Source organism: Pezoporus occidentalis, unplaced genomic scaffold, assembly GCF_034315485.1.
Source record: "Pezoporus occidentalis ecotype Australia unplaced genomic scaffold, CSIRO_AGI_Poc_V1 ctg328, whole genome shotgun sequence".
Classification (NCBI taxonomy): domain Eukaryota; kingdom Metazoa; phylum Chordata; class Aves; order Psittaciformes; family Psittacidae; genus Pezoporus; species Pezoporus occidentalis.
In genome coordinates this window covers 6,073-114,522 of record NW_026915246.1, presented here as the reverse complement: position 1 = coordinate 114,522, position 108,450 = coordinate 6,073, and the positions used below count along the sequence as shown (strand labels likewise).

At 56.1% G+C, this 108,450-nt stretch overlaps 7 protein-coding genes across 12 annotated transcripts in view; 5 read left to right on the top strand and 2 right to left on the bottom strand.

The window, feature by feature from the left end:
* Positions 1 to 5,273: 5,273 nt before the first annotated feature.
* Positions 5,274 to 14,786, top strand: CCR7 (C-C motif chemokine receptor 7). Of its 2 annotated transcripts, XM_062629076.1 has the most exons (3): positions 5,274 to 5,394; positions 10,524 to 10,573; positions 12,286 to 14,786. In XM_062629076.1, the coding sequence occupies exons 1-3, from the start codon at positions 5,385 to 5,387 to the stop codon at positions 13,348 to 13,350; spliced, it is 1,125 nt and encodes a 374-aa protein (XP_062485060.1). In that variant the 5' UTR covers positions 5,274 to 5,384; the 3' UTR covers positions 13,351 to 14,786. The 2 variants fall into 2 exon arrangements, with proteins under 2 accessions (XP_062485060.1, XP_062485061.1); XM_062629077.1 differs by lacking the exon at positions 10,524 to 10,573 and having other exon boundaries at positions 5,320 to 5,394.
* A 20,008-nt stretch (positions 14,787 to 34,794) lies between these two features.
* On the top strand, positions 34,795 to 50,707 carry TNS4 (tensin 4). Its single transcript, XM_062629075.1, has 13 exons — positions 34,795 to 34,955; positions 40,236 to 40,833; positions 44,113 to 44,530; positions 44,716 to 45,146; positions 45,959 to 46,045; positions 46,505 to 46,624; positions 46,876 to 46,968; positions 47,208 to 47,285; positions 47,617 to 47,688; positions 48,805 to 48,973; positions 49,409 to 49,477; positions 49,696 to 49,722; positions 50,231 to 50,707. Exons 2-13 carry the CDS (start codon positions 40,359 to 40,361, stop codon positions 50,358 to 50,360), a joined length of 2,169 nt encoding a protein of 722 aa, XP_062485059.1. The 5' UTR covers positions 34,795 to 34,955; positions 40,236 to 40,358; the 3' UTR covers positions 50,361 to 50,707.
* Positions 50,708 to 54,739: 4,032 nt separating this feature from the next.
* Positions 54,740 to 62,153, bottom strand: IGFBP4 (insulin like growth factor binding protein 4). The gene is made up of 4 exons (XM_062629085.1): positions 61,736 to 62,153; positions 56,439 to 56,593; positions 56,179 to 56,313; positions 54,740 to 55,957 (listed from the first exon to the last, which is right to left on the bottom strand). The coding sequence occupies exons 1-4, from the start codon at positions 62,115 to 62,117 to the stop codon at positions 55,829 to 55,831; spliced, it is 801 nt and encodes a 266-aa protein (XP_062485069.1). The 5' UTR covers positions 62,118 to 62,153; the 3' UTR covers positions 54,740 to 55,828.
* A 2,569-nt stretch (positions 62,154 to 64,722) lies between these two features.
* On the top strand, positions 64,723 to 71,360 carry LOC134168920 (collagen alpha-1(XVIII) chain-like). 4 transcript variants are annotated; one of them, XM_062629072.1, is made up of 23 exons: positions 64,723 to 65,086; positions 65,256 to 65,392; positions 65,729 to 65,797; positions 65,970 to 66,032; positions 66,113 to 66,178; positions 66,473 to 66,679; positions 66,883 to 67,239; positions 67,396 to 67,515; positions 67,597 to 67,650; positions 67,855 to 67,881; positions 68,210 to 68,311; positions 68,475 to 68,519; positions 68,695 to 68,775; positions 68,882 to 68,923; positions 69,032 to 69,059; positions 69,257 to 69,306; positions 69,412 to 69,546; positions 69,692 to 69,754; positions 69,852 to 69,920; positions 70,062 to 70,130; positions 70,267 to 70,461; positions 70,603 to 70,715; positions 70,872 to 71,360. In XM_062629072.1, the coding sequence occupies exons 1-23, from the start codon at positions 64,738 to 64,740 to the stop codon at positions 71,080 to 71,082; spliced, it is 2,652 nt and encodes an 883-aa protein (XP_062485056.1). In that variant the 5' UTR covers positions 64,723 to 64,737; the 3' UTR covers positions 71,083 to 71,360. The 4 variants fall into 4 exon arrangements, with proteins under 4 accessions (XP_062485056.1, XP_062485055.1, XP_062485057.1 ...); XM_062629071.1 differs by lacking the exon at positions 67,855 to 67,881 and having other exon boundaries at positions 67,597 to 67,677; XM_062629073.1 differs by lacking the exons at positions 65,970 to 66,032; positions 67,855 to 67,881 and having other exon boundaries at positions 67,597 to 67,677.
* Positions 71,361 to 72,039: 679 nt separating this feature from the next.
* Positions 72,040 to 90,141, top strand: TOP2A (DNA topoisomerase II alpha). Its single transcript, XM_062629070.1, has 35 exons — positions 72,040 to 72,164; positions 72,418 to 72,564; positions 72,737 to 72,827; positions 73,266 to 73,329; positions 73,813 to 73,958; positions 74,305 to 74,402; positions 74,724 to 74,936; positions 75,142 to 75,315; positions 75,500 to 75,601; positions 76,085 to 76,222; positions 76,386 to 76,524; positions 76,797 to 76,954; positions 77,345 to 77,470; positions 77,893 to 78,003; positions 78,093 to 78,198; positions 78,862 to 78,971; positions 79,328 to 79,420; positions 79,866 to 79,980; positions 80,296 to 80,417; positions 81,003 to 81,151; positions 81,527 to 81,758; positions 81,887 to 82,021; positions 82,141 to 82,341; positions 82,908 to 83,103; positions 84,367 to 84,458; positions 84,665 to 84,808; positions 84,906 to 84,989; positions 85,499 to 85,690; positions 86,595 to 86,700; positions 86,987 to 87,127; positions 87,551 to 87,701; positions 87,837 to 87,898; positions 88,139 to 88,264; positions 89,309 to 89,541; positions 89,804 to 90,141. The coding sequence occupies exons 1-35, from the start codon at positions 72,132 to 72,134 to the stop codon at positions 89,951 to 89,953; spliced, it is 4,680 nt and encodes a 1,559-aa protein (XP_062485054.1). The 5' UTR covers positions 72,040 to 72,131; the 3' UTR covers positions 89,954 to 90,141.
* A 2,345-nt stretch (positions 90,142 to 92,486) lies between these two features.
* On the top strand, positions 92,487 to 94,212 carry GJD3 (gap junction protein delta 3). The gene is made up of 2 exons (XM_062629112.1): positions 92,487 to 92,677; positions 93,477 to 94,212. The coding sequence occupies exon 2, from the start codon at positions 93,484 to 93,486 to the stop codon at positions 94,210 to 94,212; it is 729 nt and encodes a 242-aa protein (XP_062485096.1). The 5' UTR covers positions 92,487 to 92,677; positions 93,477 to 93,483.
* A 1,176-nt stretch (positions 94,213 to 95,388) lies between these two features.
* The window catches only part of LOC134168918 (retinoic acid receptor alpha), a 13,437-nt gene continuing 375 nt past the window's right edge, over positions 95,389 to 108,450 (bottom strand). Inside the window, exons 1-8 of one of the 2 annotated variants that reach the window (XM_062629068.1) lie at positions 103,551 to 103,825; positions 99,103 to 99,251; positions 98,843 to 98,984; positions 97,962 to 98,122; positions 97,699 to 97,875; positions 97,419 to 97,623; positions 96,537 to 96,695; positions 95,389 to 95,662 (exon numbers count right to left, since the gene is read on the bottom strand). In XM_062629068.1, the coding sequence (XP_062485052.1) occupies positions 95,451 to 95,662; positions 96,537 to 96,695; positions 97,419 to 97,623; positions 97,699 to 97,875; positions 97,962 to 98,122; positions 98,843 to 98,984; positions 99,103 to 99,251; positions 103,551 to 103,707 (1,362 nt within the window). In that variant the 5' untranslated portion in view covers positions 103,708 to 103,825 and the 3' untranslated portion in view covers positions 95,389 to 95,450. Of the gene's footprint in view, positions 95,663 to 96,536; positions 96,696 to 97,418; positions 97,624 to 97,698; positions 97,876 to 97,961; positions 98,123 to 98,842; positions 98,985 to 99,102; positions 99,252 to 103,550; positions 103,826 to 108,450 lie in introns of those variants that run through there. The other variant, XM_062629067.1, reaches the window with a different exon arrangement.

The window sequence follows — 108,450 nt, the reverse complement described above, 5'->3', positions numbered from 1 at the left end:
TCCTTTTCTTTTTCCAGCTTTCTAACAAAGAGCTATTGTGGAAAATGCTCCAGGTGTGACAAAGGGATCCCAGGGAAGAATCCTGTGTGCAGGGGCATTGAGGAAAACCACTTCTGCACCAGCAAAGGTTGGTCTGGGCATGTGTCTCCTGCCAAGAAGGGTCAGTCCAGCTTGTTTTCCCAGGCAAATGGATGCCATTTTCACTTTGCTCTTGGGTAACTTGACATGCCCCTGCTCAGCAATCCTGCTACACACGATTCAGTTAGTCCATAAGGGGAGTTTATAGCTGCACTCATTTAATTTTCAATGTGAATTAAGATATAAACTGAATCAAGATCATGTTAACTCCCAGTAAGAGTGATCTTTGTGTGGGCTTAATATGGTTTAACTAATCCACTTTAGTCTGTGCAAGTGAATTTATCAGTATATCCTTGGACACTTCAGGGAAAAGAAATAATGGCTTTGAACTGGGAGAGGGAGATTGAGATGGGATCTTAGGAAGAAGTCCTGGCACTGTTGGGAAAAGGGACCGACAAGTGTGCGGTGTTCAGGAACCGGCCGCTGTCAGAACAGTTCTTATCACAGTTCAGATGGAGCAGGGAATTCCGGATTTGAGCCTTGCCTTTGTTGTCAGCTCCCAATGACTGCTACTGCATGCCTGGGCAGAGAAACGCAGGTCTGGGTGCTGTGATAGATGCTGTGGGTGCTGTAATAGATGCTGGTACAACTTTAGCAGAGGCTAGGAATCAGCTTGAAGCTCTCTTGGCATCTTGGATAACCAAGTGGAGAACAGCTACTACGCTGATGGCTTGAGAGCAGGGATCCTGCTCTGGTTTAAGTCCCTCTCTTGTTGTTCTCAGTTCCCTTCTTTCACTTTGATGCTTTTTTTTCCACAGCCTTCGAGGGGTTTTTTGAAGTGGTTTTGCAGTTATCGGGTTGGTGTCTTATTTTGGTGTAAATCATCACGTACAGCCTCACTTGTGACTTTGAGAAGTCTGTAGTTTCTGTAAACAGCTACTTTCAATTTGCCCCTTTTTTCACTCAATTCTATTAAGAAGGCAAGGAAAAGCTCCTTTAATCCTGGCACCAATTCCAGAAAGAGTGATAGTAACAACAGAGTGAAAAATCAAATGGGATTTGTTTATGATCATTTCCTAAGGCCAGGGATGAAGAATCCCAGGTGTGTGACAGAGGCGGCCGGATGAGCTGCTCTTGGAGAAACCACTGACGTGGTTATTCCCTGTTTCTAAATCCAGCTTGCTTTCAAAGACAGCAGCAGACTGGTGCTCAATCTTGCACCTTCTGAACACGGTAACATCAGCTTGCAGGAAGGATGCTCCCTGTACAGCCAGCAGATGCTTTAACCCTCAGTTTTCTTTAGGAGACCCAATGCTCTCTCTTTATCTCCCTAAACAAGTCATTGCTCACTAGGGAATGAAGAACAGGGAAGGCTTCAAAACACTCTCTAGACATAACCAATGGCCGTGGACCACTTCCTTCCTACTTCTTATCTCCTCTCCTTTCCCCACCCGTTATCCTGGGGCCTGCACTGTCCCTCACATTAGCCCAGGCCAGAAAGGATCTGTTTGTTCATCACAGGCCCCTCCGTGTACAAACGGCCCTGGTGGCGTGGGCACAAACTGAAGCAGATCTCCCAGGAAGCCACCAAGCCTGGGCTGAGGGCACAGAGGAGCCACCAGAACAGGGGGGTAGGGGCCAGGGGTAGCAAGCAGAGGGGCTGTGCCTCTGCCAGCCTCCATCTCCATCTCTGAGTACGTTTCCCTCCTCATGGCTCAGCTCCTGCACTGCTGGGAAGCTGCCTCAGTGCGGAGCAGATGCCGGTCGCCTAAAACTGCCCCTTTTCTGCTTTTCTGCTCCAAAAATAAACTGGGGAGAAAGGCCATCACCCGTGGCGTGACGCAGGCAGGGGGAAGCTGACTTCCCAGCAGCACCCAGCGTGAGCCCTGCCCTCCTGCGGCTGCATAACCGGCACCATGGGCAACTGCACATCGCTGAGAGGAGCCTGCCCGCTGCACTGATTGCTTCCTCTGCTGGGAGGATAAGGATCTTTTATTAACCTCGCGGGGAGATCACAATCATGAGATGTTTTTCAGGGCATCCCCCTACAACCACTCTAAGAGCTCCTCTTGGTGAGGATTCCCAGCTCGGGCTGCTCTTAATGTCAGGAATTTACTCATAGTTTTAACTTCTGCTATTTTCTTTGCCTGAAGGACAACTGGGTTGGAGCTCCTTCCCCAGGCAAACCTCCTGACATCAGCACGCAAACTCTCCCTGTGTGCCTCCCAAATGCCAGCTCAGTAGCTGGGGAGCTGAGGGGGATGTTTGGGCAGGAGGCAAAGCTGGACATGGGAGATCCCAAGGTCTTGTTTTGTCACTGCTGGGCAAAACTAAGAGCAGAGAAGACATCAGTGCCCCTCCTTGACGTAAGAGGAGGGATGTTACTGGGAAGTGGGCAGTTGAATAAGGTTCACCCTTGACTTACCAATGCTTCTGTCCGGGTGACTCTGGCTTCCTCTAGCGAAGGGGAGAAACCCTTCCTGGTGCTTTAGGTCAGTGATGGAGCAGAACAGCAGAGCAGGGAGCAGGGGGATGGAGCTGGTGCTTCCCTGGGAGCTCCATAGCATCTTGTCCTGTGGCAGGGTGCAAGGCAAGAGAAGGACAGGTCAGCAGATTGCAAGGGACCTGCGATACATGGGTTTGAAGTGGGATGCTTTTACTTGTATGCAAAACCAGTGTGCTGACCCGGGTGAGAGCAGCTGCGCCCACCTGGACCCGCCACCGCTGGGCAAGCGCCTTTTGGGGCTGGTTTCATCTCGATTCACTTATAGAAAACCAGTGGAAAATACAGGCAGGGTTTGAGTTCAGGATGCAAAACCACCCCGTGCCATGCTCTCCTCAGAATGAACCGTACACCAGAGCCTCAGCAGTTCTGCTTTCTAAGATCACACAGCCCAGGCTGGCCAGGCACCGTCTCCTCAGCACTGGGATCCTTTCCATCTTGGCTTGTCCGAGTGACTTAGCTGGGGGACAGACTGCAGGCAGTCCAGTCTTACACACAGATGTACATCACACAGGTTCCCATGAGATATTTCATTGCTGAACGAGCTACAATTTCACGTCAGCTCAATTCCACGTTACTTGTTTCGATTCAGTTCAGCAAATTCAGTGTTTCAGATGAAGTGGAACCAACCTGAACTGAATTCCTTCTTTCTGAGCTAACTTCCTGGGGAATTCATTAGGAACTGCATTTGCTTTTGAGAAATCACATTGACGAACAGCTGCCATCCAGGTCCAAGTGCTGTGAGCTGGGCAGCAGGTTCTCACTGCTGGTTCCCACCCTTCCTGCAGTGGAGGTGAGCAGAGTTTCTAATATAAGACTGAAAATATCTGGTCACTTGGCTTCCATATTTACATATATATAGATATGTACTTCTAACTGTATATACATAGTTAATTGTTAATTTAACTTTAGGGTAACGAATGTGTTCTGGTGAGCAACCAGCCCAGTGTGGCTTTCCTAGGCACAGCTCAGGCCTGGCACTGCCAGTTACTCACGGGATGCACATGGTAAAGGGAATATGCCAAAGAGACAGGATCACCAAGGCACGAAGTAGACTGCAAATACACACGATCACATTAAGCAAAGCTTTAATAACCGCTTTGAGAACTCCCTAGGTGTGAGACATGACTGCACAAGAAGATTCAGTGTCATAAAGACAGAGTAAATTGTTTATTTTAAAATATTCCCATTCTTTTTTTAGGGAAAACAATTTGCTTGGGTTGGCTCCGACAGCACAGAACCTGGCACGTCCTGAAACGCTGAAGTTAAAGCTTGGGAGTCTGAGCAGAAAACAAAGTACAACCAGCTGCTTGGCTGCTTTCTCTCCCTGTCTGGCTCGGGTGGATTCTGTCTCGCTGTGGATGGATTCAGCCAGACGCCGCCTCTCCCCCTGTAGCAGTGAGTGCTGGGTGCCGGTGCCTACACACCCACCGCTCCACAGCCAGCACCAAGGCTTCGGTTCAAAGCTTTACACCCACCATTTCCAAGTATTCTGCCTGTACCTGAGAGAAGTCTTTCATCTCCAGTCCCGCTTGGCGGAAGCGGTTACAAGATAAAGCTCTCTCAGGCAGTACCTGCCTGGATAATCGACAAACAAAGAGCAAACAGAGCAATAAATAGACTCTCAGAGATGCGAACTGCGTGTGCCTGTGGAGATAAGCAAGAAGCGAGCGTGCTTCTCACACCGTAAGAGAAGGCAGTGATGTGCGCTGGGAGCGCGAAGGGCAGCGCAGGGCACCTCCTGTGGCACCAGATAAAAACCCTGATAAACCTCCAAGTGCCAGCATCCTGCCCATGAAGCACCCCAGAATGGGATCAGAACCACAGCAGTGATGGCCCCACTGAGAGGGGAGCACTGAGGAGGTTTTTAAGTGCCAGCTGGGCTGTGGATGGGTTTACACAGGCTCCTCCACTTCAGGTGTATTTAATTTGGGCTTGAGAGAGCTAGGGAGGGAAAGACTTGGCTTCATGCTGAAGCAGTTGGTGTTCAGGGCAAGGCGATCAGTAGGTTTAGGATCAGACTCTTCCATACTTGAATCTCCTGTTTTGGCTGTGGTTGGCCATTATGGTATCTTAAAGTAATTCAAATAGAAACATTCCACTGTAATCTTGTTATTTCTAACAACAACAAATCTTCAGATCTTCCAGCACTAAACTATGCTAGAGGAGAACAAATTGGCTTTTCCCAACAGGGAAGTGTTTCCTTTCCTCAAGAGCCACGGACTACCGAATTTACTGGCCATAGCATTTAGTGTGTGGGAAAGAGACCACTCACAAGGTGATGTCTGGCTGAAGCCACTTGCCTTGCAGAGGATGCTGCAAGCAGGTGGGAGAGCAGTGAAGGATGTGGCCACTGGCACTCCTGCACCCAGAGGTGTTTCGTGTGGTGGTTGAACACCTTCTCTCATGCCCTTCTCAGGGTCTGCCATGTGGACGGAGAGGAGAGATGACAAGGGAGCAGACTTCCCTCTTGTCCCTGCAATGACTCCATCTGATGGGTGTCAGCACACCGCGTGTGCCGCGGTGCAGGCACTGAGGAAGTACCTGAACCCCCAAGCGTGTGACGGCAGCGTGGCACCGAGCACGGCTCTCCCGTGCTGCTGAAAGCATGAGGAGGAGGAGGAGGAGGAGGGTCCAGTGAGTGTCAGTGACACCGGGGCGTGCCGGGAGCTTGCAGGGGTGCAGGAAGTATAAAAGAGAGTATCCCAAAGAGGGTCTCTGGCAGGAGCTGCGGCGTGGGGAGGCTGCGCTGGAGCATGCGATGCTCTTACTAACCTTGTGCCTGCATCTCTGAAACCAGACCATGGAGGGGGGTGAGTACCTGCTCTGCAGCCTCTGGCTTGTCTTTGGCTTTATTAACCATGCCCGAATTCGTGTCCTGTGTCACAAAGATGGAGCGCTTTTAACAGAGCATTTGATACAAATGACTTTCATCTTCCTCATATGCAGCGCTATAAAAAAAGGCACAGTTCCCTTTGAGAAGCTCAAAAAACCTCAAATCAATTACTTCAGAAGCACACACACGAAATAGGCTCGGAGGCAGTTTTCAGGGGCTGTTTTGTCCCGAAGCAAATGAGCTCGTCTCACACAATTTGTACCTTTCCTTCTACGTTCTTAACAACAACTGAAGACCAGGAATGCTCTCTCCTTGGCAGCAGTCAATGAATGAATCATGGAATTAGGAGCAAGCCTGTGTGAGTTATTGCTGGCTGAGTCTGTCCAGTCTCTTGTAAAGGGTTTCCATTAATGAACACCTCCAGCACAGCAGCAGAGCTTTGCTATAGGGAGCTGGGGTTTGTGCTTGCTCCGGAGTCAACGCACCCTCAGGGGTCTCTCCCTCTGCATCACCCTGCCACAAAGCACCAGGGGAGAGCAAGTGCACTCCTCTCCTCTTTGGAGCATAACCTCCCTCAGGGCATGGGTGTGTGCAGTGGCTCCTGCTCAAAGCTTCACCCTTCCTTTTGCCATCTGTTGCTGGTTCTCAGGCAGAGCTCTGCAGGCATCAGCCTCCAGGAGCTCGGGTAGGTAGGTGGCCATAGGAAGGGGTGGCACTGTGGGGCCAAGATGGGGCAGATAAGATGCAGGCTCTTCTTGCCTCTCAGACTCTGATTTATTCCTTCCCCTATGGGCTTGTGGGTTTTTATTGCTCAGATGTTTGCAAACACTACTCCCAGTTGCCAGGGAGTGCAGGGAGGAGGCACAAATGCAATAGCTCAAGTGGGTAAGTTGGTTTATAACCAGACTAACCAAAGAGGATTTAGAATACAATCACTACCTCTCCATGCCAGCCAGCCCAGTCAGAGCTGCAATAAGGATGGTGAGAGGCATGGGAGTTCAGCCCAGTAAAGCTCTGTTCCAGAGGTGCAATGGGAGGTGCCACTGCCTTTCCTCTGGGACATTTTTAAATCAGAGCTTGAAATCAGCTGGGATGCAGGAGGGTTCCCTGAGCATCCCAACCCCAGGGGTTAATTGTGGCAGGAAAAGGAAAGGATCAGTGAGAACCTGACAAGAAAAGCAGCACAAGTTTCCTGCTATTTCTGCCCTACTACCATACTTCAGGGGAATATTCCAGAACAGCTGCTCTTGAAGCTGCATAGCAGGATTGCTTCTTGTTAACAGTTATGTAGGAAACACAATTGGCTTTTTAACTTGCTTATCTCTGCTTATCTTGTCTTTGGAGTCACAATGTCCTAAAAAGGGAGGTGGCAGGTAACCCGTTTTCTGCTGTAACACATGTATGAGCACATGATAAAAGCAGGACCTTGTTCCATTGCTTCTGTGCACTCCTGAAATGATGGTCTCTTTCCTGTGCCAGCTCTAAGGAGCAGAGGGGCAAAGGGGGGGAGAAGGGGCACTGAGCAGAGTCATTACAGCACCCGGGTATGATTAATTGTTCTCAGAAATACACGGTTCTTCACCCAAAACCCCACTGCTCTGGTGGTGAGCAGGCACCTGAAACCATGCTTCAAGAGATAAACAGCGCCTTACCCGCCACCTACACATGTGCCAAGGTGCTTGAGACTGAAACCTTTGCTCCGCAGTTCTGGTCGACAGCAGATGGGTTTAACCAGAGCAGGCTTGCTCGGCTGGACCAACGCTCCCTAAAGCATTCCCGACTCCTGCTGCTCATCCCGTGCATTCCCTAGCACCAGCAGAGAGGGGCAGCTCTGCTCCCGCACTGCCTGACCTGCTTGGGTCGGAGCTGAGCCACGGCTCTGTCCTGCAGGATTCCACTCCCGTTTAACCACCCTACACTGCTGTTTCTGCTCCTCTTCTCTCCTCTGCATAGACTTTCTGCTACCAAATACTTCTGACTTCTCTGGGCACGCCTGGAGAGGATTCATGGCCTCCTACAGCTGCTTTTATCTTCAGATTTGCTGCTGATGCTGGGGGAGATTCAGGTGAACTGGATGGGATGCTCCTGTCTAAACTCGCTGACCCTTCTGCCGCAGCAGGGAATGAACCTGCACCCTGATGCCCACCCCCTGGCAGCTGAACCATGACTTTAAAACACCAAAAGCACCCGGTTCTTTCCCTTTGCTGTCGAGGGAGCCTCAACCAGATGTCAAGGGCTTGAGTTCAGAGGGATGAATCCCACGCCTTGTGCTTACTCCATGGAGGAAGAGTCTCAAAACTGATGGGTTGCTGCCTCCTCTCCCCCTGCCCTGCATCAACAGCACAGAGCAGACCCCTTCCCTCTTTCATTTGCATGGAGCAATCCTCCTGTCCCCCTTTTCCCAGGTCCTGCAGAACAGGAGCATCCTTTTGAGAACTGCAGCACCTGATGTAGGGCTTTCTAATGCATCTGACTCATTTGCTGCAATGGGTTTTTGGTCTTTCTATAAATGAGGTTTCAGTGCAACTGTTTGTGGGGACTTTTGAGGGGGTTTTCCTTCTTGGTATTTTGAGGAACAAAACTTTAGGAAAATACCCACAGCAGAAAACTGCCAGAGGGGAGCAGGGAGGAGAAACAAAAAGTAAAGAAAGATACCCAGAATTAAACACCAGAGCATGCCTCATCTCTTTCCTGCCGCTCCTTTGCCTCTGTTCCCTGCCCCAGCCCCCTAAGAGTTGTGTCCTGTCTGCCCAAATCTGGTGACACAGGCACTTGCTCAAAGAATTCCTGTGGGAAAACCAGGAGGCTGCGTTGTCATCCTGGTTCTGCCTTGGCAAATGTGTAAGCTGAGGTGGGGGTGCAGAAAGAGGGGACGAAACAGGATGAGCTTCTTGCTGTTGAAAAGTCCTTTGACATTTAAGGCACTTGAAACAGCAACTGAGAGAGAAAAGAGTGTGATGCTCTTCAAAGGAATGAGTCAGCTGAACTGCTCCGGGACCAGTACTTGAGTCACTGCAGCATCCTATTCAGTTTGACACTTCGCAGCGTGTTAGGAAAGAGAAGACCAGAAAAGCCAAGCAGATCCCCAGGGCTGTGCACTCATGGCTTGTCAGATTAAGGAAGGGCTGGGGCTGTGCTGGGGGCAGAGATAACAGAAGGATGCAACTCAAGGAATGCCAAGAGCAAGGCACTGATGGAGCGGGGCCGAGGTTGGGGCCTCTCCTCCCTGGGCTGTCAGCGGCTCTTCTCCTCTGCCTCCTTATTATACAGCAGCCAGGAGGTGACTTACCTCTGGGGCCTCAGCCCCTGGGCCAGCAGGCGCAGTTATTGTCCATCCCCAGGCAGACACAAGCACCAGCTCCAGGAGGCCCCTGGAAATCAGGTGTTTGAGAGGGTGGACTCAAAGGACTGGCTCTTGAGGCAGAGGTCAGGGACCCCATGCCTGTGTCCCAGGCAGGAAGGGCAGTTACAGCCTAGGCTTGCTTAAATTCACCCAGCAGGTTCAAGTCATTTGGGCTTTCAGTGTATTTCCTGTGTGTAATATGCAGAAGTTAGATCAGCTTGAAGGGAGAGATGCTCACCAAACCTCTTCCTGCAGCCTGCAACTGCTCAGGGTGAAAGCCACTGGCCGCATACAGAGACTAGAGACAAGAACATTTATCCAAGCTTCCCCCCACCTCCTCGCCATACTCCATTCCTGACTGTAAAATGCACTACCAATGCACTGATACACTCGGGTTCCCTCAGGAGGGCTCAGAGAAGGTGAGGGATGGAGGAACACAACTGAGCAGCCAGCTGCACGAGTGTAAAAGATCAAAACAAGGGGGGAAGGTGGCACAGAATTCTGAGGGACACAAGGGGAAGCTCACAACCAGGCTCTGGGCATGGGAAGTACGAGTGTTTCACACGTGGCTGAGGATCTCTCACCCACACATCACCACTCAAAACGAGTGTCTCCATTCACAGCTACCAAAGTAACTGTTAGTAACGATGCTGCTGCATGCGATTTAAAGTGGGGATGCAGCTGCAGTCACCTGAAGTAGTGGGAGTTCATCCTTCTGGTCCAGTACCATACCTGAACATGAGCCTGGCAGAGCAGGGGAGGGTGTAAGGGAACTCTGCAGAAACAGAACTGCATGGAAAAGCCACACTCCCTAGGAGAAAAGGGCAGCTGGAAACCAAAGGCAGCTCCTGCAGAGGTGTGCTCAGGGATCCTGCACCAGGTAATCACAGAATCATGAACGAGCAGGGAAGTGAGTGACTGTGATGCAGGGAACTCACCGGTGCCTACAGACACAGCCTACAATGAGCAGCTCAGTGCTCAGAGCAGCCAATGGCAACTCTCCCTCAAGGAAGAGCACATCTCCTGCTCGTGCAAGAGCAGAGGCCGAGGCTTTCTCATGGCTGTCAGATCATTTCAGTCACAACTGCCTGAGGCAGATGCTGGCACACGCTTTAAATAGAGTGAAGAGAAAGTTTTCACTGGCCCCTATGCCTCTGCTAACCACAGCAGGAAGAACTGTTGGTCTGAGATTGCTCTCACCATTATCACATCTGGCTCTGACCTCAGCTCTTCCTCCCAGCTGTCAGCATCCTCCATCTCCGCAGCCAAAGGCAGCAGAAGCCAACTCTGACATTTAGACACAAGCAATAAATTTCAAGGCAGGTTCAGTGATGGGAGCAGAGCTTTCCTGTTGTGCAGCGCTGCCAGGGAGCAGCTGGGAGAAATGTAGTGCACTCCCAGCTTTGTGCTTTCACATGGGTCGAGCAGGCTACACCCTGAGCTCAGAACAGGCACAGGAGCCAGGCTGCTGGCTGTCTGCAGGGAAAGAACATCCACGCAGTAAAGATGCAGGGGTTTGCTCTCCCAAGCTACCAGCCTTTACAGGCGAAACTGGAAGGACCACACTCCTGAGGCTTCATGCGTGCTCTGACAGTACCTGCTATGTGGCCCTGGGTTCTCGCGTGAGCATCTTCACCGTTAGTTAACCAGCCGTGGGGAGTTTTGCAGGGTCAGGTACACCACGGCTGCGTTTTCAAAGTGAGCATCATGTGGGAAGCCCCAGTGAGCTGCTCACTCTGACACAGTGTCTCCTTCTCCTACAGGCAAGCCGTTAAAGGTCGCTCTTGTTCTCAGCCTGCCCCTGTTTTTTCAGGTAAGATGTTAAAACCAGCTTAAAAACTGTTGAAATCCAGTTGTGTTTTTGTTGTGGGGAGGGAGAGATCTTGAAAGCTCTGACAGGCACAAAGCAACCGCCCACAGCCCTGAAAGATGTGTGGGGACACGGCTGCTCACAGCACGGCTCCAGCCCAGCAGGAGGTGGGCGGTGAGGCAGCAGAGCAGAAGCTGGACAGAAAACAAGAGGAATGAAGACAAAGAGAGAGCAGCAGCAATGACATATACTGCCATTGAGGTGGCCGGGACTGTTAGAACTAAGTCCCCTTTAGCACCAAAAAGAGCATTTTCAGGAAAGACAAGAGCATCCTATGCGGAGTGCTTGTGAAGAGCCAGCTCGATGCTCTTTGCAGCACCTGGTCAAAGCATTGAGGACCTCAGTCTTCAGCGACTGCATTCACTGTTGAAGAGCTGATGTGCTCAAGGAGGAGGAGTTCAGTATCTTCTTCTGCCTGTTCCCGCTCAGAGTGAATGTGAAGGGGGAAGGAGAACCCAGAGCACGGAGCTGTGCCATGACCTGCTCCTGAACCACAGCCTGGCCCCAGCGCTCGCGCTCTCACAGCCACAGGAGCAGCCTCAGCCACACCACGGCCCCCAGCTCAGGCTCTCCAAGAGGCTCAGCAGAGCAGGGAGGGCTTTGCAGCCTCTTTCTTTTCCCTTTCACTTCTGGTGGCATGCCTCCAGCTAGCAGGCAGGATGTGGTGAAAGCCAAACCTGCCTGAGATGGAGAGCACGCAGAGATACTTGGTGATAACAGGCAGAGGTATCCAGGGGAAACCTTTCATCTCTGTGCGATGGAGAGAAGGTGCTGGAGACTAATAAGGCTCAAAAAAACAGGGCACAGAGACCACAGGCTCGCTCTGCCCTGTGTGTTAAGACAGTGTAGGAAGATAAAACAAGACTAATCAGAACTTAAATCAGGGGCAGGAGCCTGAATGAGACACCGGCAACGTGTCTGTGCCAGCACCGTAACAGTTTCCTGCTTCACTCCAAGTTTCCTCCCAGTCTCATCAACACCTCTATTAATTTAACAGAGAAAAGAGCCCGGGGAGGCTCCAACTTCATTCTCCCATGGAGCTCCAGGCACCCCCGGGCTCACCCCTCACTGTGGGGATGGGACCTCCCCATGCAAGGTTGCTGCTGTTGGGAGCCACCACCACCACTGCAGCCTTCTTCTAGCGCTGCCACAAGTGAGGAGTGAGCAACAGGACTATTGCAGGTGGGAGAAGGGAGGGAATGCTCAGGTTAGCAAATGCCACGAGTAGTCAGTCAAGAGGAAATGTCCCTGCTGAGAGAAGGAGAACGCTGAAGGATGTGTTATCTTTCACACTTGGAAAAGCTCTTCACAAAGAGCTGTACGTGGGTCCTGAACCACTCTGGAAAGCAGCCACACGTTTGAGATTTGCAGGTGGCACTGTGGCTGAGCACTAAAGAGTGCGGGTGGAATTCCCACTTTGAGCCTAAAAAAAAGCCCCTAAACCCCATGTACTTACGGGAAGTGGTTTTGGCCATGAGACCTTGCCAGCTCTTCATGGTGTTGGCATGAGCCAACGCTTGGGAACTCCCTGGGACTTCTCTGCTGGCCGTGGCTGGGTAATCCTGCCTGCTCACAGGGCAGCACCAGGCCCCCCTCCCAACACCACGAGGGGCATGGTACCTGTCCCAATACTCTCCTTTTCTCCCCCGTTGTAGGTCTGTGCTGGAAACAACGTCACCGATTACTATGACTCCAACACCACCATCGACTACAACGAGTTCGAGGTCCTGTGTGAGAAGGATGATGTCCGTAACTTCCGCGCTGCCTTCCTCCCAGCCATGTACGCCCTCATCTGCTTCACAGGGCTGCTGGGGAACGGGCTGGTGGTGCTCACCTACATCTACTTCAAGAGGCTCAAAACCATGACAGACATCTATTTGCTGAACCTGGCCCTGGCAGACATCCTCTTCCTGCTGACCCTCCCCTTTTGGGCCACAACTGTAGCCAAGCACTGGCTTTTTGGGAAGTTTGCCTGCAAAGCTGTGTATTGCATCTGCAGAATGAGTTTCTTCAGCGGGATGCTGCTCCTCCTGTCCATCAGCATCGACAGGTACTTTGCCATTGTCCAGGCTGCCTCAGCCCACCGCTTTCGTCCCCGGATGATATTCATTAGCAAGGTTACATGCACCCTCATTTGGCTCCTGGCCTTCATCCTCTCAATCCCTGAGCTGGTTCACAGTGGTGTAAAAAACGTGGACAACAATCCCCATTGTTCCATCATCGCTCACGACTTGCAGACCTTCAACGCCGGCATCAAAGTGTCCCAGATGGTTTTTGGCTTCTTATTTCCCTTGCTGGTCATGTCTGCCTGCTACCTCATCATCATCAAAACATTACTGCAGGCCCGCAACTTTGAGAAGAACAAAGCCATCAAAGTCATCATCGCCGTGGTAATTGTCTTTGTTATCTTCCAGCTGCCCTACAACGGTGTCATGCTGGCCAAGACCATCTCAGCCTTCAACCACACCAGCTCGTGTGAGGAGAGCAAGCAGCTCGACGTGGCAGATGACGTGACCTACACCCTGGCCTGCTTCCGCTGCTGCCTCAACCCTTTCCTCTATGCCTTCATTGGCGTCAAATTCCGCAACGACCTCTTCAAGCTCCTGAAGGAATTGGGCTGCCTGAGCCAGCAGCGCCTCTTGCAGCTCTCAACCTGCCGCGAGAGCAAGAGGTTCTCCTACGCCATGGAGACAGAGACGACCACCACGTTCTCCCCATGAGCCGAGCTCCAGGCAGGCTTTGGCCGAGCTGCAGTAGTCCTGTACACATCCTCTGTTCTGAGCTATTGGTAGAGCAAGACCTGCCACTACTGTAGGAAAGAGGAGAACCCAGGAGGCTCTGCCTGCTTCAGGCAACAAGCACTGCTAGCCAATACTCCCATGGATGGAGAGACTCCAGTAAAGCTGGGACTAACAGCAGGGCAAGGCAGAGGGAGCCTGGTGAGTCTAGAACTTATCCCATCATTTCACCTTTATTTTAGTCTTTCCTAGTCAAAATGAGAAATGTTCAGAACATTCTCCCTAAAAGCAACGAATACCAAGAGAAGCAGACAAGAACTAAGCAAGAACTTCCGAGAGCATCATCCTTGCTTTGAATGTTGCTTTTAACAGGACTGCCTATTGCTCTTCCATACCTACAGAAATGATGCCCGTGGAACTGATCCACTCTTCAAGCCAGAACAGCACGAGCAGCCTCAGGCTCCAAGCTTGTAAGCTGTGAAGTATCCAAGCACACCAATCTTCACCCTGCCTTCCCCCATGAAAAGTGAGAAATGTCCATAACTAATCCTAAAGCCATACATATGATAGATATCATTTCAATAACTTCATATATTATTGTGGAAACTCTTATGTTTCTCAAGGAAAGTACAAATTCCACTCCAGTTCCACCTGCATCGGGTGTTTCACCTATAAAGAAGGTGCCTCCTAAGGAGCACAAGTGATTCCATCCCAATATTGACTTGAATTCTTTAGAAATGCTGCTTCACCCCGGAAAGAAAGTCTCCTTTCGCTTCTGAAAGGGCCCAAGGCCGATGGGCTCCAAATAACCAGGTGCCAGGATCCTCAGGATTTTAAAGATTCAAGCCCAGGGCAAACCCAGGCATTTCTTAAGGCAAAACATTCAAATTCTGGATGTAGTTGTGCCCATGGTCCAACCGCTCCAGTCTATCAGTATCTGAAGCTTGCTCGTACCTGGCCTTACGGGCCATGGTGGGCACGTACACATGGGGCCTTCTGTGCTGTTGCTTGCTGACCTCCAGAGATAAGCAGGAACGTGGGGTTTTCTTCTCCCTTCCCAATCGACGTGTCCTTCTAGAAGGCCTTTAGCAGCTGGCTTTGAAGTCAGGTATGTATTTCACTTATAAGCTATTGAAAACGTGTTTGGCAGTCGCACAGCCCCTGCTCAGAAAGATGCCATTCACTGGTGTGATTTCAACGCAAAGGACGGTGACGTGTTCAAGATTGCTGCCAGGGTCAGCACTTGAAAGGAAAGTGGCAGCTGAACAACAGGTTATTGTCACGTAAAGTAAGGCCTGGAAAAGAAGCCCAGAATGCAATGCCAGCTGGTGCTTTTACTGCAGGGGCCAAGATTCCTAAGGACAGACGAACACCCTGGGAACTGCTGGCGTGGGTGCAGAGCCTCACCCTCCAGAACAGCAGCTTTGTTGGGAACGAGGCATGTTCCCACGGACATACCGAGCCCCACGAGGAAGACGTTTGTACCTTTTTCAATAGCACAGGTAGATCCATGAGGAGCGCTGCAGGGAACGCTCTGGATCATAGCTTGACAAACATTCCTTTAGAGACACGAGAATTACAATCAACCTCCCAAGGAAAGAATTCCGTTAGCTGGGTTTCAGACAAGGCTGCCAGTTACACAGCTGCCTGCCATCACAATTAAATCCATTCTTCTTCATAAACCCTTTGGCTCTGGGGTACGGGATGTTGCCAAGAGCTGGGAATGGGGAAGAAAGCACATTCTGCTCCTCATCACCTGCCTGCCCCCCATCCAACTGTTCAATGCATTTGCTGGTAGGATGTCCATGTAACACGTGCACAAGTGCTGCTTCTCTGACCTCTGACATGGGGCTTACAGCTGACACTGACGAGTCAGTTGTCCGGGGTTTGTTCCTATAATCCTCACCCAGGCAAGACCCTGGGCTAAGGACAACCCTGCCAGAGCAAGGAATACCCATAATACAGGCTCAGGTTAGTTTTCTTCATCATTAACAATGTATTCTCAATGTATATGCGTATATGTAAAGCTGCTTTGTACGGAGGAAGATAAATGTGTACCTGAATGTACCCTGAAAATACACTGCTATAACCATAACTTCTCCCACAAAATACTTCCACCTAACTTATTCTAGCAAGGAGACCTGCAGAACATGCAAGTGCACTTGTCCCCTGACTGATAAAAGCCGTTCCCCTCCTACAGACTGAGAACCCTTCAGGTTTTTATCAGCCAGCCGATTGAACAGACAAAACAACTTTGCCACTTCCCGAGATGAATCCCATCAACAGCAGCCCAAGATCCTGACTCGAAGTTCCCTGCTGAGGTCTGAAAACTGACTGTATTTTGCTATATTTGGACAATAAATTATACCATTTTTTAAACAGTACCTTTGGTTTGCCATGGTATTTCCTCCATAGGATGCATCTCATATGTATGAGAATAGTTGATATCAAGAGCTGCCTGCTGACCAACCCAGCTTCATAGCAGCCCTGCAGGAAAAAAAGCCTGTAAAATAAACTAAGTAGAAAAAGAGCTGCTTTCCTTCCTCTGCTGATGCACTATAGAGTAACCAAGTCACCAACAGGTTAAGTAGTAGCCTCTATTTTAACACTTAGCCCAACTGCTTTAACTCCACTGGATACACCTGAAGGTGACTTGACCAACGTTCATGTGCGAAATGATGGTGTAATGTTTTACTGCTCACTTTCACACTGAAAGGGCAATCAGTAATGAAACACCACATCCCTGTGCAGACTGCTGCGGGGAGAGGCAGTGATGGCAGCTCTGGTGGCCACACCACCGACCCCTGAGGTACAAGCAGTAACTGCCACGGTAGTCGTGGTGTGCTGCATGGCTAATCCAGCTCTGCCACTCAACCAGGCCTATGTGGCAGGATGAATGTGCACAGACCTTTTCCTCCTGGCCTCCCCAGCTAAGCCATGCCTCAAGGCACACAGGGATGATCAATATCCTTCACAAAACATTGTCTCTTGATGGCAACCATGGGATGAGAAAGGAAGGAGCCCCATAGCAAACCAGAAGACACGCAGCTTGACGTTTGAGTGCTAAACTGAAGCACCATTTCTGCTTTCACTAAACACGTCTGTCATGGTTTCTCCCTAGAGAGAAAGTATTAGGCGAGTTTCAGCATCCGGCCCAGAGGTACAAGCAGTGGTCAGGAGCACCTCAAGACCTCAACACCACAATACAACTGCAGACAGTAACAGCCTCAAGCCATGGCTCCTGCAATAAACATGAGGGCTTGCTCACTACAGCTAGGTCAGAAGCCCCAACTGCCCCGAGTGCAGGGAGCTCATCTGTGCAAGAGCTGCAGCCTGCGGGAGCAGGAGCTCTGCACCAGGGCATACACAAGGGGAAACAGAACCAGGGATGTGCAGAAAGCCACCAATCTCTCAGCAATTCCCTGGGCCCCTTCAGAGGTGACCTGGAACCAAGCCTTCAAACAGTGAAGCTCCTGAACGTTAAGAAAACTGGGATTTACAACCCAGTGCAACTCAGCCCACCAAGAACCGTGCAAGGCTGCACCTCAGGCCACAAATATCCTAGCTAAATATACACAGAACAAGTTACAGGCCAAAGAAAAAGTGCATTTCTAGGATAGATTTAACCCATTTTAATGCCTTTCACCAGCAAGACAGAGAACGAAGTTTCCTTTCTCACTTCTCTGGGGACTGGGACCAATCTCAGGTTTAAATCTTCTTTGAAAAGTCAATTAAAAACGCCTGGCCCTCGTTACAGGAGGGGGTCATTCATCTGCAGTGAACCCAAAAGCAGGAGAGGCATCTCCCACCTAGTCACAGCCAGGTGGACACCAGGGCATTCCCGTAATCCCTTCTCCAAGTCACTGTGCAAAGCCTCTTCATCACTCCCAAGCTCCAATAAAGCATGGGCTGTTAAGCATTCTTCCTTGCCTGCGAGTGCTTCAGCTAGGCACATACATTTAAAAGCCCTCAGTGCCAAAGGGATCTGGGCTGGGAGGGAGATGAACTGGAATGAGAGGGAAGTAAATCATTACGAGGCCTCACTAAGTGCAGCTTCTCCCACCCATCTCAAAGCAGATACCGGTTGGTCCTCTCCCTTCTCGTGCTCCAGGTGCTGCCTCCCATCCCTCGCTGGTGAATGAACTGGTTAACGTGAGCAGGAAGGGGAAGCATCCCCAGGCAGGGCTGTGGTTTCTGATGTGCCCCCTGGGTAGCTGCGGGAGGAAAGTCCTTGTCACCCTAAGAAAGAATGAGCTGGAGTTGAGAGGCAAGCCTAAAAATAAAGCGTGTGTGAGCCGAGGAAGGGTGGTGGCATCCTGCAGCAATCAGAGTGGCTGAGAGTGGGCTCTGCTTTCCTCTCCCCCCATCTTCTATATGGAACAAGAACCCAAAGGCCTGTTCTGAGGGCAGAGGTGTCACACCACAGGGGCACAGCCGACCATCTTCCTTCCCAGCAGGCCAGCACAAGGGGGACACCTCCTCCAAGGGGATTTCTCTCCACACCAGGGGATTTCTCCCTTCTTACCTGACTATGATGGGTCTGGGGAAACTGAAGTCAGCTCAGACCTCAGCTGCCCCTGGTTTGCATTATCACGGGCAGCTTTGTGACCTCAAAGCAGGTAGAGCAAAGGGCCTGACCAGACTGAAAAGCAGAGGTTTGTCATGGATGAGAAGGTGGCAGGACCGGCTCAGAGCCTGCTCTCAGCACAAAGGATGGGACAAGAACATGCAGTTGGAATATAAGGAAGAAACAAACAGCATGGGGGGCATGGTTTAATGTGAGGTGTCCCTACCCATGGCAGGGGCTTGGAACTGGATGACCTTGAGGTCCTTTCCAACCCAAACCATTCTATGGTTCTGGGCTGTGTCTAATGACAGCAGCACAACCCATTGCCAGACCACCTTACCCGAGTCAACCCTGCTCTTCTTCCCCAAGCACTAAAGCAGGTAACTGCCCCTAACACCCCCTAACTGCCCCTGCAAAAGCAGTACTGGAGGCAGCTCCTCTGCTCCCAGCACCACACATCGGAGCCTTCCCACCCTGAAACAAGGCAGGCCTCATGGCTCCAGGTTTTACAGCAGTGTCAGGTACACGCACGCACAGCTCTGGGCTACCCCACCTCCAGCCTGCCCTGGAAGTTACTTTTCACTCCCATCTTTCAGCAAGCCCCCAGTTCTTCACAGAGCCAAGAGTATTGCCCAAGCAGGGAGGCAGCCGTTGGCAGGGTTAGGCAAACGCTTGTCACTGCCACAGACATCAAACTCAGGTCCTAACAAGCAGGGAGACTTTGAGCTCACCTTTGCCACGTGCGTGGCAGATGCAGAGCCCGTCTAAGCATGAGCTCATGTATTTGTCATCGCTGAACCCACGCAAATCTTCAGCTTGCAGGAAGCGAAACTCCGACTTCCCTTCCTGCTGCTTCGGGGGTTCTAATTCAATTGTCTAAAAGAAGGCAGCAAGCAGACATTTCCTCTCTCTGGTGATGAGCATTGTTGTCTAAAACCCCGATTTTTGAGCGATAATGTGCTTTTGGGGGGGATCCTCTGTGACTGAAGGACAGCTCCAGTGTCTGAAATCATCCTGCAGGGGAGGGAAAGACCAAATAACTTCCAGGGCAATAAATAATCCAAACAGCTTTCCTGGACACAGCATCCTGTACCAAAATGAGAACTTCTCCCATCGGTTCAAGTTCCTTCTTCCACGACGAGGAGCACAGTCTGAACCCCACTAAAGCCACGGGACACGTGAGAGCTGGTATGACTCTTTCATGCTATGAACACAAGGGAGGAGAGAAGGCAAAACCCCAGTGGCTACACACACACAACCCAGGCTCCTCCCGAAACAACCCAGGAAGGAGAAACCGCTTTGCAGCGCTCTCCCTTGGGTGCTGAGCTCTATTGGATGTGCTACACGAGCAGCTGGATTTCATGTAGGTCTGTTAAGGCTTGGAGAACCCCAGAACTGCTCGGGAGGGTGAGAAATGAAGCCACTTCCCGGGCCCTACCTGTCCTCAAGGCTACGCCGCAGTGTAAAGCTCAAAAGCTGCGCTCCTCTGCGGGGATGTCTTGGTTCATACTCAGCCAACAACCAACCTGCAAGTGGCCGAATGCTCCAGGGGAGGGGAAAGGTGCTGTTAACCACGCTTCACTAAGCAGGCAGTGAAAGACAAACCCCTGCAAGAGCAGTGACTCACGAGTCAAAATGCCTTCTCCAAAGGCTCCTTCAAGCCTTCACCTCCAAGAGACACGAAGGTTTTTATGTCTCACCCAACAAAGGCCGCTCATTTCCCACCCAGCTGTCTGAAAATGAAGGTGCTGAGTTGGACACCCCAATAAACCTTTGTCCAACCAAGATAACCCTGGTGACTTCCTCTGACCCCAGGGGCCTTCTTGTGCTCTGGCAAGTTAAGCATCCTGGTTGAGCAATTTTGATTACAAGAGGAATCACTCTTCCCCTCTGCAGCAGCAGCAGCAGCAGCAGCAGCAGCACACTGCCCCACCTCTGACAGCGACTGGTGGGCACAAACCCCTCCACTCCACCCAGGTCCTTGGTGTAACTACCACAGGTAGCAAGCCCAACCTTGCAGGTTTCTATCCTGTACCCTCCACTTTGCATCTTCTTAGCAGGGACTCGCCCGTCCCCACGTTCACATGGCAGGAGGTGCGAACACGCACACGCACCTTCACGTCTGCGTGCATTCGTGATGCATACACAGCAAAACTCACCCCCCCCCAGTGCCAAAGCTCACCACTGGAGCGGCACAAACAGCAGCTCGTGATTTCAGGGGAAAGTTGTCAGATTCCCATGGAGATAACGTGTTTCTTCTGCTCACTTTTGGCCACACCAAGCAGTGAGAAAGAACCTCTAGGGCCCGTGCCAGGGTGGGGGGAAGGAAAAACAAGTCTCTTTCTGGATGACTAACACAGCCAGCAGCTATTGCCACTGTGCAGCTCAGCCCTGCTCTTCGACAGGGAGTTGTGCAAGGCTCCTTGGAAGAGGTTAACACCTTCCTTCGCAGCCGCTCGCCCTCACCTGCCTTGCCAGAGGCTCACAGGGAGCTACAAGGCTGCTGCTCCTCACTCTTCGTGACCCAAGCACGTGCAGAGGGTGATGGTCACCGAGTGTCACTGCCCAGGCCCCAGCAGCCAGGCTCCGAGGGGATTGCAGCAGGCCTGCCCAGCGACCGGATCCTTCCAACCCTCACCAGAACGTCTTCGTTACCGGGAGCTCCTGGCCAGCCTCCACACCGGGCTGCAGGATGAGCACCCCCTCGTGTGCCAGGCTGCCTGCACAGCCCAACAGACAGCCCAGAGGCACTGGAGGCTGTTGTGAAGCGCTCTGCAGATAACACCCAACACAAACGGTCTCGGCACCATCACAAGCAAGACCTGAAACGCTGCCAGAACCTGCCTCCTCAGCTGGGCATCCTGTTGAGGGCACGACATGGGCTCCAGCCTTTGGATGCGTACTCAACATGCCAGCTCACCCGCTCATGGTGAAGCATCGTCCTGCGAGCACTACAGCACAGCTCTCCTGGCTCCTGTGACAGCCAGCCCAGCATCAGGGCCACTGATGCTCCTGCACAAGGAGGTGATGCACTAGTGAGACATCACCTCTGCAGAAGAGATGCTCCCCTCTGGGGACATAGGGCTTCTGGTACATGCTCACCCCAGAGACCCGCTCCTAAGCTACAATAGGGAGCACACAGGGCATCACACCCTGCTCTGCAGCAGCTCACCCGAGCAGAGCGCTCTGTTCCACATCCCTGGGGAGGTTTAGTCTTTCTCCCTCGGGATCATGGTCCAGCCAGCCCGTTAGGAGCCATTAAAACGCAGCTGAGCCTCAGACGTGTTGCACCTAAGTGACACCACAACTTTGCATGGTGCCCTCCAGCATGCAAAACACACGGGGTGGGAGAGGGGCAGGAGAAGCAAGAGCAGAGGGGAGCCTGCGTGTTCTTGAGTCACCTCCTGGCTCTAACAACTGGCCATGCCTCCCAGCTCCTGGACGGCACTGGGAAGGAGGGAGGTATCTCCATGCCAAGCAGTAATGGTGATCTTCAGCTTGGAAATGAGTTCCCTTTACAACCAGCAATACGAAAAGAGCCTTTCCTCACGAGGCCCTGTGTCCTGCAGACATGCATCCAGTCTGTCAGTCATGGCACATGGCCTGAAACACGCAATGAAACGAAACTTCAGTGACTTGTAACCAGGCTGAAAACACTCCCTTCTCCTTCCTGCAAGGGGAAGCCATCTGAAGTAAAAAAACACAGACTAAATGCAAAGCCAGGCAGCAGGAGACACTCTCACAATGCACTGACACTGTCCCCAAGCCCTAGGTGATGTCTGGAAAGACCCAACAGCCCAGGCAGGCTCCAACAGCACATCCAGACCGAGTCCATGGTCACAGCCCCGCTTTGGCTGTGCTCATCACACAGCACCAGTAACTAGCAGGGAGGAGAGGGGCAAGGCTGTGAGTTCTCAAGAGAGCAGGGACACAGCCTTCCCCTTGTCCATCCAAGCTCCTCTCCTCTTGCCTTCAGCCACCCCGGACATGGAAAATCACGCTCTTAGGAAAAGGCTTCCAAGCGAAACCTCGCTCTCTGGTTACAGCCCGGGTAAACCTGCAGGCGAGCAGGACCGACCGCAGCCCTCTCGTTGAGAGATGCTGACACCAAGTGGGAAGAGCTCAGAAATGCTCCAATGAAGACATTCCAGCTGGGCCCTGGCGAAAACTCAGCCCTGGAATAAAGGAGTGAGCTCCAACAGCGTTACCTGAATCGTATTCCAGTTCCCTGCGGACAATCAGGCTAAAAAGCAGAGTCAGTTTAGTTTGGTTGAATTTAAACACACCCAAGTGATTTTAACCAAGCAAAACCCTGTTATCGGAGCCCAGGCCTCGGTGATGACTCGGGTTTAGTCACCCTTGTGCAGGTGAGAACAAACTTTAGCAGAGGTGTGAACGTTAAAGCCACAGCTGGCAGGGGTTGAGCAGAAAGGATGGAACCGGTGGTAACTGCTGCGTGCGTCTCGGTCCCTAAACCCCGCTGTGTTAACAAACTGCTGGTGCTATGCTCTGGAGTAATTCCTCCGTTTCACCTTCAAACGTGCTTTTTGCAAACTGCACCCTCCTGGCTCGCTCCAGTGATGCCTCTTTCCCCTGTTTGCGCAGAAAAATCCTTTCTTTGTGGCTTTCTGCAGAAGAGAAATGAACAAAAACAACAAAGAGAGCTCCACCTCTGCAGATGGCTTTTACCTGAAAGGGATGCAGCCCACACCCCACCCACCCAAGCCTTGAAGCAATAAACACTGTGACATAAAGTCTGTTCTCAAGGAAGGTTTCCCCACATCCCCTTACAAAAACACTCTGCTGTTTTGCTCTCCGAGATGCTGCCAGCTCGCTGCTCCCCCACGCACCAGAATGGGTACAGCAGATAAGAAACCAGACACCCCTCTCTGGCCTTAAAGATGTTTTGCTAGACATATACCAAACACCACTAAAACGAGGATATGGGCAAGGAGCTCCTGCTGCTTTCTGAAGGCTGCCCAAGCACACCCCCAAAAATAAGTGATAGGATGATAAAGGATGGCACTAGGCCAGCACCATCCTTTGAGGGTCATGCTAGATCTGCCTGTGGAGCAGCCAAGGTCCCACTTGGGTCCTGATGCTGCTCAGGAAACATGGATTTTATTCCCAACATCCATCGAGCACCCAGGTGCTCCAGTGGGTTGGCAGCAGGGAGTGCAGTGACCCTGTTTGGCTCTGCTCTTCTTCCACCTGCAGACAGACTCTAACCTGCTCCGACAGCTCTCATTTTAGCAAAGGGAATTCCTCATGCTGTCAGCAGCAACTGCTGTGATGCTGAAGGACATGAGCAGAAGGAAGCCCTATCTCCTACTTCCACACTCCTGTTTTCTGGAATCTCCTCTCCCAAGTGAAGCACTCTGCGCTGCTGTGGACAATGCACATCCAGCAGCTTTCCCTGCAAAGTGAACACCTAAAAGCATTGATCCCTGGTTTGATGGGCTCTGGAGAGCAGCACAGAGCCAAGCTGGCACCAGCTTTCCAGGCATTTTCCTGCTCTGGGCTCTGCCACCTTTGGCCTTGCTTTCCTGAGCAGGATGCTTGGCACAGCATAGCTGTGGGAAACAATCCCTCCCTGTTTCAATGAGTCCCAATCACTTCATCACAGGCTCTGAAGAAGCAGCAGCTTCGATGCCTCATCACAAAGAGAAGCTTGGGATCTGGTCCCCTTCCCAGCTTGCCTACACAGTCCCTGTGTGATCCTAGAGGAACAGCAGGTCTCAATTGCCAAGCTATAAAATGGGGCCATTAACACTTAATTCCTCTCACCCCTTGTCTGCCTGGAGTGTGAACTCAGTAGGAAGGCCTGTGTGTGTTTGTAGACACTGCATGAAGGAGCCCCCAGACATAAATGAAATATGAAATAGCAATTCTAAATCCCCAGCAGGCAGAGGTAGGAGTAGCAGGGCAGGACAGAAACACATGCTTGCACTTAATGACAATGACAAACCCTCTCAGGAGGCTCCTCACTGCTCTCCTGGGAAGGGCTCACAAACCCCCAGCCAGATCCCACCGTCCCCTCAGCATCTGCTGCCAGTTGCATCCTCCCTGCAGCACCGCAGGCAATGAGTGCATGAAGCTCACCAGGCTCTGCGCAGCCCACGCAGCACCATGGTGCTGCCATGAGGACAGCACGCTTCACAGAACCACCATGGTTTGTGCTGCAAGGGAACTTAAAGCCCACCCAGTCCCAGCCCCTGCCACGGGCAGGGACCCCTTCCACTGGAGCAGCTTGCTCCAAGCCCCTGTGTCCAACCTGGCCTTGAGCACTGCCAGGGATGGGGCAGCCACAGCTTCTCTGGGCACCCTGTGCCAGCGCCTCAGCACCCTCCCAGGGAAGAGCTTCTGCCTAAGAGCTCAGCTCAGTCTCCCCTCGGGCAGGTTCAAGCCATTCCCCTTGGCCTGTCCCTGCAGGCCCTTGTCCAGAGCAGCCGCTGGTGGATTTCGCCCTGTTCAAGCCCCCATCCGCACGTACCTCACCGCTGCCATCCCCGCTCCCGGCGGCAGCAGCAGGCGGCGGCTCTGCCGCAGCACGGTGACACGGGCCGGGCCGTGCTCAGCCGGGGCTGACCGGGACCCGCACAGCGCAGCGGGCACGGTACCGGCAGCGACCATTTCCCACCTCGCGGGAGAGGGGAGCACCGTGCGCGGCCGGAGCGGGATGAGGATCGGAAGGGGAAGGGGGGGAGCTGGGCCGGGGGGGATTTAAAGGGCGAGTCCGGCGGTGCTGGGGATAAAGATGGGAGCGAGCTCTATGGGCTGGGGATGCTCGTTGTGCGCGGGGAGCTGGGGATGTGTGGGGAGCTGGGGATGCTCGTTGTGCGCGGGGAGCTGGGGATGCTCGTTGTGCGCGGGGAGCTGGGGATGCTCGTTGTGCGTGGGGAGCTGGGGATGCTCGTTGTGCGTGGGGAGCTGGGGATGCTCGTTGTGCGTGGGGAGCTGGGGATGTGTGGGGAGCTGGGGATGCTCGTTGCGCGTGGGGAGCTGGGGAGGGAGGCAGTGAAGATGCTGTGAGTGCTGGAGCAGCTCTGCTCTGGAGCCAGGCTGAGAGAGCTGGGCTGGGTCAGCCTGGAGAAGAGAAGGCTCCTGAAGGGGAGACCTTAGAGCAGCTCCAGTGCCTAAAGGGGTTACAGGAAACCTGGGGAAGGTCTTTGGACAAGGGCCTGTAGGGACAGGACAAGGGGAATGGCTTAAGGTTCCTTCATCCCAAAGCATTCCATGATAACAAGCGATGGAGAACATTGCCATCTAAGAATCGCCATGTAGTGACCCAACCTACAAAGACTCTGAAAGAGAAATAGGAAAAAAAGGAAAAGATTTAAAAACCAGGCCATTCCCACTCCAAAGTTGGAAGTGGGGAAGGACACCAGAGGGGTCTATGTGGCGATGCAGGTGTGATGGTGTGGAGCTGGTTCGTGGAGCAGACACATTCAGCCTTCCCTGTGCTGGGGAATGCCAGGATCAGTACTCGGTTGGGGTGGAACAGCCGCATGTTCATTAGACACATATTAAACACTAGGGGGGGAGTTATCATCATCTCCAAGCCGCCCAGGTGAGAAGCGGCATTCCCAGGGCTGCGGCTGCTCTGAGCAGCTGCCACTGGAGGGCAACAGGAAACCACGGGATTTCTCCCACCCCTGGTCCTGTGGAATGAGCACAAAGAGCAGACGAAATCAACCCGCGGCTGCAGAATCGGTCCGCTGGGAAGCCGAGCCCAGCACAACGATGCGGGAGCTGCAGCGTACCGATGAGATCAAGCCCTCGTTAGCCTTTATGTGTTTCCTTCCCTGTATTCCCCCCCCCCAAAAAAAAAGGTTTCTAAATCCTTCTCCAAGCTGTGTCACGTTCTTCTGGTTTAAGTGGAACAGCGTGGTGCCCTTCATTACTTTTTTAAGTGTCTAAATGCTCAATTTGATGCTTGAATGTCTTCAGGCCTCCCAAGCAGACGCTGTTACAACCTCCCCTCAGTGCTGCTGCGGGGAGTCAGATAATGCCCAAGGTATCCAGAAAAAAACACATTCTTGGCATCCTCCTTTGAACACAGGCTTGCACCATATAAATCCTGGCGCCTTGTGTCCTGTCGGTGGCCACTGAGGCATGATTTCCACTTCTGCAAACGGGGAACAATGCATTGGGAAAGCCCAGCTGGGAGACACAGTGGGAGAGCCACAGTTTGCATTGCTCTGGTGCCTTTTGAGGATCTCAAGGGCCTTTGGAAACAAGAGCCAAGCTCTAAGTGTGTGTTCTGGAGGGAGAGAAGTAAGTCCGAGGTGATGCTTGGAAGCATGAGCAGAGCTGGGCATGGGTTTCCAGCGTCTCTTGCCTGTCTTGCTGGCACAGGACTGCAGCGCAGAACTGCAGCACTCGAATGAACAGGGAAGGAAGGATTAACACAGCACTTCTGGTATTAAAATGAATCAATAAATAGAGCATGACCTGTCTGCAGTGCACTACAAGGGCACTGCTGCTTGGAGCTGTTCATTTCTTGGCCGAGGTCTAGGAGCTGATCCTTTCCTCGTGCTGCGGCTGGAGAGCTGTAGCCTCGCGGGTTATCCACGGGGCAGGGGCAGGAGGGAGAGCACGGGCAAGCGAGGAAGTGCTAATTCACAAACATGCAGGGAAACAAACAAAACCAGAGCAAAGCATCTTGTTCTTGTACAAGCTGAGCATCCCTTTTTGGCTTGTTCTGTTCTGCCGTGACTCATTTTTGTCAGCGGCATGAGAAAAGCACTGGAAATTGCTGTTAGCAAAATAGAAGTTAAAGGGGGCAGCACATCACACCTGATGCATGGGCCAGGCCCGCTCCCACTGCCAGGCTCCACCTCGGGCAGGGCGCTCACCAAGCAGCTCCTCTGCAGAGGAAGATGCTGGTGTTACCTGGCACAGTCGGGATGCAGGCGAGGCAGAGCCTGAGATACCCAAAGTCCTCCAAAGTGGTGGCACTGGCACCCGGCTGCACCCCCTGCCTGCCTCGGTGGTCACGCCTGGAGCTGCACTTCTTCCTCCTTTACAATCTATGGAAGCTGTGACCCCAAGGGATGCCTGGGAATGACAGCCAGAACAACCGTGGAAGTGCCAGTGATCTGCTCACTGCTCTTCAGGACTGCTTGTCTCCCTCCCAGGAGAATCAGCACGGCTCCATTAGAGTCCATTAGCACCTCAGTCTCCTTTCACCTCGAAGTGAAGTTAGCACTGGGGGAAGGTGTTGGCACAGCAGTCCGGAGGCTGAAGCCAGTTCTCTGCCCAGCTCTGCTGCACAGGGGAGCCCACGGATGCTGCCCGGTCCTCAGGCAGCCACTGCTCGGTGCAGGAAGGAACCGCAGGGGCCTCTTCTCCTTCCCTTTCCTGCAGACTTGGACAACAGCAGAGGCAAGGACTCGAAAGAGACGTAGCGATGGGGTTTCCAGCATCCAAACCAAGTGCCTGTGTCTGACAGGCACTTGCTAGTCCTGCAAAGCAGGTTTCGGGGGCACTAGTGCTTTGCTGTGAGCTGTCTCTGCTACCCAGTTATCACTACCGCAGCCCAGTATCCCCGTTGGAGAGCCCTTCGCATCCCCGCACCAAAAGCACGTGGGACAGGGACGGACAGGACTCTACTGAGGGCTTTGGCCAGGACTGAGCAATGGCCCAGCCTGGAGCCCACAGTGGGGCTGATGGGCAGAGCAGGGCCAGAGCATTTCCAGCCTGGGAGCCCAGGCGCAGGCAAGGGCAGTGCTGGCCAGGGCTGAGGCATGGGGAAGGCACGCGGAGCATTCAGCCCCCCTGTACCCTGCGCTGCGGCTGTGAACAGCCTTCCATAAATATCAAAATGCTCTTGCAGCATGACAAGTGTCAGCAGCTGTGAGTCAGCCCTCTGCAATGCTCCCAAGCAGACAAACCGTGCTTTCATTGTCTCCGGGTCCCTGGAATGTGAGCCACACAGGAGCCCACCCTGCCAGCCCGGCTGCTCCCCTGGGCTGCAGACAGAAGTGCAGCCAGCACATTGGGAAGCCCTGGTGCAGTGATGCATGCCCAGGCTATGAGGGATGGAGGAGAAGATGCCACTCTGCAGGTAGCACATGAGTGGTTTGGGTACAGCCAGTGTGTGGCTCCATGTGGGAAACAGATCCTGAGAGGACATTCCTGCTCTCCTGAAGCCTGGGAACAGCTGCAGAGAGGGTTTGAGCCTCAGCTCCTCAAGGGCTGCTACAGATCTCAGTGCATTTTACCCATTGTAAGACAGAAACGGTGCAGAGCTGCAGAGGCAGCTGCACACCCTCAGCACTGCCCTGTCCCACTCACAGCCCCTGGCAGTCCTCCAGCTCCGAATGATTCTCACCTCTCGCCATCCTTACCCACTTCTTCCCATAAGCCTGCATTAACCAACCTATTCTTCTCCAGCCCTTTGGTGCTGCACCCATCCGGAGGCCCTCCGTACACTTTGGCTTTACCTTTCCCCTTCCTGTCCATCCCTTCTTTCATTCCTACTCATTCCTGGTAGCAATCAGAACTGTAATCAACGCTGCTGGCTGTGCCCAGAACCCACTCCCTGCTTCCAGGAGGGTTTACAGGTTTTTCTGTTGAACAAATATGGTGCAATTTACCTGAACTGCCAAGCCCTATCAGCTTAGGGCATTGCAGCATGAGCAAACAAGGCTGACTGTGGAGAGGAAAAGCAAGTGTGGAAAGCAATTGTTCTCCTTGGCTTCACCTTGATAACAAAGACGCCAGCTCCAAGACAAAGGCTGTTTCACAGCTCCCTGCCCGGAGGTTGCAGGAGCCTCATTCCCGGAGAAGGGAAAATTGATGGTGTTAGTTTCAAATGCGGCTTGGGGGCAGCTCAGACAGCCCAGGCCGAGTGGGAAGAGCTGGGTCTCATCTCCTGTTCTTCTGCCACCCACCGTGGACCTCAGGCAAATCTCTTCCCCTGGGGACCAGAACCTTTCCGTGATTATGGAGTGGAAAGCTGTCAGTGGACAGTGGAAAGCTGTCAGTGGACAGTGGAAAGCTGTCAGTGGACAGTGGAAAGCTGTCAACAGCTACAGCTCAGAGGTCACCATCTCCCTCCTGCAGCCCTGCCTCTGCTGAGGGGTCACTGGAGCGCAGCCCAGCGCGCACGCAGGCAGGTGGAGATGCCTTCATCTCAGGTGCATGTGCCATCAGGCTCTGTGCACAGCGCACCCATGCCACAGGTGCTGCTGCCTGGGCGTGAGCAGCACAGTCCCCTCTGGAGACCCCTGGGGTTTAGCACTGATACTTACTGGAATGGCTCCAAGTGTGTTTCTTTCCCAAGCAGCATCTCCACAGGACATCCAGGACAGTGAAAGTGCCTACGGAACCATTGCTAACGTGCTCCTTGGACGTGTCCATCCATGTTGTGGCTCTGACTGGCTGGGAGCAAAGCTTAAGGCAGCACATGGGGACTGGTGGATAGAGAAACAGAGTCCCAGGGACTCTGCTGTGGCAACAAGAGAGGAAGGGAAGGTCTCCCGTAGCCCATGGCCATGGGCAGTCACACCATGCTGGCCCTATTGAGTCGATGTGAGGTGTCTGACACAGGCACTGGGAAGATCCTCTGGTAGTGGAGAGCCCCAGCGTGCAGAACCCCCTCCAACCCCCCACATGAGCATCCCTCAGGACTCTGCTGGCCTCCAGGGCCAACACCAGTCTGTGATGACAAGCTGCAGGGCGATGGTGTCACTTGGCACAGGCTAAAATACGCCTGTGGTGGGGAGGCAGGTGGCTCCGTGATTCATTCAGTGCCTTACATCAGTGTGGGGTTGCTCACGGTTGTTTCCGGGGTGGATCCTAAAAGCATCTTTCCAAGGAAAGTTTTGGACCGTGACGTCTCAGCTGACGGATGGCTGCTACCACATGGCACAACCAGCGCTGCCAGCTCCCTGCATCACCCCTCACCACAGCAGTGTGGAGGCATTTACTCCCCATGGGAGGTTTCCTCACTGGAAATGATCCGTTAAAAGCTGCCTCAGGAAAAGGGACACGAAGAAAAGAAGAATCCAGTCTCTAGGTGCTGTTTTGAGAGCAAAACGCAAGCCTCAGATGCACGCTGCAGGATGCTGTCCTGGGCTCTTTCACCGGCTTTAATGTCCCCAGCCTCTGAGAAAACACCCCAGAGAAATCCAAGGTGAGCCTTTGACAGGGGCTCAGGAGGCTGTTATGTGCTGAGCACCCCTTTGGGGCAGGGGGCCTCCAGAACCAGCCTTCCTTGGGGCTTGCCCATAGCTCCTCAGCACATCGGAGACCGCCGGTGCTGCCACACAGCGCTGACCAACAAAGGTGCTTTCTCAGCGCTCCACCTCCACACGAGGGAACTCCTTGAGGTGCTGCCGCCCCAGCTTTGCCATGCAGGGCAGCAGCAGCACCTCATCCCATCTCACTGACGTCAGTGGTTTTCCCCTCGCCGGCTGCTGAAGCCCTCGCACCACCCGGCTTGTGCAGACAGGTCCATGGAGCAGCCTCTGGCACGCTGCAGGCCACAGCGGTTGCTCCTTGGTTCCGTCCTGCACAGACACCCTGTTGGGTTGGGGCACCCCATAGGGCACCCCTTCCCTCGCTGGCTCGTGGCTGCCACTGACTCACTGATGCTCCGGTGTGGCTTCCACGTTGGCTTGCACTTGAGTCGATGAAAATCCTAACTGTAAGGTGTAGGAAACAAAAGGTCCTTTCTCTCGGTTAGAGGAGGCTGATTAACATCCCCCTGGGGGAATCCAAGGGCCTCGTCACCCTCCCGGTGCTGCTTGTTCCAAGCCCAAGGGTGATTCACCTGGCGGAGGCTTCGGAAGCACTGAGGTCTCTGCAGCGCACACGTAGCAGTTAAAATGAGCCCTGCAGTGCCAGGGTCAGTGGAGTGTGAAGAGCTGCCTCCTCAGCATCCGTCTGTCCTCATGCCCCCTGTGCTGCGCGGCTCACAGCATCACGAGTGCTGTTGCATGCTCCGGGCTCAGTGCTGTTGAGCACTGCTACCCGCTGTGCCCACAGGCCCCAAAAAGAAGGGCTCAGGATGCCTCTGGGGATGTTTGAAGGTGGCAGCAGGACCTAATCCCAGACCTCAGTGAATGCCTATGGTCCTCTCCCCTGCCCTGCGCTGCTTGGTGGGCAGGTTGAGGTCCATCCAAGCGCAAAGCCGGTCAGGCATCCCTCAGAGGTTTCCCTGGGAGCTGCCTGGACTTGCTCTGTTGGTGGCAGTTGTGCCATCGATTCTAGGCAGGTCAGAGCCCTCTGCGGCTCTTCAAGCAGGTATTCCAGTGTATATCACGTTTGCTTCATCTCTGAAGGCCCCAGAGGAGGGAGGAAGGCTGGAGGGTGGGGAGGAGGAGGGAGGAAGAAGAGAGCAGCAGTCTGCTTCCTGCCCAGATGCACTGCTCAGTCACTTCTGCAGCTTGAGGCACGGAGCCATTCACTTCTCAAGTGCCAGGCTTGGAGCCGGTGATGGGAGGGAGGTGGCCTCAGTGCTTAACACAGGACACGAGGCACAGCATTGCTGAAGGGCAATGGGGCAGAGCAGGTGCTGGGGCCAGCTCACGGGTTTTATTTGGGGTGCTTCAGCTGTCAAATCAATACTTGGTCTTTTATAAGCACATCCCAGGTAGAGCCATGCTTGGAGAGATCTGCGCTGCACAGGCGGGTCCGTTTTAGTTGAGAAGAGGAGACAGAGCTACCAGCAGAGGTGGGGGCAGAGGATTCCTCTGCGGATGTGCCATGGGGTGCTCACAGGGACCTGGAGGAGCAGCCTGCTCCTGTTGGGAATGCCAATCTGCAAACAGCCCCTGCCACCTTTCCACCATCCCATTCCACCTCGGAGGAGCTGCCTTACCGTGAGTTTCTCCGCCTGCACAGCTATGTAAGACTCTTAGGATAGGTTGTTTGTTAATCATGTTTGGGGCCTTCGGGGTGGGGAAACCCAGGAGGAGGCAGAGGCTTGTCCACAGTGGGATTTTTCCAGCTCTGTCAGCACACCCTCACAGTGTGCAGACGCTGCTGCTCAAATACACAACATCCTCCGTAAATCCACTCAACCCAGGCTGTGACTGGGATAACAAGCCCTAGTGCAAGCCCATTTTCACACCTGGGCAGGACAGGCTGTGGTTAGTGATCCATCAGGGCAGGGCAAAACACGCTGCTGTGCTGGCAGGGCCCCCAGTGCACCTCGTGGGTTTATTGCTGTTAATCTTCCATGCGGACGGAGATGCAAGGTCTTGGTAAAGGAGCCACGGAGCATCTTGGCTTCCCTGCAAAAGCAGCAAAGTCAAAGCCAGAGGAAAATGATAGGTTTTTTTTTCAGAGGGGTCTTGCAATATCGTGTTTGCTTCAGCACTTGGCGAGGAGGTGGACAGCACTGCAACAAACAAGCCCTTTTCTATAGCAACTGGTCCCTCCAGGACACCTCCGAGGGGCTTACACAACGCAGATGGAAAAGCACTGAGACGTGAAAGCCTGTGCTGCAGACTGAAAGCAATGCTCAAAACCCAACCCAGGATTTCAGTTTGGCTCTGTCAGTGCCAACAGCAGTAACAATCCAATACCCTCTGAAGAGGAATTGCATCAGGCCGGGGCTGAGAGGCCCCTGCAGGCCCGGGGCGAACGGGACGGGATGTTAGAACGCAGCAAGCAGCTTTGCATCACCAAATCTGGCTGCTCAGCACCTTCTGGCTAACGAGGCATGAAGCAGCCACGGGCTGGAGCTGGGGCGGTGGGACAGGGTGGTCCAGCGCAGGCTCGCTCTGGGATGGGCTCAACCCTGAACCACACGCTCCATCCTGCTGACACAGGGTTTATCTTACCAGGGCTGCAGAGCTCAGGGAACAGTGTAGAGGCTCAGCCTTGAGCAAGTCCAGAGGAGGTCATAAAGATGATCCAGGGGCTGGAGCTCTGGAGCCAGGCTGAGAGAGCTGGGCTGGGGCAGCCTGGAGAAGAGAAGGCTCCTGAAGGGGAGACCTGAGAGCAGCTCCAGTGCCTGAAGGGGCTGCAGGAAAGCTGGAGAGGGGCTTGGGACAAGGGATGTAGGGACAGGCCAAGGGGAATGGCTTGAACCTGCCAGAGGGGAGACTGAGATGAGCTCTTAGGCAGAAGCTCTTCCCTGTGAGGGTGCTGAGGCGCTGGCACAGGGTGCCCAGAGAAGCTGTGGCTGCCCCATCCCTGGCAGTGTTCAAGGACACAGGGGCTTGGAGCAAGCTGCTCCAGTGGAAGGGGTCCCTGCCCGTGGCAGGGGTTGGAGCTGAAGGCGCTTTATGATCCTTTCCAAGCCATTCTATGAGTCTGTGATTCTACAACCTAACACAGATCCTGGTCTCCCAACACTGCCTGCTCCCAGCTGGAGCCTCATGCTGCGTGTGTGCAGCAACAGCGGTACTGAGCGTCCTCCAGGTTGCAAACACTGCCTGTCAGGTCCCCCATCAACGGGGAATTTTACCAGCCAGGAAAAAGGAAAGCTGCTGGGAGATCACTCACTCCCCTCTTCAGTCTTGCAGCAGGAAAGGGGCTGTGCTGGCAGCGTGGAGCACTGTAAATTCCAGGGATGTAAGGAAAGGAAGAAACAACCGCCAACAATAAATGAAACGTTGGAAAGATTGTAAAGTGAGATCAAGGAATTGAAAGGAAGGGAGTTTATATGGTGTCTTTCCTGATAAAATCGGCCGTTTCAAAGCGTCCCTCCGCCGTGTGGCAGCGCTGCCGCCAGCACAGAGCATTTCTGGGAGCAGAACAGGCATTTCCCCCGAAAACGGGCATTTCACATGTGGGATTTCAAAGGCTGCCGCGTGGCTCTGTGCCCATTGAAACTGGAAGAAAGCCTTGAGCCAAAACGCACAGCCATCCAAAATGTGGATGGCTGGGGATTATTTCTTCCCCTCCGTTCCCAACGTGGGAATGCTGAACGCAGCACTCAGGCCGGGCTGCTCAGCGACGGACACTGCACAAGCAGGGACTTAGAGGCACAGTTGCCTTTAAATACACTCTTGAATCAGCTCCCCGCTAATGCGCCAGCAGATAATGTGCTGAGGGTGTGGGCAGACCCAGGTCTTGGTTTAGCTCAGGCCAGAACAGCCTTAGAAGGCTATAGCCGCCCTTTAGCCAGATGTGATGGGAGATCATTTCTTCCCCTTTGCACCCAGTTGGACCCATCTCACCCCGTGAGGCAGCGCCTTTGCCACCAAGGCAGTGACACAGGGCCAGGCTGTAACCTCGCAGGCTGCTCCTCCCGATGACAGCTCTGTGGGTGCCCTCTGCACCGAGGAGGAGCAGGGAGACACCACAATTGCGATGCTCCAAATGGAGCTTGTTCTCTCTCCACACCCATGAAAATAAATGGATGCAACTAAGATAAAGGAATAACCAAAGGTCACAGGACCCCTTCCCAATGCTGGCATGAGCTGGATGAGGTACCTGGGACTTCCCTGGCATTTGGGTAAATCAGAGGGCTCGAACACACAAAGGAGCATCATGAGTCAAGATGGTTGCACTTCACTGCTGCACTTCAGCAGAGGCTGAATCAAGACAAGGGTTTCAGGCCAGGGAGGGAGGTTGAAGCCCGGTCCCTGTCTGCTCTCCCTCCACAAGCTGTGAGGGGCCCATGCCATGGCTGGGTGCTGGTTTTTGGGCTACTGCTGACCCGGGTGGGACCTCATGGACAGGGCTGTCAATGGCAGCATCAAACCCTCAGCTGCTGCCAGCAGTTACCTTGCCCTGCACCAGCTGAAAGTCCTGAGCAGCTCGTCCGGGTCGCTCTGCCTCGGGCTGTGCTGTGCCCATGCGCTGGATGCTCCAGCTGTATCCCATCCCCTGGATCTTCCCTCTTGCATCCCACCTGGCCGGAGCAGGGCTGCACCCAGTGCACAGAGGGGCGGCGAGCGAAGCTCAGCCCAGGTGGGAGGGACTGGGCTCCCATTAAATCCAAGGCTCCCAGAGGACCGAGTCCTTCACGGACCCACCCTTGTGCTGAGTTTAAGAGCTCAAGGTGCTGTTGGAGGTGTTGCTGCAGGAGAGGGGACAAGCGGCTGCAGTGCAGGTATTGCTGAGTGCTTGCTTCAGGGGCTGTATCTGCTTTTCCAGCTCTCTCCTTCCATCCTCCATGCTAATGTTGTTTGCAGCTTGTATGCGTTCCTCTCTTCCATCGCTCCTCTTTCTTCTGCTGCTGCTTTGCGTTTAACTGGTGTTTATTCCTGTGCCTTGGGAGAAATCTGCTGCAGAGATCTTGAATAAGCCAAGACATGGTTGTTCCTGCCTGAACAACGCTGCTGGCTGGCAGAGAGACCAAGGGCTGTTTATCCTGGGTGGGGAATGTTGCTGGATGTTCTGTGGGAAATGCCACGGGCTTATGCTTTTTGCTTGGGTAGAGGGTTGGGGCTTTCCTCAGTCTTCAATGGGTTTTATTCGGTAGCAATTGCCTTTCTGATTCACGCAGAGCTTGAAGCTTTCCCATGATGTTTGCTGTACCAGTGGTGCGAGGTGCTCCACTCACTCTGAAGTGAATTCAGCCCATAGCAAGGAGGCAATGAGAGCACGTTCTGTGTGTACACAGGGCTTTGTGGTGTGGTGAAGTGTTGAGAGTCCAAGGCAATCAAAATGCCACGTGGTAGCAAGAAGTCAGAGGCAGTGCGTTGTCAAGGTTATTTGGTATCACTGTACTTTCTTAAGCCACTGACAGTAAAGTCACAGCACGGTGCCTCGGGTCAGTGTCAAGAGATGCTGTGAAACCACAGCTAAGGTCCTGGGATCCATCCTTGCCTAAGAGAGAAGCAGAACATCAGGGTTGTCCTGTGGAAGCTCCAGCCAGGAGCACTGCAGACACAGGGCTGCGCAGGCAGATGTATGGGCAGGAAGATGGAGTTCTGAGGAGGGGAGGAAGAGCACCGAGTCCCACCTTGTGCTGTTTGTCCCTTGCACCAAAGAGAAGAGCATGGAGCATGGTCTGTGGCTTCATAAGGTTTCAAGCCCTGGGGTGCAGTGCTGTACACTTGAGGGGATGTGCGTGGGGGAGAGCTGCTGTATGGTGTCCTTCTGGAACACTGAGAACCTGCAGAGCCTCCGTACAGCAGCTCCCATCCTCTCCCTTCCCTTGGCACCTCTGAGATGCAGGGAAAGGGCTTCCCTAACGTTGCAGCTTCCCTTGTCATTATACAGCCTAATGTGGGAAGGGAGGTGAGATGTGTCTGTGGTATCCGAAGGCAGCAACCCAGGCTGGTGCTCCGAGGAGCTTGTTGGTGTGACTGAGAGCTCTCATATTCCTGTAACTCATCTCAGATGCTCCTAGGATTAGCTAACTTAGTCTAATTTTGGACACGCACCCTCTTCCAAAGCTCCTCTTGCTGCCCGATGCCGTTGCTTCCCGTGCCCACTGCCCAGCCTGCAAAGAGCTGGAGGCAAACCCCTCCTGGCTGTGCTGGGACCTCTCCCAGGGATGGTGCTTGTCTCCTACCCAGACAAGCTCTTGCCAACGGGGAAAGAGCCATCCCGGGAGAGGAAAAGGGAACACGGCAGCGGGAGAGGAGCAGTTTCGACATTGCAAATAACCCTCCTCATCCAAAGCCCTGGAGACCCTGTCAAGCCTGAAATGTTGCTAAACAAGGATGCGCTGGGGCTGCTGGCAGGGGATCGCTGCAGGAGGTTGGCTGCTGCTGCCGGGCTGTGTTGCAGTGCTTCTCCCTGCCCCAGCAACAAGTCCCCCTTTGGCAATGGCCACACGGATGCTGCCCCATCGTGGGGCTCCGGGGGCTGATCGAATACCAAGAAGCTGTCAGGGATTTCATAAAGGCTTCTTTTGGCTGCTGGACCTCCTAACTAGTTCTTGTTTGAGCAAGGAGGGAGCTGGCTTTGTCTGACCATCACCCCTCTCAGCTGCCTCGTGCTCCAGAGGTGCTGGAACCCGCTGTAGCTGGAGGTATATTGGTGTTTGCTGTGCGATACTGCTCTGTGGGCAAAACACAGCATAACCATGGGAACCCTTATCCTCGCCCTCATCAGCACGACCTGCTAATCCAGGCAAGTCACCCTGCAGCCCTCCCCGTGGTTAAACTGGGTGTAATGAGCCCTGTAAATCTTGGGTGTCCCAGCAGCTCCTTCCACTCTTCCTGGTGCAGCTGGGTTTGCTGTGCTGGGGTCTCTGAGCAGACGGGGCACAAGGCTGTGTCCTGGCTCATACTGGGTAGAGCTGGAGCTGGGGGTCTCGCTGTGCTCCCACCAACGGCGCTTTGCTCTATGGGGGATCCATGGGGCCCACCACACGTGGCCGTTGGCTGGGCTGGGCTGTGCCTAGAGGGCTTGGCAAAGGCTGTGGGCTGTTAGGGAGCACCAGGGTGTGCCTGGCACAGCCCTGGCCCAAGGGCACCCGGATTCACCCGCCCAGGAGGCACCTCCAGACCCAGCTCCCACCTCCTGCAGCCCCACGCGGATGCTCCCACTCCAGCCCCAGTGCTGGCAGCCCCTTTGCACATCGGGGGGGCTTTGGGTTATCATAGCAGGGGCTGCCCCCCGAGCTGGGCTGGAGGAGGCGATGAGGACCGGGGTTACTGGGCTGAATCCTGCTTCGCCAAGCTGGGTGTCTTGGTGGGGTAAGCAGCTGCCCCACCAAGCGCCTTTATAAGCGTGTCCGTCTAAGCCTTCATCTGAAGGGGGATTCCTTTCCGCAGCCTGCTTCCAGAAGCAGGAGCTCTGTAATTTCCAGTCTAGATGTGTTTGTGGCAAGCTTATTTCCATTTCTGCCTGTGCTGGCCTTGTCTTCGCCCAAACAAATGCTCTCCTTCCCCCCGTGTTTCTGTGCAGCCAGGGAACGCTCTCAGGCTCGGATGAGCTCCCAGCCAAGCGCTGCAAGGCACGTCTGCAGCACTGGGTGAGCTCTGCCAGGGCTGCGATGCTTCTGCTGCAGTGCCGGTGCATCGTGCCCCGCAGCACGGCACAGACGTGCCATGGGCTGGTTGTGAGCAGCCACCTTGTCGTTAACCTCCTTCATCCCAGCCCTTTGCTTTGGCTCCTCCGAGCCCAAGAGCCTGCATGTGACGCTCGGGGCTCTTGCAAGGAGCCTGGGAGGGTTTAACCCAGAGAAGGGAAGGGAAATGAGGTTTGGAGGCTCCTTCTGGCATGAGATGGATCAAAAACTCAGGGCAGGAGTACAAGAGAGGAGGGAAGCTGTTGCGTGCATGCTCCTGGAACCCCCTGACAGTCCCGGTTCATGCATACTGCACGTTATTTCTGTACCTACTTAAATTAAAACCAGCCTTGTCTTGCGGACGCTGACTGGAGCCAGGCAGTTCTTGTCCCCGGGGGAGAATCCAATTTTCACTCCATCTCACTTGTGTTTTTGACCTGGAATGACTCTTCTTTTTATACTCGACAAACGCTCTCCGCAAGCCTTGCACTGTGCTGCACCCCTCGCAGCATCGCCTGTGGCACGCTGGCACATACGTGCTCCAGGGCAGGGAACCAGAAGCAGGCAGAGTGTGGACCTGTGCTGATGGCAGCTCCCCTGAGGTCCAGCTCTTCCCACCCGTTTTCTGGTAGATCCCAGCTGGCACTCCATAGGGATAACCTGCCCCAGGCTCTGGTCATCTCCCATCAGGATGGGACAGAGCTGGCTTGCAGACCCCAAATGCCTGGAGGGGCTGCCCCAGCTGTAGTATTGGTTAGCTCCAACTCGGAGATGCCATGTGCCTGGCTGATTCCCAGCTAAAGGCACAGCACTTGCCTCCCAGAGGTGCTTTCCTTCCTGCAGCACAGGTCTTGGTGCAGGACATGTCCTTGTCCTGAGCCTTTCTTCTGCGCCAGCCTGCTGGTCCTCTAAATAACATCTCTCAAGAGGCCCAGGAGACACAGTGGGGTCTGGGCAGGATTCTAAATGGGGCTGAAGTATTTATTCGCTTCCTGCAGTCCTTAAAAACCTCTCCTCGCTCTTTAGAGCGTGTTAACGGGGGTGACTCAGCCGCTCACCCAGCAGACAGCAGCAATGCTTTTGCTTCTAACGCACTAACCTCGGCGAGCGTGTGCTATTCTGGGTGTCTCTGCAGCGAGAGGAGAAGCCTCTCCAGGGTTATAGCATTCACCGAGGGCAAAGCCAGCCTGCCCTGAGCCACCTCGCCCAGCGCAGCACTTAGTCACCGCTCGGCAGACATGACGTACGGCGCCAGCCCTGCCCACGGCGCGATGGACCCACGGCTCTGCCTCTGCCCTGTGACTCCACAGTTAATCACCCCGAGATAGGAGAGCAAATAACTGCTTCGAGGCTGATGCAGGAAAGGACAAATACCGTGATAAGTGCAGCCCACTGCTTGTATGCATCACACACCAGCTCCACGCAGGGCACGCAGGAGCGAGCCCTGAGCTCTAGCATTATCTCCTGTCAGCGAGCCTTTGGCTCTGACTTTGTGGTCCCCACTGGTGCTGCCCTCCCTGAGGACCGGAGAGGATGGGCACGTTCCCATGCATCTGGCATACTGGGAAATGTACTTGGCTTTGATGTCCAAGCACCAAGACGCCGGGGTTTGGCTGCCCCGGTGGGTAGGAAGGGAGACAGGTTTATTTTCCTCCTCCTAAGGCAGAGTGAGGCTCCCTCAGCACGTTGGTGGCACTGAGGTTTGCTGACTGTGCCGACGAGCAGGAGGGAGAGCAGCAGCCGGGGGGGACCCCACTTGTTTGCAGATGCAGTTGCACGACTTCCCCCACCTCCAAACAGTGTCTGAGAACCCCCCAGAGGAACCCAGCTCCTGGCATGGGTCTTTTGGACTGGAGACTTAGAGAATGCTTTCTATCTAAAGCAAAGCCAGGGAGTATTCCGAATTTAATAGCAATCGGATTCCTAGAGAAAGCAGACACATACACAGGCTTCCAGGGCTCAGCTCGCATTGTGCCAGCCAAATAAACCCTCCAATTAAGTGTACACCCACTGCTCTGGCAGCAGCTCCATCCCTATGGCCCACGGCAGGTCTGACCTGCGTGGTTCCGGGCTCGTTGTCTGCTCCGGGTGGCTTCCAAGGGTCCCCCACTGCTGTTGTTGGAGTCACCCTTCATTCCTGCCCAGGAAAACAAGCAGCGTGCAGATGGAGCGGAATGCAGCGTTCAGGCCTTTGATTCCTGACAAGCTGTTGCGAATTAATCCCCCTTGCACTTGCCCGGATGCACGGTGGCGGCGGGCGCAGGGGCTGGAAGGGGGTGGAAAAGCAATAGGGGATGACTTGTTTGCTTATGAGCTGGATTCCAGCTTTGCGCTCCAAATCCCCGTTTTTATAGAGTTTTCCGCTGCAGTCTGCTCCTGCCCGGGGCATGCCTGTGTAACCGCTCCTCTCTCTGCATTCCTCAGATTCTTCTGCTGCTTGAGACTGGAGTGAAGGGGTCCGAAGTCCTTGGCGGAGAGAAGGAAGAGGGGAGGACGAGGAGGAGATTTCCCTTGGACTCTAAAGCCATCAAAGCAGGAAGCCAAAGCATGTCCCAGGTCATACAAAGCCACGTGCTGCGCGTTGGACAGACTGTGTGCGTTTCCTCACGGGAGGAGAGCAAGAGCTTGCACCCAGCCGGGTACCAGGGCTGCTCGGCGCTGCCCGTGCAGTGCCCCTACTACTCCACGGAGGGCTGGGCTGACCCGCCGGCCATGGTGCACACCAACACACGCGTGCTGCCCCATGGGGGGCTCTACAGAGCCCACCCTGTGTTTGAGCACATGGCTCCAAAGGAGACCCCTTTGGAGAGAGCGCATCAGCCAAAGGAGGAGGAGAGCCCCGGTGTGGATCTGGAGGCTCGCCTGGGGTCTCCTACCTTGGACATAGAGAGCCTCAACAGGATGATCCTAGAAATCGATCCAACCTTTCAGCCGCTCCCGTGCAAGCCAGCGAAGGATGCAGTCCAAGCTGCTCCTCAGGGTGACACTGCTGCTACCAAGAAACAGGATCCAGAGGCAATAGGTGAGGCAAAAGGTGCTGGGCGTGTGGTGGAGCTGGTGCAGCTCAGAGGTAGTGAAAACCATCTGCAGGAAGAAGCCTTTAATTCAGCCTGATCTTTGTTCCTCTGTGCTTGGGGAATCAGTTCTCATTAGAAATGGGGCTTGTAGCTGGTGGGGAAAACTCCTAGTCCATGTTATTGCCATCAGTGATTAGGGACAGGCATTGACCCTGGATGTGATGTGCGGATGTGCTCCCCCTTGCAGCAGAAGTCTGGTTCTACCCAAGGGCAGCAGAGCCTTCCTCCGGGTCATACTTGACCCGCGGAAGCACAAGGACTTGGAGCCAGACTTGCAGAGCCCTGGGCTAAGGTACCGGCCATTGCCCAACCAGCCCATTTACAGGTTCCAAAGTCATTTTGCCAGGGAGATTCTTTTTCCAGAGCCCCTGTGCTCCTCCAGCAGCACACCTGGTGTACACGAGGCACAGCATCAGCAGCACACACCAGCCCCCTCTTCCTGCTCTCATGCCTGGGTGCCTTACGTGAACCCTTGTGCAGCACCCCTCTGTCATCCCAGCAGTCCGGAGCCCTGCTCTGTGTGCTGCTCCTGACCCCAGCACTCCTGCCTGCGGCTCCTGTGGTGTGTGTGAGCTGCTCAACAGCCTTGCACAGGGTGACACGTGTGCTGCACGCTGCTGCAAGCGCTGTGCTGCGCCTCGGGGCAGCTCTGCGATGTGTTTGGGTGCCTAAAGATACGGTCTCCATGCTTCTGGAAAGCTTTTTTATCTGTCTGTGTCTTTAGAAATAGCCTGACAGTCTATCCCCAGGGCTGTTTCCAGAGGAAAGGCAAGGGAGAGGATGTTAAAGGCATTGCCATGGGGCTCGGCTGATTGTGGAGCAGAGGCATTCCCGCTTCCCACTGGGATGGAAGGGGTGGCCTTGTAGATAAAGTACTGTGGCAAAGGGCAAGTTCAGCTCTTGGCTCCTCACCCTGGCTGCAGAGGCCTTGGGATGCCCCCCCCAGGCATCACTCGAGGGCTGGAGTCCCCAGCAGCCCGCAGGTATCGGTGTCGTGCCCGTGGGTTAGAGCATCTGGCTCCCGGTGTGGAACTGAACATCTGGGAATCTGGCTCCGGATTCATGGGAAAAGCCTCGCTTCAGCTTTCTTTTTCTTCTAACAGCTCTCCTCCTGTCTAACACAAACTCCCAACTGCTGCACATCTCGCATCACCACCTCCTCCTGCCCAGCCTTGTTCTCATCTCCTCATCTTGGGCTCCTGCCTCCCTTTCCTCCCCTTGGCCACGCAGGGGAGGCCCCACAACACCCCCGAATCACTTCCACACCCTCCTTTTCTGCCTGATGCTCTTCCTAAGGTTCTTTCTTCCCTGCAGGCACAGTCGCTTGATGTGGCAGGAGACTGACAGTGCCCTGAGCCCATGAGAGGGGCTTGTTCTGCTCTAGTGGAAACCATGAGGAGGGGTTTAACAGCACAGCTGCTGGAGACACATTGATGAGAGTCACCAACTCCCTCTGGTACTTGCTTGCTCCTGCAGAAGGGGACAGCATCCCAGCTCGCGTGACAGCTCTGCTCCGTGCTGGTGACACTCCTGCCACTCCTTGATGCTGAGAACCTTGCCAAGGTCTTGAGCAAATATTTGAGCTCTATGATAAGCAGGAGCGAGGGCAGCAAAGCAGCACTCTGCAGTGCATAGATGCTTTTCGGTTATTTTTTTAAAGAGCAATTAAAATCCCCATTTCTCTTCCCCTTTTGAGGGCGACATTGACAAGAAGCACCCAAAAGAGCTGCTTGTAAGGGTTTGATGCTGACACCAGAACCGCAGGGCTCCGGAGGAGCTGCTGCTGCCTGCCCATGGCAGGAGGCTGCAGTTCCGGCTCCTTCCTGTGCATGGTCCAGCCGCATTCCCCCTGGGAGCAGCCTGACCCAGCGCCTCCTCGGCAGCTCTCCTCCGGCTCTGCCCATCGGATCCCACGCTGGGATCAGCGCGGAGAAGGGGCTCAGGGAGTAACTTGTGTACAGACTTGTGCTTTTCCTGCTCCCCCAGCTTTATGCCCTAGAGGTCTGCTTGTTCCTTGCAGGAAACTGGGGCTGCAGCGCTTGGCGTTCCAGGGGCAGCCGCTCTGCCCTGGCCAGCAGGTCCCAGCACAGCATAAACCATCAACTGCCAGGGAGCTCAGGGCTGGCAAGAGCAGCTTCTCATTGCTGCAGCAGAAGGGTTTTTCTCCCTCCAAGAAACACCTTCAAGAAGGGGAGCTTTCCTGAACTCCATGGCAGGGCAAGAACCAGGAGCTGAAAACAGAGCCGGGCACGTTCAGACTAGAAAGGAGCATGCTTGAAGCAGTGGAGGTGATTAAGCACTGGAACAGCCTCCCTGGGGAGGTGATGAGTTCACCATCACTGCGAGCACACGAATCAAGCCTGAGTGTCTCTTGCTAAAAGACATCTTCTAGCTCAGACAGCTTGTTCAAGGCACACAGGGACTGACATGCACCATGGGCAGCCAGCACCCCCTTGTCCCGTCCCTGAGATCGCACTGAAGGTCTGGGAGCAAGCGATGCTCTGCTAGATACAGATATTGGTGAGCAAAGAGGGGGTAGGAGATGAGGCAGTGCCTTGCCTGCCCCAAGCATGAATGGAAGAGCACGAGGGAACCCACAGCAGGGCACAGGCGCAGAAACTGCCTTGGGAATGAGTACTGTTGTGCAGGATGGGAGAAGGGAAGGGTGAGCAGGTGCCATAACTGGCACCTACAGCCTCGTGGCTTCCCTCTGCCTGGCTGCTGGTGCCCCTGGGGGCCAAGGAGCCCCCCTCCCTGTGCTCAAATGGGTGTGCAGGGCCCCGTACCTGCTGCCGTGGGCACCCTCCAGCCCGGTGCCATCGCTGGGGGAGCAGCTGCATGTTTTTCTCTTTAGTCAGGTACAAGCAGAGCCGCTGCCAGAGGAAACACCCTGCTCTGGCTGCAGGTCTCTGCAGGCCCCGGTGCTGCAGTACAGGATGGGGGGGGTCTGTGCAGTCAGACCTGACTGTGTGTATCCCCCCTCCCTGCCAGCACTGGGGGGTGTCTCTGTGGCTTGGGGTCTGTGAAGGAATCAAATCAGCCCTCACAGGATCTTAATGAAGACAGCATTGGGCCATGGGGGTCCTCCCGGGGCGCAGCACCCTGCAGGGCATGAGCATCAGAGCCAAAATGAATAGCAAGAAGGGACATGTGTGTGCCACAGAGCTTAGCTAACAAACCTGATTCACACTGAGCTGGTAACGACCTCCTCTTTCCTCCTGCAGACATCAAGTACATAGAGATGACGCCAGGCAGAGCCACATGTCCCGAGCGGCTGCAGGGCTCCCCCAGCCCTTCGGGCACCCCGTTCTCGAGGTCCCCCCAGGGCAACGGTTTCCTGTCCCAAAAAGGGGGGCTCAGAGGCAACTACAGCACCAGTGGCAGCGTGGTTTTCTCCAGCCCATCCAGCCCCAGGCCAACCTCTGCAGCTTCCCCACCCCACAGCAGCGCAGCCGAGTGCGTGGCCGTGCCCCATCAGTGCCGGACCGAGAGCATCTCCTATGGCCCCGGCACCCCCGGCACCTCCCCGGGCCTCGACAACCTGCTGAAGCCGGTGCACGTGGTGAGGGCTCAGCAGAGGAGCAGCCGGGTGTCCCTGCTCTCCACCAGCCCTGGCTCGGACACCAGTTACATCCTTGGAAGGTAACTGGTCTTGGGCTGATGGTGGGGATGGAAGGGGCACGGGGTGGTTATCCCAAGTCCCACGGTCCAAAACCTCCTTCCTCAGGCTGGGGCTCGATGCCCCACAGGGCTGGTGTGGTCCCTGGGGTGCACTGTGCATTGCATCCCAGCTAAGCACCCCCCTGCTCTCTGTGTCCCCCTTGCAGCAGCACCTACTCGCTCCACAATGACGACTCGGATGCTCACCCCACTGCTTGCCTCTCCGCTGACTGCCCGTCTCCTGCCAGCTCCCTGGGCAGCCCCTGCCCACCTTCCCCAAGCATCACCTCTCACTCGGGAGAAGCTTTTGGCCTGAGTCCCCACCAGCCCAGGGCAGACTCCTCCACCAAAGCCAGCACCTCCCCATCCCAGAAGGGACAGGCCAGCAGCTGCCCCCCCTCCATCCTCAGCTCCTCAGCCGACATCCCGGTGCTGCTGGTGAACGGGTGCCTGGAACAAGGGGATGCATCTTCCAGGCCGGCCAAAGCCCCCCCAGCCTCTGTCAAGCAGGTCCCTGCTCCCACCTGCAGCCCATCCTCAGGGCTCGGTGGCCTGAACACCGCGCTGTCGGCACCAGCACTCTCCTGCAGCCCAGACAGTAAGTCACCTCCCTGCCATAGGGCAGGCCTGAGGGGGGAAGGAGCTTCAGAGCCCAGGAGCTGCCAGGAAAGGGGAAGCAAACACTGTTCTCTACTCTGGTTTATCCATGGGTCATAGACATAAAGGACAGGAGGTCCTTGCTGGGGCTGGAGAGCCTCGCTGCATCTCCACCAGGCTGCAGAGCTCTGCGGGGGTCCGCAGCTCTTTGCTGATGAGCCTGCATTAGCCACGGTGTTTTGCTCGGCAGGCAGAAACGCTCGGGTCCCCTCCAGGAGATGCGGGTACACTTATTTATAGTACCTGAGACTGCCAACCACAATTGTGTTGGTTCATGCTTGTCTGTGAGCCCAGAGCAGTTTGCTCTGGAGGGCATCTAAAGATACCAGAGCTCATAGGGTCCCTCATTCAAGGGTAAACACTGGGGCTATTGTTCTCTGGAGACCAGCAGAGGCAGCCCTCAGGGCAGAGGGTTTTAATTGGGACCCTTATGGGAATAGCAGGAGGGCTTTGTGGGTCAGATCCTCAGCCGGTGTAAATCCCCATGGGCTGGTAGACTTGTGCAGATGGGCACTGCTGGGGGATTCCATGTGCTGCCTCCCTGAGCTCCATCACAGCCTGCCAAGAGAGATAATTACGTGGGGAATGAATTATTCTGCGGCACAGGGAGGAAGCTCTGCTCAAAAGGATTGAAAACAACAGCCTTCAACCTCGGCCAGCCTGAAAGAGGAATTGCTTTGCCAGAGCTTTGTCCTCTTGGTGATGGCTGCTGTGAAGTCTGTCAGGTCCTTGACGCTGCATGGTCTCTTGCAGGTCCCCCCAGGGCTGGGCAGCCCACCATGAAGTTTGTGATGGACACATCGAAATACTGGTTCAAGCCGAGCATAACTAGGGAGCAAGGTAAGGGTCTCTGCAGGATTGCTCTTGGGAGGATGCTGCCTGTTCCCCAGGCTGAAGCTTTAACCCCGCAGCATCCCAGTGCCCACACTGAGGTCCTGTGGAGACTCAGTGATGGCAATTCAAAGTGTACTGATGCCCACTCCCAGGTCCAGGGGCCCACTCAAACATGGGCTGTGACACAGCCTGTTTGTGATTCCCTTAACTCCAACAGAGTTTCTCCTCCTAATGTGCTGCCACTCAGCATGGCCTGGGCAGGGGCTGACTCTGTCCTGGGACCACAGGACCCATGGGACCGAGCCAGGTCCCTCACTCTGCAGGGGCACCACATGTGGTACCCACATAAGGGATGCCTGTGTCCTCTGCACATGCTGCCAAGGAACAGCTCCCCATGAGAGCATCAGCAACCCGGGGAGGTTCTACCTGTTTGGCTTGGCTGAGCCTCTTCCTGTACTTTGACAGCGATCCAGCTGCTGAAGGACAAGGAGCCAGGCACGTTCGTGGTGCGGGACAGCACGTCGTACCGCGGCTCATTCGGGCTGGCCATGAAGGTTCTCGTGTCTCCATCCGGCAGCCAGACAGGTACAGGGCTCACTGGGAAAGCCAAGGGTTTAACTGAAACTACTCAAACTCCAGCAAGCTGAGAAGCTGCTCTTGTCTATGAGAGATGCAAGTGGCGGGGTCTGTGCGCGCTCGTTGCACCCCTGTGCTGGGGCTGGCACCGCACTTGTTGCACGGTGGATGCACTGGAGCTGGCAGGGGCAGGCGGGGAAGGGCAGGGGTGAAAACGGCTCCGATGCTGGTGCTGACACTGTCTCCACTCCCGCCTGCAGGCGATGAGAGCAGTGACCTCATCCGGCACTTCCTCATCGAGTCCTCTGCCAAAGGGGTGCACCTGAAAGGAGCCAGCGAGGAGCTGTATTTCGGTGAGGATGCTGCCATCAACCACAGCAGCCCCCCAAAAGCCCCTAAAAGCCCTCAAAAGCAGTCTCCAAACCAGGAACATGGGATGCAGGTTGGAAAACCGACGTGAGACCCCAAATAGTCAAACTCAGTACCCCCCCCCTTCCTTCTGAGCTCCATGGGACACTGTACAGGGCCTGAGGCACATGGGTGGGAGGTTTTGGGCACCAGCAACCCCTCAACTCCCAGCTCTGTGTTGCAGGGAGCCTCTCTGCCTTCGTGTACCAGCATGCCATCACGCCGCTGGCACTGCCCTGCAAGCTCAGCATCCCCACCCGAGGTAGGTGCTTGGGGACAGGAGAGGTGCTCTGAGCAGTCCCCAGCCTGGGGAGGTGGGTGAGGTCCTGCAGTGGGGAGGGGGCTGAACCCCAGTGCCCCTGCAGTAGGGCTGGAGGTGGAGCAGGGACCTGCAAGAGCTGACTTGAGCCCGAGTCAATGGTGACCTGCTTCTGCTGCGGATGGAGGGTGCTCAGCAAAGCTGTGGGGAGCAGGGGACTATTGAGGGTGGGCAAGGAAAAGAGGAGTGGGGAGATCGGAGGAGAGGGAAATGGAGGGTAAGTGGTGATCCAGGTATCCCTGTGCATCAGTGCTCCTGCTTGTTGTTTGGGCAGATCTTGCTGATGGAGAAGACAGCCCTGACTGTGCTCCGGAATCCACCCTGGCCTTGCTGAAGAAGACTGCTGGTGAGGAAAGGAGCTGGGGAGGACACCAGGGTAAAGCTGAGCTGGTGATAGCCACAGCTCTGGGCATGCGCCCGTGCTTGGGGCATTAATCCTTACCTATTAAACAAGAAGCTCTATTTTCTATGGCATTCCTTCGGGCACCATTCACAGCAGAAGCTGTCTTTGCACCAGCACCCATGGGTGACCTGCTGCCTTGCACAGCTCCAATGTCCCCTCCTGCCTTTATCACCAGGCTGCAGATACCTGCAGGTTTTTCTGCACAACCTCAAATCATGGGCTTGCAGGGGAGCCTGGTATTTTTAAAGAAAGGAGACTTTTGGTCCTCAGGATGGTGAAAACACAGTTCTTGAGGTCACAAGGCTGATGAAAGACCCATAATTCCCACAGTTTTAAATAGCCTGGGATTTTTAAGCCTCTCCTAATTGTATTGAACTGATGGGTATTGAACATCTGGGGTTTCTAGGACAGGGATGGGGCAGCTGGGGCTGGTTAAATTGCTGATGGAAGGCACATGGAAACAGCACAGCAGGATGGGGAAGGGTCTTTGCTTCTCTTCCACCACCGGTACCCCAGGCCTGGGGGCAGTGGCGGGTGTTCTCCAGGTGAGAGCAGAGGGTGATGGGCAGGAGGCCATGGGGAGGATCCCGGCATAGTCAGGAACCACTTTGTTTGGCTGGAAAATAAGTTGGCAAGTTGGAAAGTTCAGTTTGACCCAGAACAGCCCTTTACAGAGCTCAATCAGCCCAAAAAGTCATGTTCTAGGGTTGGCTTCAGCCCTCCGTTGGCTCGGGGTATTTCTGCTTTTCATTAAAGGAAATATGCACTAAACAGGAAAAAAAAAAGAAATCCCAAACAAATGTGACATTTAGGAACTGGAAATGAAATATTTTGACTTTGAAAACTCTGAGCGCAAAGAATTAAAGTAAACCAAAATAAATTCCTGATGGATTTCTGAGTCACCAGATCTCCAGCTTCCACCAAAACAAACCTGACCCCCGTCCATGTGCCCGGTGCCGCAGGATGATGCCTGTGACCCCCCCCGAACCTGGACCAGCACCGCACATGGCAGTGAGATGCTGGTGCTGCGCTGAGCAGGGCTCTGTGCTGTCCTTGCAGTGTGCAACGTCTTGTACCTCAACTCGGTGAGCACGGAGACGCTGACGGGAGCCCCGGCCATCCAGAAAGCCATCTCCTGCACCTTCGAGCTGGAGACGCTGCCCACACCCACCCTGGTGCACTTCCGAGTGACGGAGCAGGGGGTGACGCTGACGGACATCCAGAGGAAGTAAGAGCTGCTTGGGGAGGGTGAGGATGGAGCCGAGGGCTCACGGGTGGGCAGGTGCAGGGAGAGCTCAATGGGCGAGGGAAACAGAGCTCACCCGGCTCTGCTCTTGCCTCTCAGGCTGCCAACGGGCTCATGTGCAGCACGTCAAGAGCTGGCCCGCGAGCACAAACCCGTGTCGCAATGCAGGGGCGGACTTGACCCCCCCCTGTTGCAGCGCAGGGCACGATGCTGCTGTGCACGGAGGCAGGAGCAGGCTCATCCCGAGAGCTTTGCCACCATCAGCCTGGTGGCAGCCCCAGGGAGCAGGACACCACCCCTCCAAACCCCCATCCCCAGCAGGCAAAGCAGTGCAAACAGGGCTTAGTTTTGGAGATACCCATTTCTTCTGTCAGCTCTGCCCTCCTCTAACACCACGCTCTCCTCCTCCTCCCGCAGGGTGTTCTTCAGGCGACACTACCCCTTGGCTGCCATCAGGTTCTGTGGGATGGACCCTGAGAACAGAAAGTGAGTTATGGGCTGAGGGCTCCCATCCCAGTGGGAGCAGGTCCAAGGGGTGCTCCACGGCTCCTGTATCTGCATCACTTGTAATCCCCCCCCACCGGCTGTGCAGCCCCTGCCCCGGGCTTAACGTGCTGTGGTTTAGCTAAATATAAACCTTGGCTTTGCAGCTGATGGGCTGGGTTAAAAACCAGTCTGTGAACCCAATTCTGTTCTCCCCTCAGGTGGCAGAAGTACTGCAAGTCCTCCAGGTAAGAGCAGCCCCAGGGTGCTGGTGGAAACCGGGGCGGGGGGAAGATGCTCTCTCTTCAGTGGGTGCATTGCAAAGCTGCGCAGAGCAGCAAAGGATCCAAGCTTAGAAATGAAGAGGGGCTGTGATAAAAGTTAACGTGGTGGCAGGGTGAGACACGGGGCGCATTTTGCTCTGTAGGCTTTGATGAGAGGCTTGGCTAAGCCCAGTTCTCCTCATCCAGCCGTGCAGAAAGCTCCTGCCCAAGCCCATCAGCCTTCCCAGGGTCTTGCTTGCTCTGGGCTCAGGAAGTGAGTTTATATCTGGCTCTACCTTGTGCTCAAGAAACCCTGCACAGCCTTGCCAGAAACACTTCTCCTGGGTCTTTTGCTTCCAAGTAAACGTGATTGGGGAGCGGGCCAAGGTGGAATTGCTGGAGCTGGGCTTTTGCTCTGTGGCTGGGGCTGGTTTGAGCGGATTCCTTTGGATTCCTGGATGCAAACTGAGCAAATCTCTTTCCCTTTTCAAAGAATCTTCGGGTTCGTGGCCAAAAGCCAGACGGATTCGGAGAACCTCTGCCACCTGTTTGCAGAGTACGACGCTGTGCAGCCCGCGTCCCTTGTCATCGACCTGCTCTGCAAGCTCCTGCCGGGCCCATAGAGCACAGGAACCCTGGGACAGCTCAGGCCCCATCGCTCTGAGCTTTCCCTGCTCCCCTTTTCCTGCTTCTAGGTTGCATTTTGGCAACGGCTCGTATTTATATCTGTATTTTTGTTACATACCAGAACGTCAAGAGCCTCGGTTAAAGATTTTCATGCTCTGGTGAGACAAAATGTTGCTCCAGGGACCCTCCTTTTGGGGCATCGCAGGATGGGAGCTGGGCTCCCGTATGGAGCTGCTTTGCCTCCCTCACTGGGCACGCACCATTCCATTGCTCTGGAGCAGTGGAATACTCCGGCTGAGGTCTCTACTGGCACTCGGGGTGTCCAAGCTGAGGCAGGAGCTGAGCTCCTCAGCCCTAACCCCTGGTGAAGCTGAGGGGGGGTCTCACCCCCCTGCCCACAGACCAGCACCAGGAGGCAGTTTTGCAAATCAAAGCGTATAAACCCCTCAGGCCCTGCTGAAAAACCCGGCTTCCCTAAGGAGCAAGAAGCTGCCGCGTCGGAGCAGCGTCTTCTTGCCTGGTGCCGGTCCCTTCTCCTGCCCCTCTTCTCAAAGCAGCATCAGCCCTGGGGCTGAGGAGCGGATGCTGACGTCTTCAGGACACTGAAACGCTGGGGTTTTGGAAACGGATTCGTGTGACTTCGGGCCAGGTCCTGGGATGACGCGAATTGGCGCGGGGAGGTGCAGCCGGCGCTGCTGTGATTTACACCAGCTGAAGGCTCTGCTCGCGCTGTAACCTCAGCGCAGCGGCTTTGTTAGCACACGCTTACCTGGTGCCTCTGTGGGGTTTTCACTCCGGGCCCTGTGTAACACACCCTGCTCGGGGGGGGATCTTCAATAAAGCAGCAGGGCACTTGGCTCGGTGTTGGCCACTGAAACACGTTACTCCACTCTCTTCCACGCACGAGCATCTCTGTGCTGCTCATGAGCATGATTCTCCCCCAGCCAGGCAGAGAAGCAGCATCTATCAGGTAGAACAGACACTGGAGTCACTGTGAGGGGAGGAAGATTCTCCTCCTTCCCCATCAGCTTCGTGTCCCCTGGGCTCTGCCCAGCCCAGGAGAGCTGTGACCCCATGGGGCCCCATTGCATTGCACTGCGCAGACCCAGAGGACCGCAGCTCCCCAAGGTCAAGGAGGGCAGCTCAGCCCCTTGTGCAGGATGGGACCCGCTGCAGTGCACGCTGCAGCCGGCAAGGGGCCCCAGCACCACACTATCAGCCCTGCCTGCCTCCTGCTTGTGCCCTGCCTGTGCTCTGCCCGGCTGCTGGGAGCCACAGATGAGGGCAGAGCTGGGTGCTCAGAGCTGTTTTCAGTAACCAACACTTCATCGGCACTGCAGTGGCCGCAGGACTCCGGCCCCTGCACCCCAAGGGCCATGCAGCACAGCTCCATTGCGTGCATTGCGATGCTGTTGTGACAGCAGTGACAAGCCCAAGGGAAAATGAAGGTCACGTTGACTCCAAGAAGGGGTCACGCTGCTGTCCCCCATCCCTGCCCTGCTCCTTGTCCCGGCAAATCCCTCTCCCTGTTGCAGAAGTCCAGGAGGGTTCATCTTCTGGGGAATGGGGGGGCAATGCTACCTTTCCCCACTGCAGGACCATGTGGGATGGGGAGCAGGCCCCTCGCCAGGCGCTGTCTTTCACACATGGAACTTTCAGTTCATTGGAAAGCCTTTTCCAGCGCAGCGGAGCTGGAGCCTGCGCCCAGACGCGGCGGCAGGGACAGTTCAGCCAAAACCACCTGGATTCAGGAAAAAACAAACAATTCTCTGAGCTCCTCGTGGCTTCCAAAGTTTGTCCCAGCCTTCCTGGAAGCGCGGCTCTTGGTTTTGGTTCCTGGGTCCGGTTCCAGCCATTTTGTAACCAGCCCAGCCCCTCTGTGGCCAGGCTCATGGGTCTGTTCCCGGCAGCCTCTGCCCCACGTCCCCAACTGCAGCAGGACCCCAAGAGCCAACAAGTGCAGCACGTGGCAAGGATGGCACCGGTGCACGGGGTGCACGGACACGGGTGGGGGACACAAATCCCCCTCAGTGGCTGCGGCAGGTGGAGCTTTACTCCCTGGTGAGGTGCAGAACCCACCTCTGGACACTGCTGGGGTGAGCATCACCGCATCCCAGCACAGCAGGGTCCCACTCGGCACGGGGGTCCCAGCCAGCAGCACTCCCAGACACGTGGAGGGTGCAGAGGGTTTGGTTTCCTCCTGTCACCAGCTTCCTGATGACCTCCAGAAGAGGAAAAAGGCCACGGCACAACCTCAGCTGATGGGTACAAGCGGAGGCAGCCGTGGGGATGCAGGTGCCCTGGTCTGCAAACACCATGGGAAAGCCAAGCCATGGCCGGGAGCACTGGGCCATCAGCATTCCCATGGCTGGGCATCTCTCCAATGCATCCCCTGACACCCTTGCAGGGCAGAGCAGAGCCAGTGGTGCTCGGTGTGTATCAGCACCAGCACGTACACACACACATGCTGCGGCCAGTGGTGCTGCCTGGCCACGAGTACATTGCCCTGGCACAAACCAGTATCTGTCCCTATCCTCCTTTGCCAGCCTCATCCCAGCCCAGCACCATCCCCGTGCCCCACCTCTGCTCTGTGCCAGGCTGGTGGTGATGGTCTCTGCTGCCTTCACTGTGGCACCAAGCAGAGACTGAGCTGAGACTCAGGACAAGGCATTAAATCATTTGCCTCTCACCCCATCCCGGCTCGTGCAGCTCTTCCTGATGTTTGGGGGCTGATCCCCGATCCCGGTGCAGGGTCCCCCAGGCTGGGCTGGTCCCTGCACTCATGGGATGCTCAGTGCCGGTCCCTGAGCTCTTCATGCACTGGTCCCATCCCGGGATCCGCAATGCACGCACAGCTCCAGCAGTGGTTGCACTGCTGCAGCCCAGCCCCTCGTCCTACCCAGCTCCCCCTGCCTTGGCCTCCCTCATCCTCCCTCATCCTGCTCCGCAGCCCAGCCACGACCCCTGGCCAAGGTGCTTTGGAGGTGGCCAAAGGGGGTGCCATCGGTGTGAGGAGCAGCGGCGCTCCCTCTGGATGGGGTTCCATGGGTCAGGGTTGCTCCTCTGCCCTCTGCCAGGGCTCCAAGGTGGCAGCAGGATGGTGCCAAGGCCATGGGCAGCCTCTGATTTGTTTGGGAGCGTTTCCATATGGCTCACACCGGCACTGCAGGAACACAGGGGGGGATCCCCACAGATCCCTCGCTCCTCCTCTGCTTTGCTCCCCCCCTCTCCTCAATGCAACGATAAAACACATTAAGTAACAGGGACAGTTAAGACAGGAATTACTTGTTTTCCTTGTTGACGATACAAAGGTTCAAGTTTACTGTAAAAGGGGGTTGGTGCTACATGGGGGGCTGAAGGGATGGGCTTGGCCCGGGAGGAACTGACGTAAATCACATCGGCATGGAAAAACGCAGCTGGGGTTGGGGAGCCTTACGCTGGTATATGATCGTGTGTAAATACAGCCTTAACCTACAGGAGAGACACTACAAAACACTGGAGCCCTCTGAGCTGGATACAGAAGTTCCCGGTCCCTGCACAACCACCCCCTGGCCACCCCAAACCGGGCGAGGTCCCATGGGATCTGCTGTGGTGCTGCCGGTGCAGCGCTGGGACCGGCAATGGGACCGGCCGTGGGGCCCAGCAGCATCCCGGGACCCCCCCCCCCCGGTGATGCCAGGCAGGGGATCCAGCAGGAGCCCAGCAAGGCACGGGGCCGTGCTGGGACACGTGAACCTGGGGACACGGGATGCGACACGAGGGCAGCAGCACGTGGACGAGGAGCCAGATGCAGCCGTGCTGATGAGCTGCAGCACTGAGCCCGGTGCCAGCCCTGTCCCTGCTCCGTCCTTACCATCCGGCCACTGCTGGCCAGCGGGATGGCAGCACCGCTGCCGAGACACGTGGGGACATCCTCGCTGGTGCTGGGAGCTGCTGTGCCATGCTGTGCCATGCTGTGCCATGCCATGCTGTGCCATGCCGTGCCGGGCAGCTGCTGGGAGGCACAGGGTGTTTCACTAAAACTGAAACATTTCCTTCCCATCGGGGCCTTGGTACCCACCAGGGAGGATCCACACAGAAAACCAAAACCTCCCACTGAGGGTCTGGGAGGGGGGTAATCAGCAAAATCCCCTCCATCTTTGGTACCCGCCATGGCAGCCAGCAAGGACACTCCTCACCTAAAGCCATTCAGGTGAAAACTTCCAGCCCAGCTTAAAAAATAATACAAAAAAAAAGGGAATTAAGGAAAAAAATCATTACAAAAGTGGTGACAATTTCCCAGCTGAGAACTTGGTGCTGGCGAAACCTGAAGATCCCATCACTGGGATGCGCCAGAAATTCATCCTGGTTTTGTCATGTTGGCCAAGTTGGGGGAAGGCATAACCCCCCTCACCCATGGGGACCAGGCATGGGGAGATGGGATGGATGGATGGATGGATGGATGGATGGATGGATGGATGGATGGATGGATGGATGGGTGGGTGGGTGGGTGGGTGGGTGGGTGGGTGGATGGATGGGTGGATGGATGGATGGATGGATGGATGGATGGATGGATGGATGGATGGATGGATGGATGGATGGATGGGTGGGTGGGTGGGTGGGTGGGTGGATGGTTGGGTGGTTGGTTGGGTGGGTGGATGGATGGATGGATGGATGGATGGATGGATGGATGGATGGATGGATGGATGGGTGGGTGGGTGGGTGGGTGGGTGGGTGGTTGGGTGTGTGGGTGGATGGATGGATGGATGGGTGGGTGGGTGGGTGGATGGATGGATGGATGGAAGGAAAATGTTGTGGCCACTGGCTTTGTCCCTGTGCAGGGATGGGGCTGGGCCATGGGGCAGGCAGGACCTGGGCTGTGGAGCTGGGGGGGCTGCAGTGGGGAGGGGGAAGGTTTCTTATTGCTCTGTGTGGCTGCGGTGCCCATGGTGCACGCACACTGAGTGAGGTGCAGGCAGGGAGGGCTCCAGGCAGGCAGTGGCAGTGGGGAGGGGGGTCGGGTCTCTTTGGGCACCTCCAGCCCATGCCTGCTGCCAGGGAGGGCAGGATGAGGCACTTCTGCTGCTGCCCCATGCAGAGGTCCAGTGTGGACACAATGCACCGTGGGCAGGGGGTGATGCTGCCGATGCAGCCACTGGAGTGTCCACGGCCACACCACTGCACAGGGGGGCCAGGACGAAAACCAGAGGGTTACCACGGGGTGGGAGCAGCATCAAGGGGCAGGAGGATGTTGCGGTGACACCAGCCCCAGTGCAGCATCAGTCCCAGCGAGTGTCCGTGCAGGATGGAGGTGTGCCGGGGAGCCCTCGGCACTGGCAGCTCGTGGTCATGGCGCAGGTCGTGGTGCCGTGCTGGGGCGCAGAGCGCCGCAGAGAGCCGGGCTGCGTGGCAGGGTCCCCCGGCACACAGGAGCTGCTCGGCAGTCGTGTCCCCTCTCTTCCTCTCCTGCGTGTCCCGGTCGCGCTCACATGCTGTCTGCCAGCTGGTGACAGTCCAAGTCCCCCTTCAGCTCCAGGAAGCCCGGCAGCTTCACCCCGGTCTTGCGGTCCACGCACCAGCACTTGCCCCGCTGCCCGTCCAGCGCCGGGTGACACTGAGGGGACAGGTTCATGGAGGGATGCCCAGCCTGGCCCCCCACAGCCCCATCCCCATGGCTGGGGTAACCGGGAGCTCTCATGGGGGGCTTTGCCACCCCTATCCCACCCTGAAGGGTGATTCCCACCGGTGGCTCCTGCCCCCATCGGCTGTGTCCTGCTCCCAGCCTGCCCAAGCCACACAAGTGGCACCGCCATGAGGGATGTGACCCTGCCCTACCTGCTTGGGGTGGAAGTTGCCGTTGCGGTCGCAGTTGGGGATGGGGATGACGTAGAGGTCCTCGTGCGTGCGGGTCTGCGAGGCGGCCAGCCGCTCCAGCGCCCGGTGCAGCTCGCTCTGGCACGAGCCCTGTGCCTGCAGGAACGGGGTGGGGGGGGGATATGATGGATGCCTCCAGCCCCGAACCCCAACACCCTGACTCTGGAGCGCAGCCCAGGGCTGCTCAGCACCCATCCTGCCCTCCCCAGCCCGGTGCTCACTATGGGCCGTGTCTCCTCGCGGTGGTACGGGCTCCCGCTGTTGCGCATCTTGTTGCCGTTGTTGACCCGCTTCGCCTGCTGCTTCTGCAGGCACTTGCGGTCGTGGATGCTGCAGGGGCTGAAGCTGTTGTTGGGGTGGTCGATCTCCTCCTTCTCTGCAAGGACACAGACAAGAGGGGGCTCAGCCCTGCGTTGAAACCCTGATCCCCGTGGGCATCACCCCCAGCCCTGGGTTCCCTCCTGCCGCTGGGCCGAGCACTGCAGGGCTGGGAAAGGCTCCTGGGAGTTTTGACAACTCATTAGCCATGATTCGCAGGCTTATTGCCATGTGTCTGTTATTGTAGGGTTGCAAATGCATGCAGCAAAAGCATGGGCAGTTGTTCCAGTGACAGCGGAGCACGAGGGTCTGGCTGTGCCCTGGCCAGACACGTGCACTGCATCCACAGGGCTGAAAGGTGAACCATAGGGTGCATGGCCAGGGAGCCCCAAGAGCATCCTGATGCCCCCAAAAAAGCTGCCTCTGAGGAGCTGCAGCAGGAACGGGGGCACTGGGGCTGCACCGGGACGGTGCTGAGCACCCGCCAGGCGTGGGGCAGCACCGGGCGCCGCGGCTGGGACCGGAGCCGTGCTCTGCCGCAGGGCACAGCCCCCGCAAAGACATGAAAGCAGGAATTCCTGGAATAGGAAAGTCAATCTCCCACAGGGCTGATCCCGAAAGGCGGCGCTTGGCATCCTCGCCTGTGCCAGGAGCGCAGCCAAACTGCGATCCCAGATGTTGGCAGCTGGAGGAGGTGTCATGAGACCCAGCTCCCGGGGCCACTTCGTTTCTTAAGAAGCTGCTGGTCACTCCAGCTTGGGGCCCATTAATGCTCTGCAGGACTTGGACACGCTGGGCAGCTGGGTCCTGCCTGCGCTCAGAGCCACGTCAGGCAGCGTTCTGACTCCCAACCCGGCTGGGCTGCAAGAGGAAAGCAGCCAGGGCCCTTTCCTGCCTGAGCTTATCCCAGGATTTGGCTTGTATTAATCAATACCGCAGCCAGCAACGGGAAAAACCTTCCCAAACCAGGCGGGAGGCGGTCATGGTGCGGCACGGGGGGAAGCACCCAGGGCCCCACAGCACCAGGGATGGAGGCTGCTGGCGTGGTGCCCAGCACCAGCCCTTCCCACAGGCAGGCAGCAGGGTCAGAGCCACAGCCTCCTGCCTGCCACATCCCCATGGGATCCAAGCCCTGGTCTCCCATCAGCTCCCCTGCAGTGCAAGGCTCCTGGACCAGCTCCCAGCAGCCTGGTTAAAGTTCACAGCGAAGCCTGGATCGAAGCTTTCTCCTTCAATTCGTGTTGTTTGCTTTTCGTTTAATTTGTCCTTTTTCTTTTTTTTTTGGTTGTTTTTTTTTTCTTTTCCAGGAAATGCCTCATGCCCTTGAAATTTGGAACACAAACCCAAAGCCTCCAGCACCCGGCGCAGAGCGATGCCAGCCCCGGTGGCAGCAACCACGGGACCGCAGCGCAAAGCAGGCGCTGGCAGCAGAGCTCCTTCCCTCCCCGGCCTCCCCCTGCACCTCCTCGGGGATACACAGAGGGAAGAGCCAGCTGGGAGCTTTGGCACCACCAAGCCGAAGTCCTGGCACCACCACCGCGCCATGGAAAGGCACTGGGAAGCACTGCCTGGGGGAAGCCCTCAGCCAGCCCTGGCATGGACCGACCCCTCTCCTCTCCCCGAAAGCCAACTGCTTTCAGAGCATCACATCCCTCAGCTTAAATAAAACCAGATGCCAATAACATTCTCCTAAGGTCACATGAAGCGTCAGCGCCTCTGGGCAGGAAGGAGCCTCCTGGTCCTGCACTCGGCTCTGGGGACAGAGCTCTTTGCCCATGGTCCCCGACCTGCACACAGATCCAGGATCCCTCCAGGATCCCTCCAGGATCCCTGCAATCCTCGGGGTGATTTTCTCACCCACTCTCAGACAGGCAGCAGCTTGAGGTGCCCTTGGCAATCCTCCTGCACCGGCTGGATGAGGGAACTGCTCACAAAAGGACATGGAAAAAGCACAACGGGATGGGAACCGGTGCTGCCCGTGCTGGCCGCCCTGCCCTGGCAGGAGGGGGGTTTCTGCCCGGCCTTCTGCTCGAGCTGTGGATGGGAGATACAAATGGGTCTTTCAGCATCAACTTCAATTAACGGGAGCTGCAGATGAGGTCGGTCACATGTGGAGCTTGTGATTCCAAGGGAGCTGGGAAGGGCTCCGGCTCCACCACATGGTTCCCATGGGAGAAGAGCCCGGGGCAGTGTGTCTGTGGCAGAGGAACAGTGTGAGGGCCCCACAGCTCCAGCCCTGCTCCCCCAGTCCACCAGCCCAGGGGCAAAGGACCAGAGGGAGCCAGAAGGGACACGTCCATGTGTCCATGGCCAACACAAGCAGCAGGGTCCCGGCACCCTCCTCTTCCCCACCTAGCAGGGCTGATGCGGCCGGTGGGTGGCCCTGGCAGGGACCAGCGGCGTTGGCTCTCCTGCCTGCCGGGGCTCCGGGGCTGGCAGGCACCGGCACAGGGAATTCTGTGCTTGTCCTGGTGAGAGCTGGCCCCGGTGGAGCGCAGGGAGCCAGGCACAGGGGTGCCCCTTGGCCAGGGATGCTCCTGGGAAGCCAAGCCCGTCCTCATCCCACAGGAACATGATGCTGAGCCCCTGCTGTGCTCAAACATGGCCAAACACATCTGCACCTCCCGGCTCGGTGCCCAGAGTCCAACAGAGGTAAGGTCGGGATACCGGGATGTGGATGATTCCTGGTAGGGACCAGAGCCTTGCTGGGAGCAGCTCCCAGCCTGGAAAAACCCAAGCATGGGCAAAGGCCAGACATCATCCCAGCTGACAGATGGGACAGGGCCCCCTGCCAGGGCAGAAAGGGACAGATGAATGCACCGTGGCCACCATGATGAACCCAGCCCGTCCTCACCATCCCTGTGCCATCCAGCTGGGCACAGCTACCACTGTCCCTCCTAGTCACTGCGCATGGGAAGGGAATAGGGTCCGGTCCAGACACTGCTTCCAGCAACCACGTGGGACGCATGCAGCTCCCATGGGGTCAGTTCTTCCCAGACATAATTATTTAACCAGCATTAAATCACTTGTCATGTGTGCTGGGGAAAACGTCCTCACCTCTTCCCGGCTGCCACACGCGGCTTCAGCCATCACCTCCCCCAGGCACCCACAGGCTGTGCCAAAAACCCACGGCTGGAACCTCCTGGGGTTGGCCTGACCAGCGGGATGCTCCGGGAGCCAGCCTGGAGCTGGCAGGGCTGAGAGTGGGAAGCAGAGACCACGGTCCTGCGCCACAGCCACAGGTGAGGGTCTCGTGTCAGGAGAGCAGCCACCCGCATCCTCAGCTCCTAGGAAGCCCCATCCCACGGGGCTGCAGGTCCTGGGTGAGCAGAGAGGCTCTTTCCTGGCGATGGTGCTCCACGGCTCCAAGCCCAGCCCCCTCCATCCCAGCCTCTTCCCTGGAATGCAGAGCCCCCCTGGGCTGAGCCCCCAGACAAAGTGTTGACTGTACGAGCTGCACGTTAACCGCTTCCCAGCCACCCTCCTGCTGCAGCCTCTGCTCCCTGGCACCCGCTCAGCCCCGGGGGCACCCACTCCCTATGCCCCTGCCCCTGAACAGGCAATTAACCCCTTTCTCCTTACCCAGAGGAGACCCATCGGATGCTGGGATGCCCTCACTGTGCCAGGCAGGGTTATGGTGGGTTATAGCTCACAGTCCCCAGCCCCACATTCCCACTTGCTCCAGGCTGCAGGAGCGGGACAGGGAGCCACGGCTCAGACATCCCATTGGGATCTTCCCACCGGGGCTGCACCGAGCAACGTGTTGTGGGGTGTCCCAGGGGAAGGTGCTCCCCGATCCTGCCACCTGCGATGCTGCAGGCAGGCACGGAGCCCAGCGGGCCAGCCCGGCTCCCACGGCCACCCACCCGTGCCCAGCAAGGCCAAAACACGGCGGGAAGGAAGGGAAAAATCTGCAAGTCTGTTTCCTAAAGGCTCTGGGAAAAAATGCTGCGTTACCGGGGGCACAGCCAAAACCAACAGGCCTTGGCAGCCCCACGCAGCCCCGGGCCAGGCAGCCCAGACAGCTCCTGCAGGATGTGGGATGAGGACAGACAGGCAGGGCAGGGGGTCTCCTCAGCGGACCCCATGCCGAGCACTCGTGGGGATGTCTCTGGAGAGGGGCAGCTGGAGGGGCCCATCCACAAAGGGCATTCCTCACTGTGGGACACCAGCAGAGCTGCCATGGACCAGCTACACGAGGAGGGAATGGAGCTGGGATCTGGCCATCAAGGTGGACAGGGACAGACACCACTCCAGCCCCCTCTGCCCCTTGGGGAGCTCTGGGTGACCCCACATGGGCACACAGGGCCAGAATAGCCCATGGACTATCCCGTGGCAGGATGCTGCTCCCTAGCTCCAGAGGACGTGGTCCTGAGCACAGCTCACAGCATGGGCAAATGGGGATGTGGCAGTATCCAGACCCACTAACGGACCAGCTCCATGGGCCTGGTCTCCGCACTCAGCCTGCAGGAGCAGCTCCATTCCCACTGTCAAAGCCACAGCGTGACCTGCTCCCAGCCACAGGATCACCAGCCCACGATCACCAGCAGGAGGGTCCTGGGGCAGACACGCAGAGGCAGCTTCTTTGCCCTGGCCCTGCCTGCATCCCACTGCCCTGTCCGGCTGTGGGAAGGACACAGCCCTCAGCAAAGCCCCGGCAGAGCGCAGGCTGACCTGCCTGGGAGGGAAGCAGGTGCCCTGAAGCCTCTTTCCTGTTTCCTCCCGGCAGAGCTGTGGACAACATCCCTGGGAAAGGGTCACCGTGCAGCAGGAGCCTCCCAGACAGCTGGGACCTGTCCCAGGGACCACGGGTGCTGCCCTGATGTCCAGGGGCACGCTGCAGCCAGGGCACAGCGGGTGACAGGTCCCTGGGAAGCACCTTGCTCCCTCAGAGGCCATGGCACGGCTGTGCCCATGCTGGGTAAGGATGGCACAGACATGACCCACTGGTACCCAGCTGTGGGACCTCATGGAGCTCAGCACCACTGGGAGACGCTCCCTGTATGCCCATGCCAAGGCTGCCCCATCCCATCCTGCCACAGGGTCCCTGCTGAGCCCCCCGGCACCATGGCCCCAACTCTTGCCAAGTGACTGGAGCGCGGCCTGGGGCACACAGGGGTTGCCTGGGGGCTGCCACCAGGCATGCGAGGGGCAGGGACCCCCCCCCGGCACCCACCCCTCGCCCCGGGGCCGGCCTTACCTGGGGGCTGCAGGCTCTCCTGGATGGCCTCGACGTCGGCCAGGTCGGTGCAGATGCCCTGGCCGTGCATGAGGGTGTGCAGGGGCCGCGGCACGCCGCGGGGGGGATAGCAGCGCAGCCCGGCGCCGCAGCGGGCGGTGTAGACCCCGCAGGCGGTGCCGCGGCCGAGGGCGCAGGTCGCGCAGCACCCGCAGCCCGGCTCCCGCACCAGCTCCGCGCAGCCCTGCGGTGCCTTGCAGCGCGCCAGCCGCTCCTCGGAGCACGGCGGGCACTGGATCGCCTCCTCGCCGCCGCCCAGCCCCGCCGCCGCCGCCGCCAGCAGCAGCAGCACCGGTAGCACCGGTGGCACCGGCGGTAGCGGGCACCCGGCGGCCCCGCGCATGGCGGCCCCGCGCCCGCGCTCCGGCCCGCGGCTGGCGGCGCTCGGCTGGCGGCGGAGGCTTTATGCGGCCCCTGGCCACACCTCCCGCCGCCGGCACCGGGGCCACCGGCGGGGCCGCCCTCGCTGACACCGGGAAGCCACCGGGGAGAACCGATCCCAGCCGACGGCGGCGGCGGCAGCACCGGGGAGGGCGGCGGCAGCACCGGCACCGCCGGCGGGACAGCTCCGGCTCCGCGCAGCGCGGAGACCCCCGGCCCTGCGCCCCCCTTCCCCGCCGCCCCCTCCAGCAGCCCCGACACCCTCCCTGGCCCGAGAGCAGCGGGGGTGAACTGGGAGGGGGGGACGCGGACACCACACGAGGCTGCTTCTCGGGGGCTGCGGCCAAGACCTCCCGCATGGGGCAGCCCGGGGTGGGCTCCGGGCCGCGGGCACGGGGGTCCCGGCGGCAGCGGCATCACTCTGGGGACAGCTCAGCTCCGTCTGCCCGGAACGCCCCGGGGAGGCCCCGCCGGGTCCCCCCGCACCCGGCCCCGCACCCGGCGGCTCCCCGCGCCCCGCACGGCCCCGGGATAAGTTGAAAGCTGCCGGCACCTAGCGGCTATTCGGGAAAACCGGGAGGGGGCCGGAGGGAGGGAGCCCCGGAATCCCTCCCCGCGGGCCGGCCCCGCCGGTACCCGCAGCGCCCTGCCGGGGGGGACCCGCCTGGGTGCGGTAGCGGGGTTCTGCGGGTGGGATGAGCTCCGGTACAAGCGCAGCCTCGCTGCCCTCTGTGAATGGCTGTGGCACCCACGCAGGCTTTGCACAAGCTGTCCCCAGCACGCCCGGCTCGCTGCGGGGGTGCAAGGACACAGAGAGCCCTCCTCCCCACCCTAGGGACAGGATGAGCTGCGAGCAAGGGTAAAGCAGAGACTTGTTGAACTCATGCCATGGGATGAGGAGCTTGAGCACTGCAGGGAGCTTTGTCCTGCAGACTCAGGGACACACTGGCTCAGCAGCACTTGGGTGCTGGCCGTGTCACCACACTGGCCCTGGACAATGCCAGCAAAAACGCCACCCTGTGCCACACAAAGTAATGAAATGACCACAACCACCCCAGCCATCCCCACCAGCAGCAACAGTGGGGAGATGGTGCATCCTGTCAGGAAGATGGCCTTCACCGTCTGGGACAAGGGAACCAGCCCAGCCCAGCTGTAGGGCAAGCACAATGAGCAGGGAACAACCACATCCCACCAAAGACCTGGCTGAATAGTAGGTTTGCTGGGGCTTGTGACTGTGCCCTGCACCACGTACATGGTGATTAACAGTCATTAAATACCCAGACACTGGGTCTTGCTGCAGGCCCCTGGTGTGGGACTCGGTGTAGTGAGTGGGATGAGAGGACTAGGGCTCAGGCTGAGAACCCTGAACTCATCTCATTCAGTGCTCAAACTGGTATCTTGAGGCTGGAGTGCCAGCACTGGTGGCACTGTCTGCAAGAGCTCCCAGGACCATCTCTCTCCTGTGCAGGTGAGTCGGGAAGCACCAACTGTGCCAGCAGGACACAGGCAGGCAGGGTCTGTGTCCCCTAAGCATCCCAGCCCCAGTTTTCCTCTCCCATCTGCCACAGGGGCCCTGCAAGGCATCAGCACCGGGTGCCGCTCCGGAGCCCCTGTCCTGCCTGGCACTGCTGCAGTGGCCATGACTCTGAGCAGAGACACCAGCCTTGACACAGCGTCCAAGCAGGGACCAAACCCAAACATGTGCCCAGCCCCGCGGCACTTTATCAGGCCTTGGCAGCGCCGAGCTCCCGCTGCGGAGACTGTTGTGTCTGCAGCGTGTGCAGGCGACAGGGATGCTCTCGCTGTGCTCCTCCAGGTCCCCAGCACCATCCTGCCAAAGAGAGGGGGGCTGAGCTGGGGCACCCACAGCCATGCTGCCCCCCTCCCTGTTCACAGCCCTGCAGCCAAGGAGGGTGCCCGGTGGATGGTGGTTGATGCCCAGTGCACAGAGCTCAGTGCATGGTGCTTGGTGCAGCCCAGCTCCCCCTGCCCCTGGTCTTGGAGCTCCCAGCACAGCTTCCCTACCTCAGTGGCTCTTTGGGGTCCCCAAGGCTGCTGGGGCCCAGCCTGGCTGCTGCCTCCCTGTCACTTGCCCCAGCATGGTCTGGAGCCTGGGGAGAGGCTGCAGGTTAGCACAAGGCAGTGGCAGAAGGGGGTCTGGGAGTCAGAGAGCGCTGAAGACCCCCAGATGAGATGGCCCTGATGGAGCCACCGACACGCAGGGCTCTTTGCACCCACTGTGGACACGATGACTGCACACACCACAGGGCACAGGTATCACGTATGCTGCAGGACATCCACAACCCCCCTGTCCCCAGGGCTCAGCCCCACTGACCCCCAAATCCCCTGAGTCCCGAGTCCCCTCCTGGCACCAGCAGTCCCTGTAGAGCACCCGACTGCTCGCCACGGTCAATGCCCCTTGCTCTCAGACAGCCCCCTCCTCGCTGGTTTTACTCCCCATTTCCAGGCAGCATCTCCTCCCCAGCCCGCCCTCGCCTTGGTTCCATCAGTTCCTCCCGGCCCTGGCTCCCTTCCCCGTGGTTCCCGGCTGCCCCCTCTCACTCTTGGACAGTGACCCGGCCATGTTGGTGCTGAGCCCCCGCCGGATGCGGCCCGTAGGTGCGGGTGCCGGGGCGGGCAAGGGGCGTGTCGGGCCGCGGGGGGGCCGCCGTGATAACTGCGGGTGTCGGGAGCAGACAGCACAGGCGAGCGGGATGAGCCCAGGACCCCCAGCCTGGGCAGCCCGGCCCCGAGGCAGCGGCATGGGGTCCGGCAGCCCCCAGCACCTCCTCCCTGTGCTCTGCATCCTCTGGGTGCTGGCCGGACGCCTGCCCTCTGCCACGGCCCAGTGGTTTTATCCCCTGGGCTTGGACAACACCACCCCGGACCCAGGCACCAGCCCTACAGCGCCCATCCTGGATGGGGAGGAAGGTACGTATGGAGGGACAGGGCATGGCTTCCCTGCATCCCTGGCTCCGGCACCCCAGCAAAGAAGGGAACCTCTGGCATGAGGCTGGAGGGTGAGGTGTGGGGTGCTGGGGTCCGGGGCTGCTGTGGCTGCCCCACCACTTCCCACCCCATCACCCCTTTGCTCCTGCAGACAGAGATGCCGTGGAGCCCACTCGGAAGATGCTGCTGAGCAAACCCCCGCTGGCAACAGCCCCCAGGCGTCGGGACCCCCTCGCCAGGGGCGCGGGGAAGGGTCTGGGCCATGCCCCACCACGCGCACGAGGCCAGGTGCCTTTCCCCGGACAGGGTGTCCGTCCTCCCCCCAGCTTCTCCAGCTCTCCCGATCCCCCCCCAGCCGCTGCAGGGCTCCTTGCCCTGTCCTTCCCCTTATCTGTGCCCTGCTGCACACACAGCCCAGGCAGGGCAACGCGCCCTGCTCCGCCCGTGGCTCAGCCTCCTCTATCCCATGGGAAGGAGCTGTGGCAGCTCCCGGTGTCCCCACACATGGCCGAGCCCCACAGCAGAGATGTGCTGAGCCAGCTCCCCAGGCAGCCACGGCTGTGGAGGGGTCCTTCATGCCCCCAAGCCCCACACTGAGCACTCCCTGTCCATCCATCCCCGCAGCAGCGACCCACAGTCGCCCCGGAGATCTTCGAGGGGAGCGCCGAGGAAGAGGAGTTCCTGCAGATCAAGGTGGTGGAGGGCCCTGATCCCCAGGGGGGCTGCGAGGGACAGCCCGGGATGTGCCCCCGGGTGGGGGGCTCTGGGGGATGTGGGCTGGCAGGGCAGGATGGGGACGGTGCTGCAGGGGATGGGGCCGGTGCCCAGGGGTCTCAGGACTCAGCCCCTTGTCTCCTCCACACAGACAACAGCAAAGGGGCTGCCCCGGCGGGTGCCCCCAGCCCCAGAGGTGGATCCAGCTGTGCAGGTGAGCGGGGCGCAGGGCACCCACCCCGCAGCCTGCAGCCGGGCTCCCAGCCCGCACCTCACCGCGCTCTCCCTCTCCAGATGCGCAACGGCTCCGGCTGCGTCTGCCCCGTGCGCCCCGGCCCTCCCGGCCCCCCCGGCCCCAAGGTGCGGTGATCCTCCCCGGGGACACACGGGGGCACAGGGACCCATAGGGACACACGGGGGCACAGAGATCCATAGGGACACACGGGAGCACAGGCATCCATAGGGACACACCGGGAGGAATCCTGAGGCTCTTTTGGCCGTGCACAGTTTTCCGCTCGTATTTGGACTCTTGCCTCGGGGTCTGGGTGCGGGACAGAGCTGGTGGTCCCTGGCAGGGGGCAGCAGGTCCCCGCGGTGGGCACTGATGGAGGAGAACACCAGGAGCCGGAGCCAGGCTCTATCTTTTCCAAACAGGGAGAGAAAGGCGACCGAGGATCCCCGGGGGAGAGAGGCCAGCCAGGGCTCTCTGGGGAGAGAGGGAAGTCGGGCAGCCCAGGGCAGCCGGGTCACCAGGGACCCCGGGGTCCCCCAGGTCCTCCGGGACCCCCGGGACCCCCAGGCACTTGGGGATCCAGGAGCCAGCCTGCACCCGCCCTCCTTCCCAAGGGATCCGAGAACGAGGTGAGCGCTCGGGCAGGTTGATTCCAGGGCGGGGGGGGGCTGACAGTGGTGTCAATGCCCAGCAGGGATGGGGAGGGATGGGGAGCATGGCTGTGGGCAGCCCAGGGGATGGGAGCAGCAGATGGGAATAGGGGATGGGAATAGGGGATGGGATGCTGCCATTCACTAACTCCACTCTCTCTTTCTCCCTCCAACCCAACAAGCATCTGGGAGCATCCAGCCCGGTGGGAAACCCAGGACCCCCAGGTCCCCCAGGGCTGCCCGGACCCCCAGGCTACCCAGGCCACGAAGGCCCCCCAGGGGTCCCTGGGCGGGATGGGCAGCCAGGACCCCCCGGCCCACCTGGGGCTGTGGGACCCCCTGGTTTCCCTGGGGCTGAAGGACCTCCGGGATCTCCAGGCTTGGCTGGGACAGATGGATCCCCGGGGGCACCGGGGCTCCCAGGGCCCCAAGGTCCCCCCGGGGTGCCTGGGCACGAAGGCCCCCCCGGTCCCACAGGACCTACATCCCTCCCTGGCAAACCAGGGCTCCGAGGGGAGCCGGGATCCCCTGGACTAAAGGTAAAGGGGTCCCAGCCGCAGCCTGTCCATGGTCCTGCAGGAGCTCAGAGCCAGCGAAATGGGGATGGACCATGAGCCCGTTGCTCTGCCCCAGCCCTGCTGCTATGGATCTGGGGTGCTAAGCCCCCACACTCACTACCCCATGTATGCTGGCAGGGCGAGAAGGGTGAATATGGACTGCCGGGCATGCCAGGGAACCCTGGCCGCACCGGAGAGACCGGTGCCCCGGGCATGCCAGGGCCCATGGGACCACCAGGGCCACCGGGGGACTACAGGGTGAGTAGGGGGTAGGTCCCGGGGCTGCAGGTGCTCGGGGACCTGCCCCATGCTCACCCCCGGCACATCCTCTCCTTCCAGTGCGACCTGCGCCACGCAGGGCACCATGGATCAGCCGGGCCACCGGGCCCCAAGGTGAGCCAGGGCACCGCGGGTGGAGGTGTTGGCACCAGGGGCATGGGGACAGCATCGGCCGCGCTGCTCCCCGGTGCTGGTGTCAAAACCAAACAGTTCCATGGCGGGTGTTGCCCGGTGGAGTGAGGCACAGCGCTGAGCAGGGGGGCTGGGACTGTACCCCCGGAGCTGGGCACCAACGGGACCTCTCTGCTTTCCTTCCAGGGAGAAAAGGGTGACCCCGGAGAGCGGGTTAGTAGCCACGAGCACTGGTGCAGGGGGTGGGTCCCATCCCCGCAACCTGAATGTGAACCCCTGAGCCACGAGAGCTGCCTCCGTTCCCCACTGCCCTCTCCATGGGCAGCACCAACCTTCACTCACCCAGTGGCATCACTGGGGTCCCCAGACGGGCTGGGGCAAAGGAAGGGGGGACTGGAGAGTCACACTATCCCCGTGGTACCTGCAATGCACATGTGTGCACAGCCATGCAATCATGCAGTGCCCCCATGCACACACACAGCATCCCCGTCACCCAGCACAGGATATAATTGTGCCTTTTCTGTTTCTGTGTCTCACCCAGGGGTGCTGCTATGGGGAACATGGGTGCAAACCAGGCCACCCCCCCTTCCCCAGCACCGGCAGCCAGGCCGGCTCCTGGGTGCCCATCAATGGGTACCAGACGGTGAGTCCTCAGGGATCATGGGGATCATGGCAAGGGGTGCCCAGGAGGCTCTGTGTGCCCCACTGGCAGGTCCCCAGGGCTCACAGCCCCAGCTGGTTTGGAGGGATGGAGGATGGAGAGAGGGAGGGTGGAGATCATCTCAATCTTCTCTCTTTTTCTGCAGGGCAGCAAAGAGGAGACCGAGATTTACGGAGCGATCATTCCCCATGTGAGAGACACTGTCTGGCTCCTACCTGTGTGCTGCCCCAGCCCAGGGGGGGTTCAGCCCTGGGAGGGGAAGGGAGTGGGAAGGATGAGGGACAGCAATGGGGTGTCTTATAGCTGCCCCCCCAAAAGGCAGCACCAAAATAGCCCAGCCCAACCTCCACACTGATCTGCTGCAGGGTCTTCGAGGTCCCCCTGGAAACCCTGGCCCCCCCGGGCCCCCTGGTCCCCCCGGAGCACCAGGACTCCTCTACCTCAATGTAAGGTGCAGCAGTGGCTGTGCACGTGCCTGTGCCAGAGCACACACATGTGTGAGCACGCACAGCACGAGGGGCTCCCCGCAAACCCCCTTCTCTTTGCTTCCAGAGGGTTTACCCCATCCGTGCCCAGCAGCCCTGCAAGCAGCCGGTAAGCCACAGACTTACTGTCCCCAGGAGAGACCCCGTCCCCTCCCCATGCACCGGGAAGGGTGTCCTGGTGCCCAGCAGCAGTAACGGGCCCCGCTTGCCTCCGCAGGCAGCCTCGGATGCGGGCTGGACAGAAGGTGAGGCCATTTCTCAGGTGTTTCCAGTGCTCCATCCTCCTTGGAACCACCTTACCACCTTTTATCAAGTCTTGACTCCTTTCCCGGGGTCCCCAGTGCTGCAGCTGGCTCTCCCACCCCGCTCCCAGTACCAGCATCCCTGCAGAGAGCATGAGACCCCTGCACCGGGATGCCTTATAACCCCCAACCCTCTTCAGGTGCCGACGTCCCTCGGACGGAGCCTCTGGACTCCCGTGTCGATCTCCAGGTTGGTCCTCACCATGGCCATAGTCGAGCATCCCCAGGCTGTCCGGCTGCCCCATGCACAGCAGCTGGGCCGTGCCCCTGAGCCATGAACCTCTCCATCCCCCAGCGCCAGATGTGGGTCTTCAGGACCAAGGAGCTGATGCTGAAGTCAGGCAGCGCCGTGCCCGAGGGAAGCTTGGTCTACGTGCGGGAAGGGAGCAGCGCCTTCCTCCGGACCCCCACCGGCTGGAGCCGCCTCCTGGTACCGAGCACACCCCTTGGGGTCCCTCATAGGGTTGGGGGAGCAGGATCCAGCCCTGGCAGCTGGATTTGTCACTGGGGCAGCAGAGCCCTGGGAAGGAGCTGGTTCCTCCCTAACCCATCGCTCTGCTCTTTGCTTTGAGCAGCTGGAGGATTCGAAGTCCCTCTTTGCTGGTGATGACCCCTCTGCTTCCACCCCTCGGTACCAGGTGAGGGCTGTGGGTACCCATCGAGGGGACAGAGCCCTCCTTTGTTGGCCAGGGGGGAGACAGGCTCCTGTGGGACTGTCCTCTCCTTTCCATTCAGGAGGCAAAGCGGGTGCAGACAAAAGGTCCTGACACGGCACTGCCTGCTCTGACCCCAATGGACTCACTGGTGAGCCCTGCAGCGGGTCTTTGTGCCATGGGGTTGGGGTATCTGCAGGGCAGCGTACACGCAGAGCCTGGGGTCATGTTGGGCTGCACCCATGGCAGAGGGATGGATGTCCCTGGGTTGACCTGAGCTGTGTTATTGCAGGTCCAGAAGGAAGGGGGACAAGAGATGCCCCAGACCCTGCCCACCACCATCGCCCCACGGATCCCATCAGTAAGCAGTGCCCAGCTCTGGGCAGAGGTGCTGAGGGGACCTTTCCATGCCCGGGCAGCCCCTCACACCCTCTTGGGAAGGGAGAGCAGAGACCTCAAATCCCAGCCATGCCCAAGCCTCCCTGCTTTCCCCCCAGCTCCGCCTGGCCGCGCTGAACGTGCCCCTTACCGGTGACATGAGCGGGCTCCGCGGTGCCGACCTGCAGTGCTACCGGCAGTCCCAGGAGGCTCAGCTCTACGGCACTTTCCGGGCGTTCCTGTCAGCCCCTACCCAGGACTTAGTCTCCATCGTCAAGAGGACGGATAGGAACCTCCCTATCGTCAACCTGAAGGCAGGTACCCCTGTCCCCCGCGGGGCTGCTGCACCCTGGCCGTGCTCAGCACTTGTGTTATGGGGAGCTCGGAGGGTTGCCCACACGTGGCATCGCCTTAGCCCCTGGCCCCCAGCTCAGTGCCACCACTTGTGCCCACAGGGGCAGCTCCTGGCCAAGTCCTGGACCTCCCTCTTTGAGGGGCAGACCAGCACCGCGCTGCGGGGCCCCATCTACTCCTTCAATGGGGGCAATGTCCTGACGGATCCTCTCTGGTGAGTCTGGTGGGCACCAGCAGAGTAACCCTGAATGAACGCACCCGCACTGGAGGGGGGGGGGTCTGCACTGGTCCCCCTGCTCCCAATGCTTGCACAGATGCAAAGAGCTGGAGAGGGTCCCCCAGCCCTTCTCACCCCCATCTCCATCCGCAGGCCCCGGCCGCTGGCCTGGCACGGATCCACGCCGCGGGGCAGCCAAGCCCGCAAGCGGGATTGCCAGGGCTGGCGCAGCTCCGGCACCGGGCAGGGCCTGGCCGCCGCGCTGGGCGAGGGCAGGCTCCTGGCTGGGCAGCGGCACAACTGCTCCGAGGCGCTGGTGGTGCTCTGCGTGGAGGTGGCCTTTCCCTACCGGCACATGTGGTGATGCCGGCGCCGTGGCACCGGTGATCTCCGGCTGCACGCTCCAGGCGGCTTCCCCTGTCCTGCGGGTGAGGATATGGGGTGGTGCAGGGGGGGAGAAGTGCAGCGCTGGAGCCAGGTGAGAGCATCGAGAGGATGCCAAGCGTGCAGCCGGGCTCATCGCAGGTTGTGCCAACCCCATGCATCCCTGGTCTGTGCCCAGCCGCATCCCTGCAGCTCCAGTAAAGGGAACGCTGCCACTGCCATGGAAATAAAGATGCAAACCGCTGAGGTTTGGATGATGCCCAGCATGCTGTTACTGGAGTGGGGGAGCTTACCCAGGACATCGCCTGCTGCAGCGAGGGGCAATGGGGGTCACACTGCAGCCAGCCTGGGGAAGGGGGAGAGGGTCTGGAGCCACCCGTGGGCTTTGGGACCAGCACAAATGGGGGGACAGGGACACCATAGGGACGCTGAAGCCATGGAACGGGGCTCCAGTGACACCAGCACTGCTGGGAACACACATGGGGCACAGCACCGGTGCCTGTCCCAGAGGCAGCGCGGTGCTCCCGGGGCGTGCCCAGTGGGTCCCAGTATGGTCCCAGTATGGTCCCAGTGGGTCCCAGTGTGGTCCCAGTATGGTCCCAGTGGGTCCCAGTGTGGTCCCAGTGTGGTCCCAGTGTGGTCCCAGTATGGTCCCAGTATGGTCCCAGTATGGTCCCAGTGGGTCCCAGTGGGGTCCCAGTGCGGCACCAGCGCCTGCCCAGCGCGCCAACAGCGACCGGGCAGGCAGAGCCTCCAGCATCCGCGCCCTCCTATTGGCAGGTTCCCCTGCCCATCCCTCAACTCTCCCTTCTGAGTGGCTGGTTTGAACGCGCTGCTCGTTTCTGACTGGCCAGAGGGGGAAAGCTGGGGCACCGCCCATGTCACCGCCTTCCCGCCGCGATTGGCTGCGCGCAGGGGAGCCGCGGGCGCTGATTGGCGGAGGCTTTCGGCGGGCTTAAACGGAGCTTTGAAAGCCCGCGGGCCGTTGGGGCCGCCATCGCCGCCGCTCAGCCGCGCGCTGCCGCCATCATGGAGCTCCAGGAGCACCCGGCCCCCCTCAGGGTGCGTGCGGCGCCCCGAGGCCCCCTCCCGCCCCGGGGAGCCCCTTCCCCTCACTCCCGCTTCCTCCGCGCTTCCCTCCGCTCCCCCGGGCCCCCTCTTGGTCTCTCCCCGCCCCCGGTCCTCTCAGGTCCCCCGGCTCCTTCCCCTCCGTGCGCGGTCCCCTCCCCGCCTGGGCCCACTCCGTTCCCCGCCTCCGACCTGATCCCCCCCGGACCCCGCTGCCCCTCACCGCCGCTCTGTGTCCCCCGAGCAGCCCGCGGACGGGAACCTCCGCGTGCACAAGGGCGATGGCGTCAAGAAGACGCTTTCGGTGGAGCACATCTACCAGAAGAAGACGCAGCTGGAGCACATCCTGCTCCGGCCCGACACCTACATCGGCTCCGTGGAGATGGTCACCCAGGTGCGGGGTTGGGGCTAAGCCGCCCGAGCTCCTCGGTGCCAGGCATCGCTATCTGCTTATACAGCACGAAGCATTGGTTTATACAGCACAAAACGCCTGCTTTGCAGGCCCAGGGCACACAGGTGGAGGTGTTCCCAAGGACTCATGTGGGGTTTGCCTTTTTTTTTTTCAGCAAATGTGGGTTTTTGATGAGGACGTGGGCCTCAACTGCAGAGACGTGACCTTTGTGCCTGGCTTGTACAAGATCTTTGACGAGATTCTAGGTAAGGAGACCTGTCTGTTGAGTCAGTGGTTGATGGTTGATTAATGGGTGCTGAATGTCTAATAAACAGCTAAAAAATGCAAGTCTACTTTTATCTGGTTGCCTTGTTGAGCACCTAATGTCTGCAGCACAGTTTGATGGATGGTGGTTGCAGGGTGCGTGGTTTGTGCTTGGAGATACTGAAGTCCTTCCATTAGTTATTAGTAAGCTGTTTCGTGGGATGATGGCACACTGACAAAACTGATGTAATTCAGCCCAGACTTCTCATTTTTATGTTAACTTGTACTCATCTTTAGCTTGCAACATACTTGCATGCCAAGGTGGTTGTTAATAACATTGTATTGAGTTTTTGCATTCATTCTGCTGAAGACACTTTATCAGTTAGTAGCTTTGTCTTGCTTGACAATGCAATATAATAACAACAATCTTTCCATTCTAGTCAATGCTGCAGACAACAAGCAGAGGGATAAAAACATGACATGCATTAAAGTTACAATTGACGTGTAAGTTTTGCTTTGTTTCTGTTCATTGCTTTCCCAACATGAGTACATTGTATTTTCTCACATGGATACTGTTTAAGCTGGTGTGGCGGTGGTGGTGGTCTCTGCTGTGAGGTCAATCCAAATTAGACTAGTAATTTAACTCTGGTGAAAGGCTATTTTCTTTGCCTTGGTCTCTTAGAGTGCTGGCTTGTGAAATGACTGCTTTGTGGCTGTTTTCTACTGTGGCCATTCTCTGCCTCTCAACCTTTGTATTCTGTCACCAGGCACAAATGGAGGATTTCCGTGTGTGGTGGTCCATTTCATAAACTCTTTGGAGCTGAGTTTTTTGGTTGACTTGTTCTCCCTCTGCTGGCAGTTTCTGCACTTGCTCAGCAGAGATTTGCTTTTGATGAAATGGTGGCCTTTCCCCAGAGCTTTTGTGTGACACTTGTTTCATAGCTCAGTCATTTGCAGCCTCAAAAACACCCTTTTTCCTTTACCTAGAGAGAATAACACGATCAGCGTATGGAACAATGGGAAAGGTATTCCAGTTGTTGAACACAAAGTGGAGAAGGTCTATGTGCCTGCTCTTATCTTTGGACAGCTGCTAACATCCAGCAACTATGATGACAATGAAAAGAAAGTCACAGGTAGGGAAGACTCAAATAGATGAGCGGCCTGATGGATGAAAGTGTGTAAACCAAAATAACATTGGGAAGGGTGCCCTTGATGCAACTGAAAATGAAGTTTGGAGTCCACCAGAGAGATACCTTCATGATCTATAATAATAACAGTGCAAACGTGGAAAATTCTCTTTGAATGCTAATTGTAATTAAATATGGGTTTATAGTTGCATATAGTTGAGTTTGTAGGATATTGTTGCTTATTGCCTGTTGTTCTTTGCGCTGAAGTGGCTGAACTCCTGTTAGACTGGAATTCTTTCAGGTGGTTTTGACCAAAGGTAATAACATGAATCTGTTTTCCCTCTAATTCCAGGTGGGCGAAATGGTTATGGAGCCAAACTGTGCAACATATTTAGCACAAAATTTACTGTGGAAACAGCCTGTCGTGAATACAAAAAGCTATTCAGACAGGTATGAACCCTTCTTATTTCAGTAAGATTATACCCAAGAGTTTCCATTAAGACCCTAATTTTTTGTTTCAAAAATCCAGGTGTAACTTGCATTCAGAGCATTGTGACTAGAATAAGTTTAGCCCACAGTTACTGTACCACACAGTAAAATTCAAATGAATAATGAAATGAGCAGACATAACCAGAATCTAATTTTTAACCAGTAGGGACTTTTTTAGTTGAAAGTATCTAAAACTTGCAAATTGGCTTTCTGCTTTTAAAAACCAAGCTCTAGTGGCTCGTGTGTGTTAGACTTGCTACTTACAAAACCTCCTTTTCTCAGACTTGGACCGACAACATGGGGAAGGCTGGTGAAATGAAACTGAAGTATTTTGATGGAGAAGATTACACGTGTGTCACCTTCCAACCTGATCTGTCAAAATTCAAGATGACAATCCTTGATAAAGACATTGTAGCACTGATGTCTCGAAGAGCGTATGATATTGCTGGATCCACAAAGGATGTCAAAGTTTTCCTAAATGGACAGAGGCTGCCTGTAAGTGAGCATTTAGCAGAAACGGTAACATCTGCATTTCTCATGCCATTTAAACAGCGAGGTTTTGTTGAAGCAATTTATGTCATTACACGCAGTAAGTGGAAAATGTGCCTGAGTGGTTTCTCTACCCACTTTTCAGGAGGATATGAATTAAGTATTTATAGGAGCTGTTATAAAGGAGTTGTCTGCTTATATCTGTGTGCAGGTAAAAGGATTCCGCAGTTATGTGGACCTCTATCTGAAGGACAAAGTAGATGAAACCGGTAACACACTTAAGGTTGTCCATGAGGAAGTAAATTCTCGGTGGGAAGTGTGTTTGACTTTAAGTGAAAAAGGCTTCCAGCAAGTTAGCTTTGTCAACAGCATTGCCACTACAAAGGTAACTCTTTGGTTTTTTCAGTCAAGCTAATGCCATGTTCTTTGTCATTAGCCGTTTCAAATGTATGTATGTTAGTGAACAAGACGTTGCTGCTTCATGTTACAAAGGCTATGCATAAAGTTTGAAATCGATTTCTTTTTTTAAATGGAATTACCATCAGGTCTCTGGTCCCGTTTTCCCTTAGGGTGGCAGGCACGTTGATTACATAGCTGACCAGCTTGTGACTAAAGTCATTGAAGTTGTGAAAAAGAAGAACAAGAATGGAGTTGGAGTGAAGCCTTTTCAGGTACAGTGTCGCCAGTGGGAAGCACAACTCTAGCATTATTGCACATTGTAACTACAGCTTAATGCATTACCACATTAATTAATACATATTTCCACTGTACAGACAATATATAGAAAAATGTGCTAATTATAGAAGTGTTGTCCAGTTTAAGCCAACTAACAATCTTCCCTTTGTTTGACTGATGTGTTTTGTAATCAGAACACCATAAGTCAGTGTATCTGCACTAAAACTCAGTATCTCTTAGGTGATCCCTATTAGGCTGATCGCTGTTGGTTCCCTGACATCCCAAATCATAAAGTATTGTTCAGGAAAGTTCATTAGCTGTCCTAAATTCTTTCAGGACATCTAGGAAAATTCCAAACCGTACAGTGATAACAGCTTTTCCTCACTGTGTGGTTCTGACAGGCAGCTGTCAGAATGCACTGGCTACTGTTACTGAGAGGTGCCCGTGTAACCTGTGGTGCTTGTTGTGTTTAACCCCAGGTGAAGAACCACATGTGGATTTTCGTGAATGCCTTAATTGAAAACCCAACTTTTGACTCTCAGACTAAGGAGAACATGACTCTGCAGGCAAAGAACTTTGGCTCAACCTGTAAACTGAGTGAAAAATTTATTAAGGGTGTAAGTATTGGTATACACAATCAAGATATCTGTAAACTCCATTTTACGTTTAACGTGGCAAATACATGCTTTTGAAGTAGTGTCATGAACTAAAGTATATACCTTAAAATTCCATCACTGTTAAGGCTTTTCCAGTTGTTCAGGGTTATTTTTTGTCTTGCAGGCAATCGCCTGTGGCATTGTTGAAAGTATCCTAAACTGGGTAAAATTTAAAGCTCAGAACCTGCTGAATAAGAAATGTTCAGCTGTGAAACACACGAAGATTAAGGGTGTTCCTAAGCTGGATGATGCCAACGATGCTGGTAAGTGTTTTGCATCCTTTATAACCAGTTCCTTCAAAAACAGTTAAAACTTGTTCATTAGACAAATGAAAGAATGAAAAAAAGAAAGAAGACAGAACCTGTAATTATAGTTTATCCCCACTTGGCAGTCCCATTTACTATGTTTATCCCCATTTACTACACGCAGTGCAACAAAACCTGTATGTTGGAAGATATTCACATTCAATTTGAGCATGCAAGCTTTGATTTCACTTACTTAGGAAATTGTCTTGGTTTGTTTTTTTTCTTTTTAGGCAGCAAGAATTCTTTAGACTGTACACTTATCCTGACCGAGGGAGACTCAGCCAAAACCCTGGCTGTCTCTGGTCTAGGAGTGGTTGGTAGAGACAAATACGGAGTATTTCCACTTCGTGGGAAAATACTCAATGTCAGAGAAGCTTCTCACAAGCAGGTGAGTTGGAACATTGCTACAGTCTACATGTTAGAAGGCACATTAGTGGAATGAGTCAATATAATCTGGAACACTGGAACTCAGAGGAGCAGCATCTTAAACACCTGAATTTAGTCTCATCTTCAGCCTGCCTTGCTGGTTAAGTGGGAATATTAAGTCCTGTTCAGCACTTTGCCTGGAGAAATAGTGTTTGTATTGTGGACTATAAAATATTTGGAATTATATATAATAATTTAAGCACTGGGCTTCAGTTTAGGAATAAGTTTCTAAACAGCAAAAAACCACTGACAAGACAAAGCTCAGTCAACAGTTTGTGAATCATTTTAGACTTTCTGAGAGCTATGTTTTAAGTCTGAAAGACTGGTTTTTATTCTGTGTGGTCTTTTCCAGATTATGGAAAACGCTGAAATCAACAACATCATCAAGATTGTGGGTTTGCAATACAAAAAGAACTATGAAGATCGAGAATCTTTAAACACTCTTCGCTATGGCAAGATTATGATTATGACAGATCAGGTTAGGTTCACTCAAACTGAATATGGGGAGAAGGAAGAAAATGGCATTTTTCTTCCACTGCCATCATTGTACCAAATTCTCTGTATATATTTCATCATCCTCTATTTTAGTGGGTCATAATATCTTTTCAGCCACAAACCAGATGAAGCAGAAGGGGGAGTAGCATCACCAAATAGCCAATTACTATCTTTCAGTCTGCTGATTCAGGGTCCTTGACCCAGTCCCTTTTACTTCTTTTCACCAAGAATGTGCCTTTCCTATTTCTCTTAATTTTCAACGATTAAACAACACATGGTCACCTTGTTAGAAGTGAATGTGAATAGGGCCAGTTAGCTGGAGTTATCAAATCATTTGCTATCAGTCTAGCAATTGCCAATTCTAGCATGTCCCTGATAAAATGTCTTTTTTTCTTCTTAAATCAGGATCAGGATGGATCACATATCAAAGGTTTGCTGATTAACTTCATCCATCACAACTGGCCATCTCTTCTAAAACACAACTTTTTGGAGGAATTTATTACTCCCATCATAAAGGTAAGGGTTGGGTGGATGGGAAGGCGAATGAGGGAGGATCCATTGGTCCAAATCTGCCTCTCTTTCACAAATTACTTTATTAATTGTAGGCCTCTAAAAACAAAGAAGAAATTGCATTCTACAGCATTCCAGAATTTGAAGAATGGAAAAACAGAACACAGAACTACAATTCATGGAAAATCAAGTACTATAAAGGTTTGTAAAAAATTTAATGTGGTGAAATTAAATGACCCAATCAAGAGAATTCATCATTAAATTCAATTAGCCCTGCCTTTGCGGAAGGAGTTTTGGACTGGGTGTCCTCCATGTCTCTACCCTCCCAAGATACCCTGATTAGGAATATCTGCAACATAAATTATAAAAGTAAAGAAATAGTAACCTCCAAGTGGATAAAATATCAAAATGGAATTACAATATTTGTAGGTAACCATTCTTTCACCCCTCTTGGGCAATTATCCTCAGCTTTATGTGCTGTTTTCCATAGCACAGTTCTTGTGTACTGTTAGCACTGTAAGGTAAGTAATCACCCATTGCTTAATACCAATAAGAAAGTTGCCAGCTGGTGGATATGAGGAATTGTTTCCAATCTGCAGTTAATACCTGCAGATATCTACAGGAGTTACAGACAAAACCCAAAGGTACAGCATGCAACTGCTCACCAGTCTGCAATTCTTGTGATATTTTGTGGTACATTACACCTCATTTTAAAGTAACTTAAGTTTTCAATAAGTCCTTTTCATGCTGTGCATTTTAATGACATATCACAGACGTATCACTAGGCATAGCAAAAATACTCCTTTGAACTACAACTTGATTTAAGCAAGAATTGACTAGGATTAACTAATACTGTCTCTGCAGGTTTGGGTACCAGCACATCGAAGGAGGCTAAAGAATACTTTGCAGATATGGCTAAACATCGAATTGGCTTCAAATACACTGGGCCTGAAGATGATGCTGCGATCACCCTGGTAACTACTAGCACTTGATTTAACTGCTGACTTAATACCTTTGGTATTTTACTGCTTTGAGTGCTGTGTATTTTTCTTAAAATGCTCATAGAGGCCTTTGGGCTTGAGACAATCTCTTTGTTGTCAAGGCTACAGCTTTAGTCTAACCAGTAGAAGCAAATCTGTCCACAGACCTCAGGCCAGGAATACCCTTTTAATGATGGGTTTTAAATATAGCTCAGAACAAGCTAATCACTACAAACCAATTGATATTTTCAGACACAACAGTAAATATTCCTTTAACATTTTTCTGCATGTTCTGCTGCAGTTTTCTCCTGGGTCAGACCTTGAGTTACTTTTCATTTTGTAATATACAGGCCTTTAGCAAGAAGAAGGTAGAGGAGCGAAAGGAGTGGCTGACTAATTTCATGGAGGATAGAAGACAACGGAAGCTGCATGGCCTGCCAGAGGTAGAAGGTTTACATATATCAGTAAACTGGTTTCCTGTCTCTCCCTGAGGCTGTTCTCAGCTTCATTCTGGCACATCAGAGCTGCATACAGCTTGGATTTGGAGAGTCAGTCGCTGGATTATGGGACAGCTGAAATGTTTTGGGATTTTGCAGAGCAGCTGCTTCTCTCATCTTATCAGCATGGCCTCACTGTCAGTTGTCCAACAGTTAATTTTTAACCCTTAACCTTCCAAATTACTTTATCAATAGGGAAATGATAACTCCAGCAGGACTGTGTGAGATCTTTATTTCTCAAACATCATGGGCCATGCTAAGGATTTCAGCACTTGAGCTGTGTCTACCTAGTTGTACAAGGAGCTTCCATTCTATTGAAGCTAGCCAGGTGTGATTTCCAGCAGATTAGACCTTGTTAAAATTAAGGCAATCTTGCACCTGTTTTTCTTAGGAATACCTATACGGGAAAAACACTACTTACCTGACATACAACAACTTCATCAACAAGGAGCTAGTGCTGTTCTCAAACTCAGATAATGAAAGATCAATCCCGTCGCTGGTTGATGGTAAGTTATTTCAAGGTAGTGATACTGCACAGTGCCTTCCCCAGAACTTAATAAATGGGTGTTTGTGTGTCATGTCATGTCAGTCTGTGAACCTGCTGAGTTTTCAGGATCAATGCTCTGAAGTTGGTTTTCTGCTACCCAAGTTTTTAACCTATGGATTGAATGCCTTGTCTGTTTTATAGTATTCATTGCAAGTACCTTACTCTCTGGGTGCAGAATCTTTAGGTGCTCAAGTAGTTCTTGGTCTCTAGAGAGCAGATGCAAAGTGAAACACATTGTACATTCTAACCACAAGGTCTTTTCTTTTTTATACAGGTTTGAAGCCAGGTCAAAGGAAAGTTCTATTCACGTGTTTCAAACGAAATGATAAGCGGGAGGTGAAGGTTGCTCAGCTGGCTGGTTCTGTAGCTGAGATGTCCTCATACCATCACGGTGAAGTAAGAACCTGGCCTGGTTAGGCAAAATGCATTTTAAACGAAAGGCAAAAAAAGCCCCTCTGTTGACTTGACAGCTAAGTTGACTAGAGCAGAATTAGATGTTTGAGTATAAACAAAGCCAAGTGGCTGTATATCCTTTATTAATTATTCATTATTAAGTTAATGTGAGATTGGTCAGTCTGCCTGTCCTACCTAGATTTCATGGGACTATATTTCATTCAAAAAGTAGAGCAAGAAAAACCCACTTTATTTGTGCTAGATTTAGGCAGATGTTAATAGCCTTTATACCTTGGTAAGGAGAAGTTAAGCACTAAAACAAGCTTCCCTTTGGCGATTGACAGAATCTTTCATTGGAGGTTTCAAGGACAGGTAGATAGCAATATATCTGTGAGTCACTGGATTACATCCCGTCACCCAGGTTAGATAGATGGTCTTGAGATGCTCTTTCAGTGGGTTTCCTCCAGTATTATATTAGTGGATTTTATCCTCTATGTCAGTTTTGATCTTGGTGTCAATTTTACCTTTAACTTTCTCCATTCAGTGAAGAATTCTGCATTCTTAGCTTTGAACTTTCCTTTACTGCAGGCATCATTGATGATGACTATTATTAACTTAGCTCAGAACTTTGTGGGCAGTAACAACCTCAACTTGCTACAGCCAATTGGTCAGTTTGGCACGAGGCTGCATGGTGGGAAAGACTCTGCCAGTCCTCGATACATCTTCACAATGCTCAGGTCAGCATTAAAGATTTCTTACTGTTTTAAATATTATTAGCATGTTGCAGGGCTCAAAATTGAAGTTACTTTTTCCCTTTGAAACTTTGGGCTACTTGCATACTCAAAAGCAACAACTGAAGTGAGAGTTGGATGCTAGGTTCTGATATGTAAACTTGGTTATCATAGAATCATTTAGGTTGGAAAAGACTTCTAAGATCATGAAGTCCAAGCCTGAACTTCGAACTGACAAGTCCATCGCTAAACTGTGTCCCTAATCATCCCAGAGAACAGAAAGGCATGGCAGAGAATACGGAGATAGGAGTGAAAACAAAGGGGTAAATTTGAGTAGGATAATAATGAGAATTTGGGCTTAAAATGTTTTTTCTATTCTAGTCCACTAGCACGGCTGGTGTTCCCACCAATGGATGACCATGTCCTGAGGTTCCTGTATGATGATAATCAACGTGTGGAGCCAGAGTGGTATATGCCTATCATTCCAATGGTGCTGATAAATGGGGCGGAAGGAATTGGGACTGGCTGGTCCTGTAAGATCCCCAACTTTGATATTAGGGAAGTTGTGAACAATATCCGTCGCCTAATGGATGGAGAAGAGCCATTGCCAATGGTAAATAATGCATTTAAAAACCAAGGCCTCACTTGTCAGTTCATTCAGCACTTTGGAGCATTTCAAGCAAGTGCTTCAAAACTTGAAACATCAACACAGAACTGAACCTGGTGTTCTTCTCTGCTTAGCTTCCTAGTTACAAGAATTTCAAAGGCACAATAGATGAGCTGGGACCTAATCAGTATGTGATAAGTGGCGAAGTGTCTATCCTTAATTCTACAACCATTGAGATCACGGAACTGCCTGTCAGAACTTGGACACAGGTAATAAGCAGTGAATTTGCCCCAGGAATGGATAATTTGCCTTGTAAAACAAAAGTGATTAGTTTTGGAGCTTTTCATCTCCACAGAAAACATGGGTCTGACTTTGACTCTTTTCTCAGACTTACAAGGAGCAAGTTCTGGAGCCAATGTTGAATGGGACTGAGAAGACACCCCCACTGATCACAGACTATAAAGAATATCACACAGATACAACAGTGAAGTTTATAGTGAAGATGACTGAAGAAAAACTAGCAGAAGTTAAAGCAGCAGGGGTGCATAAGGTCTTCAAACTCCAAACAAGTTTAACATGCAACTCCATGGTATGTAATAGATTTTGCTGAAGAAAGTCCTTGGTTTAACTCAGACTGTGAAAACAGCTGCCTGTAACAAAAATCCTCTTTGCAGTAACCTATTCACTTTGATCCTTTTTTTTTTCTGCTGTTACTGGGTTTAAATCTGCTTTCTAAATATACCTTCAAAAGGTCAAGAGGCTGGCTTGGGAGTGGGCTCAGAGTGGTATAGTTTTGCCTGAAGGAGTCAAAGTGATCTGAAATCACACAGTTTACAGAAACCTTTGTAGTGACAACAGCACTGCCACTTGAATGTCTGGATTCTGACAATGTGTGAAGCTTGATGCAAGACGTTTATCTTACAGATAGCTTGAAGATTCGAGTAACCTTCACCCTACTGTGTGCTTTCAAGAACTTTCATATTCTAAAATAGTCTCTGCTGCTGGGCTTGCAAGCTGCAATCGTATCTAAAGCAACACAAAGGTTTTATAACCTGTTGGCTAATAATTCAATTGCACTGTCACACCTGTGTTATAGGTACTTCTCAGTGGCTCTGGAAATCAGTTTTATCATAACACTCGTGTTCTTTCATCTAGGTTCTTTTTGACCATGTTGGCTTTCTCAAGAAGTACGACTCTCCCCAAGACATTCTCAAAGAGTTCTTTGAACTCAGACTCCGATATTACAATTTGAGGAAGGAATGGCTGATTGGAATGTTGGGTGCTGAGTCCGCAAAGCTGAGCAACCAGGCTCGGTTCATCCTGGAGAAAATAGACGGCAAAATTGTCATCGGTATGTATTGTTCTTGGGTACTTGGTTGATGAAATGGGGAGAACCAGGTGCTCCCTTGAGTTCTGTCAGCACCCCCTCAGCCCTGGACTGGCTCTTAACAAACAACACCAGAGCTTATCTTTCTGTTCCAGTAACATGCAAGAGGAAAATGCTTCACAGAGTATCCTTGGTCTGTACAGCATTACGCACAGGATACTCGTGCAGCTTTCCTACTGTGTGTTTGACACTATTTTGAGAATAGAATTCTTTTTAATTGTTTTAGTTATAATCCCTATGCATTTCTGATTCAGAATAAGAGTAAAGTACTGGTGGGGTTAAAAGGAGAGGTAGTGTGTTCTGTTTAAATGCATACTTAAGGTGTGTTACCTTTGTGAACCTTTGCAAAAGTATTCCAAATCATGTTCTCAGTGGACTGGGATTTCAAACTCAGGAGATACTCAAGTTAGCAGCATCTGAGAATCATGAGCTAGGAAAAGAAACAGATCTTTGTTCCCAGCATTCAGATTTTTTAATCAACTTTTCCACCTCAGTCTAAAAGGCAAGTCTGTATTTCACTTGCATTCCTGGAGGACTCAGCTAGACAAAGTGTCATAAGATGCTTTGTGGTTTGTATCTGAAGGCAGCCCCATAATCCCAATAGCCTGTGTCTGTCTGACTTGACTCGGGAAGAGAAATAATTCCCTTGAAATGCATTTTCTTGGGGTTTTGTAATAAGTAGTTCCAAGGCTGACAGAGCTGGTTTCATTTGTATTTGTGTCTCACGGTTGATTGCTTCTGATACCTTAAAAAGGAACAAATTCCAGCTGAAGCAGTTCCAGTGGTTGGGGCACTTAAGAGCATAAATTTCCCAGCTGATGTCTAATGAGGTAGAAGCTACACCAAAGCCTTTGGAGTGCTATCAGGGCTTTTTTTCCTCCACCTGCCTATTACCATGAAGCCTTTTTGATACCATCACACCTCTTTTTCCAAGTTCAAAAACTACTGAGGGCAGAGGAAATGCATGTATGGAAATGAAGAAGAAAAATATTTACAGTGCTCTGGCAGGAGTTCCTGGCAGGTTTAGGAGCAATGCTGACCTGACAAATCACCTGCTAAGTAGGAACATTTTAGGTGTTATTTCAGGCTCTTCCACATGTCCCACCTCCCATAAGGAAAGGCTGGTTTAGAGCCCGATAGGATGCTGAGCTGCTAGAACCATGGGATGCTACAGACCAGTGACTGACAGTGGTCACTAACTGACAATCCTGAACTGACTGTTTACAGAAAACAAACCCAAGAAAGAGCTGATTCAAGTTCTTATCCAGAGAGGGTATGAATCTGATCCAGTGAAGGCTTGGAAGGAGTCGCAGAACAAGGTAATGCTTCAGTCATCCTCTCTAAATAGATCCCAATTAGCCCATCTTGAAGCTTCTTAATTCATGTGAAGAAGCCCAAGTTGCTTTTTGCCTAGGACACCACAAGCCCATGGAGTTACCTGTGATGCAGACCAGATTTGATCAACTGCCCTACCCTTGTATGTCACTGCATTTATTGACAGTATTTGTTTTAAATCCACATTCAGGAAGAAGAGGGGGAGGAGGAGGAGGAGAGTGACAAGGAATCGGCTGCAGGTACTGGACCGGACTTCAACTATCTGCTTAACATGCCTCTTTGGTATCTGACTAAAGAGAAGAAAGATGAGCTGTGTAAGCAGAGAGATAACAAAGTAAGTGACTTCCTTTTTTTTGTAAAAGCATTGTCACGTATTTTTTTGATTGTGGATTAAAATGTGACTAATGACTACCAACTGTGATTCCCTTTAGGAAAAGGAGCTGGAGAACCTGAAGTGCAAGAGTCCCTCTGATCTGTGGAAGGAAGACCTTGCTGTCTTTGTTGAAGAACTTGATGTATGTCAATGTTCAGTGCAGACAACTGACTCCCTCATAGTCTTAGCCACCAGCTCTTTATTGACTTTTTTGTCGTAACAAGGAGACTAAAAATAACTCCTATGTCTTGCACTGTCTTGCAGTCACTATGGAGAATGAAAGCTTTTTTCACCTTCCTAGCTTGAGTAGGAGCACGACAGCTCTGGGTCAGGGAGTCAAAACACAAAGGTGGATGAGGGAGGGACGAGCTGGACTTTACTGAACAGAGCCTGAACTGTGGGCAGGTGTCTGTGCACCATCACACCTGGTCACTGCCTTTGTCTCTCCTTACTCCCCAAGTAACTACATCTCTGGCTTAAATCATTGAGCAAATCTGCAGATTCCGAGGGTGGGAAACTTCATTTAAACTGATGGTAGGAAGTGTATCAGCAAGTACAGAGTCCTCCATTGCAGTCTGTGATGATTTGTTCAGGAGTACATCGTTTCTTTTGTGTTCTCATGGTTGTCTTATTTTAAACTCGCCTCTGCAGGCAGTGGAAGCCAAGCAAAGGCAGGATGAGATGGCAGGCTTTGTTGGGAAACCTTTAAAAGCAAAAGGAGGGAAAGTGAAGAAGGCACAACTGCCAGAAGTAATGCCATCTCCTCATGGCGAAAGGGTTGTACCTCGGATAACTGCAGAGATGAAGGCAGAGGCAGAGAAGAGAAGTAAAAAGAAAATTAAGGTAACAAGGAGCATTCTGCTTAATCTTCCTTTACATCCCCATCAATACAGTCCTAAAGAAATGCAAGTTGTTAGCTGAACTTGTCCTGCTGAAGCAGCTATTCAGGGAAAAGGACAGGACTCTAACACATGGGGAACACTGGAAATGGATGTTTCTTAGCCTGAAGGAGAACAAATATGCTAACAGATCAGGAGATGGCTTAGAGGGAAATCTTTTGGCAAGAGCGTATGTCACAGTGTCAGAGATGGGTTGGTAGCTTAGAAATTAAAAGGCAGATGCAAGTAAAGTTGTCCTAGGTGCCTTGGGCATTTTATAAATCCCCTAGCAGGCAGGAAGCACAGCTAGTAAATTCACTTCTCTAGAACAGTCTCTGCATTTCCAGTAATACTTTCAGCCACTTCATGCCATTATTGTTTTCAATATTGAGGAGATAAAGACTGAATTCTTTATATAGAGCTAATTGTGCCATTCAGCCATTTGCGACATAGAAAATTAAAATAGCCCTTCACCTGTTTTGACCTGGAGCCAGGCAGGGCTCCTTTCCTACAGATGCTTCCATTGAACAGATTTTCCACATAACCTGCACTGTTGTTTTTCACCCACCCTGTTCAATTCTGCGTCCTCAACACACCCCAGAGCCAGACCAGCAGCACACAAAGGCGATACCAAAAATGCACTCAGAGTGGGGGCAAAGTTCCTGTTTTTGTTAATGGGTGAATTTTGCACTGAAGTCACCAGCTCTGGGCACAGATCATGTCCTATTTACTTGTAATCATTTTTACACACAATTTGGTTCACCAGCTTTTGTACATCTCAAATAAGCAGCTCCTTTCTGCATTACCCTGTGTTGCCTCTCCTGTGTGAGCTGACTTGCTTTCTATTTGATATCTGCTTGTATCTTCAGACTGAAAAAAATGAATGTGATGAGAATCAAGAAGAAAGCCCATCAGGGGACAAAGAGCCTTCAGGCCTTAAGCAGAGATTAGCACAGAAGCTTAAGACTGAGCAAGGTAAATGCTTCTGTGCGTCGCTGCATCAATGGAAAATGAGGGGAAGGGTTGTACATTTGGTTATCTGACCTCTTCCTAAAGTGATGAGTAATATCTAGGATCACTATTCTTGGAAAAACGAGCTGTGAAAGTGATCCTGGATAACAGGCAGGGTAAGACTGCTGTTTCTCTTCAGTATTTAAGGTAGAATCCTCTGAATTTAGTGATGTATCTCTAAGTTGAGCTTGAACTACGGCGCCTGAAGCCCATGTGGAAGTTGGTTCATCCTGCCTCCAATATTTTTCAGGTGGTAAGAGACAGGCCACGCTACCATTTAAGCCATTAAAGAAAGGGAAGAAACGAAACCCTTGGTCTGACTCAGGGTCTGATTCAGAGAATGATTTTGAAGTGCCTCCTAAAAGAGAGAGAGTGGTTCGCCAAGCAGCAGGTGAGTGCAACACAAATGAAGGGTGGTCTGTGAAGGAGAAAATTGAACAGGCTCTTCAGAGAGCTCCCAGAGCCTGAGATCTCGGTCAGAAATCATTTTTAAGAGGTTTGTTTATTATACTAGAGAGAAGAAGTAAATATTTCTACCATTTAAGCAAATTTTCACCATGCTTTTCAAGGAAAAGCAGAAGTGGGCAGCAAGAGAAATAGGTCATTTGCTTTAATTACACAAGTGTTTGGCAAATCAAGTATGCTGTTGGTGAGCGGGTGCAGAATACACCTGTGATTTGGAGTCTTCTCACTGGCAGTCTCTGCTTGGGTTTATTCAGATCTGTATTTTTTAATAACTGCAGCTAAAATAAGGAAAAGGAAACTGAGTTTCATGTTGCCAAATGTGTAAAATACATCTGTGTCATTTCACCAGCCAAAGTCAAGACCGTAATCAGTTCGGACTCGGATTCAGATCCCTCCAGGTCAGATGAGGAGTTTAAATTTCAGGCCAGCAGTGAAGGCAACACTGAATCGGATACAGACTCCAAAGAAAAACCCCCTTCCAAGCCCAGAGCTGCTCCAAAGTGAGTGTTTCTCTGCATAGTCGCTGGAAATTAGTTGTGTTTCTAGTGTGACTGCTCTATAGATATTAATAGCTCATTTTCTTCAGTGTACCTTTTTAGCACATTGTAAAAATACTTTGGGGTCTTGTGTTCTAGGGGAACCACTGAAAAAGCAGCTGAAGCTCCCAAGCAAAAGCCAGTGCAAAGCACTATCCCTGGTGAGTACCAGACCTTCCAAACCTCCATGCTTTACCTATAACTCCATGAGAGGGCACTGATGTGGTACAAGGTGGTTTCAGGGCACCAGACTTCTTGTCCATTTCCAACTTGGACTTGGGATAAATCCAGTTTGAATAGTTGTGCTTTTTATAGAGTGGGTTAAGCCAATTTTCTTCTGCTGTAATGTTTATAGATAAAATTTGACTGCTTCAGACTTGCTTTCTGTTTTCTTTATTCAGCTCAAGTTCGGGATGTTGCTGATGAAAATGAGAGTCAAGCTGCTGCAGCTTCTTCTGCCTCTGTGCCTCACAGCAAGGCTGTAGCTAAAAAACCTGCTGCAGCTAAGAAGGCCGGGGCCACTAAGGGTAAGAAGTTTACCTTAGTGACCTTTCTAGATGAACAAGTATTTTTCCTGTGGGAAACCAGTCTGAGTGATTTTGAGGCATTCAGAGGCCCAAATAACTTGAGTTTTCACTTCAAAAAGATCTGAGGTTTGTGGCAAAGATTTCCTGGTTGTCATTTTTAAAGAAGTCTGTTTCCAAGCAGATCATGCTTGAGTTTATCTCAGACATGCTTGAAGGGAGTGAATTTTAGTTTGGGAACAGGAAAAGTGAATGCTTCCTACGGTGCTATGTAATACTTGGCAGAAACAATCCGAGTGGAATTTGTGTCTTGCAGTCAGTGTTCTACTTCATGTCTTTTTGGGAAGAAAGCAGCGTGGTAGCTCACTTCCCAGGAAGAAGCCAAGCTGCTTTGGGGTAGCTTGAACTATTTAGTGCTAGCTCAACCCCATAAATCTACCACATTTGATTCAGGGTTTTTTTAGGTGCCCAATCTGTGTCAAACTTGAAGAGTTGTTTTGCATATCCCATCACGAGCTGGTTTTGATCCCAGCAGTGAAATAGCATGTTACTTGACAGCAAAATAGCTGTTTCTTCCGCTCCTAAATTGAGAAAGCCTATTATCGCTCAGAAGTGGCCTGCTCATTTCAGCTCAGCTTGGAGCTGGGCTTCAAAATGCTGTTTAAAAAATGTAGGTAAGGAAGAACTCTACCAGAAAGGGTTTAGTGTAGACAGGAAATTCATTCCTTCCTTTGCAGAACTTTTGAAGGTGTGAGATTGGTGACACAGCCTTGAGAGTTGAGGCCTTTTCAACCTGGAATAGCCTGCAAATTGCTTTGGGTGCATTTTAATTTGATCTTCTAAATGCAGTGGCACTGAGCAGATAAACCCCTTCATTTCCCCTCATCTTGGTAAAGAGTGATCATTCTAGAAAACCATGCTTCAAAATTAGACAACCAGCGCAGCCTCACAGCGTAGTGCAGAGCGTGTTTGTGTTGGAAGTCACTCACAGGCTGTGAAGGAGAAGAGAGGCAGCAGAGCAAGGGTTTAAACACAGCTCTCTTTCAGATAACCAGCCATCCATCATGGATATTCTCACCAAGAAAAAGGCTGCACCCAAAGCTACCAAGACAGCAGCAAAGGAGGGATCCCTGGACTCTGAGGCCGCAGCAGTGGGTGACAAGAAGCCTGTGCAGACCAAGGGGCGGAAAGTCGTCAAAAGGCAGCTGACTGCTTTGATTTCGGATTCGGATTCTGAGTCAGATTTTGGCTCCAAGCCTTCCAAATCAGTCGCAGCAAAGGTCTGTGCTCCACCACCCGTTAGGGCTGAGGGGGTACCATAGAGAGTGGCAGGAAAAGTGTGGTAGAGGTAGAACCTCCCGTATGACAGCCCGGGGGTGCAGGGAGGGGTGGGCAAGAAGCAGGGTTATCCCAGGCTGTTGGTTTGGTCTCATCAGCCCAACCATCCCTTTCCCTGACACAGTGGGGTGTTAAGGGCTAATTGAGCCTTCCCTGTTTCTGCTCAGAGTCCTGAGTCACTTCTTGACCATCCTTTCCCTGCAGAAACCCAAGCCAGAGGACGACGACAGCTTTACCATTGATCCCAGTGCTCGTGGAGGCAGCCCCATCGCAGCCGTGCCCCGTGGCAGGCCCGGGCGTCTCAAGAAGCCAGTCCAGTACCTGGAGGAGTCAGAGGAGGACGACTCGTTTTGAATTAGGAAGAAGAGTTTCAAAGTGCTGAACCCATCAGCAGAGCTCTGGACATGCTCTCGCCAAAGAACATCCTTATCTTGGTGTAGTGAATACTTCCACTGAGTTTAAAGCTAGTTTAAATGTGTTGGTGTAAGTGAATATCTCTCTGTTTTTCTTGGGTTTAAAGAACTTTGAGTTGTTTAAACAGGACCCCCACCCCCCTTTCCCCCTTTCTTGGGAACGCTGGAGCCACACACCCAGCTGGTGCTGATGCCCTTCCCTCCTCTTACCTGTTAGTAGCTGGAATCCTTTGACAACTCAGTTGTCATTTTAATGTTCATCTATACTTTAGAACAGATCAAATCCTTTTTAAGTACCCTCTTGCATAGACACCTTCCATTTTAGAGACCTTAATAATAAGATTCACAACCATAGAGATGTAACAGGGAGGTGTTTTAGAACTCCACGCTAGTGTGTCTCTTTCTCTTAATCCTTTATGTCTGTGCAAGCCCCAGTTGCTCAGCCTCTGCCATGTTGAGTTTTAGCCCTTGGGGTTTTACACTCAAATTTGAAGTTCCATGCCAGAGCATTTATCTTCTTGTGGTTTCTTGACTGTCCATGTAAATACTTTCTGTGTTTGTCTTGTCCTTTGTCTTTTTTAATATTTATGTAATAAAAGGGTTTTTACTTGAGCTTTGCTCATTAAAAAGGAGTTGTCCTCAGCTGCTGTTGCCTCAGTTATCCCTTGTGCCCGCTGTCCAGAGCCACAGCTTGTCTTTGTGGTGAGCACTTGAAGCTCTGCCTTTCTCAGGAGCAAGAGGCCATCAGCTTCCACCCTCTGCTGCCAGGCCGGCTCTAAATGTCTCATCTCCATTATCAAACCACATTTGTTATTTCTGAGGTTATTTCTAGGGCTGATTTGGGCAGTTTTGGCATTGTTAGGGAAATACCCATCGCAGAGCTTGTGCCAAGTCCTCTGCTCCGTGTGTGGGGCTGGTGTAGGTGGTCACTGCAGGAGCAGCACTGGGGTGAAAGCTCTGGACCCTGCCTGAGGAAATTCCTTGCTGCTCAGGCTGTTTCCATGCAACTTCCTCACAGCTGAGCCTGTGGCTTTGCTGCCTTGTTCCCACATTCATGTGAGCACCTCTGTGATGCCCTGCATCTGCCCTAGGTCCTGCTTTAGGGCAATGACTGCAGGTGAGCTGCACAGGTTTTCAGCACACAGAGAACAGAGCAGAGTCTGTGCTAAACTGTCTTTCCAGGCTGGAATCACATCCCTGGCAGCATCTGGAGGTTACTGTACAGCTTCAGGACCAGGGCCCCCAGTCCCCTGTGGCACTGGGGCCGGGAGCAGGCACTATCGGTGCCACCGAGGTGCTTTGCTGGAACCCAGTCAAGTGTGGAAAGTGCTGTCACATTTTCCACTGCCAGGCTCTGGAGAGTGTCTCCGGCACGTCCCTGCCGAGGGGCCGAGCTATTTACAGCTCCTCTTGCTGCCAGTGAGCCCGGGGACCGGCTGCTGGTGAGGCCTCGGCTGTGCCGGGGGCTGCTTCCGTAACCCCAGCATCACCCTGCGATGTGTGTGCATGGACACAAGCGCATTGCGGTGTCTGCATCACAAATCCATCCTGACCAGGGCACTGGGGATGCTGAGCGCTGCTGGAGGGGGAGCTGAGGGCGCCAGCACACTGTGGGCATCACAAGGGGTGAGGGAGGACCAAGGGTGACCTGCTTTGGCCAGGGCTCTGCTCCCTTTGCCGAAGGATCCCAAGGCATAGGCAAAGGCCACTGGCATCGCCCTGCCTGTGCCATAGAGAATTCCTTGTGAAGCATCACAGTGCTTTCCAAGAGTTACCCAGTGGAATGGCCTCCCACCACTGGCGTGGCTCCGTCTGCCAGCACATGCCAGAGCCTGGGATGCTCCATGAAACCCCACCTGCAGCACTGTGTGCAGCTCTGGGGTCCTCAGCGTTAAGGACATGGAGCTGTGGGAGCAAGGCCAGAGGAGGCCACGAGGATGAGCAGGGGCTGGAGCAGCTCCCGTATGGAGCCAGGCTGAGAACACTGGGGCTGTTCAGCCTGGGGAAGAGAAGCTGTGTGGAGACCTCAGAGCAGCTTCCGGTGTCTGAAGGGGGCTATAGGGATGCTGGGGAGGAACTCTTCATTAGGGACTGCAGTGACAGGACAAGGGGTGATGGGTTCAAACTGAAATAGGGCAAGTTCAGGCTGGAGATAAGGCAGAAGCTCTTCCCTGTGAGGGTGCTGAGGCGCTGGCACAGGGTGCCCAGAGAAGCTGTGGCTGCCCCATCCCTGGCAGTGCTCAAGGCCAGGTTGGACACAGTTTTGGGTAGCACGGTCTACAAGTGTGAGGCATCCCCGGCTGTGGCAGGGGGTTGGAACTGGATGAACGTTAGGTCTTTTCCAACCCAACGGGCCATTCTGATTCTATGAAGCACCATGGCCCTGGCAGCCTGGACACAGCATCTCATACCAGCAATGAGCATCCCCTGGGCACAGCGCCCCAGCCCCACAGGAGAGCCTGGCTGCAGGCAAGGCCACAGGCAGAGCCAAGCCCTTCCCTCCCCTCCGGGCGCCCCCGGGCTGCTCTGTCTCTTTAAAAGGAGTCCAGGCGTGGCTGCAGGGCCGTTATCCCATCCCGGCCGGACAAGGGACCGGACAGTCCCGGTCAGCCCTGGACAGCCGCCGCCAGCCGCACTGGCACACCGTGGACCGCAGCCTCCGCAGGTACCGGGGCTCACCCCAGCGGGATGGGGCTGGGGAAGGAGCTTGGGGAGGGACACAAGGGATGGGGATCGTGCTGGTCCTGCCCCGGCTGCTGTCCTTGGAGCCAGCTCTGGTGAGTCCTGGGGCACAGGGGATGCTTGTGATGGGGTGAGCGGGGCTGGCACTGCCGGGTACCCCCCTGTGAGCAACACGGGGCGATGCCTCGAATCCTGTGTTCAGCTCTGGGCCTCTCTCTACAAGAGAGACATTGAGGTGCTGGAGCGGGGCCAGAGAAGGGCAACGGAGCTGGTGCAGGGCCTGGAGCACAAGTGTGATGGTCAACAGCTGAGGGACCTGGGGGGTTCAGCCTGGAGAAGAGAAGGCTCAGGGGGGACCTGATCGCTGCCTACAAGTGCCTGACAGGAGGATGGAGCCAGGAGGGGCTGGGCTCTGCTCCCAAGGAACAAGGGATGGGACAAGAGGAAACGGCCTCAAGCTGCACCAGGGCAGGTTTAGATGGAGCTGAGGAACAATTCCTGCCCCAGAGGGTGCTCAGGCATTGGAACAGGCTGCCCAGGGCAGGGCTGCAGTCACCATCCCTGCAAGTGTTCCCACACCCTCAGTGCCATGGGTTAGTGGTGGCCTTGGCAGCGCTGGGAACGGTTGGACTGGATGAGCTTAAAGGGCTTTTCCCACCTGGTTGATTCCATGATTCTATGCGTTTGGGGTTGGCATGGGGGTGAGCTGGAGGGGCCGTGCTGCCGCTGGGGTCCATCCTCCTGGGCACAGCATCCCCCTGGAGCTGACCCCGCTCCCGCAGGGCGGCCATGGGCGAATGGGGCTTCCTGAGCTCGCTGCTGGACGCGGTGCAGGAGCACTCGCCCATGGTGGGGCGGTTCTGGCTGGTGGTGATGCTCCTCTTCCGCATCCTGGTCCTGGCCACGGTGGGCAGCGACGTCTTCGAGGACGAGCAGGAGGAGTTCGTCTGCAACACGCAGCAGCCGGGCTGCAAGCCCGTGTGCTACGACGCCGCCTTCCCCATCTCCCACTACCGCTTCCTCGTCTTCCACGTCGTGGTGCTCTCGGCGCCCGCCGCGCTCTTCGTCATCTTCGCCGTGCACCAAGCGGCCAAACCGGGGCACGGAGGGGGGCCCGGACAACGCACCCGCCGCCTCCAGCCCTTCTACGTGGGCAGCGTGGTGGCCCGCATCGCGGCCGAGCTGGGCTTCCTGCTGGGGCAGGCGCTGCTCTACGGCTTCAGGGTGCAGCCGCTCTTCGTGTGCCGCCGCCGGCCCTGCCCGCACCGCGTCGACTGCTTCGTGTCCCGCCCCACCGAGAAAACCGTCTTCATCCACTTCTACTTCGTGGTGGGGCTGGTGTCGGCGCTGCTCAGCCTGGCCGAGCTCGGCCACCTCCTGCGCAAGGGCCACCCGCCCCGCGCCGCCTGCTGCCACCGGCCGCAGGAGCGGGGACCGGCCCCGGGGCAGCCGGCGGGGAGCACGGAGGAGCCGCGCTGCCCTCCCGGTCCCCCGCCCCGCGGGGACCTCACTGTGTGAGGGGGGCTCCGCGCTGCCATCGCTGGTGCGAGTCGTGGCCGTTCTCAGCCCGGTGCTCGCTGCCCCGGTGCCACGCGGAGCCGAGCCCCCGGTTCCTGTTGTGGGCAGCGGATGGGCCTCGCCCCGCAGCTGCTGGAACAAAAAACACGGACAAACGGAAAACAAACAGGTCCCATCCCTGCTGCCCCCCCCCCAGGGCTGTCCCCCTCCCCGGGCTGGGGGGAACACAAACGCATCGGGGACAGGGCTGGTTCCTGGCACATGGGGACAGGACCAGAGCATCAGCAACGGGAAAGGATGGGGAGTGCTGGGGGGACCCTAAAGGGTTCTACCCCATGGAGACAACAGCAAGGAGGGATCCTGGGATGCCCCCCAGCACCAAAGAACCCCCGGTATTTGGGGTGCTGCAGCCTTGAACAAGGCCCCCCCCCCCCCCAAATCAAGAACGAGCCAGGCACTAGAATAAATAAACTTTATTCTGGAGCCAGCCTCCCCCTCCCCCCCCCTCCCCATCCCCCCTGTGCCCGTGAGGCCGGGGTGGCACCACAGCCCCCACCCTCCCTGGGGGGGTCGGGGGGGGCCGGGGCAGGGCCCGCCTGGTGCCCCCCGGCTCTAAACCCACTAAAACCTCAACAACAACCGAAAAAAAAAAAAAAAAAGAGAGATTTAATAATAATAAACCGTGTGCCCCCTCCCCCACCTCCCCCGCCCTCCCCCCATCCCATCCCATCCCCCCCACCCCGGGCAGCACCCACCGGGCCCCCTCCACCTGCACAGGCCTAAAAACCCCTCCAAACTTTTACAAAGGTTTTAAAACGTATTTATAGATATTTATAGATATTTATATATATATAACTTTGCTTTCTCTTCTCTTTTAAATGACTCTGCTTCCTCGACGGGCGGGGTCTGGCCGGGTCCCGTTCCCCCCCCCCCCCCCCCCACTTCTTCTGCGATTGGGGTGGGAGGGCTTTGTGGGGGGGGGGTGATGTGGGTGCCTCGGTGGTCGCGATCCCATGGGTGCTGGTGCTGGTGGGGCCGGGGGGGGGGGCGGTCCCCGCGCCCCTGAAATGTGACTCAACCAACGCGCTGTGCCCGGGGCCGGGGGAAAGGGGGGGGCCGGGGGCTCCCCAAGGAGTCCACCCCGGGCGATGGGGAGGTCCAGAGGGGGTAGGTGCCGGGTGCCCCCCCCCCCCACCCCGTTGCCGTGTGGCTCTGTCCTGGTGCGCGCCGGGCGCGGGTCACGGCGACTGCGTGGCCGGGCTGCTGCGGTTGGAGCTGGGCGAGAGGCTGGGGCTGCAGCTGCCCGGGGGGGGGCCCAGGGTGCCTGTGCGGGGGCCGCCCGGCTGCCCCCCCAGCGTGTCCATGCCCTCCGAGTTCTCCAGCATCTCCTGGATGAGCGGTGGCATCGAGCCCGGGATCTCCATCTTCAGCGTGATCACCCGCTCGGCGCCTGCGGGAAGGGTGGGGGTCAGCAGGGGGGTGATGGCACCCCCAAATCGGCACCTCCAAACTGGCACCTCCAAAACTGGCACCTCCAAACTGGTACCTCCAAACCGGCACCTCCAAACTGGTACCTGCAAAACTGGTACCTCCAAAACTGGTACCTCCAAATCGGCACCTCCAAACTGGCACCCCCAAACTGGTACCTGCAAACTGGTACCTGCAAACTGGCACCTCCAAACTGGCACCTCCAAACTGGTACCTCCAAACCGGCACCTCCAAACTGGCACCCCCAAACTGGTACCTCCAAAACTGGTACCTGCAAACTGGCACCCCCAAACTGGTACCTCCAAACTGGCACCTCCAAACTGGCACCTCCAAACTGGTACCTCCAAACTGGCACCTCCAAGCTGGCACCTCCAAACCGGCACCTCCAAACTGACACCCCCAAACTGGTACCTCCAAAACTGGTACCTGCAAACTGGCACCCCCAAACTGGTACCTCCAAAACTGGTACCTCCAAAACTGGCACCTCCAAACTGGCACCCCCAAACTGGTACCTCCAAAACTGGTACCTCCAAACTGGCACCCCCAAACTGGTACCTGCAAAACTGGTACCTCCAAAACTGGCACCTCCAAACTGGCACCCCCAAACTGGTACCTGCAAACTGGTACCTCCAAAACTGGCACCTCCAAACCGGCACCCCCAAACTGGCACCCCCAAACTGGTACCTCCAAAACTGGTACCTGCAAACTGGTACCTCCAAAACTGCTATCTCCAAACTGGTACCTCCAAACTGGCACCCCCCCCCCCCCAGCAATCCCATGCCCAGGGGATGCTTCCCTTGGGACACGGAGCTGCGGCCCCTTTCTCCAGCCCTCACCCTTGGCGCTGATGCTGCGGAGATCCGTGATCTTCATGAGCATCTTGGGGAACATGTGGGGCCTGTTGGGCCTCCTCTTCCTCACGTACACCTTCAGTGCCTCGAGCAGCGGCTCCTGCAGCTTGTCCACCCTCTCAGGCTGCTCCAGGTCCTGGCGGTCTGAGGAATGGAGGGGGGACATAGTTTATTATGGGGAGATGGAGAAGCACACATCCCATCATTCCATTGGTGGGGATACTGCCTCACTCCAGGGGGAGTCACTGCAAAGGCTGTGCCATAGCGAGGGCCAACATTTGAGGTCTTCTTGATGAGCCATTTGGGGAGTGCAGCCAGGACAATGGGCCAGCTGCCCCTCCCTGCATCCTCCACCCCTATCCCTGCACCCCCCATCCCTCCATCCCCCATCCTTGCATCCCCCATCCTTGCATTCCCATCCCTTCATCCCCTATCCCTGCATCCTAATTCCTGCATCCACCATCCCTGCATTCCCCATCCCTGCATCCCCATTCCTGCATCCCCCATCCCTGCATCCCCATCCCTTCATCCCCTATCCCTGCATCCCCATCCCTGCATCCCCATTCCTGCATCCCCTATCCCTGCATCCCCCATCCCTGCATCCCCATCCCTTCATCCCCTATCCCTGCATCCCCATCCCTGCATCCCCATTCCTGCATCCCCTATCCCTGCATCCCCCATCCCTGCATCCCCATCCCTGCATCCCCATTCCTGCATCCCCTATCCCTCCATCCCCCATCCCTGCATCCCCATCCCTTCATCCCCTATCCCTGCATCCCCATCCCTTCATCCCCCATCCCTGCATCCCCATCCCTTCATCCCCTATCCCTGCATCCCCATCCCTTCATCCCATGTCCTGGCACTCACCTCCGCAGATGAGGCAGATGGCGCTGAGCAGCCCCGTCTCGGCGTCGTCCATCTCCAGCGGCAGCAGCTGGTTGGCGAAGGCGAACACCAGGTCCGTGAGGGGCCCGAAGCCGGCGTTGTGCATCTGCGTGCGGTTCAGCGTCAGCCCGTCCGAGAAGGTCATCGTGTCCTGCTCCGGCGTGTAGCGCGTGCAGATCCGCAGGATCTGGGGGTGAGCGAGGGCTGGGGGCTCAGCCTGCTGTCCCCATCCCCATCCCCGTCCCCATCCCGGATATCTCACCAGGATATCGAGGCAGGCGGCTTTGAGGAGGGTGATCTGGTCGGCGATGGTGAGCGTGGTGAAGCCGGGGAGCTGCTTGGCAAACTCCACCGTCTTGATGATGCACTTGGTGGACAGCTCACTGAACTTGTCCCACAGGTCGATGTCCAGGGACACCCGCTGCTCCGAGCTGTTGTTCTGCGGCGCAAGGCAGGGGATGAGGGCACTGCAGAGGCTGCTGCAGCCCCCCCCACAGGACCCCCCCCACCCCATCACCAACTCACCGTAGTGTATTTGCCGAGCTGGCAGAGCGCAGGGAACGTGTCCTGGTGGGCTTTGCGCACCTTCTCCACGAGCTCCTCCACCTCGGGTGTGATGGTGTAGCTCTCCGAGCACTCCGGCTTGGGCACGTCTTTCTTCTTCTTGTTCCGGTCATTGCGGACGGCTGCAGGGACAATGGGGTCAGTGTCACCAGCCCCATGGCCACCAGTCCCTGCCCGAGGTGGGGGCTCAGGCCCAACACACTCTGGATGAGGTCGTTTCCCCCCCCCTCGCCGCCAGTGCTGCAGTGACATCCAGCCCTGCACAGCATTCCTTTAAGTAAGCCCCCAAAGGCATTAGGAGGCAATGAGGGATGACTGTGCCCTGGGGGGGGGGACACAGGACACCCCCATCCCTTGCCATGGGGACAGTGCTCAGCTCTGCTCTACAAAGCCTATACAGAGGAGGGAAGCATCAGAGATTGAAAATGGCAGCTGAGGCACCGCACTCCCTGTGGGGGAGCGTGGAAGAAGCAGTGGGAGCAGCCCCACATCCCGCAGGGATCAATCTCTGTGGGCCCGGATCCCCTCCCTGAGCTGCCCCCCCCCCCCCCTAGCATCCATCGCCCCCCCGTCACCCACCCACCCACCCCGGTGGTGCGGCCCTGCGGGGTACCGCCGGGCACCATGACAACTGGCACCGAGACACCAGGAGGCCCCATCGGCATCATTTATCTCTGACATTATCAATCACGCGTTGCCTGGGCAACGGTGGGGATGTGACACAAACCCAGGGGTCCCCCATCTTCCCCCGGCCAGGGCCTCCCTGGGCACACGGTGGGAGCTGCTGGGCCGGCCCCTGGACCCAGGCTGGATGTCCCCATCCCATCCCTGTCCTCACTCACACTCCTTGGACATGCCGACTTCGAAGCACTTCTGGAGGCGGCAGTACTGGCACCGGTTCCGCGTCACCTTGTTGATGATGCAGTTCTTGTCCCGGTGGCACGTGTACACCATGTTCTTCTGGATGCTGCGGCGGAAGAAGCCCTGGGGGGGGGGATGATGACCCCAAAAACCCCAATCAGCGCCCAGCCCAGGGACCCATGGGGACGGTGGCCCTGGCCCGGGGGCTTTCATGACCCATGGGGCCAGTGGCAGCTCTCACCTTGCAGCCCTCGCAGGCGCTCACCCCATAGTGGTACCCGGAGGACTTGTCCTGGCAGACGAAGCAGGGCTTGTAGATGCGGGGCAGGGGAGGGGGTGAGGGCGGGCTGGGCACGATCTCCTCCGAGCTGGTGCTCTGCGTCTCCACGGCTGCAGGGAAGGTGACAGCATTCAGGGCATGGAGACCCCCCCCCCATAGGCCCCATGGGGACCCCCCCTCCTCCCCAGTAACACAAGGGCTGGTCCCTGGTTGCGGTGACCTGCGCTGCCCACCCGGCCATGGGGCCGAGGTCGCACGGGGCCAAGCGGGGAGAGGACACGAGCTGGGAAGATGGAACTTGACATTTCCAGGCCACGGAGATGACGTGGGCTTGAGGCAGACAAAAAAAAAATAATAAAAAGGGGAAAAAAATAGCAAAAAAGGAAAGAAAAAAGCCGGGATGCGGGATCCCAGGAGCCCCCGGGCAGCCCCGCGATGGGGGGGGGCTGCTGCCACGCACCCTCACGTGTGGGCACCGTGTGCACAGCCCCCTGTGCACCATAGTTAGGGGCACCCCCCCATGTCCCAAAACCGTGTGGGATGTGCTTGCACCTCCCCAGCACACCAAAATCCCATGGGATGTGCCCTTCCCAGGCTATCCCTGTGCCCCACTGCCCCCCAGCACTGCCTGGAGGTACCCCCAGGACAAGCCCAAACCACTCTGGGGTGCCAGCCCCCAACGTAGGGTGCAGCCAGGCAGGGGATGGGGTGCAGCCAGGCAGGGGTTAAGCGCTCCCCGGCTGCTCCGGGATGTTTGCTCATGTTTTTCTGCAGCGGAGCCAAGCGAACCAGTCAAACAGGATATTAAAGGCCAGGCCCTACAGGGGAGCCCAGGTCCTGTTCCCCCCCCCCCATCCCCTGTGCCCCAAAAAAGGCCCCAAAATGGGCCCCCAAAAGGAGCCACACCAAGGAGAGGCCCTGGCCAGGGGCACCCACCCCGGCGCTGAGCCAAGGAGGGGTCCTATGCAGGCAGTGGGGCTTTCAGGGGTGATGGATGAGGGTTGGGGGGGTCCCCCCCAGGGCTGGCTGTGCCACTGCCATGGGTGCAGAAGGGGCTCAGGGAGGGGGGGCCAACGGGGACAAAGCCACCCACGAGGTCTTGTCACAACAGGGATGGTGAGTGTGCAGCATGGAGGCGAGTGCTGCAGGGTAGGGACGGAGTGTGCAGGGTGGGATGGGAGCGTGAGGGGTGGGATGGGAACGTGAGGGGTGGGATGGGAGCGTGAGGGGTGGGATGGGAACGTGAGGGGTGGGATGGGAGCGTGAGGGGTGGGATGAACATGCGGGGTGGGATGGGAGTGTGAGGGGTGGGATGGGAGTGTGAGGGGTGGGATGGGACCGTGCGGGGTGGGATGAACATGCGAGGTGGGATAAACGTGCGGGGTGTGATGGGAGCGTGCGGAGTGGGATGAACGTGCGGGGTGTGATGGGAGCGTGCGGAGCGGGATGAACATGCGGGGTGGGATGGGAGCGTGAGGGGTGGGATGAACATGCGGGGTGGGATGGGAGTGTGAGGGGTGGGATGGGAGCGTGCGGGGTGGTTTAGGAGTATGTGGGGTGGGATCCGAGCGCGCCGGGCAGAGCTTCCCAGGCGTCACTGAATAAATCACTGCTGCCACTCGAGGGAGCGGAGCCATTAAAGTGACTGAGCGAACGTCGTCTATAATTTATCGCCTCTTTTATATAATTTAAGAACTTCCTGGTGGAGAGCTGCACTCGCAAAATGCAGATCTGACAAGATTCTGATGTGCTGGGTGCGGAGGAGACGGGAGGGGGAAGGGACCCGGTTCCCCCCCCCCACCATCAGCACACGCCACCAGCACCACGGGAATCCCCTGCCACCGCAGCCACCGCAGCCACCGGAGCTCGGTGCCACCAGCGAGGAGGCGCGGCTGCGGGCACAGCCGCCCCCAGGGCCGGTCACCCGGGAGCCCCTCGTGGTGGCATCAGGCCTGGGTGCCCCTCAGCAGCACCCAAAGGCGCTGAGGCACCACGATGGGTGCAAACAGCATCTGCTCCCACAGGGCGGGCTGGGGACAGCGGGAACCCCACATCCAGGCTCCCTCCCTTCCCCCAGCCCCATCTCCTGTGGAACAGGAGGGGCCCAGGCTCCGGCCCCCCCCCATTGGAGGAAGCGGAGCCCAGCTGCAGACCAGATGCTGCGGCTCCGGCTGCATCCCCCCTGCCCGCGGCCCCGCCGGCTGCTTCCTGCCCACACCGAGGGGACCCCGGGGCACCCCGGCACCCGCACCCCCGCCCTGGCGTGGGAAAGCGCCCGCGGGGCCCCGCCGTGCGCCAGGGCCCGGGGGGGGACACCCGGGAGTCAGGGCTGCTCCCAGCAACCAGCGGCCAAAGGAGCCAGGGATGGGAGCCAGGGATGGGAGCCAGGCTTCGAGAGCAGCGGGACAAGGGGCAAAGCCCCGCCGGGGCTGCGGTGGGGTCCACTGCACCCAAAGGAGGGTGGGGGGTCGTCCCCCCCCCCAGGGCTGCCCTATGGGTGAGGATCCCACGTGCCCTGAATTCCAACGCCTGTGGGAGTGAGCAATGGGTGGGAAGAGGGCCCTGGGAGCCCTGAGCCGTGGGGTGCCACTGGGAACTGCCACCCCATCTGGTCCCTACGGCACATCCTGCCCTACGGATGGGGGTCCTGCCCCCCACCAGCATCAGGGCTTAGGGTCCCCATCACCCTGACTCATGCCACAACGAGCCCAGGATAACAGCAGAGCCATCCTGCGCCAACACGCAACCCAACACCATGGACCCCCCAAGACCCCCACAAACAACCCTGCATCCCACGGACCCACATTGGCACAGGATGCCCATCACCTCAGCGGGCTCCTCCACCGCCCTCGTGCCTCAGTTCCCCCAACCACAGCATTCCCAGGCTCTTCCTGATGTGCCAGCGAGGCCGCACAGCACCGGCCCAGCAGCCAGCACCTCGGGGCCAGCCCAGCCACTGCTGTCTATGGGGAAACTGAGGCACGGTGCAGTCACCCTGAGCCCTGCCGCGGGCTGGCAGCCCCGGGCCGGGGAGACACGGCAGCTCGGTGTGACGCAGGGAGCGGGGCACAGTGCCAGGGAGAGCTGCCAGCGCCTGCCATTGGGTCACGGTCACTGTGACCAGCGCCCGGAGGTGCCCTGGCCCTCCCCATGGCACCAGGGCCACAGTTCCAATCGCAGCCAGCAACCCGTGGGGACGGAGCCGTGGCCAGGTCGCCCCTTGCCCTGCAGGATGGGGACACAGTGGTCCCCACATACCCCGCTCGGGGCAGCACAACCGCCCTGGGCTCTGGGGCACAGCCTGGGACACGCAGCACCCACAGAGGCAGTGGGAGCCCCTGTGCCCTCCCCAGCCGCAGACAAAGGCCCCTCGGCCGTGCTCCGTGCCAGAGGAAAGGACCAGAGACAATGCAGGGAGCAGGACCGGGGGCCACGGCCACACACAAACCCCCAGCACCAGCACCAGAGGAGGGAGAACCAGGACATCCCCCCCCGGCCCCATGTGCCTCACTGAAGGCTCACGCAGCCGTTATCACGGTGCCTGTCCCACAGAGCCTGAAAGGACAATTCCTGCCCATGGGCATCAGGCCAGGCACATGCTGTGGGGACCATGGGGCTCCCCCCAAAGCAGAGGAGGGCTCCATGTTCCCCATGGGGTGGCAGCTCCGGGTACATTGCCCGTGCTCAGCAGAGGCACCCACACATCCTCTGCATCCTGTCCTGAGGACAGAGGGGACCCCCGGGGTGACACGGGGCTGTCACCCCCCCAGGCACCAGAGGGGCTGCCTGGACCCCACATCAGCACCCAGGACACCCCAGCCCAGGGGGTCACCCTGACCCCCCCAAAGCCCATGGTGGGGGTCCCACGCTGGTGCCCCCCGTCCACCCGTGCAGCAGCAGCGGCGGCTCCGTTTTAACTGGGTTTTGTTGGAGCCCTTATCAGTAGGGAGCGGAATTCCCATTGGAGCTGGCGCTGGCACCTCTGCAGACCCTGCTCATGGGAAGGGGGTGCGAGGGGCACCCACAGGGCCCCAGCCCCCCCCGCGCTGGGCTCAGCCCCATCCCGACGCTCACCGAAATAGGCCAAGGGTTGTTCATGGCCGAGCTGGCGGCGGCGGTGCCGGAGCTGGGCCTGGGGAAGAGGGGTTTGGGCTGGGGGCTGTTGCCAGCACCCCCCCGGATCAGCACCCACGGGACCAGCCCCCAGCGCCCCGCTCAGCCCCCGCACCCACGGGCAAGCCCCCAGCACCCATCGCTCCGCACCCCGCACCCATCCCCGCATTCCCACCCACCCCCGCCCCGGATCAGAGCCGCGTTTCGAGGCCGCTCCTCCCGCCCGGGCGGGCTCCAGCACCGGCCCGAGGCAGCGGTGAGGGGCCCGGCCGCCCCCCGGGGGCGCAGGTACCTACAGCGGCCGGAGCTGCTCCAGGGCGGGGGGCGGCGGGGGGCCCCTCGGGGCGCGGGGGGGCCGCGCTCCGGCAGCAAACAGCCCCGGCCCGGCCCGTAGAAATCCATCCGGAGGAAGGGGCCGGGGGGCAGCCCCGCCACCGCCGCGCCCTCGTACATGGCCCGGGGCCGCGGCTCCCTCCGGTCCGGCGGCGGGGGCGGCCCCGGTGCGGTCAATGCCCCCCCCCGCGGCAGCCGGGCCCCCCGCGCCGCGCTGCCATGGCCCCGCCGGGGCTCAGCCGGGGAGCGCGGCCCCGCCGCTCCGCTCCGCGCCCGGGCAGGCGGCGGCGGCGGCGGAGGAAGAGGAGGAGGAGGAGGAGGACGAGGGGGAGGGGAGGAAGGCGCAGCCCCGCCGGCTCTGCGGCTCCGGCAGCCCCGGTCCCTCCCGGCACCAGCCGCCTCCCCACAGCCTTAACCCGCTCCGCGCCGCGGGGCCGCCCCGGCAGCCCCGGTACCGAACGGGACGGGACGGGGCGGGCGGCACCGGACACGGGGGGGCCGGGGGGGGGGGGCCGGGGCTGCCCGTCGGCCGCGGCTCATTTGCTTAATGGGATGCGGGTGAACTGCGGGTGAACCCGGCGGGAAGGGCTCACCTCGGCCTGACCCCCGGGGGTGCGGGTACCACTGCCCCGGGGCGCGGGAGCGTGTGCATGCGTGTGTGCGTGTGTGTGTGCGTGCACACGCGTGTGTTCGCATGTGCAGCCCCGCTGCACGGCAGCACTGACGGGTGCGTTTGTGTGTGGGCACATAGGGCAGCCCATGTGCACGCACACACATGTGCATCCCTTCTACGCACACATACATGCGTGTGATGCCGTGTCCCCACCAAGCACGGGAGCAGCACGTGAACACGTGTCTGTGTATGTCCACACTGCGTGTGAGTGCATGGACACACCGCCACTGCACACATGTGCGTTTGCATGCGGCCCACAGCACCACACGTTATCCCTCCCCATCTGTGCATATAGGCCCGCCACTGGAGGTGACACCCCCAAAGCGGTGACACCGGCATCACGGTGGGCTCAGCACCACTCTCTGCACCAGACAGGGCCGGACCCATGCCAAGGACAGCAGCTGCAGTGCATGTGGCCTTTGCCATGGGATGCGGGTCCACCTCTGCCCCATGCTGCCCACAAGCGGGGTGCCCTTAGAGGGGGAGCTCAGGACACTGCAGAGCTCAGTGAACCCCAACACGAGTCCTGCCTTGGGCAAGCAGCTCAACCCTGCACATGCAGCAAGCAGACAGCGTGCATGAGCAGATGTGCACGTGCACATGTATGTGCACGCATGGCACATGTACACAGCAGAATGCACACACAGAGGAGGGTGCACACACACCCCCCCCAGCACTGAGGACACCCTCCCGCTGGCACAGCCGCACTCAGCACATCCACGGGCCCCAAAGAGAGCAGCGAGAGGCCCCCAAAGAGAGGGGGCAAAAGGGGAGGAAAACACAGAAATGAGTAAGAAAAAGGCCGGGAGGCGTGTGCATGTGTGTGTGCATGTGTGTGGATGTGTGTGTGTGCATGTGTGTGCATGTGTGCATGTGTGTGCATGTGTGTGCATGTGTGGATGTGTGCAAAGCAGAGCGGCGGCGCCTGTTTAAATAATAATAGAAAGTCAAAGGCTTTGCTTAGCCAGCAGGTTTCTGAACAAAAGCCCAGCGCTCCTCCAACTTCCTGCAGCGAACATGACAAATGTCTGCTTTGACTCATTTACCAGCGCTGGAAAGAATGTGGCTGCGACGGAGGGGACGGCGGAGGGGACGGCGGCCGGTGGCACCGCGCAGCCCAGGCCGGTTGTGCCGTGCTCGCAGGCCCCGCCGGGCAGCGCTTCCCGTCCCACGCCGGAGGAACAGGAAGAAGCAGAGATTAAATAAAGAAGAAACCACCCCAAAGTCTTAACGCAGAAGCCAAGAGGAACTGGGTGAGGGGAGCACCCCGCACGCGAGGGCGACACGGATACCCTCATGCCGTGTCCCACTGCCCCACAAGCAGCCTGGAGGTGCCAGAATGGGGTTCCCTGCTTAGCAGCATCCCCCCAGCCCTGCTTCCTCCTGGCACCACTCATGGGGGCACAGACAATGCTCTGGGGAGCACAGGATGCTCCCATGAGCGGGATGGAGCCTTGGCCACACAGCCCATGAGGACACCCCGGGGGACACCACGGTGCCCAGAACAGGCAGCTTCAGGAGCGCATGGTCACAGCCCCAACAACAGGACACGGGCAGGGACCCCCCAGGACCCCCCCTAGCGCAGCCTGGGGTTCGGGGTGCAGGGCCCCAGCCCCTTCCCCCCATCCCCATGCTGGCACCTCGGGGCCCCGCAGCCCCCCCGCTCGCCCGCCCACTTCAAAAGACCCCATTTATCCCCTTCAGCGCCTTTTGAGCGCAGCGAATTCCCGGTTCCCCCCCGGCCCCCGTGACAGTGATAGAAAACCTCCGCTGTAATGGGCTTTCCCAGGCGCGGGGGCCCTGCGCCCAGCGCGGCCTCATCAATCTTCCCCAGGCGGAGGAGATGGGGAGGCGGCCGAGGGGTCCCCAGCCCCGCACCCCAGCACCGGGGCCCCCCAACCCCCCCCCCCCCCCCCCCCGCAGGCTGCAGTGAGCACGTTTTGCTCATTAATTTTTAAAAATTAATTAATTACGGGGCCGCTGCGGGAGAGCGGCTGCGGCGTGGAGGAAACCGGAGCCAGGGGGTAGGGTGACAGCCGGGGGCCCCCCGGCCCGGCAGCCCAGAGCACGGGGAGGGGGCCACGGTGGGGGCCCATTTCCAGCCATCAGGCCTGGGAACCAGGGCAGCAGGAGGGTCTGGGGGGGGGGGGAACCCCTCATAGGCCCCCCATGAGCAAGGGAAGGGGACCCCCCCCCCCCAGGACAGCCAGACCCAAAGCCATCAGGGAGTCCCTGGGGCCAGCCCCGCCACGCGTGCATGGGGACACAGGCAGCCCTATGGCACATGTGGCGTGCACACACGGGCACAGTGGGTGCTGAGCACGCTTGCACACAGCCCCCTCCACAGAGTCACTCAGCCCTGCACATGCTTGTTACACGTATGAACCCCACATGCACACACATAACCCCAGCCACATGTGGGCACAGCTGGCAGCACACACGCACAGCATCACGGACACACACGGATGTGCATGGGTCACACAGCACTGAGTGGGGAGAGGTCCCACATCCACCCCGGGTGCCCCATGCTCTTCACCCATAGCCTGGAGCTCTGGCCATGACAATGGGTCCCAGGGCACCCGGGGACACCCACTGCAGGCTGAGGGGTGCCACCAGCCACCCCCCTGCATCCACAGCCGGGGCAGCCCCAAGCACCACGCACAGGATGCAGCCAATCCCATTCCCTGGCATCCCAGGAGCCGGATCCGGCACCAGCAGCCCCAGCGATACCGGATCCCCATCCTGACACCCAAGGCCCCAGCGTGGCTCCCGGCCAAACCCCCGGGGGGGGGGAATCTGCACCCCCGGGAGGGCCCAGCTGGATCGGCCCGGGGGCTGTGCAGCTGCAGCACATCTGGTGAGGGTGGGCTGGTGGTGGGGATGGAGGCGCATCAGGAGGTGGGGGGCGCTGCACCAGCCCCCCAGATGAGACATGGATCCCAGCAATTCCCTCCTGGCCCCATCACCAGCAACAAGAGCAGGGGCATCCTGCCCACAGCCCCCAGACACCGCAGGACCTACACAAACACGACACCCGTTAGGCTGTGTGGGTGCCATGGGGGGGAAGCACACAAAGTGCCCCCACCCCTTGGAACACGCTCCCCAGCAGGGAAAGCCGAGGGGAAACTGAGGCACAGCCCAGCTGGGGGCCACCAGCCCCATTGTCAGACATGGAGGGAGAACGATGTGGGGGGACACAAGAGCTGCCCCCATCCCGTTCCCACAATGCCAGGCTTCGGGAATGGCCCCAGAGCCAGCGCGGGGGAGGGGCCCCACCCGCCGACACCCAGTGGCTGAACTGGTCCCACTGGGTCCCACCGCCGCCGGGGCGGCTCCGGCGGGGACAGCACCCCAGGCCGGCCCTGCCCGGGCCTGCACCGTCCCCCGCGGCCAGGGATGGGGTACGGGGGGGGGGGCCCCGCCACACCCCGACCCACGGCGGCCTCCCCGACGGCGGGTGCCGCGGGGCACCCATGCCACCGGCGAGGGAACGGGCGAGGGCACCCATCCGCAGCGGTGCATGGGCTCCGGCAGCTGCCCCACGGCACCCATTGTGGGTGCAGGGAAACTGAGGCAGGCTGCGGGGTGGCGGTGCCGGGAGCACCTCCCGCGGCTCCTGGCTGCCGGCGCGGCGGGGCGGTGATTACCGGGGCCGTGATGGACGACCCTGTCAGGGGGAAATTGAATCAGGAGCACACGCGATGATTGCCTTCATCGCCTCCCCCACCGCGGCCCCCGCGCCGCCGGCGAACAAAGAGCCACGGCGGGGACACGGCACCGGCCTCCCCGGCCACCGCCGACACCGCTCGGTCCAGCCCGGCCTCGGTGGGTGCTGGGGACAGCCAAGGGCCCGTTCGCAGCGCCGTTAGCAGCCGGGCTATAAACAGAGCCGTTAACAAAGGCGCAGCAGCAGGTCAGTCACACGCACCCGTCCGCCCCTGCCTCAGCTTCCCCAGCAGCACTAACTGGGGACACGCGGGGGGAAGCACCCGGCACTCGCCCCCCCACCACCACCAGGAAGGAGCTGGTGCCCCCAAAAAGAGCTTCCCATTAGTGGCTGTGAGCAGGGAGACCCCCCCCCATCACCGGTGCCACCGCCCTAGAGCTGGTTATGGACCGGTGCCGGAGCAGCATCACGGGGTCAGCACCCGCATCCCAATCTGAGCACAGACCCCAGCACCCAGGGGTCC

Bases quoted from the DNA above. Each gene is read 5' to 3' on its own strand.
- GJD3 (XM_062629112.1), top strand. From the start codon at position 93,484: ATGGGCGAATGGGGCTTCCTGAGCTCGCTGCTGGACGCGGTGCAGGAG.
- LOC134168920 (XM_062629072.1), top strand. From the start codon at position 64,738: ATGTTGGTGCTGAGCCCCCGCCGGATGCGGCCCGTAGGTGCGGGTGCC. The intron at 67,651-67,854 runs GTGAGCCAGGGC...CTTTCCTTCCAG, and splicing joins CCGGGCCACCGGGCCCCAAG to GGAGAAAAGGGTGACCCCGG. The intron at 70,131-70,266 runs GTAAGCAGTGCC...CTTTCCCCCCAG, and splicing joins TCGCCCCACGGATCCCATCA to CTCCGCCTGGCCGCGCTGAA.
- TNS4 (XM_062629075.1), top strand. From the start codon at position 40,359: ATGTCCCAGGTCATACAAAGCCACGTGCTGCGCGTTGGACAGACTGTG. The intron at 45,147-45,958 runs GTAAGTCACCTC...GGTCTCTTGCAG, and splicing joins ACTCTCCTGCAGCCCAGACA to GTCCCCCCAGGGCTGGGCAG. The intron at 46,969-47,207 runs GTGAGGATGCTG...TCTGTGTTGCAG, and splicing joins CAGCGAGGAGCTGTATTTCG to GGAGCCTCTCTGCCTTCGTG.
- CCR7 (XM_062629076.1), top strand. The intron at 10,574-12,285 runs GTAAGATGTTAA...CCCCCGTTGTAG, and splicing joins GCCTGCCCCTGTTTTTTCAG to GTCTGTGCTGGAAACAACGT.
- TOP2A (XM_062629070.1), top strand. From the start codon at position 72,132: ATGGAGCTCCAGGAGCACCCGGCCCCCCTCAGG. The intron at 72,565-72,736 runs GTGCGGGGTTGG...TTTTTTTTTCAG, and splicing joins CCGTGGAGATGGTCACCCAG to CAAATGTGGGTTTTTGATGA. The intron at 88,265-89,308 runs GTAAGAAGTTTA...GCTCTCTTTCAG, and splicing joins GAAGGCCGGGGCCACTAAGG to ATAACCAGCCATCCATCATG.
- IGFBP4 (XM_062629085.1), bottom strand. From the start codon at position 62,117: ATGCGCGGGGCCGCCGGGTGCCCGCTACCGCCGGTGCCACCGGTGCTA. The intron at 56,314-56,438 runs GTGAGCACCGGG...CCGTTCCTGCAG, and splicing joins GCGAGGAGACACGGCCCATA to GCACAGGGCTCGTGCCAGAG. The intron at 55,958-56,178 runs GTAGGGCAGGGT...CTGTCCCCTCAG, and splicing joins GCAACTTCCACCCCAAGCAG to TGTCACCCGGCGCTGGACGG.